Raw genomic sequence first — 143,044 nt, forward strand, 5'->3', positions numbered from 1 at the left:
GAGTGCCTGGAGCCAACACTGTAGCCCTGTGACCCAAGTGCTATGGTGCTGGGCAGGGAGAGTCCACTCTGAGAAGACTCACTCATCGAGCCTCTAGGCTGTAGTGCTGCTGCTGTGTGCGAATGGACCCCATTGAAAACCTGTGTGTACCCAGAGACGTCAGGAGGGACTGGAGGGAGTGTGCTGGCAGGGGGCCTGTGCTGGACTCCCCAAGCAGCCGACAGGCACATGCCGGTTATAGTGTCCACATGGACAGGGCCAAGAGCTTGGCTTGCCTCCAGCCCGTGGTGGGCAGTCTTCTGATGCTGCCCGGATCCCCACCCCTTCTCCCTGTCCCCTAGACCTTTTCTGGTTGGGGTTACTGAATATGCAGACGAGGACATGGGGACACTGTGTGTGAGTGAGTGGCACTGGGTAGAGGATGCTGCACTACATTGGCCCACCAACTCCCTTGCCAGTCAGAGCTCAGCTGCCCACTTTCCTGGAGCTGTCCCTGCCCAGCAGTGGCTACTTGCAATGCTGGTTTGCTTGGTCCAGCACTGGATGGACACAGCAGGTGAGGGACCTGCAGTCTGAAAAAGTGCCAAAGACCTCCTTGGCCTCCAGCAGCTGGTTGATGAAAGCAGGCTTGTGGGGACAGAGTGCTCCTGGACGGGCTTGGTGCAAGAGGTATGGCCGCTTTGCGGAAGGGAGAGTGAGGCTGGGCTGGGTTGGGGTGGGTTCAGGGATAGCCAGAACACCTTGGTCAGCACTGGACCTGGAGTGGACAGGGAGGCAGGGAGTCTGTGCACCTGGCAGAGCTCAGGGGTGACTGTGAGGCAGGTAGTGGCTCTGATGGTCAGCTGCGCCATGGGCAGGCTGGGCAGTGATCAGTCAGCCAGACTCACATGTTACTCAGGCATCCTGGAAGCGTTCTGGCCATCCCAACCCTGGAAAGCCCTGTTCAGAGCCTTTCGTTGTGGGCTTATCCCTTGCAGAACCCTGAGGAGTGGGGCTGTCCTCCGGGCCCCTGCTGTCCCCCAGCTCTTCAAGCCTCCTACCTTTAGGGCTGCTCCTTCTACTCTCTCCTTGTGAATACTCATGAACAACCCAAAAGTTAGTTATCTACAGAAATAGTTCTAATGGGAATTTTGTGGTGTGAGTTTAAGGAAAATGGTCTTTGGGGCCAGTCAGAGGGGAAAGAGCCACGTTTCCCGGAAGGGAAGACAGCGGGGTGACTGTGCTGCTCCCTGCAGGCCTAGAGCCCGCGGTGCCCACTGCATGCGTTCAGCGTGTGTGCTGGGGCTTTGGTCCAAGGTGCTCCCACAGCCTCTTGACACTCTCAGCACATTTTCCATCTTCCATAGCTGCTGAATTGCCCCAGGTGTCATTTAAAATATCCAAGAAAGGTGAGAGAGGGCACTTTCACCTGAACTGAGAGGCTCTTAATCTCAAGCCTCTGAGGAGCTGCTGCAGAGAGGACAGATTGATAAGCACCTGTGCTGGGAAGCAGCTCTGGGTCCTGCCATGGATCTCCAGAGGGGCCCTCCTGATGTGTCTGGGGCTCCTCCACACGCTGTGCTTTCCCTGTAAGATGGGTTTCACTGTTGCTTCATTCTTTTTTTTCAGTTTTAAATTAGCACTTTAAGAAAGAAATGCAATGTTATTTAAATTTTTTTTATATACTTGTAGATGGACAGTATGCCTTTATTTATTTATTTTTCAAGTGGTGCTGAGGATCGAACCCAGTGCCTCACGTATGCTAGGCAAGTGCTCTGCCACTGAGCTACATACAGCCCCAACCCCAACTGCTGTGTGGTGTTCTTTGGGGTTGCTTGTAGCTGTTTGGACATACTCTCTAGGTCTTGAGTTTATGAGGGGCAGTGGCCTTGGAGAGTGGCCTGTCCAGGAGGTTGTAGGGGGATTGCCCTCAGAGTGGAAGTCAGCCTGGGTTTTCATTGCACAGGGTGGTTAAGCAAGTTGGGAATGAACATGTGTGACCCAGGCATGGGGAAGAGAGTTGGAGACACCACGTGGCCTGAACTGTTGGTAGACCGCTTGCCTGGCCCCCTCACCCTGTGCTTGACTTCACCCCTCAATCTTGTTCAGCATCATGTTCAGTGTTGGTCTGAGGACTCATGCAGAAGTCAGCTGAGGCTTCTCCTAGTTCCCATTTTGTTGCCTAGAACTACACTTTAGGGGAGCAGAGGGTCTGGGATCTGCAGGACAGAGCTCTCTGTCAAGTTCTGTTTGGTTGGGCAGGAGCTTGGATATTCCATGGAGACCCTAGGGCCTGCTTAGAAGCCCCTGGCGGTTCCCCAGATCTCAAACCAGCAGGATTTAGGTGGCCTCCCATTAGTGGCCCAGACTCCAAGGCCCTGAGATCCATCCTTTACTTCTGTGACCCTGGTGAGTGGCTCTGTCTAGTACTTGGGACTTCTCACCCACAGCCTTGTGGAATTGTGAGAGTGAGACAGTTCTAGCAGCAGTCTTCTGTGGGTAGCCCAAGGGACCCTGGTGCAGGGGCCTCTTGTTCTTCTCTGACTTGCATAAAAGACTCTCTCAGTTCTGGGCTTCCTGGGGACCCTGGCTTCGGTGGTTCAAAACTATCTGCCCAGTTCCAAAACTGTTAACAATTGGTTTGTGAATCATCAGTTTGCAGGTGAAGTTTTATAATTTCTTGCACATTCTATTCTTTTTTAAAAAATATATTTATTTTTTAGTTGTAGTTGGACACAACACCTTTATGTCACTTATTTATTTTTATGTGGTGCTGAGGATCGAACCCAGGGCCTCGCACGTGCGAGGCGAGCGCTCTACCGCTGAGCCACAACCCCAGCCCTCACATTCCATCCTGACCAAAGTTTTGCTTAGGAAGAAACAGGGACTTAAGGAATTGGGAGGGCTTGTGGTAGTCAATATTTTTTTTACATTGACACAGAGCTATTGAGGGGAAAAAAAAGGCCTGGGGTGTGAGGGGGAAAAGAGACAGCCTGACACTGTTGTTAACCATTGCCCTGTGTGAGGTGAGTGGTCAGCTGGGCTTGGGATGCTCACCAGGAGCCTTCTTCCCAAGGCCCCAGCTAGCCCTGCCAGGCCTTCCTGTCCACACCCAGTCAGCGCTGGAGGGCATCCCCAGCCCCAGCCAGGTTATCCCCAGAAGACCTGGACGCAGTCCCCAGCTCCTTTTATCTCCTGCTGTTGGAGTTTTACTTCTCTTTCAAGGCTTAGTGCAGATGCTACCTGGATCCTTGGGTCACTGGCCTATTACTTTCACCAGTCTCATTTTTTTTTTGCTTTTTAATTTTTATTTTATTTTAAAATATTTTTATCTGTTCTTTTTTTAGTTATATGTGACAGTAGAATGTATCATACATACCTGGAGTATAATTTCCCATTTTTGTGGTTGTACATGAGGTGGAGTTACACTAACCCTGTATTCATATATGGACATAGGAAGGTAACGTCTGACCAGTCTCACCTTTGAAATACCTTTCCTGCCAGGTGCTGTGGTACCTGTAATCCCAGTGGCTCAGGAGGCTGAGACAGGAAGGTCATAGATTCAAAGCCAGCTTCAGCAACTCAGTGAGGCCTTAAGCAACTTAGTGAGACCCTATCTCAAAATGAGAAATTAAAAGGGCTGGGGATGTGGCTCAGTGGTCAACAGCCTGTGGGTTCAATCCCTGGCACAAAAAAAGAAAACAAGCAAGCAAGCAAACCAACTCGGCTGGCATATTGCAGATGTGAGGGGGTCTCTTCTTTCCCCCAGCGGAGCCTGTGATTGCTGGCTTGGGGCCACAGGCGACCCACTCAGGCTTACCTGACCCAGGAGCTTGTGACTCCAGGCTCCCTGTCAACACAGTGCTGGGAGCTTTCCAAAGCCGACTGGATGTAGCCAGAGACGGACTGAGTTTGGCTTTGACGAAGAGGTGGAGGTTGGGCCCTGCCTTCTGGCCACTGGAGACTATGCCTACCCAGATAAAGAGTAGGCAATGAATTCACACTTAAGGGATTATTATTTTTTAAATTGTCTGGTTTTTAGATTTGTGTGTGTGTGGGGGCTTCTAGGTGTGGTGGCACACACCTATAATCCCAGTGGCTACGGAGACTGAGGCAGGAGGATCACGAGTTCAAAGCCAGCCTCAACAACAGCCAGGCACTAAGCAACTCAGTGAGACCCTGTCTCTAAATAAATACAAAATAGGGCTGGGGATGTGGCTCACTGGTCAAATACCCCTGAGTTCCATCCCCAGTATAAAAAAATATATTTTTGGGGGGCTAGGTTATTGTTACATTTGCACATACACCATGCCCAACCCTGGCCTCGGTAAGTCGGTCACACCCAGCCATGGTCGCCTTTTAGGGTTTCATTTCTGCATCAAGCCCAGTCAGCTGTGAGTGTCCCCTCCCCAGGACACACCAGGAGGCTATTTTCCCAGCCTCTAGGTTATAGACAACTTGCTACCTTCTCTCCTCAGGAGACTTCTTCCTAGGTGCATCTGTCTGAGAGAAAGAAAAGTGGGATTTGTTATTCAATTTGCAACTGGCCAGGCTTTGCACCCCCTGAAAGCTGCCCAAAGCTGAGGGAGGAGCCAGCTTCAGGGGCGTGGTCCATCCCTGTTGCTGTCTTGCCTATGCCTTCCTCCTCCGGTTCCCTTGGTCTTGGCTCATCTGGCTGTGAATCACAGGTCAGAACCGCTGATGGGCGCAGCTCCTTCATCTCCCCAGCTTCTGTGCTTGGCTAGTAACCTGTGCTTCCCGCACCTGGAGGGACCAGAGCCAGCTGGGTGGGAGAGTTAGAGTCTTACTCTCCTCCCCACAGAGCCCTCTGGGGCTTTGAAAGCCTGTGTGCCAGTGCAGGGGGCGTGACCTTGGGACCTGGGAGGACATCTCCCTGCAGGTGTTCAGACTGTGAGTGAAATGTTCGCATTTTCTTCAAACTTTGTTCCCTGTTGGCTCTTTGTGGACCAAGCACTGTGCATCCGGGGTGGGGAATTATCAAGCACCCGTTTCCTCTGGGTTTCCAAGTTGGAAAGGCAGCACTGGGCTCTTGCTTCACCTTGGACCCCAGAGCCTGGGCCGTGGCCAAACCCGCCCTGGAGCAGCTCCCTGGGCTTGCCTTCTCTACACATAAGGGTTTGGGCAGAGATCCTGGAGGAACTGGGAGTGGGAGAAAAAGAATGGAACTATTTTCAAGACCCCCCCACCCACAAGGGCTTTGAGGCGGCAGCCCCTGCTGCCTCCATGTGCAGTCTGGGGCCCTTTGCTTTCTGAGCTGAGTCTACGTGAACAGTTTGTGCAGGGATGGTGACACACCTCCTTCCAGCTGGGTCGTCAGGACCTCAGTAAAGTTGGGCATCAGGGAAGGAGATGGTTTCTCCTTTCTCTGGGCTGGAGGACTGGGCTGTTCTGACCAAGAGAGTTTCTGGTGCTTGGTTAGGGAACACTGAGCAGAGTTCTAGCTGCCCTCTTGTCCTGGGGCTGGGGTGGGGCCAGCGCCAGCCCCATTCTCTTAGTTCAGGACCCAATCTGCCTCTCCTGTCCTGCTTGTAGAGGAGTGAGTGGGGACTGGGTCTGCCGTACCCCAGGATTCACACAAGCCAAGTCTGGCGGTGCCTAGTCTGAATAGGTGTCTTGGATCATGGCCTACAAGGCAGCCTCATTGTCCACCAACTTCCTTTCCTGACATAGGACAGGGCTGGCTGCCTTGGGGGGCAGCAGCAAGTGGGGGCACCTTCCCTGGGCTTAGGGCTTATCATTGACCTGTGGCCTGGCTTTGCCAAGGGGGATGGTGTCAGGGAAGGAGGGAGCCCATCAGTGCCACTCAGAACTGCATCTGTTTCTTCCTCCTGAGCTCTTCCTTCAGCACCTTTCCTGTTGCCCTTATTCTGGAAATCACCTCCTCTGACTCCTTGCCTGGGGTGTGGTGTCTGTGCTGTTCCCTGGGGCTCCAGGAGCATCCTGGGTTCATGCCAGCCAGGAGGTGGAGATCAGGGCTGAGCTTTGAGGTCAACTTGGGGCTAAGGAAGTTCCTGCCTCAGAACTTGTAGAGCAGGTTGCCTGGTCTGCTCTGGGTTCTAGCCTCGGAGGCCCTGCAACCCTGGGGTAACACTGGTGATCCAGTGACACTGTGCCCTGAGCTGGGCACACTCCTCCCCTGCTGGCAGCCTGGATGGCAGGCCTCCTGGGGCGCCAGTCATATGACTTAGTTTGGAAAGTCGTTATTACTGCCTAGCAGTTGAGCTGTAGTTTTTGCAGCATTGGTAAGGTTAAAAGAAATGATGATAATAATATAAGAAAGACTCAGCCACAGCGACTGCCTGTAACATGCTATTTGCATTTTTAAGGAAATACTTCTTTGAGGCAGCTTGGGTGAAAGGTCACTATTTGCATATAAATGGGAAAGAAAGTGTATGATGCTGGAGGTTACATCCATATTATTTTCTCAGCAGTGAGCTGCTGTTGGAGAGATTAAGGGACAGGGCTTGCATTTGGCTTTTATTGAATAGAGAAAGTACCAGCAAGACTGAGTTAGAAGCAAAATAATGAAAGAAATGTGCAAAGCTGTAGAATTGCCAACTCCCCCTGTCCACCCCTCCTTCTCTCATTTTCACCTAAACTCAGCAAAAGCAGGTCTGTCTGCTCTGCTCAGCAACTCTTCACTACTTCTCTCTGGATTCTAGCTTAAAAAAAAAAAAAAAAAAAAAGAAGATAGAAAAAGAGCCAAACTTGCCTTTATTTCCCCCTTGGCCGTGTTTGTGTTTTTTACCCACAGCTGTTCCAATGGGAAGGACACCAGCTCTGCCCCTGGCTCTCTGCAAACCCAGGAATGGAAACCTTTACTGTACCTGTGCACTTCCAGGGCTGGGGACTGGCTCTGGGGGGAGGAAAGGGCTTCTGTCTTGGAGCTACAGGGGCATCTGGGCTCCTGAGGAAGTGGCAAGGAGACAGAGTCCCTGGGGTCCTGTGGGGCACAGGTCCCACTTCTCTCACGGAGAGTTTTAGGCTGTGTCCCAGGCCTGGCCCCTGGCTTCCCGGGACCCAGAGGCAGAGCCAGTCCTCTGGGTGTGCCTGGGTCTGGGGCAAGATGCACTGTTCTGGGGGGCAGGCTCGTGAAGTATCCTGCTAGGAGGTGGGGCCTGAGGGTCCCTGTGCTCTGCTTCTACCTCCATTCTTACAGAGGCCTCCACTGATAGCTTTCCCACCACCATTATTTAAAAAAGTGATTCGTGTTTTTAATGTTATTATATTTTATACTTTAGTCAACCAATCAATAATCAATCACTTAATTTTTATGTGGTGCTGTGCTAGGTCCTGGTGCCTGGCCTGTCAGTCTGGAACAGAGTGGTTTCATAGTTCCCTGTCTTTCATGACCTTGAACTTTTTGAAGAGCGCTGGTCTATTCTTGTGCAGAAGTCCCTTCTGTATGGCCAGCCCGACTGCCTGTGACTGGACTTGGTTTTGCAGGAGTGCCCACACGAGCTCCTGGTTGCTGGGCAGCCCTGTGGTCGGTGACAGGCCAGGCCTGCAGACACCTTCTTGCCTTGCTCAGGCTCTGGCACTAGGGAGCCTTGCCAACCCAGTGCCCAGGTTGTGGGCTGTTGAGACATGGACAAGGCAGTCCTGAACATCATGGGACAGTGGGCTTCTCTGTGGGTCCAGGACTGGATTCTACTGCTGCTTAGCCATAGCACCCTGTGGCTTCCTTCACAGAACTGAACAGCTCCCTCTTCCTTCTCTCCCTCCCTCCCTCCCTCCTTCTCTCCTTCCCTCTCTCCCTCTCTCCCTCTCTCCCTCTCTCCCTCCCTCTCTCCCTCTCTCCCTCTCTCCCTCTCTCCCTCCCTCTCTCCCTTCTCCCTCTCACCTTCTCTCCCTCCCTCTCTCCTTCTTCCTCTCTCTTCTTTCCCTCCCTTCCTCCTCTTTCCTTCTTCCTTCCCTCCCTCCCTCCTCCCTCCCTCCCCCTCCTTCCCTCCCTCCTTCCTCCCTCCCCTCCTTCCCTCCTTCCTTCTTCCTCCTTTCTTCCTCTCATCCTCCTCCCTCTCTCCTTCCTTTCTTCCCTCCCTTTCTTCTCCCTTTCCAAATGCTTCTCTGCTGGGCCCAGGAGCACATGTCAGAGTTCTTTCAGGTTTTTGTTCTCTTGTAGGTGGTCATCCCCACTCCACCCCATTTGTTAGTGTCCAGTGAGTAGTTTTGGAGGCAGTGTGTATCTCTGTGGTTTTTAAACCTTTATTTATCTATTTATTTATGTGTGGTGCTGAGGATCGCACCCACGGCCTTGCATGCCCTAGGCAAGCACTCTGCCGCTGAGCCCCAGCCCAGCCGCTGTATCTGTGTTTTCATTCTGTCGTTTCCCTTGGTCACTATTTTTGTCTCTGGAATAGAGGGCATGCTGGGTGGGAAGGTCTTTCTCTGCTGTCCCCATCCTGCTGCTGTGGAGTGACTTGGTGCCATTCTAGTCAGTGGTTTTCCCCGCTTTGAGAGTTTTGGGACCCTTTGCACCTAGTGTTTTAAAATTTCACAGTGCTGGGTTGAGTTGCAGGTTGGTCTTTTTAAATTCACTGTGCTGGGCATTAGTGAGCATTTTGATGTAAAATTTCTTTATTCTGGGACATTATTTTTATTTATTATTTAATTCATTCTTTTCCTTTCTGTTTTCTTGGTCCTCCCTTGCTGGAGCGTGCAGGTCAGATGTTAGCTCCTACTCAGTCCTTCCTTTTCTCGCTACGGGTTGCTCATTTGGCTTTATGATTTATTTCCAGTCTGGGGAAGGCAGATACCACAGTGCATTGAACCTTCCTAGGTGATCTCTGTGTAGGCTGGCCTTGTCCCCTCTGTCCCATCCTCCCTGGTCCAGCCCGATCCCTGCTGTAGCCGCTGTCCACACTGGACATTTCACTGGCTCATCTAACAGTCAGGGCAGGGACCTTATGCCAAACTTGAGAGATGCTAGACCTGGCTGTCCTTTGGGTGCTGTGGGGTGGGGTATGGGTCTGCTTCCAAGGGCCTCATTCTCCCACCCCTGGGCTTGCGGGCTGAAGTGTCGGGGGTTTTCTGGGTCAGAGAGTGGGCTCTGGACTGTGGCCCCAGAGCATCCTGGGACCTGCTGTTAGTTTTATGGGTCCTTGTATTAGTTCTCCATTTTCATTCTGACTTTTCGTTTCTGACTTGCTGAGCTTTGCTTTAAACCTGGGCAGCAGCAAAGAGGGAAAGATGAGGGATTGAGATGGAAAGCAGGGAATTTTTTTGCTTTCAAATGGCCAGATATAGGTTTATGGTCAGTCCTGGTGTTGAGCCTTTTCCTTGTGCCTAAGAAATGACCAGAGCTCAGGAGGCCTGACCCCAGCAGGGCAGTGGCCTCACCAGGCAGGTAGAGCTGGAATATGCTCTGTGGCCGTCCTGGTCATCTGAGGTATTGCTGCAGCCCTTGCTCAAGGTGGTGTGGGCAGGGGGGTCGTTTGGGCAGCTGGGTTCTAGGCCTCCCGGCTGTGCAGAGGTGGCTGTGTCGATGGTGAGTTGGCAAGCCATTGCCGCCTCCAGCAGTGGGGATGTGAGAGGCCTCATGCGTGCCACCCCAGCACTGCCATTTTCTGCTGCATTCTGGTTTTACCTGGACAAGGAAGTCTAGATGGCATTCAGTTTTTGTGTGTGGTATGAAGAGTTCAACTTCCTTCTTTTGGATGTGCGTGGGCCCGGCACATGGCTGAGAATGCTATTCTGTTCCCGTTAAGTTGTATTAGCCCCTTTGCCAGGAATCAGCAGGTGTTTGTGGGAACATTTTCCTCCGTGAGGTCTGTGAGGTTGTGTTGGGACCTCAGACACGTGTCACTCATGGGTGCCACCAGCTCACTCATAAGTAGCTCTGTCGAGGAAGGGTCTGTGGGCCACGCGGTTCTCTGGTGGGAGAGTGCCTTTGAACACTTCAGCATCACCTGCGTGATCTCAGAGCATCTTTCTCAGCCCAGAGAGACAGCCCTCCACGTCCCTTCCCAGCTGCAGGAGCCTGCTTTCTGAGTCCACGGAGGTGCAGCAGCATGTGTGCTCTTCTGTGTCTGGCTCTGGCCGCGCTGATTTCCAGGTCCGCTCACACTGTGGCACGTGAGAGCACTTCATCCCTTTTTATATGCCATTGTGTATTTTGCATTCAGTAGTTAGTGGACATTTAGGTTTCCCCTTTTTGGCCAGCATGAATAAGTGGCTGCAGATGCTGTCCACAAGTCTCTGCATGGACTTGCCTTTGTTCCCTTGGGTGGATGTCTAGGAATGGAGTGACTGGGCCTGAGGGAAAGTCCAGCCTGGCCCCTGACCACTTTGCTCCTTCACACCCTCTGGGGGTCCTAGCTTCTCCCCCTGGCATTGGTTGTTAAATGTCACCTCACTATTTTGATTCGCATTACCCTAGTGAGCATATCTTCATGTGCATATCTACCATTTGTATTTTGTCTTCAGAGAAATAGATTCACACCCTTTGCCCATTTTAAAATTAGGCATCTGTCTTATTCTGGGGTTGTGAGCTCTTCCCTCTGAGCCCAGGTCTTTATTGGACAGATGGTTTGCGAATACTTCTGGGTCTTTGTGTTGTCTTTTTGCCTTATGGTTGGTGTTCCTTAAAGTGCAGAATCTTTATACTTTGATAACATTAAATACATTCCAAAGTTTTGTTTATAGCTCATGTCCATGGTGTCAGCTAGGAAACTATTGTCTGATCCAAAGCCAGGAGGATTCACTCCTGTGTATTTGAAGAGTTTTAGATCTTAGGTTTTCCATGATCCATTGAGACCTAATCTTTGTGTGCAATGTGAGCCAGGACAACTTAATTCTTTTAGATGTCTAGTTGTTGGAAAGACTGTTCTTTCCCATAAAATTGTTAGTGCCATCATTGAAAATCACTTGACCGTAAATAGAAGGGTTATTTTTGGGCCCTCAGGTCGAGCCCATTTATCTACATGTCCACCCTCTGCCAGTATTGAATTGTCGTGATGATGTCGTTTTTTGGTAAATTTTGAAACTGGGAAGTGTTAGTTCTCTAACTTCGTTCTTTTTCAGAATTGTCTTAGCTGTCTATGTTCCTTGAATTGCTGTATGAATTTTAGAATTGGTTTGTCAGTTTTGCAAACAACAACAAAAAATAGCTGGAGAATTTGGAAGTAGTCAGATTCTGGTGAAATTTAGAAGGCATGTTGGCAGGGCTGGGCTGGGGGCACACTGTGCCCTTAGACTGACAGGGCCTGTCTGGGTGGGGGTAACTGGGAAGGCAGTGGGGAACAACTTGGGGTCCAGACAGACTGTGCTTTAAAAGGTGTCTGCCTCGCCTATAGAAGAGTTGGAAAGAATAGTTCTGTGTGCCGGAGGTACACAAGTGGTGCTTATATTCCTGGGACCCTCCCACCAACACTGGAGAGGAGGAGTTCTCAAATCAGTGGATGGATGGGCTCAGCTAGGAGACCACCCCCCTGTGGGGGGTGGAGGGGGGCTGAGGGGCTGGTCTGTCCCTAATGTGGCTGTGAGCCCCTCCAGGGAGTGTGTGAACTAGACATGGTGGGGCAGGACCTGATAGCTACTGGCCCAGAGGTGCCCAAGCCAGGAAGGACTGGGAACATTTGAACTTCCACACTTGCCTGGCCTCCTGTTCAGGTTCCCTGCTGTCCACTCCTATTCTGAGGATAAGAGTGCTGGCCAGAAAGTGGGGCTGCAGTGGTGACCAGGACTGGAGCCTGGAGTGCGAGGACATGCCACCCAGGCAGACTGGCCTGGCCAGAGCTAAAGTGAGTGGGAGCCTCAGCGCGCATGCGTCCTCCATGAGGATGAGCAGCGGTGATGGCCACATGCAGTGTCCTTGCCCCGATGACAGGGATGCCTTGGGGCAGACTGGCAGCATTCCTGGGGACCGTTTTGATCTCCCTGGGCTGCTGCTCCCAGGCCAGGGCCAGTACAGTGGTCAGCCTGAGGAAGTGGGTCCCATCAGCACAGGGACAGCTAGGCTGCAGCTTAGCTCTGAGTATCTCCCTCAGCCCCGGGTCTCTGGCCCAGCTGGGGATGACTGCCTTCTTTGCGGCTCCAGTCCTGCTCACCACCACCAGGCTGACAGTCTTGGTCACTTTGCCTAACCCATCTGCCTGATGGAGTTCTGTAACAGTGGATTTGGGCCACTCTGGAGATAGACACCGGGCCACATTCAACAGGCAGGGCTTGAGGTCCCCAAATAGGGATCACAGACAACACCACCATCCTGGCAGTGGGGTCTGTTTGCTCCTGGGTTGCTTGTTGTCTGAGATGTGCTAAGGATGTGGAACTGGTTTGCCCCTATAAGCAGGATTCAGATGAGCCCATCAGAGACCTAAGAACTCCCAAGAAAAAACTGGCCAAAACCTCCCCTTACCAGACTCTGGAAAGGGTAGTGGCAGTGTGCCAACATGTTCTGCAGTCACTGAGGGCTCTTTCCACAGCTGCTTCAATCTCCAAATATTTTACCTGCTTTATGGATGCAGATTTTGAGTCTCAGGGGAGCCAGGTGCCCCACAGGGAGGTCTGCATAAGCTGTGGGGCCCCATAGCTACAACCACTGGGTGTCAGGAGCAGTGGCACCGCTGGGAGGTGGTGGACAGGATCTCCTTTACCTGTGGGTCCCACATGTCATGTAGGTGAGTGGGGCCTAATGTGCTGACAGGGACATGGGGCATGCAGAACATCCAGACAGGGTGGGACATACAAAGTCCACAGGCAGGACCTGAGCACATGGAGATCCCAGTGGGGACCAAAGGGTCAAAGGAAAATGGCATATTTTCCTGGGCTTCTAATGGCAGTTCTCAGTTGTTGCCAAGAAACTCCCTGGAAAAGTAAGGCAGAATCGGGTCGTGGCTGAGCAGGACCTGAACGTGAGGTCCTGGGTCTGCGAGTCAGTTCTTTGATGAACTGTGCACTCTGCATCCCAGGGGCCCCACACAAAGGGTCTTGTTCTGCTCCTCCCCTGTGTTGCTCTAGCTTTGTGGCCACTGGGAGGCAGGGGTGGCCCCTTGGACAAGTGGATTGATCCTAAGTCCTCTGCTTTGTTGAGCAGATATGGTGCCTCATCCTGACCTACGGACAGGAGCACAAGGGACGTGGATAATGGAGAATTTCACAGGCATCATTTCCAGACTCCTAGGGGGTGCTGAGGGTCAAGAAGCAGCAGTGAGCTATTTATTTCCTATTGAACATAAAGTTGGAGTTCCCTTTGCAGAGACATATGCATCTCCCACCCTCTGGGTGTCTGAGAAGCAGGAGAGACCTAGGGCAGAGGCCTTAGGGAAGTGGCTTCTGGTTAGGTTCTTCTCCTAGTCATCATGAGCCATGGCCAGCTACCTCACAAGGTTACATGTGTCAGTGCAACAGGAAGTTCTGCGTGAGCCTAGCAAACCAGCCAGCACTCAGGTTTCTGCAGCATTGTCTTTCCTGGAATGGACACTTGGCAGCTGAGCCCCAAGCATTTGGGATCCTGGCTATCTCCTAGCTCCTACTTTCACCATGGAAGAGAAGCACACTTCCAGCTGCAAAGCGTGAAGTGCACCATGTGGCTGTGACTGGTGTGCTGCTTGTCTGTTCACTCCTGGGATCTTCTGAGCAAGTTCTTCCTCCCTCTTTTTTCGGTGGGGCAAGGCTGCCTGACCTCTCCAGTGCAGGAAAAAGGAGACATATTCTTAGGCCCCCTCATGCTGTTGGCAACATCTGCCCATGAGTTCTGTGCCTAAAGTGTCCTACTGTTCCCTGCCATAGGCTTTGTTCCCTGCCATAAGCTCTAGGGTCCATTTACCTGTGGGATAGGACTGACCACAGTTGACCCCACTTTACAGATAGGCCCCTGAGGGCCCAGAGATTTGGACTGTGGGTTAGCTACTGCAGCTCACTCTTGACTAATGACAGTGAGGTGGAGGCTGTCTGCAGCCACACCTAGGGTGACTTGGCCTGGTGGGGAGGCACACAGTAGGTGCCACAGTGAGTGCCAAGCATTAATCTTTTTGACAACCAAACCTGTTTTCACCTGTGTCCAGGGTCCTCAAGGAAACCCAAGCCCTTTAGTGGAACAGGGGTGTAATAGTGAAATTCTAGAGAAGAACGACATTTGGGAATACCGGTTGAGAATGTGGGGGAAGAAAGATACTGTCTATGACAAGAGTGTGCCTGATCTGTCTGCAGCAGAATCCATACTCCCTTCCAAGAGGAAGGAGAGAGCAGAAAGCAGGAACATTCGTTTCCTGTTGTTATTGGTGGTTGCTGATGACCTTCCTTTGAAGCTCCACGGTTGTGGAAAGCAGGTTGTCATGGAAACGGGGAGTGACGTGCAGGGAATGGTACCCGACACATCTCTTTGTCATGTCCAGCTGATGCACTCAGCTCTGCCTGAACATGTGGATTTATGTGAAGAATTAAATATTAACTGGAGTCATTGCCCTGGAGAGAAGCAGAACACAGGGAGAGAAAAGATGCTGAAAACAGGCCCAGTGGGCCAGGGCCCCTCATGGAGGCAGAGTGTTGTCGGAGCTGGTGGACTGTGGGGCAGCCCTCACCTTCTTTGACAGGTGAAGTCACGTGTTAATCTTTGTTTGCAGGTGGGTCTGGGAGCCACATTCTCTGGGGCAGCGAAGACTCTTGTACTGGAGTAATTGTTAGTTGATTTCCCAAGGCCAGGTCTTGCCGGGTGACCTGCCCCAATGCCTGTGTTTCTGTGGTTGGGAGACTGTGTTTGTGGACTTCCCTGAAGCTGACAGAGCTGGGGTGAGGGCAGAGCCTCTGGGAAGCTCCCAAAGCAGAGGCCAGTTTTCTCCTGTTCCTGGAATAGCTGTGGGGCCATGACATTGTCTGTCTTTCTGGTGGATTCCAGAAATGAGGGATTGTATAAATGCTGTGTGAAAAAGAAAGTGTCCAAAGTTTCTCTTTCTCCTCAGAGCCAGCCTGGCTGGCACTCATCAGGTTTTCCTTTTCTGACCCCATATCTTTTTAAACCCTCAGAAAATGAGTTCCAGGATGAACTGCTGACCCAGAGGTGGACACACAGGGACAAGGCCCACATCCGCAGGACCTCAAGACATCTCCTGGGCAGACACAGCAAGGTGAGGGCTTGGCCTCACGGGCTGCCCATGCCAACCTCCTCTCAGCTCCTAAGCATGATGCTTGGAGGGGATGGTCATCAACAGGATCCTGACTAGGCAGAGGGTAAATGCGGACTAGGACCATCTAGTCACTTTAAAATGAACTGAAGAAAAAATACTCAGTAGAGTAACAGACTCCCACCTTCCGGGCAGCTCTCTTGAGGTGTGTTTGCACCTGGGCTTCATGAGATGCCTTAGTAATCTGCTCTCCATTTCTCCTGCTTTGACCTTGTGTTATTGTCATCTTCCTAAGTGTGGCAGATGGTGCATGCCCCTCCCATGCCTGCTTAGAAGGCTGGATGGTGGTGACCCAGACCCCCACCTCCCAGGGACACTATGGAGGACTGTGAGGTCATGAATTCTGTAACCCACTCGTCCCATCACCCTCTAGCTCCAGAACTTCCTGCTGTCCTGCTCTGTATAAGACCGGCTCCCCAGGGCCAGGTAACCCCAGAGCTGGGTGTTGAGGTGGATAGCAAGTACACAGGAGGCCCTTCCCAGAGATCAGATGCTGACCTCTCACCTTGATGTGGTGATGATCTTCCAGCTGCGGAGATGTGGATGGTCTGGGCGTAGATGAGGGAGCTTTACTGCTTGGAGTGGGAACTGTATCTGAGGGCACTTGCATTTTACTGTCAAAGAGCAACATTTTTTTCTTCTTTGTAGTACTGGGGATTGAGCCCAGAGGTGCTGAATGAACCACTGAGCTAAATTCCAGCCCTGTTTATTTTTGATTTTGAGACAGGGTTTCACTATGTTGCCCAGGCTGGTCTCAGACCTGCAATCCTCCTGCCTCAAACTCCTGAGTTGCTGGGATGACAGGTGTGGCCACTGTGTCTGGATAACATTTTTCTTTTGAATCTGTGGTTGAGAGTGTGCATTTTACTAGGTCTATTATGGCTACTTGCCAAGCACCCCCCTCATTTTGGTTCTTTTGGGATGTCAGTATTCTGCAGATCCATATTGGAGCCTCAGGCACAAGGAATACTGATTCCGTTTGGAATTGTGATATTGTGTTTATCATGGATTTTTTGCATTGTTGTTAATGTTTTAAAATATCACATTAAAATATTACTTTGCTGGGCTGGGGTGGTGGCTCAGTGGTTGAGCGCTTGCCTCGCATGTATGAAATCCTGGGTTTGATCCTCAGCACCGCATAAAAATAAATAAATAAAATAAACGTATTGTGTCCAACTACAACTAAAAAAATAAATATTTAAAAAAAAATTACTTTGCTTTATCACTGAGGTTTTGGCCTCACTCCCCTTACCTCGTCCCACCTCTGAGGGTCCCCAAGCTGCACTGGCACAAGATCATGTGACTACAAAAGTGGCCTGACTTGTGATCAGGGTGCTAAGTAGTGTTTTGTGCAATTGTCCAACACCCTATTAGTTTTGGGTAGGAGATTTCATGGCCTAGGCTCAGAGGGACAATAGGGGACTGTCCAAACTGCAGCCTCCATGAACAGCCCGTGGCCCACACTCAGGTCCTCTGGCAGCAATGTTGGTTTCATGACTGCTCCGAGAGCCATTTTCCTCCATTCAGGTGAAAGGACCTGACTGTTCTTTGTTGATAATTAAGTTAGGCAAGGGCCAGAGGAAGAGGAAGAATGTGAAGGCTGGTTACCAGGACTGAGGGGTGGCACAGGTGGTATCCTATGACTAAGGAGGCCAAGAAGGGGCAGCACAGAGGACAGTGGCCTGAGGCAGGAGGTGGGTGAGAAGAACTGGTGTGCAAAGTAGTGGGGCAGCCGGGGCCTTCACCTCTGAGTTCAGCACCAGGTGTGTGGACAGCTCAGGGCAGGGAAAGGGCGGTCAGAAAGTGGGGAGATGGGGTGTTAGGGGGTTGTGCAGGCAGGGTGGTGGCTCTGTGAAACCCTTCTGGACGTGGAAGAATGTAATACCTGGGCCCCTAATCACGTAATAGTGGGTGCCTGGAGTTGTGGAGTTGACTGCACAGCCCCTTGGGATCCCGTGTCCTTGCTTGCAGGGGAGGGAAGTGCCACTGGTGTGTCCTTTCTGGCTACCTCACTGGATGCTGCTGTGTGCTGATATTTCTCTATGCCAGCGTTTTTAACAGGTGGATGCCGACATGGCCGCTTCATCAGGGTGTCTGTTCTGTAGCTACAATTTTTAACTGGGGATTGGAGTAAGCCAAGATCCTCTGCTTAGAACTTGTAGGAGACCCTCAGACACCTTGGATGATGCAGCAGGGTGTCGTTGCTCTACCAGAGAAGGAGGCTGTCTATTCAGCTGCAAGCAGTTGCACAATGGGTGGAAAGCCAGGAGGTTTCGGATGCACAGCTGGATGTCTCCCTAAGGGAAGCAGAGTGGCCACTGCGATTGCCAGGGTGGGTGGGTGGCTGCGATGTCTCCTGGTGGGGCACAGGGATGTGAGCACATAATTCTCCACTCTCTACTCTGCACCTGCTTCTCTCCTTCGCACGGCTCTTCTCAATCTGAAACGAGCTCACTCCTCTCAGACGTGAGTGAGGTCAGTCACTATATGTCCTGCAGAGCTGTCCAGCATAGCTCATCTACAAAGGACAGATGGAGGAGTGGAGGAAAGGGATGGTCAGAACTGCCTCTGAGTCCTGGCACAGGAGGGTAAAGCGGCACCTTCAGAAAGACCTGGGCAGAGACAGCTGTGGCGGCCTCAACTGAGGGAGCTGGGCTCTTGAGATCCAGAGAATAGGAAGTAGGATACCTACGGCAGAGCCTGCACTACACAGATCCCTGTCACCTGCTGCCAGGGCTTCTTGGCAGTGGCCCCTGCTCAGCATTGGCTCCCCCTGGAGAGGAGGAAGCCATTGTACTTCCTTCTCTCCTTGGACCAGGGGGCTGCTGCTGAGGCGAACAGGGTGGGGGTCATCTTTGCCACCTCTTCTGTACATGTCTCCCTCATCCTGTTTCTTCTGGGCAGGAGCTGCCTGCATTCCCTGGGGGTCAGCAGGAACCTGCCCCCAATCTAGGTCTCTGAAGGACAGTGTCGCACAAAAGCCCGGAGGCCTCCTGCTGGTCACTGTGATCTACTCATCTATGGACTTAAAAAGTCCCCCTAGACCCACCCTAATTCTCCAGCTTTGCTGGCCTTGACAGCATGTTTAAAATAACACCAGTGTGCCTTCCTTCCACCCAGGGTGGTGAGTGGCCAGCCCCTTGGTGTCAAGAGCCCAGCTCCCTCAGTTGAGGCCGCCACAGCTGTCTCTGCCCAGGTCCTTCTGAAGGTGCCGCTTCACCCTCCTGTGCCAGGACTCAGAGGCAGTTCTGACCATCCCCACCCTTTCCCCCATTCCTCCATCTGTCCTTTGTAGATGAGCTATGCTGGACAGCTCTGCAGGACATATAGTGACTGACCTCACTCACGTCTGAGAGGAGTGAGCTCGTTTCAGATTGAGAAGAGCCGTGCGAAGGAGAGAAGCAGGTGCAGAGTAGAGAGTGGAGAAGTGGGTGGGAGGGCCAAGGCCTGGCCCAGACCCAAGGCAGCCAAGCCCCTGGGGTGGAGTACACTCCACCGGACGTGTTGCCCCTGGTGTCCTCAGGTCTCCCTGCTCAGCTCACCCTCCCACCCCTGCCAGTCTCTCCAGCCTTGTTAGCCCCTCATCTTGGTGCTTGCTCATGAGACCTGCTCCCACCTCCCTAGGGTGAAGCATGGACCAAGGGAAGGCCTAGGCTTGTGCCATCTGGGGCCAGGACACCTCCTGCTGGGGCCAAGTGAGGGATTCTTCAGAGAAAGGAAGGAGGGATGGGGAGGAGAGGCAGGGCGGTAGGGCAGTGGAGCCTGGGCTAGAAGGGGCAGGTAAAGGTGAAGGTCCGTGCCAGTATGCCAGGTGCAGGGAAGCGTGAGTCCCTTACAGTCTTGGCATGGATCACTTACGTCGGCTGTGTCCTTGTGGCCACACCTGCAGGCTTCACGTGCTGGTGCATCTGCTTTTTGGTACCTGAGTCGGTGAACATTCAGCTCAGGGGACTTGTTTTTGGCCAGGATACTGTGCAGAGTCTGAAAGGAGCTGGTCATTGTGAGAGCTGTGCCTGTCTGGAAAGAAGTCACACAATCGGTGCCGACTTTACTAAAAAGAGATATACACCAGAACAAAGCAGAAACACTCTCTTAGGGAGACTGGTCTTGTGCAGAACCAAGAGAGCAGACTGAGTAGATGAACAAAGAGACATCTCTCTCTGGTTAAAGTGGCAGAATAAAATATGTTTGCATTTGTGGAGTGCTCTCTTCCCACAGTTTTCCACAGAAGGCGGGAGTGTTGGAATATCGGTTACAGTTGCAAGGCCTGTTGAGTGGGGGCATGATGAAGTTGGTGTTAGAGAAGCAGAGTGGACGCTACCCTTGAGCAAGGTCACTGGCCCTGCAGTGGGAGTGGGGAGCTGGCCCTTTCCTTTCGCCCTCCAGGCGAAAGGGTTGTGCAAAAATAGACCCTGTTGGTTTGTGCTTGAAACAAGTTTTTTTAAAATCAATATTTATTTTTTAATTTTTGGTGGACACAACATCTTTATTTTATTTTTATGTGGTGTTGAGGATCGAACCCAGCGCCCCGTGCATACCAGGCGAGCGCGCTACCGCTTGAGCCACATCCCCAGCCCTGAAACAAGTTTTTAAAAACCAAATCTGTGAGAAATTAAGCACCTGTATCTTTGGCATCAGTGAACTGCCCTTGAGGGCAGGGTCTGTCCTTGTGTGGAAGTGGGGGAATGTGGTCAGGGGGTTGCCACCAAATCCAGAAATGGTGAGCTGGGGTGGTGCTGGGCACAGGGGTGCCCTGGGCATGGCCACCTTGTGGGGCAGGACCTCAAGGCCAGAGGACAGCAGACCCACCTCATAGCACTTTGAGTTCTGACAAGGAAGGCCATGTGGACCCAGTGGCTGGCTTCGTCAGAGCTTTGCCAGTAGCCTCCAACCTGTCCACCATGGGTTCCCATTAGAAAGCAGGTCCTCGTTCCTGCTGGTGTCAAGGTCACAAATCACCCGGCTCCTACAGATCAATTCTCACATCAGAGAGCCTGGCTTTCCTCCTGTAGTCCAGCTTTCCCCCTTAGATTCAAAGCTTCACGCGCTGAAGAGAACTTCTCACTTTTTGACCATTTGATGCAGATAAATTGCAAATGGAAAGGTGCTCAGCAGAATGAATGCCACAGCTGTTAGCTTCATCAATGGCGCTCACAGTGTGCTAGTAGCGCCCATTACACATCCCTGCAGCCCTCTCTATTCTCTGCTCTTTGAATAATTTATCTGCAGGAAATCCAAATTGCCAAGGCACGCTTTAACCTAACAGAATGCTTGCCAATTTCCTTGGGAAAATGAACGGGGGAAAAAAAAGCTATAGATTGCATTTCAGCTGAATGCAGCGCCTGGCCATCAGATGCACGGCTCCATTGTGAGGCCTGTGTTGGGAGGCTGTGGGCCTGGGCTCTGAGCGGTCCACCTTTGAAGGCTCATAAATGTCATGAAGTCTCTTTGACACCTGCTCCTCTCCTCACTTTAAATGTGAGCCACTGGTCCATGGGGAGCCTTGGCTTTAAAAGTAGAAATCACAGTAATTGTCCTCTGTTTTATGGAGGGCTGTAATGAACATGTGGCTTGTAGCTCTGTGCTCCCCAGCCCAGAGCTGAGAGGTTTTATAAATTACCCAGGTTTGATTTTTCTTCCTTAACAAATCACATAGATCATTGTATGTTATGCTGCTGTGTGGGGAGATTCACTTTGCAAATTCCGTTTCACTAATTGGGAAATTTCCTTTTTCTTTCTTCCCAGGTGATAACTGTAGACATTTCTCTCTTGTTGGCTTTTAGGACCTAAAGCCCCACCTAAGACAGGGGCTCCTGCTTCTCCCCAGTCCTTTCTTCTATAACTTCTTCCCCACTCTCCTGCTTCCTCCTGGACAGCCTCATGCCTGTCGCCCTGGCCATCCTGGAGTGCCTGGTCTGGGATAGGTGTAGGTTTACTCCCTCTCTGACCAAGGGGACAGGTGGTGAAGGCCAAGCCTACCCTCTCCTTCTGGGGTGTGTACATGCCCCACCAGCCTGGCTCTGGTTGTTTTGCTCACTACAGAGTGTGCCAGGGTTTTATTTTCAGATTCATCATGGTGATGCAGGACAGCCTGTAGCACCCAGGGACCTCATCCCCAGGCATGTCCTATCTGTGACTGTCACCCTCCTGGGGCTCTTCTCTGATTTCCTAGCAAGACCATGTTGCAGGCAATATCCCCACCGGGGCTGGTCACAGGTACGGAGTACAGATAGGTATTTGGGTCACTGATGGGTTCAGGCAGGGCAGCCAGACCCTGAAGCTATAGCATGTGTGGGCAGGGGATGCCTTAGGCTGCTGGGATCCAATAGCCTGAAGCCAGTGTGTTAGAGGCATTGATGCCTCTGCTGGGTGGGAAGGAAGCATCTCTGTCTTTGGGAAGCCAAGCCTTGGGGCATTTGGGCTGCCCCACTTCATGGATGGTGGGCAGCTTGCCCTGGTGCCTCAGCACCTGCCTGGCCAGGTGAGCAGTGCTGCTTCTTGCCATGCCAGGATCCCCTGGTGTTCGGAAACACTGTGCTCATGAGGATTAAGGAGGGCAGGGCCCGCACTTGGGCTTTTGTGGGCAGGTACAGGGCCAGGACAGCAGGGGCCAGAGTTTGATCCAGAAAGTGAACTGATGGCCCCACGATGATGACTCTGGAATGGGAGGAGCTGGCTGGAGCTTCCTAACCTGGCAGCTGTGTTTTCTTACAGATGAGCTTAGAGAATGAAGACAAGCGGGCCAGGACGCGATCCAAGGCCCTCCGAGGTGAGTGCCGTCTGGTCAGCTGGAGCCCCGGTCATGGCTGGCTCTCACTGCCACCTCCCCAGTGGTGTCCCTAGGAGAAGAAGCCCATAACATGGGCTCGAGTGAATGGTATGCCCCTTGCCAACACCAGGCCCTGGGGCTCAGGGACCCATCTGGAGGTATTGAGGCCTTTGGCCCAGGGTGGAGAGGTGGAGATATATGTGGCTCCACTGGCTTTCCATTGCCAGCCCTCTTCCTCCCTCAGAGGCTAGTTCTAGTACTGTGGAGAGTGGGAGATCAGGGGGTACAACTGTGGGTGGGAGGAGGGGGCTGAGGCTCTGCTCATCTTGCGAGGACTGAGCCCCGCCCCTTGGCCAGTCTCCCCTCCTGGGTCCTCTGAAGCTCCCTGCCATGCCCCACAGAGCGTCTCAGGGCTCTGAGCCGTCAGGAGTGCTGGTCCTGTTGGACCTCTGCATCTCTTTGTAGCCAGTGCACATCACTGCAGGGATCAGCCACTTGTCCATCTGTCTTCTTCTCTGTCCAGCTTGATCTGATGGCTTATGCCTCCTGCTGAAAGCCAACATTTTTCTGCAATTAGAGAGAAATATCATCCTGGACCCTGAAGGCCCAGAGAGGATCAGATCCACTGTGCAAAAACCTCCAGGGGAGGGTCTGAAGGCTGAGGCTCCACTGGCCTTGGAGCATGTTCTCAGAGGTCAGGAAAGGTGGGTGCCAGAAAAGCAGCTCCGTGCTGCCCTGGCTTGCCTTTCTGTAGACCCTTGGCCGCGTTACTTACAGGGTGCTCTTAGGACAAAGTGCCTTCCAAATTCTAAGTCTTACATGTGTTTCCCTATTTTCCCTTCTCTTACCAGGACCCCCAGAGACTGCAGGCCCTGACCTCAGGTGAGGAAGTTTTCCTGTTGGCCCCACACTTCCTGTGTGCCTCTGACCTGGAGATGTCCTGGGTGTTCCCCGAGAGACCCTGCTTTCCTTGTGTCCTGTCTGCTATGTATATCCCTACTTGGCTGGAACTTCCTTCCTCGGCTCTGTCCTGGCCCACCATGTGGGGCTGAGCTTCATGGCAGGGACCCAGTGCCAGTCACCCCCAAGACATGGAATGTTACCATGTCCCCAAACTAGTAATAAGGTGTTTCCTGGAGAATCTCGCAAATGCTTCAGTTTGGCCATAAATGAGAAAGGGACTTCCACATTCTGAGTCTCTGTGGACCTGAGATATACATGGGAGTCTAGTGCACTGAGATCTAGCAGTGGCTGGGTACAGCTGGCAGTTCTGGGATGCCCTCTTCAATGGCTTAAGGTAAAGATTCTTACTAAACTGTGAAAAATTGGGGCAGGTAGTGTCTTATTCTTCCGCACACACTGCTTGAGTGAATGGCTTCTGCCAATCAGGACAATGCAAGGCCCCAAAGGTCACTCTGTAAGCTTTGGGCAGAGGTGAGCAGGGTGCCAGTGTGCCTCCAGTGTTTGGGACTGTAAGCTGGTGATGGAGGAGAAGGGGTGGGAGGGCCGCTCTGGGCCCCAGGCTCTGGGGTGCTGTGGTTGCGGCATCAGGCTCAGGACTTCTCCTGGAAGTGCTGCCTGGTGGTATATTTGTCCTGTTTGTGAGGCATGTGAGCTCATCCTCCTCAGGATTAAACTGCATCCAGCCAGAACTAGACCAGTGTTCTACTGCTGGATGTCAGCCCTGGGTCCAGGACGGGAGGTGTGAGGGAGTTGCAGTCATACCAGGCACTGCTGATCTTCTGGCACCCCAGGGCTCAGGGGTGCCCAGAACAGGCATTCACTGGAGCACTTGGCCAGCTCCTAGGAGGGGAGCCACCTCTAAGGGGCCAAGTCCAGGAGGAGGTGGTGTTCACCTGGGGACTCCTTCTGGACACAGGTGGGAGGAGAGGCCCAGGCAAGGAGGCTGAGGGAGGACACTCAGGCTTTGGTCGAACTTCCAAAGAACAGAAGGAAAAGTGGCTTGAAGTGGCTGTGCTTGTTGCTAGCCTTCCTGAATGGTCTGGCAGTGCACATGAGGCTGGTGAGCATCTGGACTTTGTCACTGCATTTGTCCTGTGCTCTCCACCTGGTTACGTGCTACTAATGATGCCCTTAAACTTTTCTGGGGAGAAACCAGGGGTAAATGCCTTGCATCTAGAGTTCTAGCAAAAATTTCTTCTGCAATTCTTCGTTTTTGAGAGGCGATGCTTACAGTAAAATGAAACTGAGTCTGTGCCAAGGAATCAGCACACTGTGCAGGGGCCTCCCCTTCCTGTGCATGCATGTGTTCACTGGTCACAAGTTGCAGGTGGTGACCATCTGCTATGTGTGTCAGACATGGTGGGAGCATCTGGGAGTTGGCCGGTGCTGCTCACCCCAGAACCTGTCCACCATGGGTTCCCATCAGAAAGCAGATGAGACTCTGTCCTGGTGGGGCTCATGTTGTTGTGCCAAAACAGAGAACTGAGCTGTGTCTGGGAGGAGAACATTATGGTCTGGGTGCAAATGGTGATGCAGGTGAGCTTACACAGAATCACCTGGGGGAGCTCTTGTGTGCAGAACTCAGGATCAGAGACTTAAGCCCTGTTACCTCAGGGCTCCAAGCATGGACTCCCCAGAGCTCAGGCAGAGCCCTCAGGAGGATGCTGGCTCCTAGGTGGCAGCAGGGGCTTGCTGTGGGGTGAGCAAGGGGTTTGGCTCCAAGCCAGCAGGACCCTGTAGTGCTCCTCTGGCTTCTGGAACTCCTGAATTTTCCTTGAGCCCTGAAATAAACAGTCTAGTTCTTGGGAGAAGAAAGGATGTTGATGGTTTTCTCTACACACTCAAGGGAGACCTGACAGTTTATATTCGGTTGGGCCTGGCAAAGTCACTCGCCACTGGAAAGACTCTCTTGTTATGGAGCATCAGGCTTAGTATCTTTGAGACATGCTATTGAGCCAGTCAGGGCTGTCTTCAAGGGCAAAGATCTGGTACCCAGGATCCCCTGCAGTTGACCCTTCGTCTTCTGAGGGACTTCCTCCTTAAACTACCAGTGGACCAGCTCCCCGCTGGAGCACAGGTGGTGTGGGGGCCTTCTGCTGCCACAGAGTGGGAGGGAAGACAGATCCTTTGAAGGGCAATAGCCAAGCGTGAGCTCCTAGCTGGGATTTGGCCTCTCTCCCAGCTTGGGTTTCTAATGCCTATAGTTCATTTTTGGGCCCTTCAAGGGTGTGGTCTGGGATGCCTGCTGAGAGGTGGCCACCAGCCAGGCTCTCTGCCACCACACCAGAGTTACTTGCTTGACTCTGATGACTGATGCCAGCATCATGGCAAGGGCGCTGTGCTGGGGCCTTCAGGAGGCCTGTTGTTGGGTGCTTTGAGCACCCCTGGGCACCTCAAGTGGCTGGGGAGGGCCTGACGTGGCCTATCTCTTCCCACAGTGGGTGGAGGAGGCTCCGGGGGCCTTTGTAGCTGCTCACCGGCCCTGGCCCTGTGGCTGAGCACACGGAGGCACCATGTAGCCCTGCTGGTGCTCACCCGTGTGCTCTCAGGGGTGAACCTGTGCGGCTGTGAGGCCCAAGGCTGATGTCTGCTCCCACTTCAGCCTCTGGAGGCATTGGCAGGTCCCGAGGGGGCTCTGCCCACTTCTTCCTCTACTTCTGTCCCGAAGTAACTTTGCCAGTTCCATGCATTTGGGCCCACAGCTGGGGCCCTCACCCTGGGTGGCAGGATGGGAAGATGCCAGTCCACCTGGCTGGGGACCAGGACTCTTCTGTACAGGGTGGCGGGTGGCTTGGAGCAGGTGACGTGTGTGGGGCAGTGCAGTGCCCCCCAGGCCTCCGCAGCAGCTGTCGCCTAATTGCCTGATTAACTCAGTGATTAATCGACTAATTGGGACCTCAGCTTCAAATCCTCAATAACAAGGAGCTTTTTGTGAAAAGTCTCAAAGCTATTTCTTGAGAGAGTGAGAGCAAGTGTGGGCCTCCAGGGGTAGCGGCCTCCCCTCTGTCTGGGAAGGAAACTAGCTGGGGTCCCTCCCCGCCCTCCCTCCCTCCCTTCCGCCAGCCTCTTCCTGGCTTCTCAGCACACCAAGCATCAGCCCTGGAGTGTGTGGTGGCCTATGGGGGAGGGGTGTGTCGCAGGCTTCGCTGGGAGACTGACTCTGTTACAGACAGTTCTGGCGACCCCTGACGTGGTTGGTGAATGTGGTCTGCAGGGCCATTTGGGCTCCAAGCTGCAGTTAGGCCATGGTCAGTCACACTAAAACCATTGGGGGTATCTGGACAAAGGTGGGGTTGTGACCCCACCTGCCCCCCCTTTGCAGGCTGTGGGAAGAAGTGCCATGTTTTTGGAAAGCTGACCCCAGGCAGGACTCAGACTGCTTCAGCAATCTTGTGAACAGTGGGGCCTCCAGGGTCTCCTGTGGGGGCTCAGGCTTGCCTCACCCCTCCTTCAGGGGATCTCTCTTGGTTTCCCTGGCTTGCTGCTCTGCAGTGCTTTGGGGTATTGGCAGCTCCTTGCAGCCCCCAGGAGTACCAGGTGTGGCAGACCCTGACCTCATGTTCCAAAATGCCCCTCTGTACTGCCCTTCCAGGAGGGCACCTCGAAGAGTCACATCCCGGCTGCCAGTGCTCATGGGTTCCTACTGATCTGCTCATGCTGACAGACGGTCTGCAATGGGGAAAGATGTCCGTTCAGCAGATGCCTTGCTCTCATTCACACAGAACTTTAATTAACCACACTCATAACACTATAACAAGCCATTCATTTATTTAAATGGGGTGAGTTATTTCACTAATTTTTAGCAAACTGCCAGGGCCCATGCTGTGATGAGCTATTGGGAGGCCATCCCCTCTCCCCAGAGTCAGGATTGGGATACCCCTGAGCCCAGATCTTGTTGCCTGGGGTGACCTCTCCTGCTTGTCTCCTCAGCTGTCCCACCCCAGGATGCACAGGATCTGGACATGTCCGGGGCAAGTACTCCAGGCACCGCAGGTAAACAGTCCTCGTCTCACCCGGGGTGGCCCTTCCCCTGCCCTGGGACCTTCTGTGAGCCAGAACCTTTCATTTCTATCTGCAGCCTGCTGAGACCAGGCTGACCCCCGCCCTTCTGAGCCATAGAGTCCCAAGTGGACCGTGTTCCCGGGGCCTTGAGGAGGCCAACTGGGCAGAGCTTGCCAGAGCAGTAGCTAGATGAACTCTGCTCTGCACCTGGTTTTCCCACCGGGGGCTGCTGCAAGCACTGGATGTGCCTGTGCAGCAGAGTTTGGAACTGGCCTGGTGCACAGTGGGGATGGTGCAGGCTGCTGCTGGGTTGTCAGTGTGGTTGCCTCATGTGGTCAGCTTGGCCTTGAGTGTCCCCTGCAGTGCAAGTTCGCAGGGTGGGTGTGGGTGCAGCAGTCTCAGGTGAGGGGAAGACTGGGGTGGAGTAGACGTCCAGGATCTGCTCGAGAGCATGTGGGATGTGGGTCAGGTCTCATGGGTCCCTAGGAGAGGAGGAGCCTGGGTCAGCAGCCCTTGAGGGTCCAGGAGTCCTGCTCTAGGTGTGGATGTGGCTGCCAGTTGTAATGCAATTAGGGATTGGACCATGGCCCAGCTCATGCTGGGCAAGTGCTCTATGACTGAGCTACACCCCCAACCCCTAGGAACTTTTAAACATACATAATTAGATACAGAATTTCAAATACATCTTGGGGCTTGGGGCTTCCAGTCAGAGTGGCTGCAGAGGGGGCTGCTCACCAGGCCTCCGAGGCCTCCCATGGCCCTGACCTGGCTCTACCCTCACCCTCCTCTCCCTTCCAGTTTACAGAGTTGCCCACTGGCCAAGAAGAGGAAGCTGGAGGGCACGGAGGCCGAGCACCTGGTGTCTAAGAGGAAGTCTCACCCCCTGAAGCTGGCTCTGGACGAGGGCTACAGTGTGGACAGTGATGGCAGCGAGGAGGCCGAGGTGAAGGAAGCCTCTGTTTCGGATGAATCAGAAGGAACTCTGGAGGAGGCTGAGGCCGAGATGCTGGGACAGGAGGAGATTCATCGTCCTGAGCCAGCTGAAGGTGCTTTGTTGCTCTTTCTCCTGCGAATAAAGGGCGCTTAGTGTGGCCTGGAGAATGCAGCCTATGAGCGGGAGGGAGCTCACGCCGAGCGAGGGAGTCTTCCTGAGAACAAGGACTGTCTTGTCCTGACCTGTGCTCATTCCCTGGGCGGGGGAGGGGGCGGGGGGGGGGCCTGCACAGGGCACGTGGTCTGTGGTGTGTGCGAACACCGAACAGGGAGAGACTGGAGGGCCTGTGTGCACATGGGGCTAGTGTGCTTCCACGGTCATGGTGTGTCTCTGTGGGTGGCTCTTGGAGTGTGTCCTGCCTGGCCCTCTGCGAAATCTGCCTGGGTGGGTCTGCTTGTCCTCAAACACTGAGGGGCAGGTGCTGAGGAGGTGCCTCAGATTAAGCCTTAGGTGGTGGGGAATCAAGTGGGGCCTCTGAAGGTGGGGTGCCTGGGGAAGCCGAGAGGGGGCAAGTGGAGGCTGAGGGGCCTGCTTCCCTGTGGAGCCCACCATGGCTGGCCATAATGGGGGCACAGCCCTTGGCAAATGTGGGTAAAGGTGGCCCCTGAGCCACAAGGGAAGGGTCTGTCTCATTCTCAAGAGCCCTGGCAGATCCGTGGAGTCCAGGGTCAGGGTGAGGCTCTAGGCCAACCCCTACTGCCCCCGCAGTGTCTGGTGTCATCTGAGTTTCAGGGCTGGGATGGAGTCTGTTTTTCTTTAGGAGAAATCCAGGATGGGGCTCTTGCCTTTCCCTGGGGCTCTGGAGTGAGTAAGGGGCTCATGGAACCAAGCCAGCCTGTGTTCCAGGTGGAGAAATTCTGACTTGCCTGCTCCTGGAAGAAGAGCTCCTGTGTCCAATGCCCTGGGCTGGGCACTGTGGCTAGAGCATCTACCCTGGTGCATGTGGATGGTAGAGTGGCTCCCACTGTTGCCAGGAGTGCTGGCCCAAGTCCCACAGGGTCTGCGTGTAGTGACCACGCCTTAGTTATTGTGGCTGAAGACTTAAATTTTAATCCTTTAAAGATAAAAATGCTTCTCAATCATGAAATAATTTTTAAAAATCTGATTTGCTTTTTAAGCTCCTTTGTATAAAATGTAATGGAGAAGAAACATGAATTCAAAAATATCAAAGTAATCCTCAATTTTAAAAATGCAGCAGTGGCTTATGACCTCCTAACAAGTTCTCCATGATCTCTGGATTCAGGCAGAGGGCTGGCAGGAACAACCACACCTGGCCCCCACGTCCGGACTTCCCAGTCTCCTGGGCTGTGCTGAGGGAGGGTGGGTGGGGCAGGGTGGGGCTGCTGCTGGGAGCCAGAGACCTGGATGCTCCCCACACACTCTCCTCCAGCCCCCATGGCGTTTCTGATTTTGTGCAGGAAGGAGCCCTGTCAAGTCCCATTTTGGACCTAACCCCATCGGCAGTCCCACTGGCTCCTCCAAGGGCAGCTACAGCAGCTGCCAGGGAATCATCGCAACTTCTCTCCTCAACCTGGGCCAAATTGCTGGAGAGACCCTGGTGGGGGAGGACTCGGGCCAGGTGGCCAAGACGGGCCCCAGTGTTTTGCACCTGCTTCAGGAGGAGGTTGTGGAGGGGGCCACCAGTGACGAGGGGGAGAAAGATCTCTTTATCCAGCCAGAGGATGCAGAGGAAGTCATTGAAGTCACCAGTGAGCGTTCCCAGGAGCCGTGTCCCCAGTCCCTGGAGGACGAGGCCAGCGAGGATTCCAGCAAGCAGAAAGGTGTCCTGGGCCATGAGGAGGAGGAAGAGGAGGATGAGGAGGAAGAGGAGGAAGAAGAAGAGGAAGAGGAGGAGGAGGAGGAGGTGGAGGAGGAGGAAGAGGAGGAGGAGGAGGAGGAGGAGGAGGAGGAAGAAGGGGAGGAGGAGGCCACTCCTGAGGTGATCTTTGAGGAGGATGCCTCCCATAACTCTGCCCAGAAGTCCCCCGAGCCCCGGCGCCTAGAGCTGCCCAGTCCCAAGCCTGAGTACTCCGTCATTGTGGAGGTCCGCTCTGATGATGACAAGGAGGAGGATGCAGGGTCCCAGAAGTCAGCGGTCACGGATGAGTCGGAGATGTACGATATGATGACCCGAGGGAACCTGGGCCTTCTGGAGCAGGCCATCGCCCTGAAGGCTGAACAGGTGCGCACCGTCTGTGAGCCAGGCTGCCCGCCTGCTGAGCAGGGCCAGTTGGGCCCAGGTGAGCCCGGGAAGTCGGCCAAGCCCCTGGATGCTGTGCGGAAGAGCTGCTACAGTAAAGGTAGGCTAGCAGTGATCTGCCCTGCACTCCCACCTCCCTCCTGGCTTCCAGGTGTGGAGTACAGGCTGAGGGAGAGACACAGCTAGACGCCCTTACTGACAGAGATGGGGTGTGGGGAGGACAGAAGATCAGACAGGGGCAAGTACTCACAGGACCATGGGCCAAGCTGCAGGGAGCAGGGGAGCAGGCTTGTGCCACTTTATGCAGGGAGTCTGGGAAGACATCTGAGACTGAGATGTGTGTGGGGGGGCAGGCGGGGAGCAAGGGATGTCTGTCTGACTCTTGCTTTTCTAAGGGAGTGGCCTGTGGTTGACTCTGTATTTGGGCCTGAATTTGGCCTCTAAGATCAGGGAGCTGCCCTGACCCCTGACTCCTCTTTTTTATCCCAGGCCAGGCTCTCTTCTCTGGATGGATTGGGCAGTAGTACTCCCTGTGCCCTTCCTCTGCCCACCCTGGGGAGGGTTGACTTACACCAGAGACTGGCCAGATAAGGAGGGAGTTGAGGGCTGGGGTTGATTCAGATGCTGGAGTCAGGAACCAAAAAGACAAGAGACGTGTACATGGGGTGACCCCTGGAAGACACATCTAGGTCACCCGGAGAGAGCCTGGAGTGAGAGGTAGCTCAGAGCACCATAGCCAGGTGGGCAGAGACAGGGAACACAATTTCTGGAAAGACCCACACATAGGGGACAGATAATGAGGGGCACAGGCAGGGATATGATTTCAGCATGAGGAGGGCCTGGACAGTGACTCTTGAGGGGATACCTTTCTGGTGACACAGATCGGGGTTACTGTCTGGGGGCCCAGATGGAAGCCAGGCTCAGAACTTGGGGCCTGGGAACCTGGACACACAGGCTGAGGGTGGGGCAGACTCAGGGACAGGTGCAGGGCCTGGGCTTGTCAGCTGCAGGTCTGCAGGTCAGGGCACACTTTGGTGGCTCACCGAGGGCAGCCTGGGTTCAGGTGTAGAGGGACTTTCAGGTGCAGAGTACCTGTTCCTGAAGTAAGGACATGGTGGCTGAGCTGAGGGCACGGGGCAGCATTGTCAGCCCGTGTGGACAGAAGTACATCCTCCTGCATTGAAACAGTGGTGGACTGGGGAGTGGATTCATTGAGAGCTCTGGACCAAGACAAGGGTTGGGCACAGGCACCCTGGTGCTTGATGGGTGAAACTCTAAATTCCTGCCCTGCCTTATGGGTTGGGACTCTGAGCTTGGGGACATCCTTCCCTCCTGAAAGGTGGCCCAACCAGAAAGAGCATCTCTGAGATGTGGCTTTGCTTTGAGGTTCTTCCATGTCCTTCTGATCCCCACATTCAATAGTGACCTACCTGGGCCTGCAGAGGCCAGAGGAAGCCAAGGATTGAGATCTGGTATGGAATTCTGCATAGGCATTTCTTAGTTATGAAGCTGTAGATAATCTCCTTAAACTCTGTCCTCCTCTTTTTGTCAAATCCCAAGGACACCCTGGCAGTGGGAGGCAAACTGACTTCCCCTGCCTTACAGAGGGTTGCCCACATGCCTCCATACCCAGAAGGAGGGGCAGAGACTCCATCCCACACGGATGGTTCTCTTCACAATGCTGCTTGCCCTGTTTTAGGGGTAGATGCCTCTGGGTTTTGGACCAGCTTCTCCAGGGGCACCTGCTGTTCAGTTCCTGTGCCTTTGGGGTCCTGGGTGGTCTTGCCTCCCTTCTCTCTGGACAGCCAGAGTGAGGGGTGTGAGTGGTACCTGCATCTCCCTGCCCATTCCCCTGCCCAGCCTCCTAGCTCTATGTGGCATGTCTTGTGTGTTTCAGATGCTTCAAGAGCTGAGAAGCGTGAGATCAAGTGTCCAACACCAGGTTGTGATGGCACTGGCCATGTTACTGGGTTGTATCCTCACCACCGCAGCCTGTCTGGCTGTCCCCATAAGGACAGGATCCCCCCAGAGAGTGAGTAGCTCCATGCAGGGTATTTGGAGGAGTCCATGGGAGGGGCAGCCTGTCCAGGGCCTTGTCTCTTAGGTTTCCCTCAAACTGCCTAAGCCTGAAATTTAGCCCTGTGACATGGCTGGGGACAGCAGCCTGCCCATTTCTGCCTGGAGATGCCAGTCTTGGTCAGAACCCTAGGAAGTTGCATAGACCCTGGCTGTCAGCTGAGAGGGAAGGTGGAGTCTGTACTTTCAGGTTGGAAGCTGAGAACTGCAAAACAGAAAAATAAGAGGTTTCAAAGTAAACTCTAGATTCTGACCCAGGAGGAGTCCATGGTGAAGGGACACGCCTCACCTGGCTGAGGGTGGGCTTACGTTTACAGACTCTACAGAGGCAGTCACCCTGAGCTGCTGCCTCAAGCTACTATGGCTCTTCTCTGCCTACAAAGCTGCAGGCTTCAGTCAGGGCTCCTGTAGCCTCCTTGGGCGGTTCTCCCCCCATACCAGGTCATCGCTGTCTGCCTTCTCTGGTTTTCTTACAGTCTTGGCCATGCACGAGAATGTGCTGAAGTGTCCCACTCCTGGCTGCACGGGCCAGGGCCATGTGAACAGCAACCGCAACACACATAGAAGGTACCTGGGTTGATCTAGGCTGTGGTGGGGAACCTGGGCTGGGCGTATGGTGTATGTGCTCGCCCTGGCCTCGAGCCCTCACCTGGGATGGGCTCTGGCCTGACATGTGGCCCCTGAGTGATAGCAGCTTCCCTGCAGCCGCTTGATGCAGCAGTTACAAGGTGAGGGCCTGTGCGTATCCGAGGGGCCTTTGTATGGACGGAGTGGCACCTGGAGCTCTGACCCCCTGCTGTGTGGCTGCCCACACCCCTTTGACTGGGGGTGAACATGTGCCTGTTCTGAAAGGTCTGACCCTTGTGCAGAGGGCCAGGTGACGACTTTGTGTCTTGACCATTTGGAAGACCTCTGTTCGTGGGTGAGCGACAAATGTAGACATAAGCAGGGAGCTCAGGGGACAGGGCTACACTCTGGGCTTTTCTGAGCAAGTGCAGAGCAGGTGGACATGAAGCTTCCAGGCCACTGACTATATTTAGTTGTTGGTCATCTCCCTCCATGAGAGGGGTCCATGGTTCTAGCTCATCTGAGAGCAATGGTCAGCCATACCCTACAGGATGTGCCTGGGCCCCCGTGGGCAGACACTCAGATGGAGAAAGTGCCAGAGCTCTCAGGCTCAGTTCATTGGACAAGAGACCGAGTTCCCAAACAATGTGATTGTGTCACCCCCATGTCCTAGAGCTGGCTCCTGAGCTCACTGTCAACCCAGTTTTGACAGGTGGAACTGCTCTGCCCTTATCCTGGTCACTTTCCTAGGAAGGTACAGAATCTTCCAGGGATAGTGCCCAAGTTGTGGTCTGAGTGGGGCCCTTGGTTCCCCCAAGTCAACTTACAGACGTCATCCAGAGAGGTTCCAGAGCCTGGCCCTGGGAGCTGGCGAATGACCAGAAAGTCAGAGGGAAGCCTGGTGCCAGGCCTAGCCGAAGAAGGTGTTTCTGTCTGGGCTTCACTACCCTTTAGTAGGCATTTCATTTTTGTGTGTCACTGGCATAAATTTTCCAAAACAGAAATGAGCAACTTGTACTTTGAGGACTCAGGACAGAGCCAGAGAGAAAACTTTGTCCTGTGGGAATGAGTCAGGAATACACCTGGGATTCTCACTGAATGATGCTACTCTCAAACCCACACACCTGGCCACCCAGGACAGCCTGGCCTGGAAGAAAAGACTCAGGTTTCTCTCCTTTTCTTTCCTCTAGTTTGTCTGGGTGTCCCATTGCTGCTGCTGAAAAATTAGCCAAATCTCATGAGAAGCAGCCACCACAGACAGGAGATCCTTCCAAGAATAGCTCCAATTCAGATCGGATCCTCAGGTGGGTGATATGAGCTACAGAACCACTCATATGCACCACTCATCCCACAGGAGAATCCCCTGCTGTGGCACTCACGAGACCCTCATCCAAGGCACAAACCTGCATGAGCACTCTGGTCTTAGGCACAGGCTGCTTTGCCGTGCTGTTCTCAAGGCACTTGCTCCATCTGTAGAGAAGACCCTGTTCCTATCTGGAGACAGCAGACCATACCATCCCAGGACAGCAGACATCCAGGGAGCACCATGGCACTAATTCCTGTCTGTCCTGTCTGTCTTTCCATCCTAGGATAGACCCTAAGGCAAGGGAGAAGGAAGGGTGTAGGCCTTGCTCCCAGCACTGCCTCCTGTGTGGTCTGTGAGCATCGGAGGCAACACTGGGCTCGTGTATGTATTGGCTTGTAGGTTTGCACACCTGTGTGGGTGTGTGCATCCATGATACATTTACATGTGTGTGCAACTGCGTGTGTGTATGCATTTGTAGAATACTCTCAGCAATGCAGGGAGTTTCTGAAAAACCTCCCAGGATGCATCTGCTTAGCTCCCTCCATACAGGTGACCCTGGGATCTGGGTTTCACAGATAAACTCAGAGGTTTGGGCACTTTCTCAAGGCTGCACCTCCTGACTGGTCTGTTGTCAGAGCCTTATTCTCAACTGCAGTCTTCCACCTGGTGGGGCCAAGAGGCTCCATGACTCATTTCCCCTGCTCGTCCCCGTTTCTCTAACAAGCTTGCTCATTTCTCTCTTTCCCTGGTTCTCCTATCCTTGTTCCAAGTTCTGTCCCCCCACACAGGCGCACAGGAGACAGGCCATCATGCCCAGCGGAGGCCAAGCCCTGGCTGACACAGTGCTGCCACCTCTTTGTGGGCCTCCATGGCTACCGCCCTCTGCCTTTCCTGACATGGGCCTGCAGAACCTCAGTCAGAAGATTTTGGCTGCCAACCATGGCTGTGCCACACTCTGGCCCTTGACTGGCTTTTCTAGAGAGTCCCTCAGAAGCAGTATTCCCATTCATTGCATCTCTGGCTGGGACAGGGCTCAACTTCCTGCTCATGGGTGGGCGTGCTCATGTTCCATCCATGGGCTCTTGTGGCCCTGCAGGTTCCCGCTGGTATGTTCCTGATGGCTGGTTCCCAGATGGTTTGAAGCAGCTTCTTTCCTCCATACTCTTTGCTTTTCTTTCCAGCTTTCTGTCAGTTGCTAATTTGATCCTTTCCCTGACATGATGTAAGTAACTGATAAAATATTAAAACATCCTGGGTATAATGCCTGCTGAGGTTAGGGGGAGAAACAGGCCCTGGACTTGGAGGGGACTGGGACCTGTTTGTCCACCTCTGGAACTCCAAAGTTCTTATCAGGCTTCATCGACATGCTGCATTCCCCGGTCCCTGCTGAGCACCTGACCTGCAGCGGTGCCAAGTGCAGGAGCCATCTTCTGGGCTGCTGATTCCATCTGGCCCACATTTCTGGGGTCCTAGCCTGGGGTGTGAGGAAAGGCTTTGCAAAGCTTCTTTGGTATCTATGACCCCAAGTCTAAAGATCCTGGCAAAACACTGGCCAAGGAAAAAGTGGCACAGATGCTAAGGTCAGAGTCAGTGTGTCCCTGCTGAAGCCCAGTGGCCATGTGCTGCAGCCTCCCCAGGTACTGCTGGCCAGTCTAGCCTGGGCCCCTTCCTTCCTGATGCTAGGTGCATCCCATACTCGGGTGCTGTCTGGTCTTTCCAGGCCCTTCAGAGCTGGCCTGAAGCTGTAGGTTACCTGGTGCTTCTCTTCTGAGGCCACATTCAAGTTCTTAGAGTGCCTCGTGCTTGGAGGCCTCACCCATTCTCATACCTCACAAATCACTGAAGTCACTGCTTGGTCCAGATAAGGACAAGGACTGCTGGGTGCCCACTGGGGCTGTCTCCCCGCTTCTCTGAGCGGACTGGTTCAGAACGCCCTCTGTGCTCGTTGGTCTCACTCTCCCCGCCCCCGCAGCCTGCCTCCCTTTCTGTTCCCTTGCTGTACAAACCCTTTCCCAAGGACTCTTCAGTGGACCTCAGTGGACCACAAGCTTTCTGTGGCCTTTTCATGCCTGCTGCTGACCCTTTTAGCAAACCCTCATGTGGCTGTCTTCACCCAGATCTGAGAAGAGGTCCACTAAGTCCTTGCCTGAGGAAGAACTGGGTCAGGGGGCCAAAGGCCATGATGTTACTTTCAAGCCAGTGTCCCCCCCAGACATCCTGATGTCCTCCTTGCTGGAGTGCTAGGCTGTTCTGCTAGGTAGTGGTCCACCATTGCGCTGGGCTGTGCTACAGCTGGGCTCCCTGCTGAGGGCTTGCCAACTGTAGTTGAGCTGGAGGGCAGTTTCAGGCCGTTTCCTCTGGCCACTGCCGTCTGCACGAGGAGGTAGTGCTCTTCCTTGCGTGTTCTTATTGCTGCCTCCTGGTGAGTAGTCCTTCCTTGTACTGATCACAAGCCTGCCACAGGAGCTGGCATTCTGATGGTCTTCAGGGGTAGGCTATGGGGGTGTCTCCCTGGGTCTCCGTTCTCAATGGGCTACAAGGGCTTCCTGCCTGGGCTGTAGGATAGGACAGGGAGGGTGGCATTGTTTCCCTGTCCCTCACAGGCTCTGATCTCTGTCCCATTCCAGGCCCATGTGCTTTGTGAAGCAGCTTGAGGTCCCTCCTTATGGGAGCTACCGGCCCAACGTGGCTCCTGCCACACCGAGGGCCAACTTGGCCAAGGAGCTAGAGAAGTTCTCCAAGGTCACCTTTGATTACGCAAGTTTTGACGCTCAGGTTTTTGGCAAACGTATGCTTGCCCCAAAGATTCAGACCAGCGAAACCTCACCCAAAGCCTTCCAATGTAAGTTGGGGAGAATCATTCTTGTCTTTCTTCTTGCATTGCTTTTGGGAGGGTGGGCCCAGTGTTCTGAGGAGCTGGAAGGGACTAAGATGGAAGTCCGAGGTGTTGGATGCCCTGGGGTAACTGCTATGGCTTCCTTGAGGCCCACGTCTCTCCATGTGCTTCTGGGGACCTTACATGTTTCCTAAGTATCTGTGAAGCAAAACCAGGTCCTTTATGGGTGTATGTCCAGAGACTTAAGAATAACTTCACTGACGTGGCTCACCCTGAGAGGGCCCCCTTTCCCAATGCAGTGGGGAGTTTACTCCTAGCAATGCCACTGGGGAGGGTCAGACTGTGGGGTGGGACAGGACTTTTACCCTGGCAGGAAGCCACTTGCTTTCTTGCACAGGGACCATCTCATTGGAAATGCTGTTTATGGCATCAGCAACATTTGTATTGATAAAAATTGTTCCTGCATAACTTTTAGAACAACCTCCCATCTTTTCTTTTTCTTCATTGCACTGATTTGCCAGTGTTGGAAATGATGCAAGGTGGAAAAGCACACAGTACACCGTGACTAGGGTTAGTGCCTCCCGGTGGATGTGGGGCAGCCCAAGAGGAGTTCTCTGCTGCTCCTGAGTTGCCCCTGGAAGAACCTCCTGGGTGGGAGGCTCTTCCTCCCTGTAGCAGAGAGAGCCTGTGCACCAGGACTGGGCCTGTGTGCCTGCAGGCTATTCAGGGCCCTCCAGGAGCATTTCACTAGCTAGAGCTGGAAACACTGGTGTTTTTGGTTGCTCGGTGTCACGCAGAAGAGCATTTCTGGGAGAAGACATTTCACTCCCTCATTTGTGTTGTCTGGTCCCTAATGCTGCTTTGTTAAGGCAGGAGCTACTAACTAGGTGTGCAAAGTCAGCTGAGATGTGGTAATATCTTCTGATACCATGTGACAAAATGTTCCCCAGGAGTGACATTCCAAACACCCTTTCCACAGAACTCTCCAGTCTCTCACCAGGCATTTGCTAATGGACACATTATTTTTGCTTGGAACACCAGGGCTGCTGGGATGTCTTTGGACAGTTTTGTTCTTTCTGCTTAGATCTTGGTCAGGCCAGAAATGAGAGGTCTCTTCAGGGCTGAGCGGGGGGGGGGGGAGCATTGGAGGGGTGAACAGCTGTGCCCAAGCCCACATTGCAGTGGCTGTGCTTTGACCCCAGCACACCCCATGCGTTTGCCATCTCTGTCCCTGTCTAAGTCAGCGGTGTTGTTCCCTTTTTGCAGCCAAACCTTCCCCAAAGGCCTCCTCCCCTGAGGCACAGCCCCCCAGTAGTTATGTGAGGAGCACCCCACCCTCTTCTGCAGGCTTCGACTACTCACACGACGCTGAGGCTGCGCACATGGCCGCCACTGCCATCCTGAACCTCTCCACCCGCTGCTGGGAGATGCCAGAGAACCTCAGCACCAAGCCACAGGACCTACCCAGCAAGGTGGGCATGCTCTCTGCAGTTTCCCAGGAGGCGTGAGTGGGTGGGACTGCAGCCAGGCCCACCCACTCCCTGCAGGAGATGCTTCCAGGAATAGCTAGGGTCGAGTTGGCAATTCTCATACTTAACTTTACTCCTGGCCTTGGAGGGGCCTACTCTTGCAGGACCTCTCTTGTAGTGGGGATGCAGCAGCTGGTGTGAGGAGGGTTGGCCCTCACATGTGTTTTTCATCTTCCAACCTAGTCTGTGGACATTGAGGTGGATGAAAATGGAACACTGGACTTGAGCATGCACAAGCGCCGCCAGCGGGAGGGAGCTTTCCCTAGCAGCAGCAGCTGCAGCAGCAGCCCTGGTGTCAAGTCTCCCGACACCTCCCAGCGCCAGAGCAGCACCAGTGCTCCCAGCAGCTCCATGACCTCGCCCCAGTCCAGCCAGGCCTCCCGTCAGGATGAGTGGGACCGGCCCCTAGACTACACTAAGCCCAGCCGTCTACGAGAAGAGGAGCCTGATGAGGTAGGTGTGGGGCGGGCCGGCACAAGAGGGGGATCAGGTGGAGCAGCTGCTCACTTCCTAGAGGCTACGTACACCTCTTGGCTCTGGTAGGACTTTGGGGTCCCTTCCTTTGCACACAGGAGCCTTCGCCCTCTGGGCAGCTGGGACTCAGGGATTGCCCTCCAGGAAGGGTTTCTCCTGCTTAGCCATTTCAGCATTGTCCATCGACAGAAGTGGTCTTCTCACCTTGCAGAATGCATGGTCAGCACCAATGGGAACGGTCCTGGAGTGTGGGGAGGAGAGGGCATTATTTCAGATTCCATGGGGCTGATTTGGAGAAAGCTCAGGTTTCTTTGGTTTTGTGAGCCTCCCACCCACCTGAAAAACACATCTGCTATCCAGACAGGGTCTCAGCTACTGGGTTCCTTGGGCCAAGATAGTGAGTGACTTCCGCCTCAGATCCCCCTTGTATGTGAGGCCTCCATGGTGGGCAGTGGCCTGAGTCCCCCAGACCAGTACTAACCTGGTAAAGAGGAGGTAGCTCAAGCATTGGTGTTGGAGCTGTGGGGACTTCCCTTTCCCATCGTCCTATCTATCTGACATGTAAGATGAAGAGCCCTGGGCATGGGCTCACTGGGGCTTTTCCCCTAGGAGAGGGCCTCCCAAGGAACCGGACAGCTCCAAGGACACATAGGGTCCAGGCAGCATGAGGCCTGTAGGCTCCCCATACTTCTCCCTTTTCCAGACTCCTCTGGAGGGGATCCCAGAGGGATCTGCAGGGGATGGAGCCAAGTGCCCAAGGAGGCATGGGGAGGTGTGGTAAGGCCCCCTCCTGGCCCAACCCACTGTGAGCCAGGCTCCTCATTTGACCCGGGGGTGGGACTCAGGATCACCCATTTTATAGAGGGATAGACTGGGCTCCCTGACTAGGTCACATTGCCCCCATCAGATGTCAGGTCCTGGAGGAGGTGGCACAGGCTGAGTCCCCATTGGAGGGGACTGCACCTGGGACTGCCTCTGCCTGGTCACCTAAGGCCGATTTCCTCCCCAGGGTGGGCAGGAGCCCTGCCTGGTGGCATGTAGTATTCCCACTACCAGCTATTATCTGGAGGTCTAGAAGCTTCTGCACTCACACCCTACTCTCAGGACTCAACCTCCCACAAGCCCATGGCCTGACTTAGCCGCCAGCTGCCTTCTGGGCCCAGTGAGTTGGTGTTCTGGGCCCTCCTCTGCCCCTTTCTTGGCCTCTGCTCAGTGCTGGTCTCTCCAGGCTGCTTTGGTCCCCCTCTTCTCTTAACACATATTTTTGGGTCACATCTTTACCTCCAGGAATCAGTGACCATCTATAGGGTGACTCTGTTTCAGAGGTCCTAAATTCCCCCCACTGAAGCCTGTCTCACCAGTGGTGGCCGATCATCTACTCTGCATCAAGTAGCCTTGGCTCATCCCCAAACTCTGCCTCTTCCCCCACCCACCTCCTAGGCACAGGTCACCCCCAGAAGCGCCTCCTGAGTCCAGCCCTTCTGTCCCTCCATCTCTGTCCTGGATTCCTGACTCAGACCCTCCTGCCAGCCCTGCCTGAGGTCCCACACTGCCATAGCAGCCCATCCTTTCTGTCCCCAGGTACTCTAGTCCACTTGTGTCCATGGGGCTCTGGGAAAATCTCTTCCCCTCTATTTCTGGGAGCCCTCACATATCCTGAGGCTGGGCATGTTTGCCAAGGAGCTTCCTCCAACTGCTAGGGCAAATAAGTTTCTTTCCCTGAGCCTGTTCAGTGGAGCAAAGGCAGCACCAGTCTCTTGACCAGGTCTACTGCCAGTTCCTGAGTTGTCTGGCCCCATGGGCACTTCCTTATTACTGTCTCTCAGGTCTGCAGAAGCAGTGCCTGAACAGTGTACTGGGACCCATGGCAAGTGGGTGCCAGCCCTGGAATGGTGTAGCCGTCCTGCGGGACTTTGGCTGTCCCGACCCTGCTGGAGCCCTGTCCTTACTGGGAGGAGCTGTTTCTTGCCCATCTAAGTGTTGGTGAACTGTCTTCCAGAGCCTGTATTTAGCTGGTGACTTGTGAAGAACCACACTTGGTGGTGGTGGTGGTGGTGGGGTTACCAGGTCATAACAGATTGTCACCAGTGCAGCCTCCTAACTAGGGTCTGCGACATCTGGGCACCATCCTTGCCCGAGGATTCTTTTCCCAGGTGTTCATACTGTGGGGTGACCTGGTGGAGGTGGCCTGAGGACAGGCAGTACAGAATCCTGAATCTTGTTGTCCAGGAGCTCTGGTGTGGGATGGGTCCAGGCCACAAGATGCCCTCTGTGTTTCCTGGGGGAACTGGGCCTTTTCCCTCCTCCAAAAGGCAAGAATCCCAGGAAATGCCTCGTGGACACTGTCTTGAAAGGTCCCTCTCTCTCACTCACCGGGTTAGGTGCCCGGGCCTCCCCGCCAGCCGTTAAAACATCTCCCTGCTGGTTTTTTGCAGTCAGAGCCAGCAGCACATTCTTTTGCTTCTTCTGAAGCAGATGACCAGGAGGTGTCAGAAGAGAACTTTGAAGAGCGGAAGTACCCAGGAGAAGTCACCCTGACCAACTTCAAGCTGAAGTTTCTCTCTAAGGACATAAAGAAGGAGCTGCTCACGTAAGCTGTCACCCCTGCCGTCTGGGAGGAGCAGGCCTGGTCATCACCTACAGCAGCTGGGTTGTCTCAGTTCAGGGCCTCTCCTGCCTGGCTCCACCACCTTCAGCCAGGCAGCCCTCATGGTGACAGACATTTCCTGTTACTGCTGTGCTGGGCATTAATGTGATCCTCTAAAGCAATTAAGAACAAGGAAGAGTCTTTGGCCAGCCTGCAGAGCAGGACAGAGCAGAGCAGGACGGGGACCAAGGAGTCACGAACAGAAACTCCACAGGAACCCTCGGTGCAACAGAGGCCCAGCCCTCTCTCCACAGCTAGACCCCTGCCTGGGCCCAGAGCACACTGCCTGGTCTCCACCCTCAGCTCCAGCAGCCACTGTTTCACCCCAGACTGCCAACCACCTTCTTCCCCTAGAGGATTGTGGGGGGCTGTGCCTGGCACCTGTGCCAGAGTGACCCGGTCCTCCTCTCCCCACCCAGAGCCCCACTCATGCATGCCCTTCTGCCTTGGGGCTGACCTTCCCTGGGTGCTGGTCCCAGGTTCTTATCCTTAGGGGAGGACATGCTGCTTCAGGAGCTGAAGTGGGAAGGGCCCTGCCTACGTGTCCAGACATGAGCACACACAGCACCTGTGCTAAGGCTCAGCACCTGTGCTTCGGAGGCATCTTAACTTCAAGTCCAGCTTTTCCTTCTTGAGTTAAGCTGTGGGGCAAGCTTCCAGTCTGGGGCGAGGGCTCTCCCCCGGGGGCTGGGGGGCCAGGAGGAGGCCTGGCCGCCCACTGCAGCACCTGCAGTGCACGTCGTGCTGGGTTCTGATGCTCTTTTTCCTTTGTCCAGTTGTCCCACCCCTGGCTGTGACGGCAGTGGCCACATCACTGGGAACTATGCCTCCCACCGCAGGTTCGTCCCCTGCTCCTCTGGCCGGGCCATGGTGCTTTCTGGGGGGTCTTCCTCTTCTCCTTCTCTGCTCCCCCTCTGTGGCTTACCCCGTATCCCATCTCTTCTCTTTCAGCCTCTCTGGTTGCCCTCTTGCTGACAAGAGCCTCAGAAACCTCATGGCTGCCCACTCTGCTGACCTCAAGTATGTTTGCGCTCCCTGACCCCCTGTCTCTTGGGCAGTTCCCTTGCTTTGCTCTTTCCTTCATGAGGCTCCTGCCAAAGTCAGCTCTCTCCAAGATGCCACCTGGGCTGGTCACTGCTCTCCTGGAGTGGGCAGGGGCCATGCCCGAGGAAGGGCTGCTTCTGCCTGGCTGGGGCTGCGCTGCCACCTGTGGCCCTGCTCTGGTACTGCCATTGCTTCTCCCCTGGGCTGGAGCCAGGGCTGACACAGCTTCCTGCACAGTCCTGGCCCCTCCCCAGCCTCTCTGGAGGGTCCCACAGGGCTGCCTGGGTCTGCTTTGTCCATAGCCCTAGAGATCTAAAGAAAGGCCAGAACTGGCTGTGGCTTACCAGTCCTGCCATGACTAGTGGCTGCAGGCTGTGCTGCTCTTGCTGAGTGAAATGGAATCAGTGGTGCAAGAGAGCTCCTTGCTTCCTTCTCCTGCAACCCTCAGCTGCTCTGTTCTGTCCCAGCACCTCCCAGTGTTTCCCCTCCCTGCTCTTGCCTTCTCTGCTGGCCCCTTTTCTGCTTCTGCACCTCCCTGCCCCTAACACGTGGCAGGCAGGCCCTGTGGGCACCAGCCAGCTGCTTGAGGTGTCCTGCACACGTGACGCAGGCACCCAGAGGTTTCAAGGCATCTGTCCTCTTGGGATTGGAGTTGGAAACAGTTGTTTCCTTTGGCTCTCAGGCTTTTGGCTGAGCTGTGACATTATAGACCCCATGACCCTGATCTGCAGGGACCTCATCCTGGGCCCCAGGGCTGAGTGGAGGCCTTGGCAGAAGGAGGTGTCACTCTCATTTCTGTAGTTTATGTCCCTGGGACTGGCCCACCCTCCTGTGGGCTTTATATCAGGAGACCCTGAATCCAGGTCAAGACTCCCTTGCTTGGTCTTGGGGCCAGAGAGAAGCTGGACATAGCCTTTGGGATGAGGAGCAGAGTGTGAAGGCTTCAGGAGAGCAGGGCTGGTTTAGGGTAGGACTGGAATCCTGGGTCTCCAGCTCCCACCCTGCAGCCTTGTCTCTAGCCCCTGTGGAGGAGAGTGTCCCACTGGGTTTCCTTCTGAGAGTGAACAGCAGGTGTGCACCTAGGTGGGCTTACACATTTACTCATTAACTCTCTGCCCCACCATTTCTGGGCCTGGAAACCCAAAGTGGGAGCACTAAGTTCTGCAGCCTTGGGGCTCCCACACCACCCATCTCTTGCCATCTTTCTTATATTCTGTTTTCCTTTCCAATTCTGCTTTCTTTTCTCATGATGATGGTTTTCATATCCTAAGCTAGTCAATGCTCCTGGCTGATGAAGGAAACTTGCATGATCCTGTCAGGAGATAGTTGCTGGGAAGTCAGGGTCCTCCTGAGACTGAGAATCTGTGAACTTTAACACAAAACTTCAGTAGAAATAGCAGCAAAAATTCTCCCTTGTGTGTAATGAGCTGCTCAGCCTCAGCAAGGCATGGGAGGAGGGGGGCTGATGTGCCCCACTCCCCAGAGCTTCTCTTTGCTCTGGAGGTCTTTCTGGGGTGCCATCACCTGTTTCTCTCTGACCACAGTGTGGCCTGGTGATTGTGGGTGGTGGTGGCGGGGTCCTCCATGCCTCTGTTCCCTGGTGCACTCTTTATCCTCCTGAGTGGGTGTTGCTCTGGCAAGGTTGGGGAAGATGAGTCTTTTGGTGGCTTCCCTCTCAACACATGCAAAGACTCTTAAGAGGATTTTTCCCCATAAGAGAAGCCCACAGGCACTTGTTCCCCTTTCTGTGTGACTGTGTGCCCAGGAGTTGTGTTTGAGGAGTCCAGGGGGAGCCACACATCTGCAGGACCTGGGAGGCTCTGCACAGGGCAAGGTCACTCCTAAAGCCCTCAGATGGGGTCACAGTATGTGCTACCCACACAGAACATGTCCATCAGGCATGGATTCTTTTGCCCAGACAAGGCAACTGGAGACAAGTGGTGGGAGGGGTGGTGGGGGCTCCAGTTCCTGTGACTGACCCTGTACAGCTCATAGGAGCATATTTAGGACAACTGCCCTTCTGATGCTGTGAACACTGTCTTCTCCTGGACACAACTCTTGGGAAAAGCCATTGTATCAGGCCTCAGCAAGAAGTGCAGGATAGCCCTGCCATGGGTCAAGTACCTGCTTCCCTGTGGGAGTCATGGGCCCAGTTGAGACTCACCAGGACCAATGGGTGTGTCTACACGTCACCACTGGTGCCACTCATCTCTGCCTATAAGCCTGGGTCTGCCACCCTGGCCACCAAGTGACCACCACCATTAGTGTACACCTGAGGTCTGCCAGATGCTTCTCTGGTGCAGAGTGCCAGAAATAGCACTCACCTGGCCTGCAGGCCAGCACCCTCACAAGGGGGTGAAGTGCAGAGCAGATCCAAAGGGGAGATAGGCCCACCTGCTGAGTCAGCCCTCCTCCCCATCCTAACACCTGCCAGGGCTAACATTTTATTTTGGTTGTCATTTGGGAGAAAATAAGAACATCCACGCTTATAATACTAGGGTGTTATTTTACCATCTTATATGATGTGTTCATCAAACATTTTGGGGTGTATAAAGTTGGACTTCTGTGTTTTGTGTCTTCCCTTCTTACCCTGTGGTAGTAACCAACACAAAGTCACTGGTTACGTGAGTTCTGCACACACTGCACCGGGATCAGTCCTGCAGCAGCCACATGGCAGGTGCTCAGTGAGCACCCGTTGGTTTCCCTGAGCCCCAGTGCATTCTCCCTGAGAGCAAGGCCACAGTGCAGCTGGGAGGACAGAGCTGTCTCAGGAGCAAGGTGTGCCCTTTGAGCCCTTGTGTTTAAAGTTAGGGCTCAGGTGCACTCTGGATGCTTCTAATCTAGATTAGAGCCAGATAAATGGCCAAGATGGAGTCCATCTTTGCTTTTGGATACAGTGGCCCCCACACCTCACCTTGGTGCCTAGTGTACAGCTGGGCCCCTTGGGCTTCCCTCCTCAGCCTTCCAGATCACCCCCACCCCTGCTCCTGGGAAAATGGGAAAAATGCTAAGGCCTCGAGATGACCCTGTCGATGCCCATTGTTGGCAGAAGCAGGCTGGGTGTGTGGCTGTTAAAGGAGGGCAGCTCCTCGGGGGCCCTGGGCTGGGAAGGCGATCTGCTTCCTCAAGGGCCAGGCCTAGAGAGGTGAACACCATCTCAGGCTCCATGCTCATCTCACTTTCCCCTTCAGGTGCCCCACACCGGGCTGTGACGGCTCTGGCCATATAACAGGGAACTACGCTTCACATCGGAGGTAAGTTAGGGACCTGCAGCAGGGTGGGGTATGTGTGGGGCCTCTGTCCTAGACAAATTTCTAAAGTTTAGAACAAGGCACTCTTAATGTCGCTACTGATCAGAGCTCTTTTCCATCTATCTGAATTATTGGTACATCTGGAACCTGGTCAAGTGGCCCCTTGCAGTGTGAGATAAAGACAAAGGGTCAAGGCTAGAGGCTCATGAAGGTGCTTCCCATTCCTGACTCTATTGCCCTATGCAAAGGCTCTGTGTCCGTGGACTGTGCTCCAAATGACTGATTGACTGATTGATCTGCCCTGGCTTCTTTCTGCCCTGCAGGGGTCCCAGAGCTCGAGGGGATGGGATGGGATGGATGGCAAGGGAGCTGCTGTTCTGGGACTGAGGTGGCATTTCTCCTCTTTTAAAACCAGCTTGTCAGGCTGCCCACGTGCCAAGAAGAGTGGACTTAAGGTGGCACCCACCAAGGATGACAAGGAGGACCCTGAGCTGATGAAGTACGTTTGGTCATCCTGGCTTCTGCACTGCTGTGCAGAATGGAGATTTTCCTATGTATTATGATTTTAGAAAACCAAACTCATTCTAGATTTCCCTTTCATTGTAACTGGCATTCAAACTGATCAATGGCAATCTTCTTTTTATGAAGTGCTCAAACCCAGTGCGTCAATGCCTGGGTATTGTAGTGAGGGCACGTGTGACAGTCCCTCTCTGGGCTCAGCTCAGGTTGGAGGTGTTTAATGGGGCAGGCTGAGTGTCCTGTCGCCTCAGGCTGGCCACAGGTGCCCATGGGCCTTGCAATCTGCACAGCTTTTCTCTGGCAGGAAAAGTCAGGTGCAGATTCAGGAGAGGAGGATGGTTAGGGGGCCATCAAGTCTTTGAATCCTGTGTGTTCACCAACCTGCTCACCTGTGCAAAGCCAGGAGTGGGAAAGTCTGGGAGTGTTGAAAGTAGGAATCAGACCCTACTGTGGGGAGGAAAGAAGACATCCTTAACCTTAGATGACCCAGGTCCCTGAGGTAGAAAGGCTGCCTGCTCACTGGGCAGAGCGGGGCTCACCTGTTTTGGGGGGTCTGGCATCATTGCAGGCTTGTTCTCTCTGTAGGGAACTAGTCCCCTGCACTGTCTACTTGCAGGCGGAGGCCATGCTGTGCTGCAGGCTCCAACAGGGGGACTCACTGGCCAACCTGCCAAAGTGGGCAATGGGTCCCCTCCAGGATAACAGTGGAATGGCTCTGGCCACCTGGTTGATACGAGTCTTGGGGTTGGTTGGTTGGGGCAGGTCCTGAGGGCTCACAGGAAGCAAGCCTGCCCAGGTTGTGTCACTTGCTGGGCCACACACAACCAGGCATCTCACAGAGGGGCACCTGGACCCGAGGTTCCAGTGCTCCTCTTCAGAGCTTGCCCCAGCTATTCCTGAACATTTACTTCGCCACAGAGAAGGGGCCTAAAGCAGTGTCACATCCTTCAGAAGGGGATGCCCCCACCAGCTGCTTGGTCTAGTAAGATGTAGTTACTCAATTATTACAGTAAACAGCCATATTGACAGTGTAAAATGCGTGGTTGTTAGTATCATAAGTCTGGCATGATAAATGCTTGGGTGGAGAAAATACTTTTCCTCCTGAGAGTCCAAGAGCTGCCCGTGACCCTACAAACACATTGCTTTTATATATTCAGCAAAGACCCTGCTGGCAGGGGTATCACAAATGAGTTGTGCTGCATTTTCAAATGATTAAAATCAAGATCAGCATTTTTCAAATTAACTGGAAAAAATGATCTTCCTCCTTCTAATGTGCTATCAACTTTGCTTTTTGAAAAGCAAGAGTTCTGCAGACAAGTGGAGCTTGTGACCTTTAGAAACTGTCCAGCATTTGCAGGATGGACAGAGTTCCTAATGGTTCCACAGCACGTCCATTTCATAGGGCCTCCCCTCAGCCATAAACCTTAACCATATTTATAATTAACCACCATCTTTTAGTAAATGCAGACCAAAGCAGAAACTTTAATGGATGCACCATGTCCTGCTGAGAGAAGGGATTTTGTTAGCAGGCATGAGCCGTGCTTTTGCAAGGCTGTGGAGGAAGAGCTCCAATTTATGTTTGCCTGTTGGAAGATAAGTCTTGTCAGCACTTTGTGGTGAACCCCGGTTGCCACCACTTTATAACTGGTCAAGAAGTTGACAGCTGTTCCGGTGTGGGGGTCAGGACCTGCTCTCTCTGCCCACCTGGAGGAGGTCTGTGCCACCAGCCACACTGCATCTGACTTGTGAAATGTTCCTCTGGTCCCTGCTGTCTTGGCTCCATTTCTCATGTCAAACCACATGCAGTTTCTGGGCCCCACCATCTACTCCAAGAAACCAACTCACCTGAGAAGCATGGAAACCCTCTGGCTCAGTGCCCCACGTATTTCTCTACACAAAGTCACGTGATGTCTCTGAAGATTTGATACCAGGTTTTAAGAGAAAGAAATCATGCCTGAAATAACCCTCATGAATGCCATTCTAGGGAGAGTTAGAGTTTTGCAACAAAGTGGTTAGAAAGAATCCAGACTGAACTGCACGGAGCAACTGCAACACACCTTCATTTGGTCCCTGGATCTTGTGAGGCTAGGTACTTGTCAGTTGCCTCCTCTTGGCCCAAGCCCTCAACCTCAGTCTTGGCCATGCCAGGCCAGGCATCCTCAGGCCCTATGGCTGGGAGGCATCCAGGTTCGAGGGGCTGAACATTAAATGTGAACCCCCACCAAAGCCCTCCTGGGAGCCCTGGGCGGAGTCCCTGCTCTAGACTAGAAGCTGAGGTGTCCTTTCACGGGCCCAGTGGACATCCTACATTGTCTTACGCTGGGCGGCCAGATGAGTGAGAAGGGGAGGAGAGGCAAGAGACGGGCAGTGTGGACAGAAGAGGAAGAAGAACCCTAGAAAAGATGGCTGGGAAGTTGTCTACATGGGTGGCCTTTGAGATGAGGCCACAAGTGTGGGACAAGGTCCTGGAACTGCCCTCCCTACTAGCACTGGGAGGCAGTGAGCTCCTACTGGGCAATGTTGCCCTGTGCCGTGCCCTCCCCGCTCCCACAACAGGAGCCTCTGCTGATAGCCCTCTATCCTCCTGAGGGTGTCCTGCCTCCTGACTTCTCTGTGCCCCAAGACCACTATAAAACAGGGCAGTGATGCCTCTTGGGTCCTGTACCCCTTTTCAGGCATTCTCACACACTGTGAGTGTGTGACAGACCATCAGGATGAACTTTGTTGGTGGGAGAAAACTGAGAACTGTCAGGTTGAGAATCTGGTCTGGGTCAGGTGTTGGTTTCTGGGTGACTGGGCCCCTAAATCTCCCTGGTCCACATCCCTCCCTGAGGTGTGAGGACAGACACTCAGACAGGGTCCCACATGGTGTGCCTGGGGCATTTTTCATTCTGTACTTATGTAATTTACGTAAAGGGTTCTGCTCCTCTCCCTGAACATGTGGAGCAGAGGAAAAGCCACTCTTGGGCAGCCACGGGCAAGACGATTATGGGATATCTAAGCTTGTGTTTCCGGGACAACCATGGATGCCATGCCTGGCCTCAGTGACGGCAGGCCCCTGCTACCCCTGGCTGTCCCCTGATTTGCAGCCAAGCAGGGGCTCTGAGGCCAAGAGAGAGAGGGAAGGCAGGCCATGTGGCCTTCGATTCTTACCTGGAAGGCCAGGCTCTTCTCTAGGCTCCAGGACTCTGCTGTCCTCCTGCCTCACTTAGGAGCTGGTGGGTCTCCGAGTTCCCCCGACACCAGTGCCTCTGTGGTCACCTCAGCCTTTTTATGTCCAGGTGCCCGGTTCCAGGCTGTGTGGGGCTTGGTCACATCAGTGGCAAATATGCCTCTCACAGAAGTGCATCTGGCTGCCCTCTGGCCGCCCGGAGGCAGAAAGAGGGCTCCCTCAATGGCTCGTCCTTCTCCTGGAAGGCGCTGAAGAACGAGGGGCCAACTTGCCCCACCCCAGGCTGTGATGGCTCTGGCCATGCCAACGGGAGCTTCCTCACCCACCGGAGGTAACTGTCCCACACACTCTGCCTCTATGTCAGCAATCAGGAACTCTGGTGTTGGGCCGGGACAAGGCTCCTGGGGGGAGGGAGAAAGGCTCACTGTGGCCAGTAGCTCCCTGAGGAAGAAGCGAGGCCATATGGGCAGCTGCCCAGGGGAAGCCCACAAAGGCTCTGTTGGTGCCGATGGCGTTTATGTTGCTTTCCCCTTGTGTCTGCTCTGGTAGCTGCTCTCCAGGCCCCGAGGGAGGCTCTCTAGGCTGGAGTCACACTTAGACAGTCCATGTCTGAGAAAATTTTCTTTTAGGCTGTCAACTTTCAAGAAAAAATGTCTCCTATCCTGCCCCTTTCACTGGGGCCCCTTATCTGAACTTTGGGCAGAGACGCTGCTTTTCCGGGATCGGGTGACTAGACCCCTTCTTGCCTGGCCGTGGGCCTGGGTAGTGCTCTTGTTCTCACCTACCTGAGGGACAGGGCCTTGCTCCATCGTCTTTCCTTCCTGTTTGTGCTGGTGTCACAGTGGTGGTTGGGGAGCATAGGGTCAGTGACTAGTCCTGTTACAAGTCCCTTTCCCTGCCCTTCCACTTCCTTCTTCTCCCCTCCACTTCCCTTCCTTCTCTCCTTCCTTCCTTCCTCCTTCTGCAAGGTTGATTAATGTACTCATCCAACAAAAGCATTTACTAAGAGCCCATCTTGCTCCAAGGCCTGGTGATAGAGCAGAGGCTGAAGGACAGCCAGCTCTTTCCCTTTCAGAGTTTTGGGCAGGGTGAGTGGGGAAACAGACGGAGTAGACAGAGGAGTAAGTTACCTCGCATGAAGCGTGGTAGTCAGGGCTCTGGGGAAAACATCACAGAAGGTGGGAAAGAGGTCTCTGAGAGGGGTCCAGGAACCCACTCCAGCTGACTAAAGGACACACCCTTGGCATGGCTGGAGCTGGGGAGGACCCGTCTGTTGGACCAGGTCGGAGTCGGGTGAAGAAGAGACAGAAAGTCCTAAGCTAGGATCTCTCCAGACTGCCTCTGTGAGTGAGGTGACCTGGTTAGGGGCAGAGCAGAGATCAGGTCTCACTCGGGCCACAGGCCACAAGGGACAGTCCAAGAAGGCCCCAGAAGAGGCTGCTGGGCTGGTGTACAGAGGGGTTCCTGAGCACTTCCTCAGCCTTCACTCTTGATGTGGATGGTTATTGGACTCCTAGGCCAGAGAGCCAACTCTGGAGTCCTAACAGAGTAGGTCTAGCTACTCATCTGGAAGAAAACAAACAAAAGTCATGGTGAGAAGTAGGAAACGAGTCGAGTCAGTGTAGTCATGTTGCAAAGAATGAGACCTGCCTTCAGGGACACTGACATGGACTTCAGGGTGAACAGGAAGAACTGGGCCAGGAGTTAAAGATGTGAATGATTAAGCAGTCTCCATCAAGCTGTGATCTGGTTCTGGACAGCTTCAGCTCTGGGGAAGCCTCATTCTTGAGGGGCAATTTGACTCCTATTGTGAGATGACTGACCCTGCTTAGGGAGGGGCAGTCGCGTCATAGGGCAATCTGACTGCAAACTTCTGCTTGGTAAAAAGCAGAATGTTAAAAAAAAAAAAAAAAAAGCTGGTCATTGAGCCAAACAACATGGCACAGGCCTGTAATCTCAGGGGCTCTGGAGGCTGAGGCAGGAGGATCACAAGTTCAAAGCCAGCCTTAGCAACCTAGTGAGGCCCTAAGCAACTTAGTGAGACCCCATCTCTAAATAAAGTATAAAAAGGGCAAAGGCCTGGGGATGTGGCTCAGTGGTTAAAGTGTCCCTGAGTTCAATCCTTTGTACCAAAAAAAAAAAAAAAAAGCTGGTCATTGACAATCTGTTTTAGATACCTTAGTTATTCTTATCTTGGGGTCCTCAGTCGTGAAGGGGGATGAGAGTAATGGGTTACATAAATTAGGGCTAATCAACCTTAAGTTACCAGTTTTTCGACGAGCACTCAGATTAACATGCTAGGTGTAGAACTGAGCAGGAATCCAGACCAAAGTTTAAGGTAATAAAGGAGATAGATGAAAAATCAAGGCAGCTGCCAAGCTGCATCCTGCTTTGCACTGCTCACTGGGCATTTGCAGGCGTAAGTAAAGGATCTGTTTTCCAGCACAAGCAGCCTACGTCCCTGTTGCAGATGGGTCACTGCGTGAACCTGAAATCAGGCCTGATGACCCACCATTCTTATGTATCTCTGTGTGAACATCTCTGTCCAAGAGGTCGTCAGTGTCATGGAACCACACCTTGGAGGCTCTTTTGGGTAGAGTCAGCTGCAAGGGTTCCTCTGGGAAGTCAGACCTGAAAGGTGCCAGCAAGTAGGTCTTGAGGCCCTCAGGCCCCAGAGGAAGCAGTGCCTGGGAGCAGTTATGCCCCAAGTCACACTACTCATGGGGTCAGCTGTTACTGTGCCAGATAGGCTGTACTCAGAGAAGGTACATCCTGGCCCCCGCCTTGCCTGGACTGTTACCTCTTACTCCCCAGGAGGGCAGGAAGCTGATGCGGGGCAGTTCTGCCAAAGAGAGGACCTCAGGGTCATCTGAGTGAGATGGAGCTTGTCTTAGACCATTCACAGTGTATGACTCTGGATTGACTCAAGAATTGTGTCCCGGGGCTGGTCTATTTCTTGGTGTGTGACCCTGGGATGGTCAGTAATGAATGACATCTGCTTCTAGTTTGTCTGGCTGTCCCAGAGCAACCTTTGCTGGAAAGAAGGGAAAACTCTCAGGGGACGAGGTTCTCAGCCCCAAATTCAAGACCAGTGATGGTAAGGATGCCCTTTGGAGCTATCCCTGGGGAGGGAGTAGGGAGGCCAACCTCTCCAGGAATGAGTCATGGTAGACACAGCCCTGTCCTGAGCTGCCAGGCCTGCCAATGCTTCTCAAGTTCTCAGTGCCCATGTCTGGATTCCCTTGGCCTTCATTTGAGTGGTCATGCCTGCTCTGACCTGGGGCTTTGGTGATCACTGGCATCAGAGAGCCCTCTTCAGCACCAGAAGCTATGTCCATGGGGTTGTGGATGTGGAAAGAGACTCATTTCTGAATACACCTCCCCTTTTGTCTCAGTGGTTAGAACCTGCAAATAGACCCAGGCCTTCCCACCAGGGCCCAGGCCAGTAGGCAAAACAACTGTCATCTCATTGCCAAGACAGGTTTCCAAGAGGGAAATGTGGCATCCCAGCCCAAGAGCGATGAGCTCAAGGGCCAGGTGGGGACCTCTGCTCCAGCAAGAAAGCAGGCCCCTTGCACCCTACTTGTCGTCTGGGCCTGAGGTCAGGCTACATCTGAGGTTTCTTTCTGGGACAGTGCTGGAGAGTGACGAGGAGATCAAGCAGCTGAACCAGGAGATCCGAGACCTGAACGAGTCCAACTCGGAGATGGAAGCTGCCGTGGTACAGCTGCAGTCCCAGGTGGGTGCTGTTGCTCCTGCCGCCTCTGCCCTTCCACAGTCCATCCTGGAGATGACGTAGTGTCCATCAGTGCTGCCTGAGCTCAGCTGGTTGAGAGCCCGGTGCCTGGCATGCAGGGATACTTCGTGTGGGCTGGCTGGCTGCCCACCCACTACCTGGCAGCGCTGGTACTGTTCCACTCCTGGGGCCTGGGGTCCCATTGCTGCTAGTCATCCTACCGGGTCAGTCTCAGGGTGTGAGTGGTCCTTCAGCATTAGTACGTTATGAGGAATATTCGCCCTGTTGGAGTTTCTGGTCTCATTGGTACTGGCAGCCCTTGAGCATGGTGCTTGGCCTGAACTGAAGCCAGACTCCCTAGCACAGCCACCCATTGATAGACTGGCCTCTACACCTCCACCTTTTAGTTCCTGTTTCTTTCTCAGTGGGATGGGGTTCAGAGTGGGTCCCGCTCTGTTGGGTTGTTGTTCAAGGATTCACTGCTCTGAGGAGGGCTTTGCCTGAGCAGAGCACACATGCCTCTGAGCCCAGCGGTTGCTGAGTGCTATTGGCTGAGTCATGCATCGCTTACAGGGTTTCCCCTAGTGAGCACTTGTACTTGGAAGAAAGCAGTGAAGGCCTTATTTTGAAAACAAGAACATACCTCACCCTTGGGCTGCTGATTGGGTCACAGCAGAGCTGGTGGCATGGGAGGAGTGTCCCATAGTAGCTGGGGGTACAAAGGGACAAGAAGGTGACCATTCCCCTACAGGGAATGTAGGAGGAACTCCTTCAAGGCAGAAGGAATCATGAGAAGATGGGAAGACCGCAAGGCCCCTTCTTACAGGCAGCCCCTGTCTGACATGGCCCAGCCCCAGGTGTCTTGTTGCTCAGCTCATTTCTCTGCTGGCTCTGCAGCCCGAATGAAAACAGCATCAGCCATGGAGCTCAGAAAGGATTTTCACTGTGTCCTGCCCCTGTCAATGCTGAGCCCTCCAGTTCATAGGCAGTGACAATGGGGTGACAGGGCCCCTGGCTGGGCCTTTCCTGTCCCCTAGTGGCAGTGTCCTTGGGGCAGTAACTCTTATTTCTCATTATTTGTCAAGCCCATCTTTTCTTTTCTTTTTAGAGTTATACTTAGTGGTTGGGTTCATTTTGAGAAACTCAAACATTCATGAAAGTTGATTTCTGCCTCTTTTTCCCTGCTGCCCCCCTCCTCTCTCCCATTCTCCTTCCTCTACTAGATTTCCTTTTGCTTGTCTGTTAATTTGTAATTGATTGCTTCTTTATGTTATCCTATCCTTTCCTCCCCTTTATTTTGCTCTAGCTTCCACATATGAGAGAAAATGTTCCACCTTTGAGTTTCTGAGTTGGGCTAATTTCACTTAGCATGCTATTCTCCATTTCCATCCCTTTACTGGAAAATGCTATGATCACATCCTTTTTTTTAATGGCAAGTAGAACTCCACTGTATACATATTCCACAATTCCTTAATCCATCCATCTGTCGATATGCATCTGGCTTGATTCTATGATTTAGCTATTGTGAATTGTGCTATTACAAACATTGATGTGGCTGTATTGCTGTAGTATGCAAATTTTAGATCTTTTGGGAAAACACCAAGGAGTGGGATAGCTGGGTCTTGTGGTAGTTCCATCCACAGTATTTCTAGGACTCTCCATACTTCTTTCTAGAGGGCAAAACCTGCCTTTTAGAGCCAGACCTAGAGTAGTTCCTGCCTGTCGTCCCAGCTACTCAGGAGGCTGAGGTGGAAGGATCTCACGAGTCTACCAGTTTGAGACCAGCTTGGGCAACACAGTGAGACCCCATATAAAAACAAAACAAACCTGTTTGTTTCAAAGACAAGTTGTTACATTTTACTAGCCTTATTTTGGAAGGTGTTTGCCGTCCCTTTGAAGGAATTTGGTGGATTGTGCTCACGGTAGAATGCAAAGGAAAGGCACCTTCCCCCTTCCCGAGTCCTTTAAAGCCACACTTGTCACCAGGTGACAGGACTCGCTGGGTCCCACCTGCAGTCTCCCACAGGGACCTTCCTATCCCTGCTTAAGATGATCCTCACGTGAGCTAAGCCTCTGCTCTGGGGCTCCATGGAGATATCCAGACAGGCTTGGGCTGTCCCTTGATATCAGAGACCTGGGGGCCCTGTGCAGGCTCATGGCTGAGGTATAGCAAGCAAGGAAGGGGCCACCCTGTGCTTGACCTGCAGAAGACTTGCTTGGGAGACCTGTGGAGGCCGTTGGTTGGTCTTTTGGTGAGGGGAATACGCAGAGGCGTCCTGATACCCATGGGGTGGGTGCAGGCCTTCACAACTTAGAGACAGGACTGGGAGCTTGGTGAAGTGAGACACAGGGCTGGGGTGGCTGAGATGAGCACAGGGTGCTTGTGTCCTGTGCCCTTGCCCATCCTTAGCACAGAGCCATGGCCACACACAGCCCCACATCAATGCCTGACCTCCCTGAGCACAGGCTGTTTACCGAGGGCTCTGCCTCTTGTGCCCAGGGGCAGGGGCCAGCGATTCCCTAGAGGTGGGGCCCCATGGGGAAGCAGGTGCCTACTTCTCCCCCACCCCTGGGCTCGTCCTCAGATCTCCTCCATGGAGAAGAACTTGAAGAGCATTGAGGAGGAGAACAAGCTCATCGAGGAGCAGAATGAAGCCCTGTTTCTGGAGCTGTCCGGCCTGAGCCAGGCTCTCATCCAAAGTCTCGCCAACATCCGCCTTCCCCACCTGGTATGCAACTCTGCTTCACTGCCTGGGCCTTCAGGGGAGGGCGGCTGGCCCCTCACCCCTCTGCTTCTGGGCCCTGCTCTTGTGGCCCACCGGGACCAGTTGTCAGCTGCAGAGTTCTTACTTTCCTGAGCAGCCTGTGAATCTGGGGCAGGAGGGTCTGTGGCAGAGGGTCTTGTCACTGGGGTCGCTGCAAACAGAAACCCTGGTGGGCTTTCTAGGATGGGGTAGCCACCAGCGTTGCCTCTGGTCATTTGGGACTGGTTGCTGCTACATGGGGCCCACTGTGTAGATGGACTTGCTAACCTAGTTCTGTTCTCTAGGAGCCAATATGTGAACAGAATTTTGACGCCTATGTGAGCACCCTCACCGACATGTACTCCAATCAGGACTGCTACCAGAATCCTGAGAACAAGGGCCTCCTGGAGAGCATCAAGCAGGCCGTGAGGGGCATCCAGGTCTAGGCCGTGATGCTTGGAGGAGCACCCCGCCCTGGCTCCTGTGTTTACCTCCCTTACCCTGCCCCTCGCAGTGGGGTCCCCAACTCGCAGTGACTTCTCGTTGGCAGCCTGGGTGCAGCCTTGGGCGGGTTCATCCAAAGGGGTGCCTGGAAATCCTGTCTCTGGGGCCGAGGCCTCCCCATGCAAGTGCCTGGGGAAGCTGGAGAGTTACAAAGTGATTTATTTTTGTTTTCTGAAAGAAATCTGAAGAGCAGCTCAAAGACTCCAGTGGAAGCTCATGGACAAGGTTCTCAGGGAAGTTTTGGAGTTTGCAACCACAGTATTCTTTGTCTGTAGAGACTGGGAGGGTAGTGTGGGCTCCGTGGGCCAGTGTCTCAGCCCAGAGGACATGGCTGGAGCTGTGTGTCTGTTCTCAGTGAGGGCCCTTGTGGCAAGTGTGTTTTCTGTTTTCATTTAGTTCAGCTTTGTGTTAAGGGTGGAGCAGAACTCTGTGCCAGAGGTAAAGTTAGGAGTAGGCCTTCCAGATGAAAATCCAGACAGTAGACAGCATAGCAGCCCAGTCAGCTCATGGGGTTCAAGCTGGGAGGCCCCTGGAAAGCAGTCCCCGGCTTCTGCACCTCCACCCAGGCCCCTGGCTTATCACTGCCACATCATCTGGTCATGGCTGGCTGGCCTTGATCTCTATGTGAGGTGGCCAAGGTGGGGACAGTGTCTGTGAGGTCAGGGGTGAATTCCTAGTGGGAGACCACCAAGGTCTCACTTCTTTTTAGATCCATTCAAGATGTGAAAAAAGGTGAATTCTAATTTAATGTGTTAAGAACACAATGTTCCGACTGTGTAAATAGAGCCAAGTCCCTTGTGACGGCAATTCTGAATTAGTATTTAAAGTAGAGAAGCTGCAGCTCCTGGAAGACGTTGGAGGTAGTTAGCTTATTCTGTACATTATTTAATTTTGTCCAGATGTAAGTATTTATATTCACATCTTCTTATGTTAATGTTTGCTATTTATTTAACATTTTATTTATTAATTTTGTAATATTTTCAACTAGACCCTGCACTAAGGCACCCGAAGAGTGGAATAAGCGAAATCAAAGCAAAAGTGGCTACTTGACTATAAGATAGGCCACGAAAACCAGGATACAACTCCTAGTCATAATTTTGATGCAACCAAGTTATTTTTTATATATTTTGTTATTTATTCTTTTAATATGGAATTTTTAAGAAGTATTTTGTAACTGAGGAATTTTGATAGTTTGGGGATTTCCTCCTTTTGGCCCAGTGGAGAGAGACATGCTTTGGTTTCCGTTTTCCTTTTGGGTCCCTTCGTTCAGGCACGACGGCGGCAAGTGGGATTCTGTATTTATCATTATTTAAGTAGCGCAGACGTGTGTGCCCTGGCGTATGTCTCGTGTTGCGTTTGTGGCGGTTCTTACGGCTGAGTCATGTTGCTGTGGAGGAGTACTGGTTGCGGTCAGGCCCCATGGTGGCTGGGACTCCCGGGCCAGCTGCCGGGGCCCCTGACTGCTCTGGTACTGTGACCCTCCTTCCTCAGGAAACATGTTAGACCCACAGTACTCCATGGTGCGCCTGGAGGGTGATTTCCTAATAAAAGTCTGACTGTGCGTGGTGCCATGGTCTGTGGGGTGCCCTGGCTTTACCTCCTGGGGTGCTGTGGGTGGTCAGGATGGGCGGGTGCTTCCGTCTCTGGTCTCCTGGACAAAGCAACCTGGGCCCCGCCCCCACCAGCTCAGCCAATGTCTGCTAGAGCTGCCTTTTCCCAGGTGTGGTCACAGAAGGTCTAAGTCACTGTGCCTTGTCCCTCCTTATGTGACCATGCACATACAAACCTGAGTTCTTCCCAGGGCTTTCCTCTTAGGGTGTGTGTGGGGGAAACATGTCCCTGTGGGGTTTTAGACTGAGGTTATGGAATTGGTGTTGCCATTCCTTCCTTGCAGCCACAAGCAGGAGTGAATTCAGATGTTCTGGCAGAAGGCAGAGCTGGGAGATGAGGTGGGAGAGGAAGAGACGCCCTCTGATGAATTCCTCAGAGTGCCTGCGTCTAGCCGTAACTGAAGAGAGCCACCTTGCCAGCTCTATGAGGCAACGGATTCCTTCACACTTTTCCCCTTAAGCTAACGTGCTTTGGCTTTTTGGCCTTGTAGTGGAAGCTCTTCGTTGTTACACTGTGTCAGGTGGAGCTCTGGCCTCCCCTGATGAGATTTAGATTTGAGGCTTCTAGTCACTTTCAGCCTGGATTGAAATGTCAGACTGTCAATGTGCTTTTGATTTCCTGGGAATCTGGCCCTGGACGCAGGCCCAGAGCTCTTCTACGCAAAGGACCCTCCTTCACTGACAATTCTCAGAAAATCCAGGCTGCTTTCTTGCTGCATTTATTTGTACAGGAACCAAGACACCTGGAGGGCAACTGCTGTGTCCAGAGGGTCCAGAGTAGGTGCCAGTACACTAATGGGACATGTAGAACCTGCACGGCCATAAGGAAGACCTCCTGGGTATCCCTTTGCTGCTGTCCCTCTGGGGGCAGGGACAGTGGCTGGGGTTCTATCACTTCGTGGCAGTGCAGCAGATGTTGGGTATGGGCCAGGAGTGGGCAAGGCCAATTCAGAAGTGTCCTGCTTCAGTCTAAGGTGGTCATTCTAAAGCCAATCAGAGTTGGCCAGAGGTGGGGGCCATGCTGCCCCTTGCTAGGGTAGGGAGTGGTGGGGGTACTCGGGACCCCTTGTTGTACCTGGTGGAGGTGAGGAGCAGAGCCAGTGGGGCTGGCGGCCCCCTCCCCACCCATCATGTGGTCTCCACTCCTTTCACTTTTGAAGGTCTGCAGGCCTTGCCTTGGTCCTTGCTCTTCAACACTGCGGGTCAGGGGAAATGCCCCTCAGACCAGAGCCTCTTCCAAATGACACTCAGCACAGACGTAAAACTTGTTGTAAAGCCTGCCAGACAATTCCAAAGAGCAGCAAGGTTGAGACCCTCTGATGCATGTGAGAACAGTTGGCCAGCTCATCATCAGTGAGCTCAGCGTCTGACAACAGGCTCATCTGCCCCTGATCTCTGTGGAATTCCTGGAGACCGTGCACAACATGGGTGGGAAAGAGGTCCTGGAGGTTGGCATCACTGCCTCAGGTGGGTGCATGGGTAGTGGCCATGGAGAGCTTTGGAAGTGGGGACAGAGTGCAGGGGCCACATCCCAGCGGATATCTCTGTTCATAAGAGGGGACTGACCAGTCATGGATGGGTTACAAACTGGGTCCTGGCCTGACCCTAGCAAGGGCTCCTGTTGGGAAGAATATAGGTCTGCCCACAGTAGCTGGCCAGGCCCAAAGCTGGTCATGATGGGATCCCCTCAGCAGGTGGGTGCCATAGACTGCAGTAGGCATGCAGGGTTTCCTGCAGCCTTCCCCGAGGGGGGGTCTCTGAAGATCTCTGAGGGAAATGATGTTTTGGATGTGGCTATTGATGTGGAATAGAGGAAGTTCCTGGAGAGGGAATGCAGTGTACAAGGAACACTGAGTATAGGACCCTTGATCCTTAAAGAAACTCAAGGAGGCCACTTTGACCCTATATGAACTTTAGGTTTTCTAAACTCTGCTCTCCCAACTCCAGGATTAGGGAGGTACTGGAGTCTAGGTTTGGGGTCCCAAATCCTTAACATCTTTCAGATAAAGGTGCTCTCCTTCTTGGCAGCTCTTGTGTGGCCATATGGCCTTCAGCTGGGTGAGGACTGGGAGCTGATGGAGTTGGTGCCTTGCTTGGCCCAGGGGGGGCCATGCTGAGAATACCCAGTGGCTGTTGTGGTCACTGGGGCACAGAGTTGGGAAAGGTAGGCTTGGGGATGGCGTGGAGTTCTCGGCACAGCAGGTATCAGCCCCAGGGAGGGTTAAAGAAGGTCAGACTGAGGGTTGGGGCAGGCCCTGAGGAACACTCAGGGATGGCTGTATGGTGCAGAAATCAGGTAAGAGAAGAGATGTTATGGTATTTAGAATGTCCCCCAAAGGCTCATGTGCTGAAAGCTTGGTATCCCAGTACAGCAGTGTTCAGATTGAGGGGGTGCTTAGGGAGGTGGTTGGATCATGAGGACTCCAATCTCATTAGTGGATTATTAGTCAACTGATAAGTTTATAGTTGAATGAATTATTAGCAGGAGGGGCTAGTTGGAGGAAGTAGGTTGCTGGGGGCATGTCCTGTAATTGATGTGTCTTGTCCCCTCATCTCTGCTTCAGGGGAACTCTCTGCTAAATTAGGCATACTTTTATCTGTTTCTTTCACAACCTGTCAAAGTATTTTCCTTGTCTTTAATTCTGTCATAGCTCTCTCTGTAGAGGTTGTCAAAATAGCAGAAGACAAATCTGCTGGTGCCTAGTACTAAAAACACATGGAGCCCATCTGAGACTTGCCTGCAGAGCTGTGAAGACTAAGGGTGCTCACCAGTTCCACCCATGATCCCCAGGACCACTGCTGGGGACCCTTGACCACAGGATGATAATCTGAGACTCAAACCTAGAGGGACTCAGTAATAGCTGCTCCAGCTCCCCTGCCACACACAGAAGCCCTAACCTGCTCCACTTTGATCAGGTACAGGATAGAAACAAGGCCAGACTGATTCTGAGCCTTTTAAAAATGTACAGCCTCCTTCTACCCCTCAGCCACACACGATGCAGGCAGTATGACTGTTCCCATTATACAGATAGGAAAACAGAGGCCCAGAGACCCAATAAGCTGCTCCAGGTCACACAGAGTGTTGGCTATGCAACCAGGATTTGCCTGCTGGCCCCAGGTGCTGCATGATGATGCCCCCAGGGCCTGTCTCTGCAGGAGGAAGAGTTCTAGGCCAGTTGCATCCCCATGGGCATTAATGGGGGGGATGTCTGATGGGCCAGAGAAGAAGGAGCTGCCATAGTCCCCATGCCAGCGGGAGAGCCCAGGTGCAGTGGAGAGCTCCAGAGCTCATGCCTGGCTTGCCCCTGCCTGAGGAGAACCGGTAAGTGTCTGGGCACCATTCGGGTGCCTGGAGGAAAGAGCAATTGATGTCACTGCCTGCTGGGTTGCCCTGAATATTCCTCAGGGCAAGTGGAGCTGGCTGGAGACATGGAAGATGCCTTGAAGTGGAGGCAGATTCTCTGGCTCATCTGGAGAATGTTGTATTTGGTGAGAAGAGCTACCAGAGAGCAGGGAGGGGAAATGGGCACGAGGGTTGTCAGGGAATTCTCTGGACCTGAGGGAAGCAAGGGCCAGCCCTCCTGGTGTCAAGGCAGGGGCAAGGCAGCTGATGTGAAGGAGGAGGCTGCAGAACCTGTGGGGCTGACCAGGGACCAGGGTGGAGTGGAGGAGTGAGGGCTGAGTGGGGCTTGGTTGCTACCTGACATTCTGTGAGATGTGAAATACTGGAGAGTGGGCAGCAGGTGGTTTTGTTGACTTGCTTCTGGCTTTTTGTTAGCCCAAGATTCCTGAGACCAGAGTCTCATCACACTAATCCTGGGCCCCAGCATCCAGAGCCGGATCTGCCCTGGCAGTGGACACACACGGTGTAGAGTGAATGGACGAGGGAGGGGGAGGGGTGGTCCAGGGCCAGCCTTGAGTCTGGGGATGTCTGGGTGGACAGGACAAGGAGTGGGCCTCCATAATGTGTCTCTCCACTCAGCTCCTGGCCCTGGGCTGCCTGGGAGGAGTCAACTTGGAGCTGGCAGCTGGGTGCCTCTCCCAATCACATAAGACCAGTGGCCCAGGTCACTCACCACCTCTGACCCTCAGAGGATGCCCTCAGATCTGTTTCCTCTTTTCTGTACCTCTCATCAGCTAATCAGCAGCTCTCATCTGAGGTCCACTCTGACCACAGCTGCCACCCTCAGCCTCCCTGCACACACAAGTCTGGTGCCACCTGCCTGGAGCCCAGGGACTGGATTTGTCTGTTGTGGCTGTCCTCTCCCACTGAGGTCAGGCCCACCTCCAGCTGTAGGCAGTGGTTTCTGGCATGGCTCTACATCTCCAAGGTTACCTCCTCTTGAACTTCCCTCTTAGAATTCACAAGAGACCGTGCAGAGTGGGCAGTGGAAGAAGGGCTGGTGCAGGGGGAGGGGGAGGGACCCCAGGTTCCTGTCTGGGGCAGCAGTGCCACTGAGGCCCTGGTTCCTACCTCTCAAGACACACCACTCCTCAAGGCATCTCCACTGCAGAGTCCTGTGGACAGCCTTGAGCCTGGTCTGACACCATTGCTTTCTTTTCTTTTTTTTTGCAGTGTTGGGGATGGAGCCCAAGGCCTCACACACTCTAGGCACGCACTCTACCACTGAACTGTATGACCCAGCCTGATACTACTTCTTTGTAAGGACTGTGTACCAACAGGGTCATCAGAGATAGACATGTGGCTTAAAATTGGTCTTCGTAAGCCAGGTGTGGTGGCACATGCCTGTAATCCCAGCAATTTGGGAGGCTGAGACAAGAGGCCTGCAAGTTCAAAGCCAGCCTCAGCAAAAAGCGAGGCACTAAGCAACTCAGTGAGACCTTGTCTCTAAATAAAATACAAAAAAATAGAGCTGAGGATGTGGCTTAGTTGTTGAGTGTCCCTGAATTCAATCCCCAGTATCCCCCCCATTCAAAAAAAAAAAAAAAAATTGGTCCTCGCAGAGCTCTTTCCAGGGTCTGTGTATTGCTTTCTATTAAAGTGGTTCAAGATGAGAAAATATTAAGAGCTCCTTCCCAACCATTCTGCATGTGAACATGCTGAGTCCACTGGTATTTTTCCCATCAGCACTGCTTGTTGTAACTGTGGCATGTGTAGCAGAGAAGCCTTGACGCCTGTCTGAAGACTGTTAATTTCATTCTCTGGCCACAAAAGGATTAAAATGGGGGAAGAACTACTTTCTTCCTTTTAAAATGACCTCATTTGTCTCCTCCTCCCAACACAGTAACTAGGCAGTGGTGACACCTTGTGGCAAATTCTGCATCTTGTCATTCCTGTGGCCTCAGCCTTGCCCAGTTCTAAGCCCTTCCTTAGGATTCTACTGCCCCCATACTCTGAGGCACTGGCAAAACAGCACTGTTTGATGTCTGTGGGCAAGTATTTCAGAGGACAAGAACACTTGAGACCTCAAGCAAAAAGCACCAAGAGGAGATGTCAGAAGAGTGGGGCAGGGAAGAGGCTGAGGCTACGGAGTGGCTGGCCCAGGGACACCTGTCCTTGGGTGGCACTACTTCCCTGCAGAAGGGAGTAAGGAGGACTTTGGGGGAAAGCTGCTGGCACATCATTTGTGGGGCTTTTTATTCTCCCTTCCTGCAGTCAGTCCTGACGTGGCCTCCCTTGACCATCAGGTCCTAAGCAGACAAGAGCATGGCAGCTGCTGCTTTTTGTCTGGATTGGGAGCTCCTCCTTAAGAACAGGTGCAGTCTATGACTCTCAGAGGATAACAAACATTTTGGCATTATTGTAGCTGCAGAAGTAACACTTGCCCATCATAAAACCACCAGCACACAGAGGTGAATAAAGAAGTGGAGTCCTCAGGACTGAGGTGCACTAAGAAAGCAATCTTACATATTTACCCATACTTCATTCTTTTGCGCAATGGAATGATCTATATTTCCTCCAGGTTCCATTGGCTTTCTGCCAAAAAAAACTCTGTAACATTTCATGTTGTACCTTTCTGTTGCTAAATTCTCTCAGCATTTTGGGTGTCTGGAAAAAAAAAAACTTTAGCTTTTAAAAAATAATAAAACTTTATTTTACTTATTTATTTTTGGTACTAGGAATTGAACCCAGGACCACTTAACCACTGAGCCTCATCTCCAGTCCTTTTTTATGTTTATTTTTTAAGATTTTGAGACAAAGCCTGACTAAGTTGCTAAGGCTGGCTTTTTGAACTTGCAATCCTCCTGTTTCAGCCTCCCGAGCTGCTGGGATCATAGGCATGTACCATCACATTTTACAATAAACTTTATTTTTGAGAACAGTTTTAGATTTACGAAAACAAGCAGATAGTAGAGATTCTCTCTCTCTTCTGCCCATAGCTTCTCTTGTTAACATCTTGCATTGGTGTTACACATTGTTACAACTGAAATACCAATACATTACTATTAACTAAAGTCTGCAGTTTATATTAGGGGTGCCTCCTGGTGTTGAGCTTGCTGTGAATTTTGACAGGTGTATAATGACAGGCATCTATTATTACATGGATAATACAGAATTCTTTCACTGTCCTAAAAATCTTCCACGCTCCACCTGTTCATTCTCTCTGCCCTGGTTCCTGGTAATCACTGACCATTCTACTTATTCAGAATGTCACGTCATTGGAATTCCACAGAATGCCTGTTGTCTTTTCATGCTGTTTTCTTTCACTTAGCAATGACCATTTAAACTTTATCCATGTGTTTTCAAGGTTCTATAGTTCATTCTTTTTATCACTGGTTAATACTCTAGTTTATGGATATACCACAGTTGTTTATCATTGACCCTTTGAAGACTGTGTTAACTACTTCCAAGTTATGAAGCTGTCATAGATATATCTACGTGTGGGTTGTTGTGTATGCATAACAGTCATTTTATTTGTGGGCACAAATACTGGACCTTATGGTAAGACTGCCATATTGTCTATTTAAGTGGCTTTATTGAAAATCTGGCATTACCTCCAGCAATGGAAACTGCTGTTGCTCCTTGTCCTCCTTAGCATTTGGTGGTGTCAGTGTATCAGATTTTGGCCATTGTAATAGATGTGTGTTGGTACCTCATTGTTTTATAAATTTGCAATTCCCTAACTTATGATATTGAGCATCCATCTATATATTTACTCTTTTGAAGCATCTGTTTAGAGCTTTTGCAAATTTAAAAATTATATTGTTTTTAATTTAGAGTTCTTTAAAAGTCATTTATCAAATAAGTGATGAATATTTTCTTTCAGTACACTGTGGCTTTTATTCTCTTAACAGTTTCTTCCACAAAGCAGAATTTTTAAAGACATTCAACTTGCCAATTTTTTTCTCATGGACTCACACATCTAAAGAGTCATCACTCGGCCCGAGATCACTTAGATCCTCTATGATCTTCTAGAAGTTTCATGTGGAAAGTGACATCTGTATCTAGATTGTCCCCCTGGCCCTTTTTGGTTTGTTAATGTTTAGCTGTTCTAGCATCTTTTATTGAAAAGATTGCCCTTTCTCCAGTGAATTTTTTGTTCCTGTATCAAAGAAGTACTGACAACATTTGTGTGGGCCTATCTCAGGGCTTTCTATTCTGTGCTACTCATCTAGGCATTTCTTCCCCAGTCCCCCCAATAGTACACTGTCTTGATTATTGTAACTTTCTAATAAGTCTTGAAATCAAGTAGCAGCAGTTGTCCAATTTTGTTCTTTTCCATCATTAATGTGTTAACCATTCTGGGTCTTTTGTCTTCCCACATAAACTTTTTCTTTGTTAAACTGTATCATCATTTTTTCCCCCTAATTCATATCACAATTCATTGCAGACTGAATGACTCTCTTACACGTCTTGACTCAGGAATCTAGGCTCCTTCATCACATGATGCTACATCTTCAATCTACAGTCTCCAAGGGTTTGGCGCGAAGGAGAGGTCATGGAACAGGCCTGTTTGTCACTTGAACTGGAAGGACAAAATCGAAAGCAATCTGGACAGGTGGCTCTGAACGAGGCTCAGGCAGCGTGTTCCTCCGCAGAGGCCCACACAAAAGCTGGTTCAGGTGTGGAGGCGGCCACCCCAGCGGCCAAGCGCGGCCCCAGCCCAGCTCAGCTCTGCCCTGCTGCAGCGACTAGTCCTTCCTGTTCTGCACCACACGTGGCGCACCCCGACGCCCTGTTTCCTCATTTCTGCCTCGGTCCCTGCGAGTCACTTGCACAGGGGCGATGTCCTGGAGCCAACCTCGGTCCCCTCTCGGCCCCACCGCCCCTGCCGCCGGGCTCCGGCTCCGGCTCTGGCTCTACAGCTTCTCCCTCGTGCCCCGGGACAGAGGCCCCTTCTCCCGCCGACACCCCTCCCAGTGTCGTCTGCCCTCGTGGTCACTAGGCCGAGAGGGCAAAGACCCAAGGTGAGGCTCAGCCAGCTACACTGCAAAACAAACCCCTCCACGGATGCGTAGCCACTTTAAGCGCCCTCGCCGTCGCCCCTTTAACCCGCGGCGCAGGCGCAGTGTGGCCGCGGCGCGCGCAGGCGCAGAGGCGGCGGCGGATGTTTACGGCGGCCGAGGTCGGAGCGGCGTCCGGGCCGCGGACGCCAGGGACGCGCCCGAGCAGCTGCCGTCGCGGCCCAGACCCGCGGGCCGTCGAGCGCGGAGGTAGAGCCTCCGCCGCCGCCGCCGCCGCCGCCCCGGTCCCGCCTCCTGCAGCCCCGCTGCTCTCCTCGATCTCCTGAGCGCCAGCCGTCTTCCTGGTCTCCCCGCGCCCCTCCCCTTCTCCGGGGAACGTTTGCGCCCTGGCCGCTCCCGGGAGTCTCCCCCCGCCAGCGCCTCCTCTCCCCGACGCTCCCTCCCCAGCATCCCTCCCCAGGAGCCTATGACTTCCCTCCCCAGCATCCTCCCTCCCAGCGCCCCCTCCCCATGATCTTCCCTCCCAGCGCTCCCTCCCCATGATCATTCCTCCCCAGGATCCCATGATCTTCCCTCCCCAGCATCCCCTCCCCAGGATCCCGTGATCTTCCCTCCCCAGCATCTTCCCTCTCAGTGCCCCCTCCCCAGCATCTTCCCTCTCAGCGCCCCCTCCCCAGCATCTTCCCTCTCAGCGCCCCCTCCCCAGCATCTTGTCTCCCCAGCATCTTGCCTCCCCAGCATCCCTCCCCAGGATCCCATAAGCTTCCCTCCTTAGTGTCCCCTCCCCATGATCTTCCCTCCCCAGCGTCTTCCCTCCCAGAGTCTTCCTTTCTCCAGCATCTTCTCCTCAGTGCCTCCTCCCCAGCGCCCCCTCCCCAGAGGCTCTCCCCAGCATCTTTCCTCCCCATGATGTTCCCTCCCCAGCCTCTTCCCTGCCCCACATTATGTCCTGTGGGTCCTGTCCTCCCCTGCCTTGTGCTAGTTGGGATCAGCTTACTCGAGGCCCACCACCTGTCCTTGCATAAGTAGTTCTGAAGCGAGTGGGTAGTAGGTACAGTTTGAAACAAATTTTACCTTGAATCTTTTCAGAAAATAGAATTGGCCCGAGCAGTAGGAAAAGGTGTTAAGTAGTGACAAGGAGAACTTGTCTGGGCTGGGTTCCTTTGTTCTTCTCTTCAAATTTGTCAGCTGAATATCAGCCCCTTGCCACTCTTCTGCCTACAGAGGTTGTCTTTGTTCTTGTCAGCAAGAAATGGGTAAAGCAAAAGCACTTGGTAGCCTGTCATTCAAGAGTGAGGGATGCTGAATGCCTATGAAGGCTCAGGAATTGTGGCTGCCTATCCCTTTAAGGTGGTGGGGTTTTCCCTGGCCCCACTGGTTCCTCAACTGTGATGTGGCTGGGAGAGTGTTTTGAGAAGCCAGTTTTTCTCGCTCTCTCTTTCTCTGAGAAACCAGTTTCTCTCTCTCTCTCTCTCATAAACCAGTCTCTCTCTCTCTCTCTCCCCCCCCCTCTCTCTATCTTCTTAAAATTCCAGTTTTTAGAAAGCTTTCCTGTGTGTTTAGTAGTAACTGTTTCCAACATGGACCACTGGTTAGGCTTTTCTCCATGAATAGGAACTTTTAAGGATTCTGGTTCTTAAGAGGAGAAGCCTGTTTTCCATCATTCTGCCCTCAGGATGTGTGCTTTTGAGTCCCTATCCCCAGCTCATCCTCTTCATAGTTCCTTTAAGAAATGACCTCCAGATTGGACCATGGGACCTCCTTGTGAAGATTGCCAAGACCAATGTAATTAGGAATGCCCACTTCCATAACCACAGCTGTACTCGTGTTGATATAGCCACAGTCACAGACCTTCCCTTGTGGCTGTAGCTCAGTGCATCTTCTACTTGCTGGTCACTACTGGGCAGGAACGGTATTAAGGATTTCAGCAAACAGTAAAGTACAATAAGGGCAGCATCCTAAAAGTGCTTTTCCATTAGTTTGAGAAATTGGATTTAACTGATGCAGTGGTAGGATTTGGTTTGGTGAGGACATCTTCAAGTATGTTGTGGGTATTTTTGGTGTGTTGCGTGATGACTGATTACATCCATGTCTGCAGTTAGCAGTGATCTATCCTTAGGAAGGAGTGTTGGATTATAGGATAAAGCCAGTAAGAGTACCACACCCACTGTACCTGTGGGTAGGGTTGCCCTGATGGTCAGAGGGTTAGCAAGACATTTCGGGTAAAGAGTGTTGCTACTCTGTCAGTTGCATTGGTGTAAAAAAACACAGGGCTAAGGCCACATGGTCCTGTTTTGACTGCATGCCCTGGCTGTATGATTGTGAGCCAGGTAACTGCTCTTCTCCAGCTCATTTATGTGAGGTCACATCTGGCAGGTGGCACCACTAGAAAGGTGGTAGCTGTTTTTCTAAATAGCTGCCCTTTGATATGGAATAAACTTTCAAAGTGAGGAAAAGTTCAAAATAAATGATGCTTAGTGAAAATGAAGCATGTCTAATGTACAGTTTGTGCTATCTCATAAAAAGAAAAGAGCAGTGTTGAGATACAGTGACAGAGCATTACATACAGGCTTTGGGGTAAAGAGGTGGCTTTCCTGACCCGACACATAGTAGGGTATATGGCTTTCTAAATAGGCCATTAAGAATCTAAATGCAGGACTCCACTGTTAATCAGTGAACAGAATTGTCAATGATTGTGACAATTGACTATGCCAGGCTAGATAGTGGTGTTTCTTCAGAATGAAGCCGCTCATCCAGGATTAAACCCAAATATTAGCACATAATCCCCGTGTAAGTTGTCTAGCGTGGCTGTCATGGAACTGTGGCTCTGAAACAGCTTCAAATGGGGCTGACGTGTAGTATTTGAATTGTGGTTTGAAGTCTCATGTTCGGCCCTCAGATATTGATCATGGAGATAGGTAAATAGAAGAGACACATTTTGTTCACCTGCTCTAAGAGGCTGGAGATTCACACAGGTGGTGTTTGTATTCATTCTGGCTAACTGCTCTTCTACAGTTGTCTGCCCAGTGTTTCCTTGCTACCCTCATTCTGTAGTTGGAGACCCACAGGACTGAGAGGGAGCACTGCAGAGTGTTTGAGTTAGTCTTCCTGGGGTGGTCTTTTCCCCAGAAGTTGCACCTGAGTCACCATCTTGTGTGAAGAAAAGCTGAGGCTTTGGAAAAGGTGCCTGGGGCCAGGATGAACTGTTTCAGGAGGAGTGGGAGCACTCCAGGTGAAAGAGCATTTCCCTGTGCAGTAGATGAGGACTCAGTGTTGCAGAAGTTGGGCTGAAAGGTGACAGGCAGGTGCTGCACATTTTCCTCCCTGAAAGTAATTTGGGAGAAAGTAAGAAATGCACTTTTGGGAGAGTTGGAGAACTGCATGGGGAGTTCTGGTAGCTGCTGATCCTGCTCCCTAGCTTCTAGCTTTGAAGTTCATTTTGTGCTTGTTACAATAGGTGTTTGCCACAATGTGTTCTCTTTGGGAAGAAAGTTTTGTTGATATTTTGTCCAAAAATTGAACATCAAAATACCCAAATGAACACATTGGATGTGTTTGACTTAAGTGGGTCTTTTTGTGTGTAGAGGTGTAGAATTACCAGACAAAATTTAAGACACCACTTAAATTTGAATTTCAGATAAACATCCAATTTTTTTTTTTTTTTTTGTATTATTGGCTTGACTTTCTAATTGAACTGGGCTTTTCTTCTAAATCTGGTATCTTTCATCTAAATCTGGAGGGTTGGGTAGTTAGACAAAACATTTCATCTGTATTATTTCCAGAGTTGAGAATTTGAATTTGGTATATTTAGATCTTTTATTGTTTTGATCTTAATGTAAATAATTCTTTGATTTTTGGTTCTAGTCTTGCCTGAGTGTAATTCTGAACATGGGCGGTGCGGTGAGTGCTGGAGAGGACAACGATGAGCTGATTGATAATCTGAAGGAAGCCCAGTATATCCGGACGGAACTGGTAGAGCAGGCTTTCCGTGCTATTGATCGTGCAGATTATTATCTTGAAGAGTTTAAAGAAAATGCCTACAAGGACTTGGCATGGAAGCATGGAAACATTCACCTCTCCGCCCCATGTATCTACTCGGAGGTGATGGAGGCCCTGGATCTGCAGCCTGGGCTCTCGTTTCTGAACCTGGGCAGTGGCACTGGCTACCTCAGCTCCATGGTGGGCCTTATTCTAGGTGAGTGTAGAAGGAGAGTGTGCAGCTCCCTGGATCATTGCCTGAGGTTGCTCTCTTTGGGCATAAAGTACAGTCTGCTAACTGCATGTCCTGTGAGAGACTTGGCCTCCCCGAAGTTGCCAGAAGTGTCGTCACGGTATGGTGGGTGGCCAGATGACATGCATCCATGAGTCCCAAGTTCTTAGGGCCTCTCTCCTGTCTCTTCTCACTTTCAGCCTGCAGTCTGTCATGGCCGATGCACCACCAGGAGAGGAGGGTAGATCTTGAACTTGTGATTTCTTGACTTAACCACTGTGTTCCCTTTACTCCTTTCCACTGAGAGTCATTATGGTCCTTGGTAGTTTAAGTTTTTCTAAGTAGTTTCTATTTGTTTTATGTTTGATACCGAAAGAGTAATACCTGTAAGTTTATACACTTTTAAATAAACTTTAGGAATGGAAGCAGTTTCATAGGTTATCTTACTTGAAGCCATTTAGCTCATTTTCCTGAACAATTTGTGGCAATCATGTGGGAATAAGGCCATTTCTAATATTTATAGCGGGGGGATCAGATATCCAAGGGTTTACTGAATGTTTGCCCTGTGTAAAATGCTACACTGGGGGAAAGACATGTGCTCTTACTCTGAGTGAGGTGGGATGCGTTTGCTAGGGAAATGGAAGGAGTGGCTCTGTGCTATGAGAGATGCTCTGAAGAGGAATTGGGCTGGGTCGCTACAGCAAGCTGAGTGGGAGACCCTGGATGAGGCCGGTGTGGTGTGGCTACAGTTGGCGTTTTTTGATATTGGATCTGATGGCATTTGCTGTTGGACTGTTTGTGGCTATGAAAGAAACATCAGGAACATCCATAGTGTGCTGGGTGTGGGCACACTCCTGTGGTCGCAGCTACTTGAGAAGCCAAGGAAGTGGAGTCCCGTGAGCCCAGGAGTTTGAGACCAGCCTGGGCAATGCAGCCACATTGTGTTTCAAAACAAAACAAGGATGTTCACAGTGGCCTAAGTATTTGGAGTATGAAATTCTGAATATTAAGAACGGCTTACAAGTCAAGGAGAACTCATCACCATGTATGTCAGAGTCCCTGCTTTTTGTAATTGTTGTCACTCTGGAGAACCCTAAGTCACAATTGATTTTTTTGTGGATATGGAATAAAAAGTTTAGATTCTTTTTTAAGTTTGTGAACTTTGGAATTTGGTGAAATTTGAGACTGGGCACTTGGCTCTAGGTTATAGATTGTTGTCTTCAACTTTTAAAGTGTGTACGTTTTTGTTTTTAACTTAATCTTCTTACTCAATTTGTTTTGGTTGAGACTGTTGTGGTTGTCATGCTTTGAGAGCACAATGCCCAGATGATTTATCATTTTTAAACTTGCCAGTTATAGTCTCCCTCCTCATATCAGAACAATTGGAGGAACCTTGGCTAAATTGGTGTTTTTTGGGAAGTAGACTTTAAAACTGGTTAGATTAGAAATGCTATTGACAGGAGAAAGATGCTTGGAAAGCCTGACTCTAGCAAGCTTGGGCTAGCCTGCTGCTCTGGATGCCCTAGAGGTAAAGAAGAGAGTGCCTGCAGCTTGATGCTGTAACCTAGACACCCTAGATACTGTTGCTTCTCCTTTCTGGGTCCCCTGGGTACTGGGAATTACACTTGAGGTCTGCAGGAAAGCGTGTGTCTTCTGCTGTGGTGGGTGTGGGCAAAGCAGCTCTGGGGTGTACTCTCAGTTCAGAATCTTGGCTATTTGCATCCAGAGGCCCCGGTGTATTTGGCCTTTTTGCCACCTCACACACCTTACTCCAGAGATCAGACCTTGTTGGCCTTCCAGCACCTGTGCACACTAGGTCTGGGTCTCCTTTGGTGCAGTGGCCCTCCTGACCCCACTGCCTTCCCCTGGTTCATTCTATCTCACCTGCCTCCCTGTGCTGTTCTGCAAGCTCCTCTCCCCTTAGCCACAGTTCTCCTTTACTTCTTTCTTACCAGTGAGGGGTGGATGGTGGTTCATGAGATAACATGCCTGAAGGAGGGACTTGTATGTGGGAGCTGCTCTGCTTGGAGGGGTCTTGCAGTCTGACCACAGCATGTGTGGTACCATGTCCTGAGGCACTACCCTGCCCACCATATCATGCTTTTCTGCTAGTGGAGGATCTGTTACTGCTGTTTGGTGGGTGAGCTGCTTGGGAATAGGGACCATGTCCTGTATCTACTACTAAATAGAAGTAACTACTTAGCATTTTCTGTTTTTTTTTTTCTTTTTGGAGATGTGGTATTGCTAGGTTGCTCAGGTTGGTTTGGAACTTGTGGGCTTAAGGGATCCTCCTGCCTCTGCTTCTCAAGTGCTGGGAAATCAGGTCTAGTGAATGTTTGACACTGAAGTTGGGGGATTAATGAGAAAATGATGGAAGGGGGTCAAGTGTACACAAGCTAGACTAATGCGGATTCAAGTCAGTGATTGGCAAGGGTCTTAAAATGTGAAACACTTTAAGGTTTGATGTCGTAACTAGCAAACATAGTACTTTTCAGGAAGAGTGTCTTGATGAGGGAATGTTTAGCAGCAGCTAAAGATGTGTGAGAGATACTAAGAGAAAAGAGTAGATGCTTGGCCTGGGGAGAGGGCTGTCCAGATGTATCCAGGAGCCAAAGTTCAGATATCAGGTGCATGGACATTTGCTCATTCATCAGTATTTTCTGGTTTGAGTACCACTCAAACAATGCCACATACACTGTGAGTGCAGTGTGTATGTCTAGTAATAAAATCCTACATGCCCCATGGGTTTGCTCATGTTGAGTTTTAGTGATGGGTAAGGTGAAGCATGGAGTTTGGTGGACTTCTATATCCATGTCCACCTCCAGGTAAGCACCACCCAGAACAATGTGCAGAGAAGGTGCTCACACCCTGCCCTCGTGCTCTGTCTTCCTTTGCATTGTTGAAATGAGCCTGGGTTGAACTTGGTGTACAGAGGTGTAAGCTGCTTGTAAAGTGTTCTCTGCTTGCCCCAAACTAATCTAGAAGCATGTTTACAGGAGGGAGTGCTTTTCCTCATCATGTGGGCTTGTGAATAGTCTCACAGTTTTATTTCAAATTATGGATACATAGCCAGAATTGGTGGCACACTCCTGCAATTTCTGACAATCTCCTGAGACAGGAGGATTACAATTCAAGGTGAGCCTGGGCATCTTAGACACACTCTTGTCTCAAAAATAAAATAAAAAGGGCTGAGGATGTGGCTTAGTGCTTGCCTAGCATGCACAGGCCCTGTGTTCTCTCTCCAGTACATCCAGAAAGCAAACATACAAACGAACAAAAAACTTATGGATACATTCCCTATGATACAAAAAATGTCTCATTGTGGGGCTGGGGTTGTGGCTCAGCAGTAGAGTGCTTGCCTAGTATGTGCGAGGCCCTAGGTTCGATCCTCAGCACCTCATATAAATAAATAAATAAAATAAAGGTATTGTGTCCAAGTGCAACTAAAAAATAAATTAAAAAAATGTCTCATTGTGCCTTTTAATAATAGTTTTATTCTAACGGTAATTAAAGCCTGTTTTGTGAGAATTATTAAAATGCCTATGTCTGAGTGTTTTGGGGATCCTCTTAGTGGGAAACAGAATTGCCCTAAATGCTGCCTCTGGACAAGCACAGCTGAGGCCTCTATCTGTCCCATTTGCATGTTTACTTTTCCTCTGTAATTTAGTAGGAAGACCCTGAGCTCTTGGCTCCCCCACCCCATTTTCAAATGATTCTTGTTTGAGAGCAAAGAGACCCGAGCATCTGTGTTGTGAATGGGGCTGCTGTATACATCGAAAAAGTGGCTTGAGGGGTTTAGGCCTGCCATTGTGCTAAGACAGCAAAACCTTTTGGGATTTTGCTGGATGTGGTAACCACACCTGTCCTCCTAGCAACTTGGAAGGCTGAGGCAGGAGGAGTGCAAGTCCCAGGCTAGCTTAGGTAATTTAGCAAGACCCTGTCTCAAAATAAAAAATAAAAAGGGCTGTGGTGTGGCTCAGTGGTAGAACATTCGTGGTTTAATCTCCTGTAAAAACAAAAAAACAAAAAACCTTGTGAGTTTATATATAATACATGCGAAGTTAGATGTGTTGCAATTAATGAAGTAGAAAAAGCAAGCAAGTGTTCTTTCTCTAGTGCTAAAAACTTTTTTATTCTGAAACCTTTTAGGTCCTTTTGGTGTGAACCATGGGGTGGAGCTACATTCAGATGTTATAGAGTATGCAAAGCAGAAACTGGACTTCTTCATCAGAACAAGTGATAGCTTCGACAAGTACGTCAGACACTAGAGGGTGTGAAATAGAATTTAAACTTTGGTCAGATAGAAGTTGGCTTGAGTGTGCACTTGCCTGCAAGCATGCCTGAGCTGTGTTGGCATGATCCCAGGTCATCCGTATGCCTCTTCTGATTGTTTATATATTCTGTAAGGACTCTAGGTTTTCTGATTCCTGTTTAAAGACAGTTTTTCACTAACACGAGAAGAAAACAAAAATTTTTGTCTTGCTAAATTTCCGTGTTTCCAATATAAACAACTTTTTATCACAAATTTTTTTGTAAAATACAGTTGTTCCTTTTGTCTTTAAACAATTTATATAACTACTTTTTGCCACTTTAGGATAAGGCATCGAAGTTCTTATTTTAGGAATTAGACTTTTTAGGGAAACAATGTGCTTTTTCCTTCTCTCCCTCATCAAGCCGTCCAGCTGACCTTGACTATAGGCCACTTTAAACTTGGGGCATGCTCATGGTGTTTACTTGCACTGTGTGGGTTTTGGAATCGTGGCTTCAGCTCCCAGCTCACAGTTCTCTGGGTTTTACAGTGAACCATAACCTGTGATCAGTATGAATTTTTGTATGGTCTTATGGCAGTATGGTACAGTCACTTAAAGAAAACACATTTTTCTTTCCAGGTTTGACTTCTGTGAGCCCTCCTTTGTTACTGGCAATTGCCTGGAGATTTCCCCAGATTGTTCTCAGTATGATCGGGTGTACTGTGGGGCAGGTGTGCAGAAAGAACATGAAGAGTACATGAAGAGTCTTCTCAAGGTTGGAGGAATTCTGGTCATGCCCCTGGAGGAGAAGGTCAGGCTCCCTGCAGCTGACATTTTGTGCCCTGTCTGCCAAGGTCTCCTCTGCATTTTATGTAGATATACCCTAGTAACAGCTTCTACCATCTCGTGAGCTAGGAGACAGGCAGTCACAGGCATGGTGTTGGGCCAGCTCTGACTTAGATGTGTGGCCCTCCCTGTTCCTCTTTTCCTTCTCTCTCTCCTTCTTCTCACTCCTTTTCTCCCCTCCTCTTTCCTTCCCTCTTCTCCTCCTTCCTTCCTCACCCTAGTTATTCTAATTGTTATTACAATTGTTCTAATACCAGAATTGTAATTTATAAAATTATCAGAATTATTTCATTTTGTTAGTCTGCTTGTTAAGTACCTTGGTGGTGAGTACTTTATAAGAACCTCTGCTTCCTGGGAATCTTGTTCCAAGGTTCTGGTTTGGCCATGCATGTTTGTATGTGTTTAGGTACTGTGTTTCATTGGGAAAAGAGATTATAATACATGGGCATGTCAGGTGTGAATTGGTCCTCAGGAGAAATTTCTGTCAGTTACAAAGAACCAGGAAAAAATAGAAATGTTATAAATTAGGAGGTTGTGCACTTTTGTGCAATTTTTAAATATTAGCATTTATTTTGTTCCAGAAGTAATACCCATTTTAGAAAATCCAGAGAATATGAACTAAGAAGAACTGCTCATAGTCTTAATCTAATTACTATCAGCATATGATTCTTGGAACACTTTTATTTTACTTATTTATTTTTTTGGTACTGGGGATTGACCCGGGGATGGGGGGGATTTGCCACTGAGCTACATTCCCAGCCCTGTTTCATTTTTGAGACTGAGTCTCAGATCTCATTAGGTTGCTGAGGGTCTGGCTCAGTTGCTGAGTTTGGCCTTGGACTTGTGATCCTCCTTTCTCAGCCTTCCAAGTTACTGGGATCACAGGCCTGTGCCATTGCACCTGACTTAATTCTTTTAATCTGTGCTGCTCCTTTTTCAAAAAGATTATTGAACATACTGGTTATAACTGACATTGTTTTACCTATCAGAGTCCAGGAATGTGATTTTAAGTCATCCACTATTCTCCATCATTTTGGTGTCTACACCAAAATGCTTGTTGAACTGTTTATTACTGGCTACTATTTTCAAGCATTAGATGGTGTGTACTATCTCACTATTAGTCACTCTTTATTATAAAGACATTAGTGAATGCCCCTAGGTTTAAAAATTGTAAATATTTTAGTATGTCACTACAAAAGATAAAAGCTCTGTTTTTTTAAAACATTGTTATAAGACCATTTGTAACATTAATAGCCAGTAGCCATTGTAACTTGTTAATATATTCAAATATCCAGTTCATTTTCAGATTTTCCTTATTGACTGAGAAATTTCTTCCCTGTAGCTTGTTTGAAACGGGATCGTGTTTAAGGCTGGTGTGATGCCTTTGGTTGGTACCACTCTGAAGTGCTTTTAGGTCTAGAGGTTCTCACATCTTTCACTTTCATTTTTTCTTTGCAGCTTATTTGTTCAAGGACTCGCCTTGATGTGTCCTGTAGACTTTCCTGCAGTCTAGGTTTTGCTGTCCTCTGTCCTCTGTTTTTTCTGTGTTGCTGGTTGGATCTAGAGACTTGATTAGGGTGCTGTTCGATATATTTTGGGGCGGAGAGCACAGGAACATCTGCCAGGTATTGAAATATGCAGTCATTGTTTGGTACCCATCCTCTGTTCAGGATGCCCACATCTACGGATGCTTAGGCCTCTCATATAAAATCACGTATCGGGCTGGGGTTGTGGCTCAGCTGTAGAGCACACACCTAGCATGTGCAAGGCCCTGGGTTCGATCCTCAGCACCACATAAAAATGAATAAATAAAACAAAGGTATTGTATCTATCTACAACTAAAAAATCAATATTAAAAAAATCATGTATCATGTCATTGGCATATAGCTGATGTGCATCCTCTCGTCCCTTACAACACTGATACAATGTAAATGCTTTGTAAATAGTTGTATACTGTATTGTTTAGGGAATAAATAACAAGGAAAAAATATGTACATGTTTGGTAACATTGTTTCCCTGAGTGTTTTTGATATGTGGTTGGTTGAATTTCCGGATGCAGAAGCCTTGGATACAGAGAGTCAGCCTGACTTTTGTGTGTAGGCACATCAGGCCTGTTGTCTATTTTTTCTGATGCTTGTGGCCATGATTTAGAACCTGATGGATTATTTCATTAGAAACTGTAGAATAATACCCTTTTGATTTTATCATTTCTTCTTTATTTAGTAGCTATTGTACTTCTATGAAGAGAAAACCTCTCATTACTAATTAGATTCCCCTAAGGTAACTTTATACAAGAGAGAGAGGATAAATTTTGATTCTTAACTTTTATTTATTAATTTCTCAATAATTTGATCCTCTAACATCTGCCAAAGGTAGTGATCACTGAGGTTTTGCTTGCATTTTACCATCTTTATGAATTCCTAGATTGAACAGGCCTCATGTTTTAGTACTGGTGTGATTCTCGCCTGTCTTGGGCCAGATACACCCTCTACCTCTGTGATGGCTATACTGCTTTCTGGTGAGAAAAGGCATTCCAGGGTCAGTCTGTGTGGTTTTGACCTGAGGGTTGATATGTTGGTGGGAGTTGGTGTTGAGAGGCCACAGCTGGGGCCCAGCGTGCTCATTGACACTGGGTTTGTGTGTGCAGGGATTTGTGGAGCCAGACAGTTTTGCTTGGTGTGGAGATAGAGTGCACTGTGGGTTCGTACTGGCAGCTTCCAAGCAGATTTCAGAACCAGGGACTTTCTGAGGAGCCAGTCTTGGCCACAGTGCCACCCTTCTCTCTGCTGCTTGTCTACCTGCAGTGACAGTGCCACCCAAACTAGTTCAGACCTGTTCAGATCTTACTGCTACCCACCCCTCCACGCCCCCGTGCCAGGGCTCAAGCCCAGGGCCTCCACAAGCCAGGCAAGTGGTCCACCACTGAGCCACACCCCAGCTGAGATTTTACTTCTGACGCACAGCTTACTCCTTTCCTTTCAGTTTTTAGGGGTTGCCATTCTAGGTGTGTACTTCCTGAAGTGGTTACGAGGCTCCAAGTCTAAACAGGGACTTTTTTTCCTGGCTTGTCCCTTGTACCCTTGCCTGTGGTGACCACTGTGTGGTGTGCTTTTAGTATAAATCTCTTTGCTTAAAAAAGTACGCAGGCAAACTTCTTCCTAACCCTCCTTCAGTGCTTCCACTGTCTGCCCACCCGGCCATGTGTGAAAAGGGTTTGTAGTTTTATTTATTTATTTTTTGTAGATATTGTATCTATTATTTCTAAGTATTTGGTGTTCACAGTATCTAGAAATTCTTTGCCACTTCCCGTTGTCTATTTCTAAAACCTTTTGTTGGTATAGAATGAATATGGTTTAGTGATGGCACTTTGGCTCACTCATCCTCTGCTGTCACTGACAGTGCTCCCAGGAAGGCCTGTGTGTACACCTCTTTGTGATGTGACTATCCTTGTATCTTCTCCAGGTACAATCTCACAAATATTTTAGTATGTAACTACAAAAGATAAAAGCTCTGTTCTCCTCACAAGTAGAAGAGCTTGCTCAAGGCTGTGTGCTGTAGGCTTTGCCGCTTCAGATAGTGCAGTCAGTGCAATGGGAGTGCCGTGTGCTGGCCAGCTGCTGCCTGCGTGGCTGCCGCTGCCTCTGAGGGCTTGGGCACCTGTCTCCTCTGCTCTTTCCACTCAGTGTTGTTGTAAACATTTCTCTGCTTACACAGGTGATGTTATCACTCTGCTTTGTGTGACAAAAATGCACTAAATTTTTCATTGGAATCATTTTATCTCCAGATAATTTTGAGGATTGTGGACATAGTTATAATATTTATAATATTTCTTCTGTTCGTCTAGAATATGAAATGGGGGTTTATAGTTTTATTTAAGGTCTCACACATCATTTATTGATTATATTTAAATATTTTATGTTCATTATAGCTAGAAGTTCTTTTTAAAAATATCAAAGGGGCTGTAGTTGTGGCCCAGTGGTAGAGCACTTGCCTAGCATGTGTGAGGCACTGGGTTTGATCCTCAGCACCACATAAAAATAAACAGAACAAAGGTGTTGTGTCCATTTACAATTAAAAAAAAAATTAAAAAACTTTTTGCTAGTACATGAGAAAGTAATTAACTTGTTGATATTTATAGTACATGGGCCAGGCATGGTGGCACATACCTGTAATTCCAGCCACTCAGGAGGCTGAGATGGGAGGATTGCTAGTTCAAAGCCAGCCTCAGCAACTTAGTGAGACCCTATCTCTAAGTAAAATACAAAATAGGGCTGGGAATGTTGGCTCAGTGGTTAAGTACTCCTGAGTTCAATTCCCAGTACAAAACACACACACACACACACACACACACACACACTACATGGCTACTTAACCTTTTATAGGATTTGCCAGCTTAGATATTTTCAAAAGACTAACATCTAATTTTAGCATGATCAAAAATAGTACAGTGACCTGTTTAGGCTGTTTGGAAACCAGCCTAGGTGGCAGCTTTGCTGTCTGATTAGGTTTTCTGGCCCTTATCCTCTATTTCAGAAGAAATGTCTTGACAGTCAACACTACAGTGTATCACCACAAATTCCTGTGCACTGTGAGGGGCCTCAGGACATTTCTCCAGAAGGAACAGAGTAGTCGCCCAGGTGTCCAGAATGACATGGAAAGTTGAAGAGTCCAAGTGCAGCCATGCCTGCCCTTGGTACTTTTCCTGCACCCTAGTTGTGGCCAGGATTCAGGATTGGGTGTGGCTGGGCTGGGGTGGGGTTGTGCATTTTCAGTTACTTTTCCTAAAGTTAGCCCCTCTTCAACCTAGAAGAGCCCAAGAAAATGTCTTATGAGAATCCCCACTTTTCTGATCTCTGGTTATTTTCTCCCATTGTCCTTTCTCTAGTTTCTCTGTCACAGATACTTTCTGTAAACAGAGGTGTGTCTGGGGCCTTGGGTAAATTCCATCTTAAGAATTTTTCTAGGAATACTCGTGAGCTGTACTCATGCAGTATCATGTTAAGGTCCATGTTGTCAGGCAGTTTTATTTTAGTATATCTGTTTTATTTATTAGAATGATTGCACTCACAAGCTATCTAGTAGACAAATTTTTTGGATATTCTCATTTTTGTCTTTGGGATAGTTGACCAAGATAACGCGTATAGGCCCTTCTGCTTGGGAAACCAAAAAGATTCTGGCTGTTTCCTTCGCTCCTCTGGTCCAGCCCTGCCACTCGGAGTCAGGAAAGTCCAGACTTGTCCAGCTACGTGAGTAAATGCACCGTATTTGACGTACAGATCTTTTAATCTCATTAGAAATTCAAAAGGAAACAAGATTTATAAGAAAATTGGATGTTCACTCCCCACTGAAACCTTAAGATTGTACAGGGGATTTTAGGCATTTAAAAATTATAACCTGTTTGTCACCCATCTTAGGTTATTTTAGGCTTCTTTTAAATCTGTTAAGGGCTGCTACTGGTCATGCCATTGATAGCAGTGGATTCTCAGAAAGGGAGCTAGCGGGTCCTGCCTTTGGACACTGAAACCACTTGACTCATTTACTGGGAGAGAGTGATCACACTTGAACCTGCTGCCAGCTGGGCAGACCAAGGGCGGACAGTGTCCATGCTCCTCTGCCATTGTGGGTGGGCTTGCTGTGAGCCTTTGCATTTCCCTTCTTCTGGGTGCAGAGCGGAGAGGAGCTGGCGCCAGAGTAGCATTTCTCCTAGGATTTTATGATTTAAACAGTTCACACAGAAATGAGAGTTCCAGCTGATTTGATTTAAAAAAGAGAGAAAGAAAATATCACACATAGTTCCAATACCCAAAGAAGTATACTTTAGCAAGTTCCTTCCAGAAATATTTTTCAGATTGAGAGGAATCATTATCAAATAATTATACTTTTCTAGTCATATGACATAGATTGGTCCTTAAAATCTGATAACAAGCAACAGTGGAAGCAGCAATAGAAGGGGCTTAGAGGGACCAAGGAAGGTTGGATAGAAGGTGGTGGTTGTGCTTGGTCTTGAGGTAAAAAGGAATTCCCTAAAGAGAGGAGGAGGGGAGGAAAGGTCTTTGCAGAAGCAGGGCAAAGTTAAAAGTGCATATTCCTAATGTGGTCGAACTTGGGCATTTGGGAGAAGCTGGACTGGTGTGTAGGTAGATCTGAGTTCACCAGGAGGCTGTGGAGGGCCACCAGACATTTAGGTGTGCAGCATGTTGCCTGCAGGGGGAGTCTGTCAGATGCATGTTCTAGAGATCTGAGCAGCGTGGAAACTTCTCAGCAGATGCTGCTGTTGATAAGGGAGGTTGCTAGAGCAGAGTTTAGGAAGACAAGGGCTCTTTTGGAGTGTTTATGAGACTTTTTATTGGTCTTATTGAAAGTGTTTCTGTGGGAGGCTGAATCAGCCCTGGATAACGGTCCTGATGGCAAGTTGGCTGTCTGAGATGCTTGTTCTGAGGGAGGCCTTCAAAGCCAGTGCTGGTGGTGCATAGTCACCTAATGCTGCTTAGGGTTCCCAAAGTAAGAAAGATACTCTGAACTTCTGTCTTCCTGGGCCAGAGTTTCCTAGATAAGTAAAGCCAATGGAGACAGTGGGGTAGGAAACTGGCAAAGATAAAGCCAGTGTACCATGAGGGTGTGTAGCTTAGACATGCCCCACTCGGGTCACCTCTCAGCTGGGTGGATAAGCAGGCAGGCTAAAGACCAGAACCAGTCAGGATGCTGTGGGCTCTGCAGTGAGAAAGGTTCAGGGGTGCAGACCTTTCTGAGGAAGGACGTGGGAGCCTGAGGTGTCCCTTTTGTTTTGTGGCTGTTGTTTGGGCCTGGACTAGAACCTGGGGAGCTGGTCTCTTACATAAAGCCTCAGAATGGATGTGAAACCAGGGACACAGGCATGCCAGGAAAGGAGGATGGTGGACATTGGAGCCTTAGGGAACAACACTGGGGGTGGCAGGAGGAGGGGTTGTGACCTAGGGATAGCTGTCCCTGTGGTGTCTCAGGAGCTGGGTGGCCATGAGAAGAGCCCTGTGTGCTGCTGTGCATGTTCACTGTGTGCCAGTGTCACTCTGCCCCAAGTGCCAGATGATCTTTTTCCTTATTGTGCTCTGGGGATTTTGTTTTTCTCCACTTTAATAAAAAAATTTGCTCTTATCTACTTTAACAAGAAATGGAACAAATACTCAGTTTAAAAGTTGCTAGAACAGTGTTAAAATAGATGGAAGAATGTTAGCTCTGCTGTGTAACCCTGCATGGGTTAGTACATGAATGAACACAGTAAATGGTGACAGCTTGTCAGTTAATTCTGCCAATGACCCGAGCCAGGCAATATTGCTTTCTCTCCTTTTCATTGTTAAAAATTAGTGTATCTGAACTTGCTTTGGGAAAACCCCAGAATGCAGATTAGAGCACTTATCAACACTTGCTTAAAAGGCGCTCCCATTCTGCAGTGCTTGTGAATAGCCAGTGAGTTCAGGTGCCATTAGGTTCAAACCTTCAGGCTTTGTGGTGTTGGCTCAGACCCTCTTGCCCTCTTGCTGTTTGCAGCACCATTGGCTGTCCGCAGCCTCCAGGACTTGGCCCGCATTGCCATCAGGGGCACCATCAAGAAGGTCATTCATCAGGAAGCAGCGAGCAGAAGTGGAAGTGGACTGAAGAACACGCCTCGGTGTAAACGAAGGAGGGTCCGCCGCCGTAGAATGGAAACAATTGTCTTTTTGGACAAAGAGGTCTTTGCTAGTCGTATTTCCAACCCCTCCGATGACAACAGCTGTGAAGACTTGGAAGAAGAGCGGAGGGAAGAAGAGAAAACCCTGCCAGAGACCAAGCCAGACCCTCCAGTGAACTTCCTACGCCAGAAGGTCCTGAGCCTCCCTCTGCCAGACCCCCTGAAATACTACCTGCTTTATTACAGAGAAAAATAAACTTCTATTTGAAGGGAGAAAGCGAGGAAGAGCCGATTGGAGTCTGATTGTACCGTCTGAGGTGTCTCCTGGGAGCAGATGCTGTGGGAAGGGACTGCTGTACTCATCCGTGTCGTAGTTTTCTTTTTCTTTGTGTCTCTAAAGTTCTGATTCAGTGCTGTGATATCTTTAAACATGATCTGACAGGATGTATGCTGCATAGAAGAGTGTTTTCCTCAAGTCAGGCGGTTTGGTTTAGCTCTGCTAAAACACTGAAGTGCAGCAGAGACGATGTTCTGCCGACTGCCCCCCTCCCCCATCCCCTGCAGGTGCATGCACACATCAGAGTGCACCTGAAGCAGAATTGCCTGTGGGAGGTGAAGCTCAACTTTGTAAATATATGAAATCTTTTCTCAGTGTGATGTATCACTGCCCAGGTTTGAATTTTATGGTATTGGCCTCTTAATTACTGGCACTGAGTTCTGCTGAACTTGGTTTTCTAGAGGGGAGACATTATTGAAACACCCTCCCTTATTTCAACCAACTTAATTAAATCTTATGTGAGTTGTCAGCTGTAATTTTTGAAAGGAAAAATTGTGTGTGGGGGAGCAGGAATAAAAACATCAAACTGCCAGCTGTCTTTTTGGAATTTCAAAGAACTTCCAAGAGTGTTTTTCTGACCCCTTTTGCTACCTGAATTGTAAAGAACCACTGTCATGTGATTTCCTGAAGCATATCCTGAAAACAAAACAAGCTCTTTATTTACATGTGTAAGTAATACATCAAGTTGCTTCTGCCCTGCCCATCGGGATGATGATTTATCTCACGTCTTTAAAGACTATGATGGATTCCATGGTGTTGGGTTGCCCAGTCCTCAGCAGGTAGAAAGTAAATTAGGGAGCATTGCAGACAGCTTGTGCTGCTCGACTTCAGTTTGCTGTCTCTCTGTGATCACATTAGAGTATTGATTCATAGATTTATCTTTTATAATTCTAGAGAAAAAGAGATTTGTTAGTTTTGTAAGTTTTCTTAACAGATGTATGTATTTTGGTAGCTCCATTGCATTAGAACAGTTCAGCTCAGTGATTTGTGAGATCCACCTTCTCTAGGCCTTGTTTTGAGAGCTTTCTATCAAGTTGTGGGTCTAGCAGTCAGATGGCAAAATGATTTGAAGTTACTGATTCCATTGCTGATTCTAAAACATTGGCTGTTGTTAAAGATTTTTTTTTTTTTACCCAAAGAATAGACTAGTGTAAACTGTTAATAATGAGTGCATGTGCTGACGTAGGGTCAAGTGTCCCGGTGTTGGTTCATCTTCCCCGGCATGAGCTGACTCACAGGGAGGCCTTTGCTGTCTCTCTAGGTATCGTAGCTTGACTGGTTATTTTGGATCTTTTCTGCTTTTTGATTTTTAACACAATATAGTCTGCATGTGTAGCTGGGAAAACATATTACCCTAGATTGGTAAATATACACTCGTTAAAGAAAGTCAGTTTATAGTTTTTACCTGCCTTGTAACTCAGAACCAGGCTTCATTGTTTCAGAGAGAAATGCATGATTTAAGTTTATTTGCTGATACTTTGTAGTTTGCAGATCCTGTTGACACTATTCTCACTGACGTGTAGGCTTCTCTGTACATGGAAATCTGTGGACATGATATTAAAGAATGATACCTGTGAAATGTTACATTAGGTGGCTTGGCTGATTTTCCCCCCTATAATTATATATGGAGTGCATTTTTTAAAAACCACGTTTGCCTTTATGCTAGATTATAAAAATCACTATAATACATAAGAGATGTTTCCCCTATATGTTAAACTTTTTGTAGCATTTTGTGTTTGTATTTTGTTGGTTTGTGATTTTTAAACCAGAATTCAGTTAAAAATATAGTTGTAATATATGTGAGAAATAGGTTGGTGTAAAGGAAAATTGTAAGTAAGTTTTCTTGTGATTAAGCACCTCACACCAGAATTCACCATAACACACACTTTGTTTCCAGAGGTGTCGTCCTGTAGTTGTCAGCAAGGCCGTACCGTCGTGTCCTGATGGCTCTTTACTGTTAGGGTCTGTGTTTTCACACAACTTATCTTGAAAAGTGGTAAAAGCCATAGATCTGTGCACAACAAGTATGTAATATGAGAGTCAGCATGTACATAAAAATCCTTTCTCCAGCCTGGAGATCCAAGAAATTTGAAACAGTGATTTTAATGAGCTGACATACATGAATAAACACAGTGAATAATAAAGGTAGTTATGATGTTTTACTCTCAGCATTGCTTCTGTTTCCTGTGTGGGATTTAAATTCTCGACTGCATTCTTTAAAAAAAAAAAAAATCTCAAAAAATACTCCTTTCCCCTTCATTAGTGTATGTTTCTTCTCACCAGGTACTTGGATTGCTTGGTTCTGCAGCATTTATAGTGGATGTAGGGAAGGCCAACCACTGTTCCTAGTTAATAAATGAATAGGCAACTCGAAACATACTTTGAAGAATGTCTATTAGATGTTTTGACACAATTTCCCCTTATTCTGAGGATGTTAAAAGATAGCATGTGTCTTAAAGTACAGGAAAGTTTTTATTATTTACTTCAATTAGTGCAGTCCATATAAAATTTTATATTTGTATGTAAATATTTAAGAATGTGCTATGTGGAAGTTGTATGCCATGAAGATGAAATCTTATTTCAGAGACTTACATGAAAAACATAAAAATGTAAAGAATAAGTGAACCAAATGGATCCAGGGATCTGAACTTGAGGTCCCAACAGGAACAGGCTGAATGGTGCAGTGGAAAACAAACAGGTAGGGATCACTGAGAATCTGTAGCTCCACCAAAGCAACAAAAATGGTCAGAAAGTTACCTACTTTTAAGTATTGGGGATCTAATCAATGGGCAGGACCCAGGTGAGAGCTCTAACATAATTACAGGAAGAAGACATTTTTGCTTGCTGGCCTTGATGAGTGGGATCAGGGGTTGAGAGTCAAGGATCAACATTAAGGTCAGGATCAAGGGTTAGGGTAGGGGTTAGGACTGGAGGAGGTGTGAGAGGTAGGATTTGTCTAGCTCTGTGCTTCAGAAGCAGCAGGGTGGAGATTCAGTGACCACTCCAGGGAGGCTGACCTCTTGTCTCTCCTTGTCCTCATCCTCCCATTGCCCTCCCAAGATTTGAGAGCTGAGGCCAGAGTTCTGGGTAGAAATGGAAGTGACCTCTGGGGCTGGGGCTCAGTGGTGGAGTGCTTGCCTGGCATGTGCAAGGCACCAGGTTCGATCCTCAGCACCACATAAATGTAAAATAAATATATTGTGTTCACCTAAAGCTTAAGAATAAATATTTAAAAAAAAAAAAAAGAAGTGGAAGTGACCTCCTGGCAGTGCTGTGACCTTGAAGGATCCTGCTTCCACTCCCACTTTCTTGTGGCGTGGGTGTAGGGAGGCAGCTGTGGTCTGAAGAATAGTGGATGGAGCAGAATGAATCTTGTGTTCTCCTAAGGCTGCCCCAGCAAAGTATCATAAGCTTGTAGCTCAGAACCACAGAGCTGCTGTCTCACAGGTATCAAGTCCAGATGGGGAAGTCACGTGTCTTTGGGGCCTTGCCCCACACTGAGGCACAAGAGGAGGGTCTGTTCCAGGTGTTGCTCCATCTTCTGTAGTTTCTTGGCTGTGGCAGCAGAGCTCCACTCCCCACCAAATGTTTTCCCTGCGTGTGTTCCCTTTTAATAAAGACAGCCATAATGGATTAGGGACAGCCCAGAGGATCTCATGTTAGCTTGATCATCGGCAAATACCCTATTTCCAGGGCTGGGGTTGTGGCTCAGCAGTAGAGTGCTCGCCTAGCACATGCAAGGCCCTGGGTTTGATCCTCAGCACCACATGAAAATAAATAAGTAAAACAAAGGTATTGTGTCCAACTACAACTAAAAAATAAATATTTTTTTTTAAAATGCCCTATTTCCATATGAGGGTACCCTCACATGTGCTGAGGCTGAGGACTTCCATATGTGAGTTTTGGGTACATGATTCAACACAACAGTGTTCCTGTCTCTGCCAGTGGGCCCCATGTCCCCCACACTCCGTGGATCCTCCTGGAATGCCCCACCCCTTTCCAGGTTGGCCAGGCAGAGCACAGCAGGGCCTAACTGTCAGGCTTGGGACTGGTGTGGGGTTATCCACCCAGTAGGGGTATAGTGAGATAGTTCTGTGTTGGATGCACTGAAATATTGAAGTAGGATAAAATGGAGGCCAGTCTGTGTCTAGGTAATGAGCCATGGGGACAGGTCCCTGGGGGCTGGCAGGAAGAAATACTTGCCATCCCAGACTCCAAAGGCAAAAGCCTCTCTGCATCAGGTCGGCATCCTTCCTGTCCTGTGTGTCCAGAGACTCAGGTTTTGTGGGGACCCTCAGTGGAGCCAGGTCTGGTCAGTGGGGGGTGATGCAGGTCTAGAATGGATCTTCAGCACCAGAGGGTGAGAAATATGTGATGTGAGGTGAGGTGAGACACCTCTGCTGTAGTCCCATGTAAAGCGTTAATGTGAATCCACTTCTTGGAGTTGACCCAAATATTTGTCATCATGCCTGAGAGGCTCCTGAGGCTTCTTCTGCGACCAGGTAAGTGACACCCACAGCTGGGGCACTGTTGTATGGCCTAGACACAGGCCCATTTGACTCAGATTTTCCTTGAGTGGCACCTGGAGTCTTAACCCTGGGCTGGAGACTGAGTAGGGGTATCGCTAGGCTTCTGGGCCTCCCCTTCCCTCTGTATCCCTAGCAGAGCTACTGTGAGCTCACCTGACAGTACTTGAGCATGTGGTGCTCATTACCTGCTGATTTCTCCTCACTGAAGTAGGGTGTAGAGAATCAGATGTGACTGCGTTACTATTACTGTCCTTGATGGAGTCTGCCTGCAAACGGGATATTCTGTCAAGGTATAGATAGGTAACAGCGGACATGCTTGAAAACAAGGTGTCTGCTGTCCTTGGGAGGACTTGCCTGCAAACGGGATGTTCTGCCAAGTGGGCTAGGGGGGCGCTGAGAAAAATTTTATTATCTGTTTTTAACAAAGAGCAGAGCTCAGCATACTCCGGGCCGAGAGTAGATTAGCCATGAGAAGAGGGTCACTTCTGATTAGAAAGTAAACTTCTGTGTGCTATGTTTAATTAGCTGAAAGACCTGATTTATTGCTGTTGGAAGGCTGCCTTCTTTGTTCACAATACTATAACAAGATCGCTTGTACACAATAAAGGACTTTTTTTTTCCTGCTGCTGCTTTGCTTGTTCTGCTGCTTCTTTCTTTTCCCATGCTGACCTGCAAGTGAATTACTGCAACATTTGGCATAGTCGGCAGGATCCAGCACCGAAAGGGCAAGCACCCCGGGTTAAGAAAACGAAAGGAGGACTTTCAGAACTAACAAAATATCGAAAGGTATCACCCCCGGTTGAAAGAGACTTTAGGGGGACTTTCAGAACTAACAAAATATCGAAAGGTATCGCCCCAGGTTGAAAGAGACTTTAGGGGGACTTTCAGAACTAACATGGGAAACTCCCAGTCCTTAAAGGAACAATATTGTAGAGTTACTACAAGGATTATCGTATTCCATATGTGTGAAAACATCTCATAAGAGACTCAAGGAGTTATTTAAAATTATAGAATGTCATTGTCACTGGTTCCAGTATCAAACTAAGGTCCAGTTAAATTTAGGGGAATGGAAATTGGTTCAGAAAGAGCTCCGTAAGCAGCATCAGGCTGGGAATGTAATTTCTTTGAAGATTTGGACATTGTGTAGCGCTATTACTCAAGCATTACAATTATTAGAAAGCAATAATGAAAATGACTCTCTTTGTGAAAGCCAAGTTAATACATCAGAATCTGATAATAAGGTTAACAAAACAGAGCCCAAGGAAGATATTTGTGATACTATAGATGACTCTCCTAAATCAGATCTGGGTGATGAAGAAGATTCAGAAAGTTCAGATAGTGACTCCAGTATGAAAGAAATTATGGAAGCCTTTGTGGAAAAAATGAAATTAAAAAAGCAAAGGTCCTCTCTTAAACCTACTACTCCTTCTAATGCTTCTCTCTTTCCAATGACAGAGTATAGAGTTGATGTAGGTAGAGAACAACAATGTTTTTCATTTCCTCTTACTATGATACATGATGATGATGATCTTGCAGCTCCCCCTGGTGGTTTTGTTGATCCACCACATTTGTTTCCTATAACTAGACAACAAAACCTTCAAAATCCCCCAATGATTAATGTTCACTATACTGCAGTGGAATACAAGTTTATTAAGGATTTAAAAGCTGCAGTCTCTCAATATGGCCCTCAGTCTCCTTTTGTGTTAGGAATGTTAGAAAATTTGGGAACTTCTAAATTACTTATTCCTTTGGATTGGGAGGCATTAGCCAAAACAGTTTTGGAGGGATCTCAATGGTTACAATTGAGAAGTTGGTGGGAAGATGAGGCACGAAAACAAGCTCGAGAGAATGAGGCTCAAAATCGCCCCGGGACCTATGGAGGATAAGTTAATGGGGGAGGGTAATTACTGTGCCTATAGAGAGCAGGCTCAATATACAGATCCAGATCTTCAACAAGTTCGACAGGTTTTCTTAAGAGCTTGGAGATGTGTGATACCCACTGGTCAAGCACAACCTTCCTTTACTAAAACTGTACAAGGGGCTACTGAACCTTATACTGATTTTCTTGCTAGACTGTGTGTTAGGTCGGTGGCGACTTGGTGGCGACTTAGTGTCAACTTAGAACAAAGCAGCCTGCGCTGGAAAAGAACATCAATCAGATGCCGGCGGAAATGCCTGTCAATCAGCCAGATCTCCTGACTAACACCTGTCAATCAGCAGGACCCCCTGGCCAATCCTGGAGTTCAGCCAACTCCCCTGACCAACTCCAAGGGGCAAAGGGACCCTAGAAACACCTTTTCCTGCCCCAAGCCCTTCCCTTCCTGCTGTAAGCCCCATAAAAGTCCAGTCCGGTCAAACTTCCACGCGGTTTCTCCTCAGACCCTTCCCCTGTCCCCTCTGTGGGTCTGATCGAGTTCTGCCCAGGAGTGATATCTCAATAAAGCCTGTTCAGCGGCCCTTTTAAATCTGCCTCCTTTGGTCGCTGCCTGCCCCGCCTGATCTGACACTGCGTACTGCTGTAATGAGGGCAGTGAGTCAAGATCAAATAGCAAAGGTATTATTGGAAACATTAGCATTTGATAATGCAAATCCTGAATGTAAGCGTATTTTGGGGCCATTAAAAGGGCAAAACACCTTATTAAGTGAATATGTGAGAGCTTGTGCTGGAGTGGGAGGAATTGAACATCAAGCTTCTGTTTTTGCTGCAGCCATGGCTGGAGCCCTTAAACCCAATAAATCAGGAACTTATTTCAGTTGTGGAAAAGCAAGTCATTTTAAAAAGGATTGTAAGAAAAAAGGTAATAATAGTAACAATAGTATATCTCCCAGTGCAAAAAGGACACCTACTGAAGTTTGCCGATGATGTAAACGAGGCAATCATTGGAAAAATGAATGTCATTCTAAGACAGATAAAGATGGAAACCCTTTGCCCCCCCTCGGGAAACTACTCAATGGGCCGTCATCCCTGAGGCCCATAAACAATACCTGGGATCATTTCTCATTTGTTTCGGGCATCTGTGACTCCCAAGTTGGGTCACCCACCAAACAACCCCAGGATAATACTAAGTTAACTATTGATAATCTTTATGCGGCTACTCAACAAAGTGCTGCTGCTGATTTACCAATTAATGAAAATGTTGTGATATCTCCTGGAGGTGGAATTTACAAAATAAAGACTGGTGTTTTTGGACCTCTTCCTTCTAAGAGTTTTGGATTAATTGTTGGACGTAGTAGTTCTGCCTTAAGAGGCATTCATGTTATTCCTGGCATTGTTGATCCTGATTTTACAGATGAAATTTTCATCATGGCATATTCTACTCAAACCCTTTCTTTGATCAGTGGAGAACAAATAGCGCAGATTTTGCTGTTACTTTTTTTTTCAATTTCCTTCTAAAAATCAATCAAGGACTGGAGGATTTAATATAATACAGAAAAATATATATTTTGGGAAACCTTAATTATTGATCAGAGACCCTCTTTAATTATTCAAGGAAAATATTTTGAAGGATTAATAGATACTGGAGCTGACGTCTCCGTTATGTCTATAAGACAATGGCCACAAGAATGGCCTAAACAAAAATGTCAAATAACATTAAATGGATTAGGGGCAATAACAGATGTGTGGGTCAGTTCTGACCCTTTATCATGTCATACCTTAGAAAACATTGGATTTTAACAGCGTTTTACATAATCAATGTTCCAATTAATATTTGGGGCCATGATATTTTATCTCAGCTTGAAGCACACATTAATATTCCTTCAAAAAACTTGTAGCCACTGTTCAGTCCCCTCGAGCTATGCCATTAACCTGGTTAACCAGTACTCCTAAATGGATTGAGCAGTGGCCTTTAAAAAAAGAAAAGCTCAAGGCATTAAAGCAATTAGTTACTGAACAATTAGAGGTGGAACATATTGAATATTCCACATCACCTTGGAATTCCCCTGTATTTGTTGTTAAGAAAAAGTCTGGAATATGGCGTTTATTGACAGATTTAAGGGAAATTAATAAATGTATTAAACCTATGGGAGGATTACAATTAGGACTTCCCTCTCCTGCTATGATTCCAAATAAACGGTCAATTTCTGTTATTGATTTAAAAGACTGTTTTTTTTTACAATCCCTCTCCAACCTAAGGATAAGGAAAAAAAATTTGCTTTTACAGTACCTGAATATAATAATCATCAACCTGCTAAACGTTATCAATGGACTGTGTTACCTCAAGGCATGGTTAATAGTCCTACCTTATGTCAGGAATTTGTTGCCAGAGCCTTAGAACCAGCTCGACAACAATTCCCTCAAATATATTTTATATCATTATATGGATGATCTTTTATTAGCAGCCCCTATTAACATTGAACATGACCGATTTTATAAAGCAGTTCTAAAAGCTTTATCTAAATTTGGATTACAAATAGCTCCAGAGAAAGTGCAAATTGATTTTCCTTATTCATATTTAGGATTTGTTTTGGATAAACAAAAAATTAAGCCTCAAAAGGTTCAAATAAGAAAAGATAATTTAAAGACTCTTAATGATTTTCAAAAATTACTGGGAGATATCAATTGGATTCGTTCAACCATGAGAATCCCTACTTATCAATTACAACATTTATTTGCTACTTTAGAAGGTAATTCTGAACTACGTAGTCCTAGAACTTTAACTAAACAAGCATTACAAGAATTAACTTTAGTTGAACAACGTTTAAATGAAGGATATTTGTCTTATATAGACTTAGAAAAATCTGTGCAACTAATTCTCTTCCATACTCCTTACTCCCCGTCTGGAGTACTAACTAAAAAAATGATCATATAATAGAATGGATTTTTTTTTTACCTAATAAGTATAATAAACGATTAACTACATATATGGATAAACTAGCCTTTTTAATAATTAAAGGTAGATCTAAATTGTTACAATTGAGTGGTAGAGAGCCAAATCAAATTATTACTCAAATAACTCAGCAACAAATTTCTTACAATTTACAATTAAATGATAATTGGCAAATTGCTCTATCTGGCTATTCTGGAGCTTTAACTACTCAATATCCTAAATCTAAAGTCTTTGAATTTTTTAGAAAACATTCTATGATATTAGTAAACCCTATTTCTTCGATTCCTCTTTCCGGTATTACTGTTTTTACTGATGCTAACAAAACTTCAGCAGGATATTGGACTCCTATAGCTTCTAAAGTATATCCTCATGAGTTTTCCTCTGTTCAACCTGCTGAATTATGGGCTATTACTTTAGCTTTATTAGATTTTTCAAATGTTCCTCTTAATATTGTTTCTGACTCTCAGTATGCAGTTTTGGTGTGCACACATTTACCTTCAGTTAGCCTTCCCATTAACCCAAAAACTTTTATTGAAAAACTATTTGCTTTTACACAAAGATTATTGTTACAGAGAACTATTTCAGTATATTTTACTCATATTACAGCACATTCTACACTGCCAGGACCATTATCTAGAGGAAATAAAAATATTGATCAGCTATTATTCCCCTTAAAAAAGGCTCATCTAGAACATGCTTTACATCATACAAACACTAAAGGTCTTTACAAAAAATACAAAATAACTCAAAAACAAGCACGTGAAATTGTAGCTAACTGTTCATCATGTGCTCCTTTTAATATTCCTTACTGTCCTCCTGGTGTTAATCCACGGGGACTCCATCCTAATGCCCTTTGGCAAATGGATGTTTTTATAATTCAGTCATTTGGACGTCTAAGATATGTACATCATACTATTGACACTCATACTCATTTTCAATGGGCCACAGCATTATCTTCAGAAAAAGCTGATGCAGTCATCCCTCATTTATTATCTTGTTTTGCTATCATGGGAATTCCTAGAGAACTTAAAACTGACAATGCACCTGCATAGACCTCACAAAGATTACATTCATTTTTACAAAAATATGACATTACACATACATTTGGCATACCTTATAATAGTCAGGGTCAAGCTATTATAGAATGGGCAAATCATATGTTAAGAGAATATATACTAAAAATAAAAAGGGGGGATATAACTATGGCTTATACACCTCAAAATATACTTCATAAAACTTTACTAACTTTAAATTTTTTAAGTGTCTGGTCAGCTTCCGAGGTTCCTGCAGCTCAGCAACATTTCTCTACATTTAAATCTCAGCCATTATTTCCAAAATCGGAAATACCTATATGGTACAGGGATGAAAATAAAGAATGGATTTCTGGGTTGTTGCACCACATGGGAAGGGGGTTTGCTCTTATTTCTACAGGTAAAACACCTTTCTGGGTACCTTCAAGACTTATCAAATTGCAGAATGAGCGACCCATTTGTCAGACAATTTCAGGAGCTGGCAATGCAGAGAACTTCTACGATGGCAACGAGAACAGCAGACCCCCCAACATGGGGACAGATGAAAAGGTTGACTCAAGAAGCTGAAAAAACCCTTCAAAAGGCAAATCAGCCTTTAAATCCTGTTGATCTTTTATTAGCTATGCTTGCAGTTATTAATTGCCAGGTAAGTATAGTTTCTGCCCATTCTTTTGCTTATTGGGCCTGTGTTCCTAACCCTCCTTTGATACGCAGTGTTTCCTGGGGAGAACCTGAGGTTCGTGTGTGTACTAATAATACTAATTCTTCCCCCCTCCTGTATGTGGGGGAATTGAAGATATTCCATTCCATAAAAATCTGTGTGATATTTCAAATATAACTGTAGCTGTTGAAGGAGTCCCATTGTGTATAGGGGCTTGTTCTTTCTGTTTGCCTCTTATAGCACAAAATGACTCTCATTCCTATAATACTCGGGGAGTTAATTATTGTAGTTATTCTACTGCTGTGTTTACTGTCATGATATCTTCCCGAGGATTTAATACCTCTACTATGTATGTTAATCAATCATCGCTAACATCTGAAGAATGTTTTGTCAGAACTCATCTTCCTTTATGTTCAGCTAAATATTTTGAAACCTTTTTAACTCATTTAGAGTGGGAAAAATGTCGTGATCATCACCCTAAAACAGTAGTCAAATATCAAAATATCACTATAGTTGATTGGAGTCCTGATCATTCTGAATTTATAGAAAGTTGGTCAAATCGTACTTTAAGATGGCATCGACATAATGGGACGATAAATGCTTGGGGTAATGAGACAACTAAAATGCAACATTATGCTTTGGTCCCTCCAATGTTACAGCATATAAAGTTTTCCAATATTCAAGGGGATATATGGAAATTATGGGCAGTATCTGGGAAACTCACTGTATGGACTGGAAATTTCACGTTAGATGTATCCCATTCCTCTCCTTTTGAAGTACATCTACATAATAATCTGACTTATTTTGCTTCTGCATGTGTTAAATTCCCTTATTCTCTTATGATTGGAAACTGGGAATGGAATGTAACTTGGGGAACAATATCACGTATAGACTGTTATCTTACTCAATGTGTAAATAGAACTAATTGGGAATTAATATAAATTAATAATTATTCTTTAGTTATTGTTAAAGCTTGCACAGAATTGTGGGTGCCTGTTAATTTGACTCGTCCTTGGTCTGATTCATTGTCTGTTACTCATTTGTACAATGCTGTTCAAGTTTTGTTACATCGCTCTCAACGATTAATAGGAATAGTTATAGCCTCAATCCTTGCAGTTGCTTCTGTAACTGCCACTGCTGCAGTAGCTGGCGTTGCTTTACATCAAGGCATTCAAACTGCGGATTTCATGAGAACATGGCATCAAGATGCTCATTTATTATGGCAACAACAAAAGGACTTAGACTCTCAATTGGCTACAGATGTGATCAATTTACAACATACTGTTTCCTGGCTTGGCGATCAAGTGACTATCTTGGCTACCAGAAGTGTACTGAAATGTGACTGGAATTCTTCTCATATTTGTGTGACTCTTGTGCCATATAATACCAGTGATTCCTGGGAAACTGTTAAAAGATGGTTAAATGGACATCAAAATTTAACTTTAGAAATTATGAATTTGGAAAAAACTATTATGGACACATTTAGTAAGACTTTACCTGAACTAACAGGATCTGACATTTTACAAAAATTGTCTTCAAGTATTGCTAATTTAAATCCTTTAAGTCATTTCTCTACCTTGTTGTCAACTTCTTTAGGTAACACTGTAATAATTTTTGTTTTGTGTTTTGTTTTGTATATAGTCTTCCAATGCTGGAAAAAGCGAAGGCAACTGAAACATGAAACCTGTCTTATCACTTCTGCTATGGCTCATTTACAAAAACAAAAGGAGGGAGATGTAGAGAATCAGATGTGACTGTGTTACTATTACTGTCCTTGATGGAGTCTGCCTGCAAACGGGATATTCTGTCAAGGTATAGATAGGTAACAGCGGACATGCTTGAAAACGAGGTGTCTGCTGTCCCTGGGAGGACTTGTCTGCAAACGGGATGTTCTGCCAAGTGGGCTAGGGGGGCGCTGAGAAAAATTTTATTATCTGTTCTTAACAAAGAGCAGAGCTCAGCATACTCCGGGCCGAGAGTAGATTAGCCATGAGAAGAGGGTCACTTCTGATTAGAAAGTAAACTTCTGTGTGCTATGTTTAATTAGCTGAAAGACCTGATTTATTGCTGTTGGAAGGCTGCCTTCTTTGTTCACAATACTATAACAAGATCGCTTGTACACAATAAAGGACTTTTTTTTTTTTTTTTTTTTCCTGCTGCTGCTTTGCTTGCTCTGCTTCTTCTTTCTTTTCTCATGCTGACCTGCAAGTGAATCACTGCAACAGTAGGGCAACCCTCTGAAACCATGTGTTGAGCCAGGATTATAGCAGACCATGGCTGATAACCTGGGAAGGTGTCCAAGGGAAGGTGACCTGGGCCTGGAAGGATGAAATGACCACTGGGTTTAGAAACCAAGTGGAAACTGAAACTGAGCATAAGTATTCAAAATGTGGCTGGCCAGGCCCCAGGCAGTGTTGGGCTGTGGAAAGACTCCAACGCCAGGCTGAGGGAGCATCTGGAGGGTCTTGCCCTGGTGAGGGTATGTTGGGTCTGGATTTTCACATAATACTTAACTGACTTAAGATTAATTTTAGTGATATTTAGTATACACACAATAACCACTGTCTCAGGTTCAAAACACTTTTATTCCCAAAAGGAAATCAACTACCTGTTAAGGATTCAGTGCTCATTCTGCAACACCCCTGGGACCCGGCAATCCCGTATCTGCTGTCTCCATGGATTTACCTGTCCTGAGCATTTCACAAACAGAATCATGAAGCATGTGCCCACTCATGTCTGGCTCCTCTCCTTTAGCACAGTGTTTCCCAGGTCCCTCCACATTGTAGCGAGCAGTAGATTCCCTTCCTTTGTCTGAATATTACTCTATTGTGCAAATAGACTACTTTTCCTCGGTTGCTTTATTGGACGCTGGGCAGTTTCCATCTTTTTACTCTTGTGAATGATGCTGCTAAACATCCGCCCACAAGTCTTTTGTTTGAATCTCTGTTTTCAGTTCTTGTGTGTGTCTAGGAATGGAATTGCTGTATATTCTGGCAATTTTGTCAGCTTTATGGACAACAGCAAACCATTTTCCATAGCTGCTGCTCCATGTTGACTCCCATCAGCAGTGTTCCATTTTTCTACTTCCTCACCAATGCTTGTGAGTTTTTGTGTCTTCAAAATCTTGTTTGTACAGTGTGGTTTTGATTTGACTTCCTCAGGGCCCATGGGTCTGCTATAATCCTGGCTCAGCACATGGTTTCAGAGGGTTGCCCTAAGTCACTGAGGAGAAATCAGCAGGTAATGAGCACCACATGCTCAAGTGTACTGTCAGGTGAGCTCACAGTAGCTCTGCTAGGGATACAGAGGGAAGGTGAGGCTCAGGAGCCTGGCGACCTTCTATGTGGGTCACAGCCTCTAAGTAAGTGCTCCACACTTAGTCTCCAGCCCAGAGTTATGACTCCAGGTGCCACTCAAGGAAAATCTAAGTCAAATGGACCAGACAAGGTCTCAGTATGTTGCTTAGGCTGGCCTCAAACTCCCAGCTCAAGCAATCCTGCCTCAGCTTCCCATGTAGCAGGAATTACTGTGCTTGGCATAGGTATGTGTTTACACATATTTTCTCCCATTCTGTTGGTTTACTTTCCATGTTATTGATATTGTCATTTGATGCATAGAGGGTTTTTTAAAAAGTTCTGATGAAGTACAATTTATTTTAAATTCTGTTTTTGTTGCTTTTGGTGCCATTCCCAAGAAATCCTTGCCAAAACCAATGCCAGCAAGCCCATGAAAAGATGCTCAACATCACTAGTCATTAGATAAATGAAAATCAAAGCCACATGAGATGCCACTTTTACCTCTCAGAGTGGCTGTTATAAAATAGTGAGCGCTGTTATTTGGCAAGATCAGAGCCCTAAGCCTGGCTGCTGAGGATGTGAAACACGTTGATGGTGGCACACCTGTCTTCCCCACTGCTTTGGAAGCCCAGACAGGTATGTTGCAAGTCCAGGCCAGCCTGGGCAGCTTAGGCCCTGTGTCAAAATAACATAAAAAGGGCTGAGGGTGTGGCTTAATGGTTTAGCATTCCTGGGTTCCATCCCCAGTACCAGAGGAAATAAAAAAAGAAAGTGAATGTATGCAATGCCTCTAAACTGTATGCTTAAAAATGGTTAAAATGAAAATTTTGTTACATCCATTTTGTCTAGATTTTAGAAAATAAAAAGGAAAATCTTTTGTATCTATTACCACAAGAAAATAATTCAGGAAGTAAATTTTATGTGCATTTGTCACACATTGATCTCCCATGGCATTCCACATACGATAATAGAAGACCCTTGTCTGCTAGAGTGATATGTGGTCTCATAAACCCTGGCCTTGCACACCATGGGCTTTTCCACCTTTCAGGGGGAGTGCACTCCTCCTTTGATCACCCTTATTCCCCTGTCCAGCTGCCTCCCTGTTGGCTAAAGACCACTGTCAATCACAGATTGCTGGTCATCTCTGTAGTTTTCCTTTTCTATATAATGACAGAAAAGGAATTTAGCCTCTTTGGACTGGATTCTTTGACTTCAGTGATGTGTGTGTGAGATTTGCCCCTGTCTTTGCATGAATCCGTAGTTATCCCTTTCTCTTGCTGAGTAGTAACCCACCATATGGTGTTCCAAGCTTGGTTGCTCATTTACCTGTGGAATTTCTTGCCAATTCCTTAAAATTCCGGGCACTTGCCTGGCATGTGTGAGGCCATCCCCAGCACCAGCTATTATGAGGAAAGCTGCTCTATGTACAATTGCATGTTAGATTTTGTTTGGATGTAAGTTTTCAAAGCAATTATCTAAACACCTAGGAGTGCAGTTTTTGGCTCATTTGTTGAGACCATGTTTAACCCTTGGGGAAAGCTGCTGAATTGCTTTCCAGAGTGGTTGTACCATTATGCATCACACTAGCAATGAATCAGAGTTCCTGGTACAGTTGGCTGTTGTCACTCTGTTGTTAGAACTCATCCTCTGGGTGAGGGATGCCTGGGTAGGATGAACTGCACTATGTAGAACCCTCTGAGACATGCAGCTCCCAGAGATATCTTCAGTGAAGGCTGTGAGTAGGTTAACAGGCCACACCACACATAATCCTTGGGGGCCTGCAGCTTCCGGAGGCCTCTTCAGTGAAAGCTGTGTGCCTAGGTCAACAGGCCACACTACCCATAATCCTTGGGGCCTACAGCTCCCAGAGGCCTCTACAGTGCTAGAGTCTTCTGCAGTGAAGGCTCTGTAAGTAGGCAATAGGACATACCAACCGTAATCCCTGGAAGTCTGAAGCTCCCAGAGGCCTCTGCAGTGAAGGCTGTGTAAGTAGGCCAACAGGCCACATTTCCCATAATCCTTGAGGTTTAGCAGCTCCCAGAGGCCATTGGAGTAATCTATATATATAACCTACCCCATAATCCTTAGGGCCTGCAGCTCTCAGCAGCCTCTGTAGTGAAGGCTGTGTGAGTTTGGTCAACAGGCTACACTACCTGTCCTGCATTCTTTACCACAGAGGATCCTGGGAGCTGGAGGTTTTACATTCACTCTGGCTCCCCCAGGGATTCTTAACATTGTAGTCTAAATTTCCTTCAGTGCACAATCCTCACCATGGAGGTCTAAAGGAATTGTAGGCTACACACCTACCTGGGCAGAAGAACTTTGAGTAGTGTAGTTGAGCCTGCAGCTCCCAATGTTGTCTGTGGTGAAGGCAGGAAGGACAAAACTCCAGACTACACTGTCCAGAATCATTGGGGATTCCTGCATGAATGTGCAGTTGGTAATACCCAGAAATTTCTGTGATGAGGGCTGCTTTGGTAGAGCACTTGACTAGACTACCTAGAATCCTTGTGGTATTAGGTCAAGAACAGGAAGAAGAGGTATGTGGGCAAAATACTGGGCTACATCACTACATCACATCCTCAGGGTTGCCAATCCAAGGATCTTCTTGGTGAGCAGGAAAAACACAGGACTACATTTCCCACAAATCTTAAGGGGCTTTAGCTCCCAGGATCCTCTGTGGTGAGGGTTGCCTGCAGAGATCTGAACTTCACTACCCAGAATGCTACACAGCGGGTGGTGCCAAGGTGAGCCGGAAGCCTGCAACTCCCAGAGGTCAGGCTACACTACCCTGAAGCCCTGGTGTCCTTCATCCCCCATACAATTGTGGTGGAGTGCTACAAGGACAGAGCTTTGAATTACTACTCAGATTCCTCAGGAGTGTCCTGGTAGGCTTGTGGCATGCAGTTCCCAGGAGACTTGATGTGAGGTCCACTTAGGTAGGAGGGGCTGCACTACCCAGAATAATCAGTGGCCTGCTGTTCCCAGAAACTTCTGAGGTCAGAGGGCTGCCTGAATATAACCGACCACAATACCCAGAATTCCTAGGGGTGTGTGGGCAAATGTGCAACCTGACATTCCAGCAACCTCTGCAGTCAGGGCTGCACTGTAGGATGCCAGACTACACTTTACCCAGAGTACTTGGAGTACCAGGCAAGCCTGTGACTCGCATCCCTAGAGACCTCTGGGGTGAAGGCAGGATGCCATCCAGAGTTTTCTGGAGTTCCTGGGCCAGGATGTGGCACACAGCTCCCATAGTCCTCAAGGCAAGGGCTGTGTGGGCAGAACATCAGAATACATTGTCCAGAATCTCTGGAAACAAGTGGACATGCAGCCTGGGGCTCCCAGAGGCCTCTAAGAATTCTCTAGAATCTCCCACATGGTAGTGGGGTGCATCCTGCAGCTCCCAGAGGATGCTGGGAATTTTCCTTTGAGCCGCAGGTTCTCCTCACCTTGACAGTGATCTCAGTGGGCTGCCATTCAACTTCTTGCAACCCACAGTTCTGTCACTCGTCTGAAATACTACACTTCCCAGATGCCTCTGCAGCTGCCTGTTTCTGGCCTTAAGCCCCTGGGCGTGCGAGGGAAGGGTTGGGGGCGGTGTGCACGTCCCTCCTCTGCCGGCCTGGCCCTGGCTCCTGCAGCGCATGGCCTTGGGTCTTGGGAGGTGCTTTCCTGGACGCCTTTTTCTCCTCGCTTGTGTTTCCGCCTTGGAGATGCCACAGGAACACTGCCAGGCGGGTGAACCACTGGGAACACGCTCTGCGCAGTACTGCGGGGCGAAGGAAGCCTGGAGCGGCTCCGCCTCCCGGGCCGCGGGGCGGCGCCTGCGCGGGGCGTGGCCAAGGGGCGGAGCCCGCGGGCTCCACCTCCTTCAGGGTGCAGGAGCCTCCTCCTCCAGACCAGAGCGGGAGAGACCTGCCTCTGCTCGTGGTGGGCCACCTGCAGGGAGGGGCGGAGGTCCCGCTCCTCAGAGCAGCCCGAGGGGGACGCCCGGCTGGGGACGCTGTGGGTCCTGTCTCTAGGGACGCCCGGGGCTCCCCGCTCCTCAGAGCAGCCCGAGGGGGACGCCTGGCTTGGGGACGCCTGGCTTAGGGACGCTGTGGGTCCTGTCTCTAGGGACGCCCGGGGTTCCCCTCTCCTCAGAGCAACCCGAGGGGGACGCCCGGCCTGGGGAAGTTGTGGGTCCTGTCTCTAGGGACGCCCGGGGTTTCCCTCTCCTCAGAGCAGCCCGAGGGGGACGCCTGGTGCTCCCCTCTCCTCAGAGCAACCCGAGGGGGACGCCCGCCTGTCTCTAGGGACGCCCGGGGCTCCCCTCTCCTCAGAGCAGACCGAGGGGGACGCCTGGCTTGGGGACGCCTGGCTTAGGGACGCTGTGGGTCCTGTCTCTAAAAGCTTCCTCTCCTCAGAGCAGCCTGAGGGAGACCAGTCTCAGGCAGATGCCTGGCTTGGGGACCCTGTGGGTCATGTGTGCAGGGTCACCTGGAGTTCCCTTCTCTTGAGCAGCCTGAGGGAGACACTGGTTGGAGACCCTGGGGGTCATGTCTTCTGACGTGTCTCTTGAGCTCCCTTCTCAGAGCAGCCTCGGCCGCCTGGCTTGGAAACACTGTGGTCCTGTCTGTAGGGATGCCCAAAGTGTCCCCGGCACAGCAGCCTCGGGCACACACCCAGCCTGGGGACACCGTGGTCCTGTCTGTAGGGATGCCCAGAGTGTCCCCGGCACAGCAGCCTCGGGCGCACACCCAGTTGGGGACACCGTGGTCCTGTCTGTAGGGATGCCCAGAGTGTCCCCGGCACAGCAGCCTCGGGCGCACACCCAGTTGGGGACACCGTGGTCCTGTCTGTAGGGATGCCCAGAGTGTCCCCGGCACAGCAGCCTCGGGCGCACACCCAGCCTGGGGACACCGTGGTCCTGTCTGTAGGGATGCCCAGAGTGTTGTTGGCACAGCAGCCTCGGGCACACACCCAGTTGGGGACACCGTGGTCCTGTCTGTAGGGATGCCCAGAGTGTCGTCGGCACAGCAGCCTCGGGCACACACCCAGCCTGGGGACACTGTGGTCCTGTCTGAAGGGATGCCCAGAGTGTTGTTGGCACAGCAGCCTCGGGCACACACCCAGCCTGGGACACCGTGGTCCTGTCTGTAGGGATTCCAGGCACTCCCTTCTCAGAGCAGCCTCCAGGAGATGCTCCCGAAGCTTCTCAATAACCAGGCAGCAGGTGAGGAAAAGGTGGGGAGAGTGAGGAGAGAACCTGACTGGGCCTGAGAGCCAGCAGCCTGGCGGGGACCCCTGCTGTCTTTCACTGTGCAGCAGCACCCTCCCCAGGCTGTCGGCCTCATAATCTAAGGTGACCCTGGTAGTTTCTGGGTAACCTGGCAGGGAGGAAGGAAGAATGCTGAGGGAGGTTCTCGAGCCTGAGGGGATGAGGCCCCAGTGAACCCCATTACTTGTTTCCTTAATGTTCTTATGGCTCAGTTTTTTCTTGGAGTGTTAAAGTAGTAGAAAATATTTTGAAAAATTCAAAAGTACATGTGTTAGTCCCACAGTTATTTAAGTAAATGTATTATTTCTAACAAAGAATTTAAAATTTATTCCATGGCTTTCATGGAACTAGACTCATTGACCACATTTTTCTTTGGCTGAGAAAGTCAGAGTTTAATTGACAGTACATGTTTATTTTCCCTCTTTAAAAAATGTTTTTGTTAGTGCAATTTAGTATATATGATAGTGGAGTCCATTTTTATGTATGCAGACGTGTGTAGAATATGATTTACTTCATTTCATCCCCATACTTCTACTTTGCTTTTCTTCCTCCCACTCCCTGCTCCCCCTTCTCTACTGGTTTTACTTTTATTTGTTTATTGTTTTATTAAATCGGTGCTTTTTGGATACACATAAAGGTGGGGTTCTCTGTGGTCTATTCACATATGTACATAGAATCATTTGGTCAATTTCATCCTGCAGTTTTTCTCTTTTCCCATACCTCCTCTCTCTCCCTTTCTTCTATTCCACTGATCTCCCTTTTGTCTTTATGGGATCTTCCCCTTTTTATATTTCCTAATCTCTGTCTAGTTTCTGCGTATGAGGTGAAATGTTTGACCTTTGACTTTTCAAGTCTGGTTTATTTTACATAGCATGATGTTCTCCACTTCCATCCATTTACCAGGAAATGCCATAATTTCATTCTTTATGGCTAAGTAAAACTCCATTATATATATCACATTTTATCCATTCATCTCTTGATGGACACCTGGCCTGTTTCCATAAATTGGCTATTGTGAATTGTGTTGCTATAAACATTGTGTTGCCTGTATCATTATAATATGCTGATTTTTTTTTTTTTTTTTTTTTTTTTTTTACAAATACCGAGGAGTGGGATAGCTAGGTCATATGACGGTTTCATTTCTAGTGTTTTGGGGAATCCCCATACTGATTTCCATAGTGATTGTATTAATTTGGAGTCCCACCATCAATGTATGAGTGTACCTCTCTTTGTACATGCTTTCCAGCATTTATTATTATTTGTATTCTTAATGTTTGCCATTCTAATTGGAGTGAGGTGAAATTTCAATGTAGTTTTGATTTGCATTTCCCTGATTGCCAGGGATGTTGAAAAAATTTTTTTCATATATTTGTTGGCCATTTGTATTTTTTCTTTTGAGAAATGTTTGTTTAGTTCTTTTGGCTATTTATTGAGTTATTAATTGTTTTGTTATTAAGTATTTTGGGTTCTTTATATATTCTGGATATTAATCCCCATTTGGAAGAGTAGCTGGCAAAGATTTTCTCTCATTCTGAGGGTCTCTCTTCGTGCTCCTATTTCCTTTGTTGTGCAGAGCTTTTTAATTTGAATCTGTCTCACTTATTGAGTCTTGATTTTATTTATTTAACTTTATGGGTCTTGATAAGGAATTTGGTACCTGTTGGTGAGTTAAGTTTCTATGAGCCCAATCTAGCTTTTCCACTGACTTATATCTTCATTTCAGAAATCCCGAATTTTGAATTTGTTAATCTATAATAAATAGCACTTTCCATTTTAGAATCAAGTGCTTTATAGCTTCTGCTAAATAGTTCATTGTCCATGAACATTAAAATGCATTAAAATGATGATGAAGATGAAGATAGAATAAAAGGAAATGGGCTTTATTGTAATAATGCATCCATGCCCCCCACTCCCCGCAGTAGTACTGTGGATTGAGCCCAGTATGCATCCTAGATAAGTGCTCCACCACTGAGCAACATCCCCAGTTCTTTTTTATTTTGAGACATGATCTTGCCCAGGTTGGTCTCAACTTGCAGTTATCCTTCCTCAGTCTCCCAAGTAGCTGGGATTATAGGTGTGAGCCATCTTGTCTGGTTCCTCTCCTCTTTCAGCAGTACTTTTTCACCTAGGCAGTACTTTTTAAGGCAGCTGGTACACAGTAGGTAGTGGTGGTGGGTGGCCCAGGGACTACTGACCCTGGATTCATGGAAGCTGCTGGTGCCTAGTGCGATGGCGGGTCAGGTAGGCAGTCACTACCTCTGTAGAACTTCAGCAGCAGTTTCCCTGTGGTAGGATGTCAGGATGGAAAGCTGGAGATTGAGCCGCCCTGAGCTAGAGACCACCAAGGCCCTACCACCCTTTTGCCCTTCCTCTAGACCCAACCCTTCCCAGGCCCTGCCCCTTCTCCAGACCTGCCCTTCCTCTAAGCCCCACCATATCCAGGCCCCTCTTCTAAGATAACCCCTCCACTCTCTCTGGGCTAGGATGAGTAGCCAGCCCACTGCTGCTAATTGGCAGTATGTTTGCAGTTGTGCACAAAACAATGTCTGTTGTACAAACATTGATATCCTGCATTGGATAAAATTTCTTGACTGTATCAGGCTTTGGTATATTATAAAATGAATTTAGGAAAGTCACCTAGTTTCTCTTTAGATCATGGACACTTGAAATAAAATCAGAATTTGTTAAAGGTGACAGTTCATGAGCCCCAATGACCCTGGGGTCTTTTCTAGTGGGAGATCTCTAAGCACCAGTTTAAGCTTTTCTATGCTAATTGATTGATTGATAGTCTTATTGTAGAGTCATGTTGCAATGTCTGTACTTACTAGGAAATCTCCCTTCTCCTCCAGGTTTCCGGTTCCATGCAGTAGGTTTCTTCCTCTGTGCAACTTTTATTTGTTCTTTCTAGATACAAATGATAGTAGAGTGCATTTTGACATATTATACATATATGAAGTATAACTTATTTTAGTTTGGATCCCATTCTTGCCATTGTACATGATGTGGAGTTTCACTGGTTGTGTATTCATATATAAACATACAAAAGTCATGTCCAATTCATTCTACCGTCTTCTCTATTCCCAGCCTCCTTCCCTTATCTTTCCCTTTGTCTAATCCAGAGAATATCTATTCTTCTCTCCTCCTGCCTTATTGTGAATCGTCATCCACATTATCAGAGAGAGCATTTGGTCTTTGTTTTTTGGGGTTGGCTTATTTCAGTTACCATGATAGTCTCCAGTTCCATTCATTTACTAGCAAATGCCATAATTTCATTCTTTTATATGGCTAACATTCCATTGTATATTTTACCACATTTTCTTTTTTTAAATTTATTTTTTAGTTTTAGGTGGACACAATATCTTTATTTTCTTTTATATGGTGCTGAGGATCAAACCCAGTGCCTCACACATGCCAGGTGAGTGTGCTACCACTTGAGCCACAACCTGAGCCCCTTACCACATTTTCTTAATCTATTCATCAGTTGAAGAACATCTAGGTACTATTGAACTTTTAATTTCTCCTCTTTCCAGTTTTCTACAGAATTCTTAATATTTCTGCTGTTTTCATCAATAATATTTAAAAAATACTTTTAGTTTACTTTGTTTTTGATTGAGAGAATTATCTTGTTTGAAATTTCTCATGGTAATGTTAAATTATTTTAATTAATTTCCATTTATTAAGATATCTCTGGGGGCTGTGTGTGCATCTGGGTGGCAGAGCAGTTGTTTAGCATGTGAGAGGTCCTGGGTTGTATCCCAGCACCACAGTCCCGCACACACAGACGACATCTTTGACAGGACTCAAGCGTCAGAGGTATCCAGAGGCATAATTAAAGAGATCACATATATACATATACACATACATCACAATACCCCTTCCAGATTTGGATGTAATTATTCAAAGCAAAAATTTTAAATCAGTTTTAGAAAACAGAAGCAGGATGGTGGATGGTGATCTTTTAATATTAACTATTGATAGTTCATGATACTTAAAACCATTGTAGATGAAATTTCCTTAGGACTCAAATCATTAGGTATGTAAGAGACAAGTCAGTATGTAAGAGACAAGTCTGCTTTTTGTAATTCAGATACTGGAGCAGACCAGTTACCTCCACCCAAAAGACCCTTGCCATAATTAAACTTCTTTTGTCAGAATGATATTTACAAAGAATGTGGGCAGGGTTTCTGCCAAGGGCATTGTGATTTGAAGCTTTCTCAACTTATAAGTGCCAGGTTTGCAGACAAAAGGTGTGACAGGGCCTGTCTCAAAGAAAGCTTGTTGCTATGCAAAAGATACTATCTCTGTTTTCCCGGTAAAAAGCTATCAAAACCTCTGTCTAGCCTAAGAATATGGGACAAAGGGTAACTGTTTTGTACCCACCCACTGACATGTAACCACCCCACTGAATATAAAGTTTAAAGAATTTCCAGACTTTGGGGCCAGATATTTTTAGGCATTAGCCCTTCTAGAGCACTGCAACTTAAAAAACCCTGCTTCCTGAAAATTCCTTGGGTGTTCAGCCTCATCTATACTATATCAATACATTTACTAAAAATAAACCTTTATTTTTAAATTTTTTTTTTTTTTAGCAGTGTGTGTTTTTATTGCCCAGAGAGTGCTTCACGGGCTTGTAGGTGATGGAGAACTCGCCCAGGTAGTGGCCGATCATCTCGGGCTCCACCTGGTTGAAGGTCTTGCTATTGTAGACGCCAACCATGCTGCCCACCATTTCAAGCAGAATTATCATGTCCCTTAGGTGTGCCTTCACCACCTCTGGCTTCTCCATCGGGGGTGCCTCCTTTTTGGCCTTGCGCAGGCGCTTCAGCACCGAGTGCTGCTTCCTCCGCAGGCTCCGGTTCAGCCTCTGCTGGCATGCGCTGTACAGCTGCATCAGCTGCTCCTAGGACATGTCCAGCAGCTGGTCGAGGTCCACACTGCGATAGGTGAACTTGCCTAGGTCGGCTTCTTCTTCTGCTCCACTCCCACCATCTTGCCTGCTCTGCGGATAAAAATAAACATTTTTAGACAGACACTTTCTTTTCTACTTTTCAAATTTAGGAAGCATCTTCATGTGTCTTATTGATACTGCTGGTTATTGGTGACGAGTCCTGCTTCCTCACATGTTGAAGTGTAACATTAGAGAAGCACGCCAAGGCAAACATATAAAACAGGGTTTCTTTAAAAAGGGGATTGAAAGAAAAGTGACCACAACACTCGGAGCAACCAAAAGATCTTTATTGCAGCAGTGCAACAAAGAGAAAAGAAAGAAGGAAAGAGAGAGAGAGAGAGAGAGAGAGAGAGAGAACGCAGGAGAGAGAGAAAGCAAGAGAGATAGCAAGAGAGAGGGGGGCCTGGCAGGAGGGAGTTTTTATAGTCCAAATCTAATGGGGCCTCTGGGTCTGCAAGCTGCCTTGTTGGCCCAAGGGGGGGTTAAGTGTTCAGCCTTGAGCGGGGTTGAATGTTCAGACTTGAGGCAAACAGGTGATAAAGGACCAGATAGAGGGGGGTTTGAGTGCATGGGCTATCTTACAGCCAACATCTGTTCAGCCTGCCCTGCAGACAACACAGTTCAGCCTGCTCTGCACCCAACAGGGATAACATAGACTTCTCCCAGGAGGGAGAGGGGGCCATAGCTTATATCGTGATTTCCCAAGAAGTGAGAGCATTCTGCCTTTTTTGTTATAAGTCCTAGGCTTCCTTTGTTCTCCTGCTCTCTTCCCCTTATCTCTCTTTCCTGTATATGACTTGGCACAGGAGATGCTCTGGTAGAATGGCCAAAGGTGAGAAGCAGATGGACAGGAGAGGCCAAGGTGGAGTGATCTGGGCAGCTTCAGTAGCAGTTTCCCCGTGGTAGGATGTCAGGATGGAAAGTTGAAGATTGAGCCTCCCTGAGCTAGAGACCACCAAGGCTGCTGCTTCTCACCATCTGTGGTCCCTCTTGCCCTTCCTCTAGACCCAACCCTTCTCCAGGCCCTGCCCCTTCTCCAGACCTTCCTCTCCTGCAAGCCCTGCCTTGCATTAACAAGTGGCACATTGTCTTCCAAAGCGTCTGTGCCACATGTTCTACAAGCAGTGTACAAGACTACTGATGTCTTGCATCCTGCAGCTGTTGGTGTACTGACACTTCTTAGAGTTTAGCAGTTCTAATAGCTTTGCCATGCTACCTCATTATTGTTTTGTCATTCCCTAATGATATGTGATGCTGAGCATCACTTTGTATAATAACCTTTTGGCCATCTTTATATTTCCTTTGGTCAGGTGTCTGTTAAGATATTTATTTATTTTTTTTGTTGTAGTAGGGATGAACCTGGAGGCACTTAACCACTGAGCCACATTACCAGCCCTTTTTATTTTTTTTAAATTTTTATTGTTGGTTATTCAAAACATTACATAGTTCTTGACATATCATATTTCACACTTAGATTCAAGTGGGTTATGAACTCCCATTTTTACCCTGTATACAGATTGCAGAATCACATCGGTTACACATCCACTAATTTACATATTGCCATACTAGGGTCTGTGGTATTCTGCTGCCTTTCCTATCCTCTACTATCCCCCCTCCTCTCCCCTCCCCTCCCATCTTCTCTCTCTACTTCATCTACTGTAATTCATTTCTCCCCCTTGTTTTTTTTCCCTTTCCCCTCACTTCCTCTTGTATGTAATTTTGTATAATCATGAGGGTCTCCTTCCATTTCCATGCAATTTCCCTTCTCTCTCCCTTTCCCTCCCACCCCTCATCCCCGTTTAATGTTAATCTTCTTCTTATGCTCTTCCTCCCTACTCTGTTCTTAGTTACTCTCCTTATATCAAAGAAGACATTTGGCATTTATTTTTTAGGGATTGGCTAGCTTCACTTATCATAATCAGCTCTAATGCCATCCATTTCCCTTCAAATTCCATGATTTTGCATTTTTTAATGCAGAGTAATACTCAATTGTGTATAAATGCCACATTTTTTTTATACATTCGTCTATTGAAGGGCATCTAGGTTGGTTCCACAGTCTTGCTATTGTGAATTGTGCTGCTATGAACATTGATGTAGCAGTGTCCCTGTAGTATGCTCTTTTTAGGTCTTTAGGGAATAGACCAAGAAGGGTAATAGCTGGGTCAAATGGTGGTTCCATTCCCAGCTTTCCAAGAAATCTCCATACTGCTTTCCAAATTGGCCACACCAATTTGCAGTCCCACCAGCAATGTACAAGTGTACCCTTTTCCCCACATCCTCGCCAGCACTTGTTGTTGTTTGACTTCATAATGGCTGCCAATCTTACTGGAGTGAGATGGTATCTTAGGGTGGTTTTGATTTGCATTTCTCTGACTGCTAGAGATGGTGAGCATTTTTTCATGTACTTGTTGATTGATTGTATGTCCTCCTCTGAGAAGTGTCTGTTCAGGTCCTTGGCCCATTTGTTGATTGGGTTATTTGTTTTCTTATTTAATTTTTTGAGTTCTTTGTATACTCTGGATATTAGGGCTCTATCTGAAGTGTGAGGAGTAAAGATTTGTTCCCAGGATGTAGGCTCCCTATTTACCTCTCTTATTGTTTCTTTTGCTGAGAAAAAACTTTTTAGTTTGAGTAAGTCCCATTTGTTGATTCTAGTTATTAACTCTTGTGCTATGGGTGTCCTATTGAGGAATTTGGAGCCCGACCCCACAGTATGTAGATCGTAGTCGACTTTTTCTTCTATCAGATGCCATGTCTCTGATTTGTTATCAAGCTCCTTGATCCATTTTGAGTTAACTTTTGTGCATGGCGAGAGAAAGGGATTCAGTTTCATTTTGTTGCATATGGATTTCCAGTTTTCCCAGCACCATTTGTTGAAGATGCTATCCTTCCTCCATTGCATGCTTTTAGCCCCTTTATCAAATATAAGATAGTTGTAATTTTGTGGATTGGTTTCTGTGTCCTCTATTCTGTACCATTGGTCCACCCACCTGTTTTGGTACCAGTACCATGCTGTTTTTGTTACTATTGCTCTGTAGTATAGTTTGAAATCTGGTATCGCTATACCGCCTGATTCACACTTCCTGCTTAGAGTTGTTTTTGCTATTCTGGGTCTTTTATTTTTCCATATGAATTTCATGATTGCTTTCTCTATTTCTACAAGAAATGCCGTTGGGATTTTGATTGGCATTGCATTAAACCTATAGAGAACTTTTGGTAATATCACCATTTTGATGATGTTAGTTCTGCCTATCCATGAACAGGGTATATTTTTCCATCTTCTAAGATCTTCTTCTATTTCTCTCTTTAGGGTTCTGTAGTTTTCATTGTATAAGTCTTTCACCTCTTTTGTTAGGTTGATTCCCAAGTATTTTATTTTTTTTGAGGATATTGTGAATGGAGTGGTTGTCCTCATTTCCATTTCAGAAGATTTGTCGCTGATATACAGGAATGCCTTTGATTTATGCATGTTGATTTTATATCCTGCCACTTTGCTGAATTCATTTATTAGCTCTAATAGTTTCTTTGTAGACCCTTTTGGGTCTGCTAGGTATAGAATCATGTCACCTGCAAATAGTGATAATTTAAGTTCTTCTTTTCCTATTTTTATGCCTTTAATTTCTTTCGTCTGTCTAATTGCTCTGGCCAGTGTTTCGAGAACTATGTTGAACAGAAGTGGTGAGAGAGGGCATCCCTGTCTTGTTCCAGATTTTAGAGGGAATGCCTTCAATTTTTCTCCATTCAGAATGATGCTAGCCTGAGGCTTAGCATAGATAGTTTTTACAATATTGAGGTATATTCCTGTTATCCCTAGTTTTTCTAGAGTTTTGAACATAAAGGGATGCTGTACTTTGTCGAATGCTTTTTCTGAATCTATCGAGATGATCATATGGTTCTTATCTTTAAGTCTATTGGTGTGGTGAATAACATTTATTGATTTCCGTATATTGAACCAGTCTTGCATCCCAGGGATGAATCCTACTTGATCATGGTGCACAATTTTTTTGATATGTTTTTGTATCCAATTTGCCAGAATTTTATTGAGGATTTTTGCATCTAGGTTCATTAGAGATATTGGTCTGTAGTTTTCTTTCTTTGAAGTGTCTTTGTCTGATTTAGGAATCAGGGTGATGTTGGCCTCGTAGAATGAATTTGGAAGTTCTCCCTCTTTTTCTATTTCCTGAAATAGCTTGAAAATTATTGGTATTAGTTCTTCTTTAAAGGTTTTGTAAAACTCTGCTGTATACCCATTCGGTCCTGGGCTTTTCTTAGTTGGTAGTCTTCTGATGGCTTCTTCTATTTCCTCAATTGATATTGGTCTGTTTAGGTTGTCTATATCCTCCTGACTCAATCTCGGCAGATCATATGACTTAAGATATTTATCGATGCCTTCACTATCTTCTATTTTATTGGAGTATAAGGATTCAAAATAATTTCTAATTATATTCTGTATTTCTGAAGTGTCTGTTGTGATATTGCCTTTTTCATCCCGTATGCTAGTAATTTGAGTTCTCTCTCTTCTTCTCTTCGTTAGCATGGCTAAGGGTCTGTCGATCTTATTTATTTTTTCAAAGAACCAACTTTTAGTTTTGTCAATTTTTTCAATTGTTTCTTTTGTTTCGATTTCATTAATTTCAGCTCTGATTTTAATTATTTCTTGCCTTCTACTTCTTTTGCTGTTGTTTTGCTCTTCTTTTTCTAGGATTTTGAGATGAAGTGTGAGATCATTTATTTGTTGTTTTTTTCTTCTTTTTTTAAGGAATGAACTCCAGGCAATGAATTTTCCTCTTAGAACTGCTTTCATTGTGTCCCATAGATTCCGATATGTTGTGTCTGTGTTTTCATTTATCTCTAAGAATATTTTAATTTCCTCCTTGATGTCTTCTATAACCCATCGATCATTCAGTAACCTATTGTTCATTCTCCAAGTGATGTATGATTTTTCCTTCCTTCTTTTATCATTGATTTTCAGTTTCATTCCATTATGATCAGATAAGATGCATGGTATTATCTCTACTCCTTTATATTATCTAAGAGTTGCCCTGTGACATAATATATGATCTATTTTTGAGAAGGATCCATGTGCTGCTGAGAAGAAATTGTAACTGCTTGATGTTGGGTGGTATATTCTATATATGTCAATTAAGTCTAGGTTATTAATTGTGTTATTGAGTTCTATAGTTTCCTTATTCAACTTTTGGTTGGAAGATCTGTCCAGTGGTGAGAGAGTTGTGTTGAAGTCTCCCATGATTATTGTATGGTGGTCTATTAGACTCTTGAACTTGAGAAGAGTTTGTTTGATGAACATAGCTGCACCATTGTTTGGGGCATATATATTTATGATTGTTATGTCTTGTTGGTGTATGGTTCCCTTGAGCAGTATGTAGTGTCCCTCTTTATCCCTTTTGATTAACTTTGGCTTGAAATCTATTTTATTTGATATGAGTATGGACACTCCTGCTTGTTTCCGAAGTCCATATGAGTGATATGATTTTTCCCAACCTTTCACCTTCAGCCTATGTATGTCTTTTCCTATCAAATGCATCTCCTGTAGGCAGCATATTGTTGGGTCTTGTTTTGTGATCCATTCTACTAGCCTGTGTCTCTTCATTGGTGAGTTTAAGCCATTAACATTTAGGGTTATTATTGAGATATGGGTTGTTCTTCCAGCCGTATTTGTTTATTTATGTTACTTAACATGGTTTGTTTTTCCTCTTTGATTATTTTTTCCCTTTACTGTCCTACCTCCCACTGTTGGTTTTCATTGTTATTTTCCATTTCCTCATCCTGTAATGTTTTGCCAAGGATGTTTTGAAGAGATGGTTTTATAGCTGCAAATTCTTTTAACTTTTGTTTATCGTGGAAGGTTTTAATTTCATCTTCCATCCTGAAGCTTAATTTCTCTGGATACACAATTCTTGGTTGGAACCCATTTTCTTTCAGCGTTTGAAATATGTTGTTCCAGGATCTTCTAGCTTTCAGAGTCTGTGTTGAAAGATCAGCTGTTATCCTGATTGGTTTACCCCTAAATGTAATCTGCTTCCTTTCTCTTGTAGCTTTTAAAATTCTCTCCTTATTCTGTATGTTGGGCATCTTCATTATAATGTGTCTAGCTGTGGATCTCTTATGATTTTGCACATTCAGCGTCCTGTAGGCTTCTAGGATTTGGGATTCTGTCTCATTCTTCAAGTCTGGGAAGTTTTCTCATATTATTTCAATGAACAGTTTGTTCATTCGTTTGGTTTGGACCTCTATACCTTCCTGTATCCCAATGACTCTTAAGTTTGGTCTCTTTATGTTATCCCATATTTCTTGGATGTTCTGCTCATGGTTTCTTAACAGTCTTGCTGAGCTGTCTATATTCTTTTCAAGTTGAAATACTTTGTCTTCATTGTCTGATGTTCTATCTTCTAAGTGTTCTACTCTGCTGGTAGTATTCTCATTTGAGTTTTTAATTTGGTTTATTGCTTCCTGCATTTCTAGGATTTCTGTTTGTTTGTTTTTTATAACCTCTATCTCCCTGTATAGTTGATCTTTTGCTTCTTGGATTTGTTTTTGTAATTCATTGTCAAAGTGATCTTTCATTGTCTGATTTTGCTGTCTAATGTCTTCCTTGAGACTCCAGATCATCTGAAGCATGTAAATCATGAATTCTTTATCTGACATTTCATCTGCTGCAGATATTACCTCTTCTAATGTTGAGTTGACCTGCATTGCTTTTGGTCCTTTCTTTCCTTGTCTTTTCGTACTGCTTGCGTTTCTTTCTGCTTGGTGAAACTGTTGTGTTATTGAATTTTCCCCCTATATATTTATATTGCTCTTGTATAGTTGCAAAGTCTTCTTTGCAGGGGTGGGTGGTGGCTGTACTCCTCCTCCAAGTGAGGTGATCTGTCTATCACGCTGGCGGGCCGCTGGGCCCCTTCTCCAGGTCGCGTGGTCTGCCTACCTTGAGGGCAATGGCTGGGCCCCTCCTCCAATAGGGGTGATCTGTCTACCACGCTGGCGGGCCGCTGGGTCTGTTTTCCAGGTTGCGGGTCTGCCTACCTTGCAGGCGCAGGCGGTGGCTGTGCCCCTCCTCCAATTGGGGTGATCTTTCAACTAGGCTGGTGGGCCACTGGGCCCCTTTTGTGGGACGCGCGGTCTGCCTACCTTGCGGATGGCAGCTGGGCCCTTCCTCCCATTGGGTTGATGTGTCTACCATGCTGGCGGGCCGCTGGACCTGTTCTGCTGGTCGGTCGCAGGTCTGCCTACCTTGCAGGCAGGGGCGGCGGCTCTGCCCCTCCTCCAATTGGGGTGATGTGTCTACCACCCCGGCGGGCCCCTGGGCCTGTTCTGCCAGTCGTCGCAGGTCTGCCTACCTTGCAAGCACGGGCGGCGGCTCTGCTCTGCCCCTCCTCCAATTGGGGTGATGTGTCTACCACACCGGTGGGCCGCTGGGCCTGTTCTGCCGGTCAGTCACAGGTCTGCCTACCTTGCAGGCGCAGGTGGCAGTTCTCCCTTTTTATTTTTTTTGAGACAAGATTTCACCAAGTTGCTTAGAGGCTTGCTAAGTTTCTGAGGCTGGCCTCAAATTTGCAATCCTTCTGCCTCAGCCTTTTGAGCAATTGGGATTGTTGACATGCAACACTGAACTTGGTAAAATTTAATTTTATAAGTCCATGTTATCAATATTTTTATTCTGTCAATTGGTATTGTGAGTTAAAACTCATCACCAAGGGCTGGGGAGGTAGCTCAGTAATAGAGAGCTGTCTGGTGTGTGTGAGGCCGTATGTTCAATCCCCAGTACTAGAACACACACACACACACACACACACACACACACACACACACACACACACTTATCACTAAGTCTAAAGTTACATAGATTACATAGATTTTCTTCTGTTTCCTTTTAGAATTTTTTAGTTTTCTCAAATGTTAGTCAAAAGACTATTATGAGTTAATTTTTATGGACATTTCAGTTTGCCTACATTTATTTCAATATAGTTTCCAAAAATTTGTTCAACCACCACTTTTTGAAAAATCATGAATCAATGGGTTTCATTTCAGTTTATCTTTCTAAAATCATTGTCTTGAATAATCTAGATACACTACTGAATTTCGTGCATTTTTCAGGATGGCCAGGAGGGGGCACATACACTGCCTTCTGTGCTGAGTCCCAACAGCCACCAGAGGGTGAGGTGCCTTCCTGGACCCCATACTGATATGGTGGTGTGATAATGCTAATGTGTTATCCACATGCAGCCTCTAATGCTAGTGCATTATATATAGTAGCTTTTGATACTAAGGTGTCCACATGTGGCCTTTGATACTAATATAGTGTCCACAGAGTGGCCATATGGTTTTTAATATTAACATGATGTTCCCACTGTGGCCTGTAATATTAATGTAATATTCACACTGTGGCCTCTAACACCAATATAATATTCATTTGGTGGCCTTTTTCTTTTTCTTTTTTTTTTTTTTTGGGGGGGGGGTACTGGGAATTGAACTCAGGGGCACTCAACCACTAAGTCACATCCCCAACCCTATTTTGTATTGTATTTAGAGACAGGGTGTCACTGAGTTGTGTAGCACTGGCTTTGAACTTGAGATCCTCCTGTCTCAGCCTCCCAAGCCACTGGAATTATAGGCATATGCCACTGTGCTGGCACATGGTGGCCATTAATGCTAATGTAATAGCAGAACTGTGGACTCTAATACAATATGCACACTAAGCCCTCTCATACTAGTATAATAGCTGCCTTGTGGTCCTTAGTATTAATGTAACATCTACACTGTGGCCTCTAACACTAATACAGAATCCACATTGTGGCCTCTAACACTAATTCAGTAACTCCCCTGTGGACTTTACAATATCCACATATTTACAACGAATACTAATATAGTAGCCACACAATGGTCTTATAATTTTAATATAAAATCCACGCAGTTGCATCTAACACCAATATAATAGGTATTCTGTGTCCTTTAATGCTAATATAATGTCCGTACTGTGTTCTCTAACAGTAATATAATGTATTCCTTATGTCCTTTAATTTTAATATAATATCTACATTGTGGCCTGTAATACCAATATAATATCTATTCTGTGGCATCTAACAGTAATTTAATTTTTACTTCTGGCATTTTATTTAATATATTCTTCATACTGTCACTATAACATAATATCCGTATGATTGCATCTTACACAAATGTAAGAGCCAATAGTGGCTTCTAATGCTAATATCAAATTTAAACTGTGGCTTCTAAAACTAATAAAATATCTGATGTTTGAAATTAATGTTAATATAATATTCATATTGTAGCCTCTAATACTAAGATAATATCTACCATATGTCATCTAATAGTAATATAATAGCTGCCTGTGGGCACTAATATTAATATAATATTCACACTCATTAATGAAATATCCATATTGTAACATCTAAGATTAATATAATATCTTTCCAGGGAACTTTTAATACTAATATAATCTCCATAGTATAGCATCTAAACCTTTATAATAGCTGTCCTGTGGCCTTTCATAGTAATATAGTATCTATAACATACAATCTGAAACCAATATAATAGCTGACCTTTGATCTTTAATATTAATATAAATAACATGTATACTATGGCGTCTTAAACTTCTATAACAACTTCCCTGTGTGCCTAATGTAATATGCACAGTATAGCATCTAATGCAAATTTAATACCTCACCTTTGGCCTTTACTACTATTATATAATAGTCATACTATAGCATCTAAAACTAGCATAATAGCTGCCTTGTAGATTTTAACATTAATATAACATCAATACTGTGGCCTCTAAAACTCATGTAATAGCTGCCCTCTGGCCTCTTAATACTAATATTTTATCCAAACTGTAGCATCAAAAGCTGGTATAATAGCTGGGTGTGGTGGTGCATACCTATAATTCCAGCAGCCTGGGAAGCTGAGGCAAGAAAATTGTGAGTTCAAAGCCAGCCTCAGCAACTTAGCAAGGCCCTAAGCAACTTAGCAAGACCCTGTCTCTAAATAAAATATTAAAAAGAGCTGGAGATGTGCTTCAGGTTTTAAGCACCCTTGGGTTCAATCTCCTGTACCAAAAACAAGAAACAAAAAAACACCAAAACCAAAGACAATAACAACATAATTATAGTTGGCATAATTAGGTGCCCTGTGGCCTTTAAAGGTAATATAATATCCATGATATAGTATAATTAGGTGCCCTGTGGCATAATTAGGTGCCCTGTGGCCTTTAAAGGTAATATAATATCCATGATATAGTATCTAATACTGATATTATAGCTGCATTGTGGCCTTTAATACTAATGTAATATCTATACTGTGGCCTCTAAGACTAATATAATGTCTTTCTATGGCCTTCAATACTAATATAATATGCACTATGGCAGCTAAAATCTAATAGTCATTAATATTATTATCATTAGCAGGAAGCACTGTTGTATATATTTATTTATTTATTTGTGGTACTAGGGATCCAACCCAAGTCTTCAGGCATGCCAGGCAGACACTTTACCACTGAGCCACATCCCCAGCCTGGTACCTAAAATATGATAGTAGATGCTGTGTGCTCTTTGATACTAATGATATCCATACTGTAGCATCTAAAACTAAGGCAATAGGTGCCCAGTGGTTTTTAATACTAAAGATATCTATACTATACCTTCTAACTATTATAACATACATAGGAAAGCATCTAAAATTATTATAATAGCTGCCCTGTGGCCTTTAATATTAATATGGAAACCAAATTGTATCCTCTAAAACTAACATAATAGCTGCTCTGCTGCATTTAATATAATATCCATAGTACAGCATCTATGATAAATATAGTAGCTCTCCTGTGGCCTTTAATACTGATGTAATATCTATATTATAGCATCTTATACTAACAGATGTTCTGTGGCCTTTTATACTAATATGCTATCCATGCTAAGGCATTAATGCTAATATAATAACTGAGCTGTGGCCTTTAATAGCTATGTAATTTCCATACTCAAGGACTTAAAAAATGTAATAGCTGCCCTGAGACCTTTAATATTGATGTAACATCTATAATATATAGCATGTTACACTAATATATAAGCTGTCTTGTGATCTTTCATATTAATGAGATATCCAAAATATAATATCCAAAACTAATATAATAGGTAGACTGTGGCCTTTAATATTAACATAATATCCATAATTTGGCATCTAAAACTAATATAATAGCTTTCCCAAGGGCTTTAACATTAATATGAAAACTGTGGCCTCTAAATCTAATATGATAGCTGTCCCATGGCCTTTATTACTGATTTATCCATACTATAGCATGGAAAACTTATCAAATAACTGTTCTGTGGCCTTTAATATTAATATGATTTCCATATTATAGCATCAAAAACAGATATGAGGGCCATTCAGAGGCCTTTAACTAATATGATATACAACCTATAGAAACTAAAATGAATATAGTAGCTGTACAGTGGCCCTTAAATCTAATGTGATATTTATACTATAGTATGTAAAATGAATATAATAGCTGTGCTGTAGCTTTTAATGCCAATATGATTTTCATATTTTGGCCTCCAAAACCAATGAAAAAGATGTCCTGTGGCTTTTAATATTAACATAACATCCTGTCTATAGCGTGTAAAACCAATATAATAACTTGTTGTGCTATGGCCTTTCATACTAATAAATTAGCTTCTATACTACTAAAATAGCTGCCTTTGACCTTTATTACTCATGTGATACCCACACTATAGCATTTAAAACTAATGGAATAGCTTCCATATGACCTTTAATACTAATTTTACACTCATACTATAGAATCAAGGAAGTATCTATTGTATTAGATTTAGATAGCATCATATATATATATATATATATATATATATATATATATATATATATATATAAAATATTCCCTGTGACCTTTAATACTAATGCATTATATATCTGTAGCATATAAAAATAATATAATTGCTTTACTGTGGCCTTCAATGCTATATAAAACCCCCTGTATACCATCTAAAATTAATTACATATATGCCCTTTGGCCTTTAATACAAATATCTACAAAATAGTATCTAAGATCACTATATTAGCTGTCCTGTGGCCTTTAATAATAAAATAAAGATACCATAATGTAGCTTCTAATATAATAGATGTCCTGTGATAACTAATACTAATATGATATCCATACTATACCATCTAAAAGTAATTTAATAACTACCACTTGGCCTTTAATATTAATGTAACATGCATACTGTAGCATCTACAACTAATATAACATCTGCCCTGTTGCCTTTAATATTAATATATTGTCTATACTATAGCATCTTAAATTGATATAAAGCTGTTTTGTAGCCTTTAATACTAATATGATATCCATACTATACCATCTGATACAATACTATCTAACTGATATAATAGCTGCCCGGTAGCCTATAATATGACTGCAATATCTATATTATAGCATCTGAAACTAATATCTCTATTATGGCATTTTTATTAATGTAATATCCATACTATAGCATTTAAACTAATATTTAGTTGCTGTCTGGCCTTAAAAACTAATATAAAATGCATCTTCTAGCATCGTTAATAAAATAAGTGAACTTTAGCCTATAATAGTAATCTAATATCCATAGAATAGCATCTAGAGCTAATATAATAGTTGCCCTCTGGCCTTTAATACATTATTATATCCAAATATAGCATCTCAAACTAATTTCATAGCTGCCTTTTGGCCTTTAATTTTAATATAATAGCCATACTGTGACATCTAAATCTGATATAATAGCTTCCCTATGGCCTTTAATACTAATACCAAATACATTTTGTTGAGGGCCATAGCCGAGTTGGGATGACGCCTGGCATTTGTGCCCAGCCAGACTGCAGCAACATTTTATAACGTCAAAAACTGATAAAATAGCTGCCTCCTGGCCTTTAATATTAATATGATAACCATAATATAGCATCAAAGACTGACAGAATAGCTGTATTGTGTCTTTTAATATTAATATGATATCTGATACATAACATGTCAAACTAATAGCTGCCCTGTAGCCTTTATTATTAATATGATATCTATCTTATACCATCTAAAGGTGACAAAGAGCTGCCCTATGGTTTTAATATCTTTATAATGTTCATACTATAATATTTAAACTAATATAAAAGCTATCCTGTGGCCTTTCATACCAATATGATATTCATACACCAGGATGTAAAACTAACATAAGAGCTTCCCTGTAGCCATTCATGCTAACATTATATCCATACATTAGCATCTATGAGAAATATAAGATCTGCCCTAAGGCCTTTCATGGTAACATAATCCATACTATAGCATCTAAAAGTAATATATAAGAGTTGCCTTGTGGCCCTTAATAGTTATATAATAATTACAATATAATATTTAAAAATGATATTATAGCTGTCCTGTGTCTTTTTATAAGGACTAATATAATATCCATACTGTGGCCTCTAGAACTAATATAATGTGGCCTTCCATACTAATTTGATATGCACTTTGTACCTAAAAATTTTATAACAGCTTCCCTGTCATCTTTAATATTAATGATATCCATACTATAGCATCTAAAACTAATATAATAATTGCCCTGTGGCATTTAACATTAATATACTATCAATACTGTGGCCTCTAAAATTAGTATAATAGCTGTCTCATGGCCTTTTAATATTCATATTGTATACATACTATAGCATCAAAAATTGATATAATACTACCATGTAGCCTTTAAAATTAATATAATATCCATAATATAAAATCTAAAACTAATAACTGAATTTTGGTCTTTTTTAGGTGGGATAGTAGGGATTGAACTCAGGGGCACTCGACCACTGAGCCACATCTCCAGCCCTATTTTGAATTTTTTGTTTTGAGACAGGGTCTCACTGAGTTGCTTAGCACCTTGTTTTTTGCTGAGACTGGCTTTGAACTCACAATCCTTCTGCCTCAGCCTGCTGAGCCCCTGGGATTACAGCCGGGCACCACTGTGCCCAGTTGAACTTTGGTCTTTAATACTAATATAATATGCATACTAGCATATTACAGCTTGTAAACCCAAATAATACCTGACTGTTAGCCTCTAATACTAATGAAATATCTATACTGTTTCATTAAAAACTAATACAGTAACTTCCCTGGGGCCTATGATAGTTCATACCAATGATATTCATACCACAGCCTCTAAAATTAGCATAACTGCTGTTCTGTGGCCTTTAATGATAATATCTTATGCATACTACAGCTGTCTCGTGGCCCCTAATGCGAATGATCTCCTTACTATTGCTACTAATATAATATCTGCTGTGTGTCCTTTAATACTATGGGAAATATCCATGCTTTAGATCCTTAAGTTATATAATAGCTGCTCTGTGGCTTTCAACACTAATATCCATACTGAAGCATCCAAAGCTAATATTATACCCATTCTGTGGTCTTTAACATAATGTAATATTAATACTACAGCATGTTAAACTAATGTAATAGCTGCCTCAGGGCAGTTGATACTATTATGATCTCCATAGTATAGCATCTAAAACTAAAACTATAGGTGGTTTGTAGATTTAATACCAACATGAGATGCATATTGTCACATCTAATACTAATAAAATAGCTGTGCTGTGGCATTTAATAGTAGTATAATATCTGTATTATAGCATCTAAAGTAAATATAATCGCTGCTCTATGGATTTTAATATTGATTAATATCCATACTATAGCTTCTTAAGCTAATATGATGTATGTCCTGTGGTCTTTAATACTAATACAATAATCATACATTGGTCCCATAAACTGATGAAATAGCTGCCCTTTGTCCTTAATATCAATGTAATATCCATACTTTACTATCTTAAACTAATATAATAGCTGGCCACTGGCCTTTGAGTTAATGTAATATTGATACAATAACATCTTAAACTAATATAATAAGTAAGCTTTGGCCTTTAATACTAATATAATATGTATACTACAGTATCTTATACCAATATATTAGCTGCTCTGTAGCCTTTCATATTGATATAATATCTATACTATAGTTTTTGAAACTAATGTAATAACTGTCTTATGGACTTCAATATTAATGTAGTATTTATATTATGGCATCATAAACAAGTATAAAAACTGCACTGTGACCTTTAATATTAATGTAATATCCATACTATTTGCTTTTTTTTTTTAAAGAGAGAGAGAGAGAGAGAGAGAGAGAGAGAGAATTTTAATATTTATTTTTTAGTTTTCGGCGGACACAACATCTTTGTTTGTATGTGGTGCTGAGGATCGAACCTGGGCCGCACGCATGCCAGGCGAGCGCGCTACCGCTTGAGCCACATCCCCAGCCCCGACTATTTGCTTTTAAAACTACTATATTAGCTTCCCTGTGGTCTTTTAACACTGATGATATCCAAAGTATAGTATCTAAAACTAATGTAGTAGCTGTGCTGTGGCCTTTAATACTAATGTGACATTTATACTATATCATCTAAAACTAATATAATAGCTGCTCTGTAATGTCTAATAGTAATACAATATTCATGCTATAGCCTCTAAAATGTTAATGTTCCATCCTTTCTATACTCTATAAAACCAACATAAAACCTTCCTGGTAGATTTTAATATTTATTTAATGTCCATAATATAACATGTAAAACTGATAAATAGGTGCTCTATGGTCTTTAATATTAATATGATATTCATATTATAGCACCTTAAGCTAATATAATATCTGCTTTATGGCCATTAACTAGTATGATATTAGAACAATAGTATCTGAAATTAATATGCTAACTGCCCTGTTGGCTTTAATACTAACATGATATCCATACTCAAGCAAATCAAAGTGATATAATTGTTGACCTGGGGCTTTAAATACTCATACGTGGGGATGTGGCTCAAACGGTAATTGCGTGGGGCGCTGGGTTCGATCCTCAGCACCACATAAAATAAAATAAAAATGTTGTGTCTGCCGAAACCTGAAAAATTAAAAAAAAAAATACTAATAAGATATCTATACTAGCATATATAAAACTAATACAATATCTGCCTTTGACCTTGATATTAATATGATAGGCATACTAAAGTATCCATAGCTAATATAATAATTCCCTGTAACATTTATAATTAATATAATGTTAATATTGCAGATTTAAAAACCAATATAATAGGTTTCCTGTGACATTTAATTTAAATAGAATATCAATACTATAGCATCTAAAACTAATATAATAGCTGCCCTATGACCTTTAATACTAACATGATATCCATACAATGGAATAGAAAAAATATACTAATGCCCTCATCTTAAAATTAATATAACATCTTTTAATGTGTTTAATATGGTATCTAATGCTGATCTAAAACTGCCCTGTGTCCTTACTTGTTAATATGATATAGATATTATATCAATTAAAATTAATATAATAACTGACCAGTCTCCTTTATTATTAAGAATATCCATAGCGTGACCTAGAACACTAATATAATACCTGTCCTGTGGCTTTTAACATTAATATAGTTAGTATAGCCTCATACTAATATAATGGCTTCAATGTTGCCTTTCATGCTAATATGATGTCCATATATAGCTTCTAAATCTAAGACTGTAGTAGCTACACTGTGGTCTTTAATACTAATATAATACTTATAGTATGGCATCAAAAATTAAATAAATAGTGGAGAGCAGTGGCACCCACCTGTAATCCCAGTGACATGGGAGGCTGAGGGAGGAGGGTCATGAGTTCAAAGTCAGCCTCAGCAACTTGGCCCTAAGTAACTTGGTGAGATCCTGTCTCAAAATAAAAAATTAAAAGGGCTAGGAATGTGGCTCAGTGGGTAATTTCCCTAGGCTTAATTTCTGGTACAAAAATCTCAAAACTAAATAGGTGTGCTGTGGCCTTTAATACCAATGTGCTATCAATACTATGGCCTCTCAAAATAACACAATACTCACCTGTGGCAATTAATACTAATATATCCATATTATACTACCTAAAGCTCATTTTTTAGCTATCCTATGGCCTTTAATATTACTGTGATATCCTACTAGAGCATTTAACACTAAATAATAGCTACACTTTGGCCTTTAATAGATATACTGTTTATACTGTAAAATCTGATCTTAATATATTAGCTTTAATGTTACGGCCTTTAATGTTAATGAAATATCTATATTTAGCATCTAACATTAACATAATAGCTGCCTAGCAGACTTTAATACTAATATGATATCCATACTATAACTCTAAAGCAAAGGTTTATAGCTATTCTGTGGCATTTAACATTAATGTGATGTCAGTATTATACCATGTTAAACTAATATAATAGCTGTATTATGGCCTTTAATACTCATATGATATCCATACACTGAAAATTTGATGCAATAGCTTTTCTGAGGCTTTTAATATTCATGGAATATTCATGCTGTTGCACCTAAAACTAATAAAATATCTGAACTGTAGCCTTTAATACTAATATGATATCTATGTCACATCAACTATAACTAATAATACTGGCTATGACATTTAATACTAATATGATAGCAATTCTATAGCCTCTAAAACTCATATAATAGTTGTATTATGGCCTTTAATAGGAGGGGTTCAAGAGAAGGAAGGGGTTCAAGAGAAGGAAGGGGTTCAAGAGAAGGAAGGGGTTCAAGAGAAGGAAGGGGTTCAAGAGAAGGAAGGGGTTCAAGAGAAGGAATCTTAGGAATATGTCTGAGTGTAGCCCAGACCAGAATTCTGCAGTTGTTCCAAAATCTTTCTCCACCTCCACACATCCAAGGCAGATCGGAACTAGGGACACTGTGTACTCATGCCAATTGCTCTCTGGGCCTGGACAGAAAAGTGGGAAGTGGCTTTGGCAGAACCCAATATATCTGCTGTGTACCAAACAGGTGATTGAGAGCTACCTAGGCTGAGAAAACTTTCACCTGAGTCTTGAAGAGTGGTGGCTGCACTAGCTGCATTTAAGTAGCCATTGGGTACTCACTACCATCCTCCAGAAAGAGAGAGAATGATGCACCTCAGGCAGATGTGGGGTGCATGAAGAGGAGTTTACCTCAGTGTTGGACTTCAATGGGACCTCCCATGTGTTTCTGCCATTTAGTGATGAGTCCTTGCTTCCCCGAATGCTGAAGTATAACACCAGAGAAGCACCCCAAGGCAAGTGTTGAGTGGAAAGTTGAAAGGCTTTATTAAAGGATAGCAGAAAAGCCCCCCCCCCCCCAAAGAAGGGGACCCAAAAGGCAGAATCCATGGAAAGGGGAGGTCGTCTCCCTTTTATATCTAAGGTCTCCTTTTGTTCTTCCATATTCCTGTACTTTATTTCCCTCTATCTTGCATTGATGGGGGATTCAGGTGGGAAGGCCAAAAGGTGGGAAACAGGTGAACTAATGGGGCAGGGAGGAGTGATCTAGACAGGAAGGGCCTAGGATGGTTTGATTAGAATCTTCCTGTTTTGTTGGGAGCTGTTTCATTTACAGGACAGGCCTGGGGCCTTGGAGACAGTAACATTTCAATTTCCCAGGTATTGTTCTGGTTTCTGGGCTCAGATTGGACTCCATTTTCTTTATTAGACTCCATATTAACCCTGATTTACCTATCTACACTAATTGCCTATCTTTTAATCTGGCTTTAATAGTATCCATACTATAGCATCCATAATTAATACAATAGTTGTGCTGTGGCCTTTGATACTAATATTGATAGTGTAGCATTTAATACTAATATAATAGCTGCACTATCACCTTAATACTTACATAATGTCCTTCTATAGCATCTAAAACTAATGTGACAATTTGCCTATGGCCTTTACTACTAATATAATATCCATCCTATAGCATCCAAAACTAGTACAATAGCTGTCCTTCTGACAGTATCTTAAACTGGCATACTATCTGACCTGTAGCCTTTAACTAACATGGTATCAGTACTATAGCACCTGAAGCTAATGTAATAGTGCTCTATCACAATTAATACTAAAATGATACCCACATAGTACCCTTTAAAAGCAATATAAGAGCTGCCCTATGACCTTTAATATAAATATATCATATTATATCTTCTAAAACTAATATAGCTGCCCTGTGATCTTTAATATTAATGTAATATCCATATTATAGCATCTAAATCTAATACAATAGCTGTACTATGGTATTTAATGTTAATGTAATACATAATACAGCATCTGAAACTGTTATAATACCTTCCCTGTGACCTTTGATAGTAATAAAAAATTAAAACTGTAGCATATGAAACTATTATTTAGCTGCCTTATGGACCTTAAATAAAAATATAATAAACACACTTTAGCATCTTAAATTAGTACAATAGCTGCCCTGTGGCCTTAATACTAATATCCAAACTATATCTAAAACTAATTTCATAGCTCACATTTGTACTTAAATTTTCTAAAAATAGCCATACTGTGATCTCTAAAACTCACATAATAGCTTCCCTAAGGCCTTGTTTTTTTGGGGGGGAGGTGGATACCAGGGATTGAACTCAGAGGCACTCAACCACTAAGCCACATCCCCAGCTCTATTTTGTATTTTATTTAGAGACAGGGTCTCACTGAGTTGCTTAGCACCTTACCATTGCTGGGGCTGGCTTTGAACTCATGATTCTCATGGGCCTTCTGAGCTGCTGGAATTACAGGCATGTGCCACTGCACCTGGCTCCCTTTGGCCTTTAATACAAATTATAACATCAAAAACTGATATAATATCTGTTCCCTGGCCTTTAATATTAAAATGGTATCCATAATCCAGAATCAAACACTGATATAATAGCTGTCTTGTGGCTTTTATTATTAAAAATATATCTATATATAGCATCTAAAACCAGTATAATAGCTACCCTGTGTCCTCTATTATTAATGTGATATCCATGGTATATCATCTAAGACTGACAATGAGCTGTCCTATGACCTTTAATACTAACATCATATTCATACTATAGCATCTAAAGCTGATAGAATAGCTGCCCTGTGGCCTTGGGTGCTAATACTATATCCATACAACATCATCTAAAATTGATAAAATATTTGCCTGTGGCCTTTAGTAGTAACATAAAATCCATAGTGTATCATCTAAAACTGACATAATAACTGCACTGTGACCTTTAGCACTAATATGGCATCGAAAACTAATAAAATAGCTGCTTTGTGTTCGCCGATACTAATGTATTATCTGTACTATAGCATCCTAATGAAGTATTATAACTGACTTGTGGCCTTCCATACTAATATAAAATCCAAACTATAGCTTCCAAAACTGAGATAAAACTGCTGTGTGGCCTTTGGTGTTTGTGTGACATTCTTACTATAGCATTTAAAACAGATATAATAGGGCTACAGTTGTGGCTTAGTGGTAGAGCCCATGCCTAGCCCGGGTGAGGCATTGGTTTGATCCTCAGCACCACATAAAGATAAATAAATAAAGGTATTGTGTCCATCTACAACTAAAAATATATATTTTTTTGAAAAACGGATATAATAGCTGTCCTGTGCCCTTAACATTAAGGTAAAATAAATATTTTAAAATGTTAAACTAATATAATATCTGCCCTGTGGCATTTAATACTAACATAATGTCCATACTATAGCATGTTAAACTGATTAATAGCCACTTTTGACCTTTACCACGAATGTAATATCCATACTATAATATCTAAAAATTATATAATAGATGACCTATGACAGTTATAATGTTATATGTATGCAATAGCATGTAGAACCAATATAATAGCTGCTATGTAGCTTTTAGTATTAATCTAATAGTAATAATATACCATACTAAAGTAATATAATAGCTGGCCCATGTCCTTTTGTATTAATGAATATCAACTATTAATATAATAGCTACTAATATAATAGTTGCAGGGTGGCTTTTAATAGTAATTAAAAACCCATACTACTGTATTTTATACTAATAAAATCGATGTCTTTTGATCCTTAATACTAACATGATGTCAATACTATACCATCTCAAAGTAACATCATAGTTGCCGTGTGGGTTTTATTATTAATATAATATTCATACTATAGCATCCAAAAAACTAATATAATAGTGTGACCTTTAATATTAGCATCTTACCTAAATGAATGTAATAGTTTCCCTATCACTTTTATTACTAATATAGTATCCATATTTTAACAGGTAAAATTAATATAATAGATGCCTTGTGACCTTATTACTAATAAGCTATTCATATTATAACATCTAAAAGTGACATAAAGCTGCCTTGTGGCCTTTAATACTAATATAATATCCATATCATATATGATAACTTCCCTGTGGCCTTTAATGCTAATGTGATATGAGTATGTAGCATCCAAAACTAATAGCTGCACTGTGGCCTTTAATAATGATATGATTTTATACATTTATATATAAAGCTTTTAATAGCTGCCATCTGACTTTCATTTTTAATATCCATATTGTGGCCTCTATAAATAATAAGAATCTGCCCTGTGGTTTTTAATATTTATATGATACTCAATCTTTGGCTTCTAAACCTCATATGATGGCTGCCATGTGGCTTTTAATACTAATGTGATATCCATTCTATAGCATGTAAAACTAATATAATAACTGCCCTTTGATATGATATCCATACTCAGGTCTATAAAATAAATATAATAGCAGCCCTCTAACCTTTCATATTAATGTAAAATCCATACTCTAGCATCTAAAACTCATAATAGGTGTTCTGTGGTCTTTAATACTAATGTCCATACCATAGTATGTAAAATTAATATATTAGCTGTCTGGTGACCTTTATTATTAATATGGTATCATAATAGTGTCTAAAACACCTATGACAAGTGACCTATAATCTTTAATACTAATATAGCCATACTATGGCATCTGAAACTAATATAATAAATGTCCTTTGGCCTTCTATTTTAATGTGATGTCAGTATTATAGCATCTAAGTCTAATATAATAGCTGCCCTGAATAATTAATATTAATTTGTGATCCATACCACAGCATCTGAAATAAATATTATAGCTGCTGTTTACCTATTTTTAAAATATTTATTTTTTAGTTATAGGTGGACACAATATATTTATTTTATATTTATGTGGTGCTGAGGATTGAACCCAGTGCCACACGCATGCTAGGCGAGCACTCTACCTCTGAGCCACAACTCCAGCCCCCATTTACCTTTTAATATTAACATAATATCTACAATATATCATCAAAAACTAATATAACAATTGCCTTTTGGCAATTGTTATATTAGTTTTTGATGATATATTGGAATATCATGATATCCACTCTGTTGCTTCTGTCATTTATGAGGCCTCTGACACTAATGTCTTTATAGTGGTCTCTAATACCAATATAACATCTTTTCTGTGGTCTTTAATATTAATATAATGTTCACAGTGTGGCCTCTAATACTAATGTAATGTCCCCACTGTGGCTTCTAATACTAATGCATCCTTTCACTCACATTCCCCAGTGGTTATTGCTGTACCAGATTTGCATCTACACCAAACACTGTGTTTTGGTGTAATGCAAGGATGCCCCTAGGTGACCACCACATAATCTGCAACCCAGGATACCAGGGAGTTTCTCCATAGAAATCAATCCTTACTCTCACCACCTGCCCCAACTGGGAGAAACACTCCTTTTCCACTCAGATCCAGGGTTCTTTGCCTGGAACTCTTTCTGAGAGGCCACTCTCTGAATTTATGACTTCAATAGATGGAAAGAGCAAAGGTACACATTTTTGTCTGAACACCTTCTTTCAGTTCTTTGGAGGTAAATACCTGGAAATAGAGTTGTTGAGGAAACAGACCTATTCCACACATAGGTCACATGTTTTGGGTTATTATAGGTATATATAAAGATTCCAATTTCTCGTCATCCTTACCAACACTTGTTTCTTTAAATTATTTTGATTATGACTATATTAGTAGAAGTGAGAAAATTTCACTATGGTTTTAATTTGCATATCCATAATGACAGAGATGTTAAGCATCTTTTCATGTTTGTTGGTGAAATATGTATTCAAGTTCTTTGTCGATTTGAAAATTGGGTTCTTTTGTGTTTTTATTGTTGAATTATTAAAGTTGAATATGTATTCCACACAGCAGGACCTTTTCTCATATATATTGCAAATTTTTCTTCCATTTTATGCATTGTTGGGCCATGATAAGAAACACATATTTGGCCTCTGTCTCAGTTTCCTGGCACTTAGCTCCTGATCCTTGGATCTGTGAAGCAGTGTGTCAGATGCCAATGAAATGACCGATGGTCTAAGGCTCCTGGGTACCCCAGGAGGACTGGTTACAGTGGAACTAACCCTGTGATTAGAGAGTTGGAACTTGAGCACTCCCATACTTTTGGGGAGGATCGAGAGGTTGAAGGTTTGGTTGATCACCAATGAGCAGTGATTTAATGAATCATGGCTACTTAATGAATCATCCATACAAAGCAAAAGGACAGGATTTAAGGACCCTCTGTTGCTGAAGGTGCTGGGGATGCTGTCTGGAGAGGGCATGAAAGCTTCACTCCCTTTACTACTTACCTTTCCCTGTGTGTATGGTCATCTGCCTGTTGAAGTATATTATTTAAGATGTTTGAAATATATGCTTGATGGTGAAATGGTGGTACTAAGTACACTGTTTTCCTGGCTGCCTTGGGCCACTTTAGCAAATGACTCCAACAGAAAAAAAGATCATGGAAACTCTCATTTGTGTCCACATTCAACAAGTTTGGGTCACTTGGGAACCTGCAGCTTTCAAATGGCATCTGAAGAAAAGTCTGTCTTGTACGCCTGAGCCCTTAGGCTGTGTGAGTTGCTGCCATCTGCAGGTAAGTAATGTTAAGGTCAGAGTTGATATTAGGATTAAGTTAGGGGTTGGGTTAGGGGTTGACTAGGGAAAGGGGGTTATGGAAAGGTTAGAGGGTTAGGGTTAGGGTGAGGGTTAGGTTTAGAGTTTAAGGTCAGGCTTATGGGTTAGGGTTAGTGGTAGGTTTTGAGAAATATTTAGGAGTGGGTATGGATAGTGTTGTTGGAATTTATGACATGGGTTAGAAGTGTAGGGTTAGGGTTAAGAATTAGGATTTGAGGGTCTAAGGTTATGGCTCAGTGGTAGAGCACTCACCTCGCACATGTGAGGCCCTGGGTTCGATCCTCAGCACCACATAAAATAAATAAATAAAATAAAGTCATTGTGTCCAACTACAAAAAATAAATGTTTAAAAAATTAGGGGGGGCTGGGATGGTGGCTCAGCGGTAGAGGGCTCACCTAGCATGGGCGGGACCTGGGTTTGATCCTCAGCACCACATAAAAAAATAAAGACATTGTGTTGTGTCCATCTACACCTAAAAGAAAATATTTAAAAAAAAGAATTAGGATTTGAGATTTATTGCGTGAAGAAGGGAAACAGTAAAGAAATAAGGAAAAAGAGTGGGTGGAGAAGGAAAAAAATCACAAAATTATTTGGGATGATATTAATCTACAAAAGTTTTGCAGCAAAGTGTTTAGTAATGGTTGGTGTCAGAATAAATATCAAAAGGTGTTTTAGATAACACAAATCAAATATTGAAAAGAAATATATATGGTTAGGATAAACAAATTAGAAGATAATCAGTACTTTCATAATTAGAAATGAGTAGCTGTATTAGTCTGTTGTCTCAGTGACTGCAGGAGCTTAGGCCAGGAACCTTGTGGGTGCATGTGTAGGAGGCTAGCCAGGGGGACACAGCTGGGACCTCATGGAGAAAAAGTGACAGAATTGGAAATTCACGGAAGAAACAAAGAAGAGAAGTAGAGCCTCTCTTGTTATGCTACCTTTCTTCCTGGAAAATTCTTATGAGATGCTCTCAAGGTTGCCAAGGATCACAATGAGTATGGCATGTTTTCATTCTCCATCCTTAACCTCCCTATCACTGCATAGTTTCTCTTAAGTTGCACACACTAGCAAAGGAATCTGGGTCTCCTCTTTCAACAAGATAAGCTCTGTGTACCTCACTCTGTCCTTTCTGGACTTAACCCTGTGCAGGAACAGAGTCTTCTCTACCTTGAGGTGCTAACCTCCAGGGCTGGGAATGGAGCCCCGTAATAGAGCGTTACCTGGCATGTGCATTGCCTGGGACAGAATTCTGATGAATATAATATAAATGTGTGACTGAATGAATGACAGCCAAGGAAAAAAATTCAGGAAAACCAAAAGCATTTATGTGATGCTAGTAACCTATAAATTTTTCTTCTAATGGAGAATTTAATAATAGTTGATGTTGGAAGAGATATCACAAGGTGCTCAAGTGGACACAAGTTAAATCTTTGAAGATAAATTTTTGTGCCTGCTTAGGATGAGCTAATCAGAAGATAATTCTGACCTTCCAAAATTGAAAATGTGTAGCTGCAGTGGCCTGTGTTACCAATGATTCCAGAAGCAAAGGCTGGGGCATCATGTAAGCACAGTGTACTGGCCAGCCCTTGGGGAACAAAAACCAGGACCAAGAGGAGAAAAAGAAGAGCTAAGAGGAATGAAAAGTCATGGAAGAAACAGAGAAGGAAATCTAGTGCCTGCCTCTTGTGATGCCTTTATTCCAGAAAAGTGGCACAAAGAAAGAAATAAAGAAGAAGAGGGTGGAAGAGGAATAAAAGAACAAAGTGATTTTTTCGGATCTGAGGATTGAACAGAGGTACATGATACTTGACACCCCCTGCCTCTTATGTTTTATTTTGAGACAGGTTCTGGCATTGCTGCCTAGGATCACATCACTTTGGATCTGCCATCCCCATATTCTCCAGCCTCAGCCTCCCTTGTCACTGGGCCATTTCTTTAAATACTAACATTCATATCAAAGAAATCTGGGCTTCATCTTTAAATGAAGTGAACAAATTCAGTGTTATATATCATAAATTTAGTATTGTCAGGGAACAATGGGTCTTATGTACCTTTAAGTGCTAACCTCCCAGGGATTGGGAGGGGGCTCAGGGGTAGAGCCTGTCCTTGGAATGTGTGACACCTGGGATTAGATTCCCAGGATGCAATATAAATGCGTGAATGAATGGCAACAAAATAAATAAATAAATACAAAAACAGGCACAACAAAAATGTTTATGTGATGCTCATAGTCTGCAATATTTTATTCTAGTGGAGGTTATCTGTGGTTAGTGTCCAAAGAAATATCAAAGTGTGTTCAAGAGGACACATGTGAAATCTGTGTAGAGAAATTCTGCGCATGGTCAGGATGAATGAATGAGAAAATAATTTTGACCTTCCATGATCAGAACCAGGCATGTGTGATAGCCTGTGGTCCCAGAAATTCCAGAAGGTGAGACCAGGGGATGCATCAATGCAAGTATAAAAGCCTATCTTGCAGAACACAGCCAGGAGTCTGAGGAGAAAAGAATGGAAAGTCATGGAAGAAACCATGAAGAAAAAGTGGAGTGTCTCTCTTTCCTGCTGCCTTTCTTTGTGGAAGTATCTTGTTGTTGGGGAATATGGAGTCTCCTCTACCTTCAGGTGCTAAACTTCCATGGCTAGGATGGAACTCAGTGTACAGCCATTCATGGGATGTGCAGTGCCTGGGAATGGATTTTCAGGCTGCAGTATAAATTAGTGAATGAATAAATGATAACTGGAAAACAATGTAAGGCCAAAACAGCAAACAAACCCATTTATGGGTTATGTTAATAACCTACAAAATTTTTGCTAGTGGAGAATTTAACTACAGTTGGTGCCAGAAGAAATGTCTGTGTGGTAGGCTGTGGTGCCAACAATAAAAGCGGTGGCCTGTGGCTCCAGCAGCAGGAGTGGCTGCCTGTGATAGCAGTAGAAGCGGTGGCCTGTGGTTCCAGCATCAGGAGTGGTGGCCTGTGGGTCCACCAGCAGGAGTGGCAGTCTGGCACCAGCAGGAGTGGTGGCCTATGGCCCTAGCAGCAGGAGTGGTGGCCTTGCACCAGCTTTTCCAGAAGCTGAGGTTGGGGGGTCATGTGAGTACAGGAATACAGGCCTGTTATCAGCCAACACAACAGAGAAACTGAGGAGAAAAAGAAGAGAAATGAAAGTCATGGACAAATAGAGAAGGAAAGTCTAGTTTCTTCCTAGAATAAAAGCAGCATTACAGAGAGAAATAAGGAAAGAGAGAATAGTATAGGGAAGGAAAGAAAGCACCAACTAGTTTTATTTTTGGTGAAGCTGAGGAGTGAATCCAAGTGCACACTATCTGGACCCCCAGCTTCTTTTATCTTTTGTTTTGAGACAGGGTCTCCTAAGTCTGCCCAGGATCCTATTCTCCCATCTCAGCCACCATAGTCCCTGAGAAGTTTCTCAAAAAATACACATGGGTATCAAAGAAATCTGTGCTTTGATCAAAGAACTTCCTGTTTTAAGGAAGTTATCTGGGCCTAGGCCATATTTTCTAGAGTTAGAGTTGTTGGGAAACACAAAGCCTTCTGCACCTTGAACTGCTCATCTCTGGGGCTGGGGTGGAGCTGAGTGCTGGAGGCTTTCCCTGGAATGTTGATGCCTGAGGTGGTGTTACTGCTGTTTAGGAGTCCTTGCTTCCCTGAATGCTGAAGTATAACACCAGAGAAGATGCCTAGGCAAGTGTAGAGTGGAAAGTAGAAGGCTTTATTGAAGGACAGCAGAAAAGGAGGAGGAAGAAGGGGACCCAAAAGGTGAAAAGTGGAATCCGTGGAAGGGGGAGGTCTTCCCTTTTTTATAGCTAAGGTCTTCTTTCAGCTTTCCCACACTCCTGTCCTTTATTTCTCTTTATCTTTCAGTGATAGAATGCAGGTGGGAAGGCCCAAAAAGTGGGAGATAGGTGGGCTGGAGGAGTAATCTGGGCAGGAAAGACCTGGGGTGATTAGCACTTTCCTGTTTGTTGGGAGCTGTTTCATTAACAGTTCCTTAGGATGGATTCCAGGCCTTGGGGACATTAACATTTCAATTTCCCCAAGTGCTGCTCTGCTTTCCTGGACTCCATTCTCTATAATGGCTTCCATTTTCTTTATCTTACTCGATATTAGACCCAATTTACCTAACTACACTAACTACCTATCTTTAAATCTGGCTTCAGTGGGATTCCCAGGACTGCTGTATACACCAGCGAATGACAACAAGGAAACAAAATCAGGCTAAATGAAAATGTTTATGTGATACTAGTAAAAACAAAATTGTTTTTCTAGCTGAAGTTAACTATGATTGGTATAGGAAGAAACCTCAAAATACGTGTTCCAGGGACACATGTCAAATCTCCAGATAATTTTCAAGTGGGATCAGGAGGAACAAGGTAGAAGAAAATTTAGACCTTCCGAAACAGAAACGGTAGGTGAGGTAGCCTGAGGTACCTGTGACTTCAGAGGCCAAGGCTGGAATTTGATGTGAGTGCAAGTGTTTGGGCCCAGCCTCTGGGAGCACAGCCAGGACACCATGGAGAAGAAGAGGGTTTGTGAGGAATGAAAAGTCATGGAACAAAAAGAAGAACAAGTCAAGTTTCTCTGTTTCCCGCTGCCTTTCCTCATCAAGAAAACAAAGAGTAGAAGAGAGAAGTGAGTGAATGGCAACCAAAGAAATAACATCAGAGAGAACAGGCATTTATGGGATGTAAGTAACTAAAATGTGTCTTCAGGCTGAGAAATTAACCACTGTTGGTGACAGAAACATCATGCTGTGCTCAAGAGGCCGCAAGTCAGACCTATGAAGAGAGATTCCATGTGAGATTGTTATGCCAGATTCGTGGGACCCCAATAGACCTCCAGGAGCCGAATCCGATGCAATCACACAAGAGTCTTTATTGCAAGTTCGAGCCTGGACTCACAACCGTTCCCAACACAGCGGTCCCAGGGAGTGAGTCCTGGTTCTTTGTTCAGTGAGATTTTATAGGTTTTTTTGGGGGGGATACTCTATGAGTCACAACATCACACAGCAAATCATTCCATACCGCGGGAAAGTCAAACAACAACTCTTAACATTGTTAGCACATTCAATGGCGGGAACAAGTTGGGTAGGAGTGATTGATTAGTACAAAAGGGGGGGGGTTCATTTGAACTGATTGGTTTAGGCCACGAGGGGTGTACGTGCTAAACTACATGGTTTCCCAACATGTTATCAACCACCATAAACTACTTGGGGGTCATCTGGCATTCCAGGTATTTTCCCTGTCTCATGCTGATTGGAGGTTGCTAGGGAGGTTGCTATGGGTCCTCACCCAGCCTAACTGAGTCAGGGACACCTGGCACCACAGACCTCTCCTATTATTTACAGACAAACAACACAGCAGGGTGGGTATGTGCTTAGGAGTACTCTGTGGGTTTTTCCAAGGACAAGGGTCATGCCCCCTTCCTTAGGACAGGCCTTGAGGTAGAAGCTGCTGTTATTTATTTATTTAAAAAAATGGAGTTACATTAGTTTCTCAAGATCAGGATGAACAAATTGGTATTACAGACATGTGCCAGTATTTTTAACCCCAATGCTACTGGGACAATTCAGACCTCCCAAAATTAAAAACAGGCAGGTATGGAGGCCTGTAATACCAGTGATTTAGATGCTGAGACTGGTGGGTCTCATGAGCCTGGTTGAATACAGTTGGGATCCTGAGGAGAAAAAATAAAAGACTTAGAGGAATGGAAATTCATGAAAGAAACAGAAGGAAAAGGTGTTTCTCTCTTCCTTGCTGCCATGAATAGGAAAGGAGTAGAGACTGACTTTCAGCTGCATAGGTAAGTATCTGTGTCCCAAGAGTCTCTGGACCTGGCAAAACACCCACCATGTTCAGAGTCCTGTGCCAAGTTCTGGTTTCAATTTTGGGCTCTATGAAGCTTTGCATCAGGTCTTTAGGTACAAAGAGCCTTGATAAAAGAGCACTGAGTTTTCCCGTTTGTCCAATTGGGGCCCTAGTGGCACTAGTGGAGCTGTCCTCTCTCCCCAAGAAATTGGTTAGGCTGAATAATGCCATCAGCCTCCAGCCACCCTTGCCTGGCCTGGAAAGGGCAACTCCTGGTTTGCCTGCATGGATTGAACTGTGGCAACTCTGGACAGAGAAGCTATGTTTGGAGCTGGGACTGAATGGGATCTGAGTAGTGAGCTTCCAAGTAAGGAAGGGCTTTCCCCAGGGATCAGGGTTGGGTCTGCATGACCTGAGGGTGGGACTGGCTGGCTGAGAATGATCCTTCACCCACATGAGCATCTGTACTAGTACCTGTTTTAGTCAGCTTTTGCCTCACTGTGACCAAAAGTGAGGGCACAGTGCAATTAAAGGAGGAAGTGTTTATTTTGGTTCACAATTTCAGAGGTTTAGTCCATGGTTAGCACATTCATTAGCTCTGAGTCTGAGGTGAGGCAGAATATCATGCTGGAAAGGCATAGTGAAGAAAGCATCACAGGACATGGCAACAGGAAGAAGAGAGAGTTCAGCTCACCAGGGACAAAATATAAACCCTAAAGACACATACCTGGTGACCTACCTCCTCCGGGCTGCCTACAGTTACCATCAGTTAATCCATCAGTGGATTAATCCATTGATTAGGTAAAAACCTCATAATCTAATTATTTCACCTATGGAACTTCTTGCTTTGCTTCACACATGAGCTTTTGGGGGATACCTCATATCTAAACCATAACATACCCAGGATAAATTTTTAAATAACAAATACAAACCCAATGGCTCAGGGTACTTTTTGTGGCCACTGCTTTGCAAGCAAGTTGGACAGAAAGGTAGGTCCCTAAGGTAGGAGAACATGACTTCCTTAGCAGGAAGAACTGGCTGTGAACCAGGAATTCATCAATAGATGGTCTCAGTCCTCATGGGTTGGTGGCTGGGACAGCAACTTGTCATCTAAAGTCTCATTCCCTCCTGCTTTTCCATAAGAGATCAGCAATGTGCTGGAAGTAGCCATACTCCCATCTAAGATCATGGCTCTCGTGTGGTCACACAACTAAGCTTTGAGTAAAGGACTATGGGATTTCTAGGGAGGAGACAGAAGGGATGCCGCAGACCTCTACTGCTGTCTCTACTTCCTGGTGCAGGTGGGGAGCACACAAGTAATAGCTGGAGCTCTAGTCATTATGGACCTTGAGGCACTCCAGAAGGGAGGCTGCAGAGGTTAGTAAAGTTGAGTGCTTAGGGGACCCTAAGCACTGTGTGGATTTACCTTGTTCAGTATCAACCTGCTGTATCTCCTGTCTCTGTCCTATTTGATCTCTCTGATTACATTATAATAAACCCCACATGCTGTGCTCAGGGGTGTGAATTATGTTGCAAACCTCAAAACCTCTAAGTAAAATGGCCTTTCTCCTGTTTTTTTTTTTAATCAAAGTGCTCTCCTGTAAACCTTTGTGGATTCAAGAGAGGAGGCCTCCAGCCCTCCTCCTTTGCCTGTCTTAACTCACTCTGGTCACCTGCAGTTGACAGCTGACAGCTGGAGTACAGAAGGTGCACATCACACCTGGGGAAAGCAGGCATTGCCTGTCCTTGCAGAGGGTGTGCCCTTCCACTGGCTTCTCCAGGACATTTGTGCTCTCCAGGCTGGGGCCCCACAGAACCACCGCTGATTCTGAGGCTGGCCACAGCATGGCAACTGCAAGCACAGGTAGGTAATGGTCTGAGGTCTGAAATTCAGAAGGATAACAAGGCAGGAGGGTGGAGGGAGGACAACAGTCACTGCTCAGGAGGCTGCTTCCAGAGATCTCTGAGGCACCCTCTACTCTGTTTACCTTCAGGAAGGTGCCATCATCCCACTGAATTGGAGGGCAGTGCTGCTCTGAGCATGGACCAACTTAAACCAAACAGTGACTGCTTCAGGCCTGTGGGTCCAGGAACCTCATCTGTGTCCTGGACTGTCAGTCAGAGTGGATGGTCTCCACCCAGCCCCAAGTCCAGGATTCTGTGATAGTGGATGGTGTCCTCTTGATTCTGTGTCCAGGACTTAGTCACAGTGGACAATGTGAACCCCTCCCTATGTGTACAGGATTCTCAGTCATAGCGGACTGTGTGTACCTGGTCCAGTGCTCAGGATTCTCAGTCATAGTGCACTATAGTCCTGTGTGTCCAGGACTCTCAGTCACAGTGGACCATGTGCACCCAGCTTGTATTCAGGAATCTCAGTCATGTTGGACATGTACATCTAGCCCTGTGTGTCCAGGATTCTCAGTCACAGTGGACATTGTGCACCAAGCTTTGTATTCAAGAATCTCAGTCACAGTGAAGAGTGAGCACCCAGTCCTATCTGGCCGGGACTCTCACTTGTAGTGGACTATGTGCACATGGTTCTATATGCCCAGTACTTTCAGTCACAGTGGATAGTGTGCATCCTGTCCTGTGTGTAAGGACTCAAAATCATAGTGGACTTTGTGTATCTCATCAGGTGTCCAGAATTCTCAGACATAGCAAATAGTGTGCATCCTGCCCCTTGTGCCCAGGACTATCAATCACAGCAGTGTGTGCACCCAGACCCATGAGTCCAGGACTCTCAACCAAAGTGGAAAGTTTGTACCCTGCCCTCTGTGTCCAGGACTTTTAAACATAGTGGACATTATGCATTCTGCCCTGTGTGTCCAGGATTCTCAGACATAGTGGACATTGTGCATTCTGCCTTTTGTGCCCAGGATTTTTAGTCACAGTGGACAGCATGCACCCCAGTCTTGTATGTCTAGGACTAACAGTCACAAGATTGTGTGCCGCAGTCTGGCTGGGCTCAAATAACCGAGCCGCCATGAGGCACTTGTAGGTTCAAACAGGAACTCCTTTATTGCCTGAACTCCACTGGCACTCCACGGGGGGGGGGGGGGGGGGGCTCTGCGAGAACTCAACGGGAACTCTGAGCAAAAGTAGTGGCGCCCGAGGCAGCAGGAGCCACCCTATTGCTGGACAGCAGGGGTCTATATACAACTGAATACACAGCCTGTTTCAATCCAGCATCATCCAATCACAGCAATTATACACAGCTTAATTATCATCATCTTGATGGCTCCCTGGCATCACCTCTCAACCACTCCTTCTGGCAAAATGCTAGGCGCCATTCCGACTTGGCTGTGGCTCTCAACATCTCCCCCCTTCTGTTTAATTAAACAACAAGCATGTGGCTTAGGGACTGTTCCTGTCTTAGGTTGTCCAATACTACATATGGTCCTTACCCGTTATCAGATGAGCTGACCTCAAGGCGTCAGCCTCCTGTCTTAGGTTGGTACCATTGCAATTGGATCTTACCCGTCATTGACTACCAGCCCAGCATACAGCCATACTTGTGGATAGGCCGTTGTACCAGTGGGGGGGGTGAGGTTCTTTGCCTTACCTCTGTTGGCCCCCAAATTTTAGAGCATACAGCCATACTTGTGGATAGGCCTTTGCACCAGTGTGGGGGGATGAGGTTCTTTGCCTCATCTCTGTTGGCTCCCAAATTTTAGATGAACGACCATCACAAGCAGAAGGGAGGAGGATACAAAAATGCCACGACACCAAGCCAATTGACGGCTCCTTTTGGAAAAATTGTACCACCGATGATGCTATCAGCAAAAATACCCTGGCACTACCACAAGTCGCTGCACCAACAGATAGTTCACAATGCATACAAGTGATACATAGTCCAGGCAAGTTCTGCAAGCAGCTCAAAGCAGAGGAATCCATCAATATGTCCATTTCCTCCCAAAGCAAATCAACTTCTTGATTGAGCATCACTTGTTGAGTTACATTATTCATTGATGCATCAATTTATACAGTTTGTTGTGATAGCTATTGCAGAAGGTGTAGTTTGGTTTTATCTTTGTCTTCACCAGCACTGGGATGAAGATAGGAATTCTGGCAATGACAGCTAAAAAAAAAAATATGTAACATTCCAGCAGGCACTAAAAGAAAGCAATTTTCTAAACAATTTAGTATCCTGAATAGAATTAGATATAATGAAAAGGAAAGGTGAAAGTAAACAAACAGATCTGATAACCTCCTTTTTTGTTCACATATTAAAACAATCCTCAACAGCTATTTACCCAATTAAAATTAAACCATTTAAATCATGTGAATAATAATAAAAAATTTGGATCCATTTTTTCATGAATGCTCCTCATATATAATATGTGGACATACGCACATACAGACATACAACACAAAACAGAAGTGTGCACACATAATACAATACATACAACACATAACATAATAGTAAAGGCCTTGTAGCTTTTCACAGGTGAAATCCCCATTGCAATGCTCAAAAACTCCACAGTCAAAAAATAGAACTGATCAGAAAAACATTAACCTAGGTCTGTATGAGCTCAAAAAATAAAATAGAACTTCATGATGTGGGAGAGGGCAATAATAAAATAGATATTGAAAAAAGCACCCTGGTTACCACCTAGGTTTGACTCTTCTTTGGATATCCCATCCTTCTTCCTGTAACTTGCATATGGGTCTGAAGGTATTCCCACAAGCAAGCCCCAAGGTTTTTTTTACATTTGAAATAGGCCTTAATGGTGTTCATTATTCATTAGCCTCCAGGTGTGGGAGAACCACTGCCACAGATGTAAGGATAGCCAAACTGGAGTTCTGGATATCAGCTGTTATGGATTTGAGCCAAATCATCTTCTTTTTGGTCTGTAGAAATCACTTTAGTTAATCTCTCTGGAATCCAAATCGGCTGCTGTTCTCCCTGTGGAAACACACAAACAGACCCCTGACTCCAGACAATCACTTGGTCAGGACCTTTCCATTTTCCTGTTAGAATATCCTTCCAAAGTACCTTGGGCTTATATACATTTTTTGGACAAATGTACCTTTCCACA

At 46.6% G+C, this 143,044-nt stretch overlaps 2 protein-coding genes and 1 pseudogene across 4 annotated transcripts; 2 read left to right on the forward strand and 1 right to left on the reverse strand.

The window, feature by feature from the left end:
* The first annotated feature begins 21,833 nt into the window (after window positions 1-21,833).
* Window positions 21,834-56,394, forward strand: Myt1 (myelin transcription factor 1). Its single transcript, XM_027954288.2, has 21 exons — window positions 21,834-21,888; window positions 22,740-22,770; window positions 26,782-26,844; window positions 27,652-27,899; window positions 29,266-30,147; window positions 31,945-32,079; window positions 32,600-32,690; window positions 33,881-33,994; window positions 36,624-36,838; window positions 38,180-38,304; window positions 38,545-38,814; window positions 41,271-41,425; window positions 42,259-42,321; window positions 42,434-42,502; window positions 45,718-45,780; window positions 46,193-46,276; window positions 49,578-49,799; window positions 52,474-52,565; window positions 53,104-53,207; window positions 55,790-55,933; window positions 56,254-56,394. The coding sequence occupies exons 1-21, from the start codon at window positions 21,834-21,836 to the stop codon at window positions 56,392-56,394; spliced, it is 3,366 nt and encodes a 1,121-aa protein (XP_027810089.2).
* Window positions 56,395-66,570: 10,176 nt separating this feature from the next.
* Window positions 66,571-85,885, forward strand: Pcmtd2 (protein-L-isoaspartate (D-aspartate) O-methyltransferase domain containing 2). Of its 3 annotated transcripts, none has more exons than XM_071609110.1 (6): window positions 66,571-66,678; window positions 70,294-70,624; window positions 74,789-74,891; window positions 75,529-75,700; window positions 80,858-80,981; window positions 83,260-85,885. In XM_071609110.1, exons 2-6 carry the CDS (start codon window positions 70,318-70,320, stop codon window positions 83,634-83,636), a joined length of 1,083 nt encoding a protein of 360 aa, XP_071465211.1. In that variant the 5' UTR covers window positions 66,571-66,678; window positions 70,294-70,317; the 3' UTR covers window positions 83,637-85,885. The 3 variants fall into 3 exon arrangements, with proteins under 3 accessions (XP_071465211.1, XP_027809942.1, XP_027809941.1); XM_027954141.3 differs by lacking the exon at window positions 66,571-66,678 and adding an exon at window positions 66,702-67,480; XM_027954140.2 differs by lacking the exon at window positions 66,571-66,678 and adding an exon at window positions 67,498-68,214.
* Window positions 85,886-107,911: 22,026 nt separating this feature from the next.
* On the reverse strand, window positions 107,912-108,315 carry LOC114106967 (small ribosomal subunit protein uS19 pseudogene; annotated as a pseudogene).
* Window positions 108,316-143,044: the final 34,729 nt, after the last annotated feature.

This window comes from Marmota flaviventris, chromosome 2 (assembly GCF_047511675.1).
Source record: "Marmota flaviventris isolate mMarFla1 chromosome 2, mMarFla1.hap1, whole genome shotgun sequence".
In the NCBI taxonomy this organism is placed as follows: Eukaryota; Metazoa; Chordata; class Mammalia; order Rodentia; family Sciuridae; genus Marmota; species Marmota flaviventris.

Bases quoted from the DNA above. Each gene is read 5' to 3' on its own strand.
- Myt1 (XM_027954288.2), top strand. From the start codon at position 21,834: ATGAGCTTAGAGAATGAAGACAAGCGGGCCAGGACGCGATCCAAGGCC. The intron at 42,503-45,717 runs GTATGTTTGCGC...TTTCCCCTTCAG, and splicing joins GCCCACTCTGCTGACCTCAA to GTGCCCCACACCGGGCTGTG. The intron at 45,781-46,192 runs GTAAGTTAGGGA...TTTTAAAACCAG, and splicing joins AACTACGCTTCACATCGGAG to CTTGTCAGGCTGCCCACGTG.
- Pcmtd2 (XM_071609110.1), top strand. From the start codon at position 70,318: ATGGGCGGTGCGGTGAGTGCTGGAGAGGACAACGATGAGCTGATTGAT. The intron at 70,625-74,788 runs GTGAGTGTAGAA...GAAACCTTTTAG, and splicing joins CATGGTGGGCCTTATTCTAG to GTCCTTTTGGTGTGAACCAT. The intron at 75,701-80,857 runs GTCAGGCTCCCT...TCTTTGGGATAG, and splicing joins TCATGCCCCTGGAGGAGAAG to TTGACCAAGATAACGCGTAT.